This window comes from Hyperoodon ampullatus (assembly GCF_949752795.1).
Source record: "Hyperoodon ampullatus genome assembly, chromosome: 3".
NCBI lineage: Eukaryota > Metazoa > Chordata > Mammalia > Artiodactyla > Ziphiidae > Hyperoodon > Hyperoodon ampullatus.
In genome coordinates this window covers 177,226,810-177,370,988 of record NC_136916.1, presented here as the reverse complement: position 1 = coordinate 177,370,988, position 144,179 = coordinate 177,226,810, and the positions used below count along the sequence as shown (strand labels likewise).

Genomic DNA, 144,179 nt, shown 5'->3' with positions numbered 1-144,179 from the left:
GCCGTGCAGTCGTGCTGTTGAGGTGTCAGGGCCCAGGTGGCCGTGGCTCCAGCTCTAGTGTCCAGCCTCAGGGGCAGGGGTGGGTGCAGCCTGCGGTGTCTGTGGCCAGGAGCCAAGGCAGCGGGGTTCTCGTGGCAGTGCTTCTAGGTTGCAATGTGGGGGGCTGTTCCCAGCGGCGGGGCCTCCGGGCCTGCTTCTCATCCCTCCTCCGAGATTCTGGGGGCTCCCCATCTTCTTTCCGGGGTCCTACATCACTTACTCATCTAGCTGTTCCCTCGGTGTTGTGAGAGGCGGGTTAAAATCTCCAACTGCAGTTGTGGATTTGTGTCCTCCCTCTAGCTGTCAGACTGCGTCATGCGTTTCGGAGCTGTTATTAGGTGCATACCCACTAATAACTTTATGTCTTCCTGATGAACTGACCCTTTTATCCTTATGAATTGTCCCTCTTTGCCTCTAGTAATATGCTTTGCCTTAAAGTCTATTTTGTGTGATATTAATATAATCTCTCCAGCTTTCCTAGGCCGTTTGCAAGGAATACCCACGTAATTGTGCTTTTCAGATATTGGAATTTTTACAAATTGAAGGTTTGTGGCAACCCAGTGTTGTCAGATGATGGTGAGCATTTTTTTGGCAATAAGGCATTTTAAAATTAAGGTTATGTGCATTGTTTTCTAGACAATGCTATTGCACACTTAATAGACTGTAGTATAGTGTGAATATAACTTTTATATGCACTGGAAAGCCAAAAAACTCCTGTGACTTGCTTTATTGCAATATTAGTTTTATTGCAGTTGGTCTGGAACTGAACCTGCAGTATCTCCGAGGTTGGTCTGTATCTCTTTTTCCACACTTTTACTTACAAACTATCTGTGCCTTTGTGTATAAAGTGTGTCTCTTGTAGATGGCGTAGAGTTGGATCTTGCTTTTTCATCTAGTACGATAACATTTACCTTGTAATTGGAGTTTTTATTCCATCTACATAGAATTTCGGTTGCAGTTAGGTTAGATTTAGATCTGCCATTTTGCTATTTGTTTTGCCTTATCTCTTTTGGTTCCTCCTTCCCTGCCTTCTTTTGTGTTAATACAGTATTTCTTAGAATCCCATAATTTTCCCGTTGGATTTCCAGCTATATGTCTTTGCATATATTATTTTTCAGTGGTTGCTCTAGAGATTAAAGTATGCATTTTAACGTATCCCTGTCTACATGGAATTAGTATTGGATTCCTTCAGGTAAAATACAGCCATGTACATCTCCATTCACTCTGCCATCTATATTACATCTTTGTTATAAACACAACAATACAGTGTTAGTACTTTTGCTTTAAATAGTAACGTCTTTTAAAGGAATTAAGAAAGCAGAAGTAATACAGCGTGCGAGTTAGTTTATTGCCTCTCAGCTCCAAATCTACCCTTCTTTGTCCTGCTTTGTGGAACTGGAGCTGGACCATGGAAATATCTTTTGCCTGCTGGACGATGCTCCAGCATCGTCAGTAGAGGGCACTAGAGGGCCACTGCAAGGCCACAGTCAAGCCACAGCTTCTCTTCCTGGTTCCCAGGTGCTTTTCATCCACCTGTGTGGCACAGCAGCCAGCAGCTGGCAGGAGGCCCAGCAGTGCTCACTCTCCAGCGAGTTTCCTGGGTAACCAGTGGGTCACTTCCTATGAACCAGCTTCAGCCAGCACTGTTCAGTCCTGTTTCTTCACCACTGCTAGGCTGCATATTCCATGCGGGGGGGGGGGGGGTGTCTGAATTTCAGCCTTGTTGCGGGAGACATTCCACCTTCTCACTTTATCCCCCTGAGCACTAGACAAAGCAGCTGTTTTCTGCATTTGGTATTCCTGTAATCCTTAAAGTTCTCCTTTACCCACTTTAGTAGTTAACCATCTCTTACCAATTTATAATTGTTAACATTTCCCTGTTCGCATTATGAGTGGTTCCTGTCTTCTGGCTGGACGTTGAGTGGTACATCTAGTCTTTTACCCACATGTTTACCACTTCCACTGCCATCCATTCCTACCCATAGATCAGAGGTGTCATCTGAGTTCATTTCCCTTTACCCTAAACAACTTGCTTCAGCATTTCTTATGGTGGAGATCTGCTTGCGACACATTTTCTCAATTTTTGTTTACAGAAAATGTCCTTATTTTGCCTTCACTTAGAAGATTTTGCTGGATATAGAGTTCTTGTGTGATAATTTTTAACTTTAGCACTTTGAACGACATTCCAAATTTTCTGACTTCTATTGTTTCTGTTGAGAAGTCAGCTGTCAGTCGTAGAATTGTTCCCCGTCCATATAACCTGTTGTTTTTCTCTCACTGCTTTCATGACTTTCTCCTTATCTTCGGCTTTCAGCAGTTGGACTCTAATGTTCTGGGGAGAGGTTTCCATTGTTTTCATCCTGCTTTAGGTTCACCAAGACTCTTGGATTTTTAATTTAATGTTTTCCACAAAATTGGGGGTGGTTTTGGCTTTATTTCTTCAAAACTGTCACCTGTCCCTTTCTCCATTTCCTCTCTTGCTGAGACAATTACATATATATTGACTCCTTTATATTGTCCCCATATCTGAGGCTCTGTTCGTTTTTCTTCAATCTTTTTTCTCTTCATTTTTGGGGTTAATTCCTATTGATCTATCTTGAAGTTCACTAATTCTTCTGCCATCTCTAATCTGCTATTCAAACCATCTAAAAAAACTCCACACATTTTTCATTTTAGTTTTCATACTGTTCAGCTCTAGAAATTCATTTTTAACAGTTCTTAACTTTTGAGTTTCCCTGTCCACTAATTAAGATAATTATACTTTAATTATTGATACATATATATATTTTAAATTTTATTTATTTATTTATTTTTGGCTGTGTTGGGTCTTCCTTGCTGCATGCGGGCTTTCTCCAGTTGCGGTGAGCGGGGGCTACTCTTCATTGTGGTGCGCAGGCTTCTCATTGCAGTGGCTTCTCTTGTTGTGGAGCATGGGCTCTAGGCGCATAGGCTTCAGTAGTTGTGGCTCATGGGCTCTAGAGCACAGGCTCAACAGTTGTGGCACACAGGCTTCATTGTTCCACGGCATGTGGGATCTTCCCGGACCAGGGCTGGAGCCTGTGTCCCTTCCATTGGCAGGCGGATTCTTAACCACTGCACCACCAGGGAAGTCCCTTGATACATATTTATAACAGGTGTTTTGAAGTCTTTGCTAAATTGAACATCTGGATCCATGTGGAGTCAATTTCTATTGACTGTTTTTTCCTTACCATGAATCATATCTTCCCAATTCTTTGCATGTCCTAATTTTTGGTTGAAAATTGGATATTTCAGACAACATATTGTAGTGTCTCTGGATTCTGTTGTGTTCTTACGATGATTGTTTTGTTGTTGTTATTGTTTTAGAGGCAAGTTAACTTGCCTGTATTCAAACTACAAATTCTGTCTCCCACGGCTGGGTGCAGCAGCTGCTATCTCTAGCTTGTAGCCCCAGCTTTTGTCCTCTGTTCCGCTGGGGATACTCCCCTCTTCCTGCATAGTTTGGCAGTCAGTCAAGGATCTCAGTAAACTTTATACTCAGCAGCTCATCCTCTCTGTGGTGTCCTTGTTTCTGAGGATTCCCTCCTAAATTCACAGTTTCTCCACCATCATCAAGTTATATCCTCTGATACCTCAAGCCAGTAAGGCTACAGCTTTCTACCACCCATGCTGTACACAGTTGGGGAATGCACTCAGATAAAAGGCAGTAAACTCACAAATCTCATCTAGTGTAGCTGCCTCTCAAGAGTAGATCCCTGTCTGTTCTTCACTGAGTCTGTAGCACATGCATAGATCTGTGGTCAGGCAGGGATTTGAGCAATTTGACTCAGATTTTGAGTGTCATCTCTTCTGTGGTTCTCTCACTTCCAGAGGTTTGCCCGGGTTTTTTTTTTTTTTTAATTTATTTATTTTTGGCTGCATTGGGTCTTCGGTGCTGCACACGGGCTTTCTCTAGTTGCAGAGAGTGGGGACTACTCTTTGTTGCGGTGTGTGGGCTTCTCATTATGGAGCACGGGCTCTAGGTGCGTGGGCTCTGTAGTTGTGGCTCACAGGCTTAGCTGCTCTGTGGCGTGTGCAATCTTCCCGGACCAGGGATTGAAGCTGTGTCCCCTGCATTGGCAGGCGGATTCTTAACTACTGCGCCACCAGGGAAGTCCCTGCCCGGGTTTTCTTTCAGCTCTGAACTCTGTTCTCTGCTACTTCAAGATGATAGGGATGTGGTGCCCTGCTGCTGTTTTCCTCCACTATGGCAAAGGGCATCATTGGACAGCATCATCGGGGAAAAACACAAACTCACAATTCTTATCCCTTGTAGTTGCAATTTTTCAAGGAGAATACTCTTCTAGTTTCTCTCTGCTTGGAGGTGATTTCCAGTTCTTTTAAATAGTTGGGATGCATCTGTTTCAGTATTTTGCTCAAATTTTATCATTGTTATCTGCCAATGGGGTGGCCTGACCACTTTATTCCACCATCAGTACTGGTAGTGCTCATTTAGTACCTCCAGTGGTAAAATACATATGACATAAAATTTACCATTTTAACCACTTTGAAGTGTACAGTTCAGTGGTATTAAGTATATTCATATTAACCATCACCACCAACCATCTCCAGAACTCTTCATCTTGCAAAACTGAAACATTGTACCCATGAAACAATAACTACCCCTCCCCCAGCCCCTGGCAGCCACCGTTCTACCTTCTGTCTCTGAATTTGCCTACTCGCGACACCTCATATAAGTGGAATCCTACAGTATTTGTCACTTTGTGGCTTATTTCACTAAGCATAGTGTCCTTGCTATAGACTGAATGTTTGTGTCCCTGTAAACCCATATTTTGAAACTTAACTCCCCCAGTGTGATGGTATTTGGAGGTGGGGCCTTTGGGAGGTAATTACATCGTGAGGGTAGAACCCTCATGAATGAGATTAGTGCTCTTATAAAAGACATTTCAGGACTTCCCTGGTGGCGCAGTGGTTAAGAATCTGCCTGCCAATGCAGGGGACACGGGTTTGAGCCGTGGTCCAGGAAGATCCCATATGCCACAGAGCAACTAAGCCCATGAGCCACAACTACTGAGCCTGTGCTCTAGAGCCTGCGAATCACAACTACTGAGCCCACGTGCCACAATTACTGAAGCCCGCGCACCTAGAGCCCATGCTCTGCAACAAGAGAAGCCACCACAGTAAGAAGCCCATGCACCACAAAGAAGAGTAGCCCTCGCTTACCACAACTAGAGAAAGCCTGCACGCAGCAACAAAGACACGATGCATCCAAAAATAAACAAATAAATTTATTTAAAAAAAAAAGACATTTCAGAGAAGTCCCTTGCCCCTTTTGTGAGGACACAGCAAAGACAGCCATCTGGAAACCAGGAAACAGGCCTTCATCAAACACCAAACCTGTTGATGCCTGGATCTTGGACTTCTCGGCTTCCAGAGCCGTGAGAAATAAATTTCTTTTGTTTATAAGCTACCAGTTTATGGTATTTTGCTATAGCAAGCCAAGTGGACTAAGACAGCCCTCAAGATACAACCATGTTGTAGTATACATCAGATTCCCTTTCTTTTGAGACTGAATAATATTCATTATACACATATGCCACATTTTGTTTATCCATTCATCTGTCGGTGGACATTTGGGTTGTTTCCACCTTTTGGCTACTGTGAATAATGTTATTATAAACATGGGTGTACAAATATTTCTTCAAGACCTTGCTTTCAATTCTTTTGATATACACCCAGAAGTAGAATTACTGGGTCATACGATAATTCTATTTTTAACTTTTTGAGGAAACTAATGCCTTTCTAAGAAGTCCCTTCTTTTGCTTAAATTGGCCAGAGTTTGTTTCTGTCACTAGCAAACTGAGTCCTGCAGATGCTCGTCCTCACCCCCAGATTGTGGCATCCTCACCCCCGGATTGCAGCATGCTCACTAGAACGGCAAGTCAGAGGACTGCGGACTGCCAGCCTCCCTGGGAAACAGAGCCAGAGGAAAAAGCTCTTTATCAGCAAGTGCAATGAAAGGAAGAAGGGAGGAATAAAGGAAGCAGCAAGAGCAAATAAAAGAGGGTGCATTACTGAACCAGCTATAGCTTCTGGACAAAACAATTTGTTCAATCTCATGGTAAACCTTCAGGGAGGCTGTATGAAGCTACTACATCTCTGCAGAGTCCAGGGTGTGAGAGAGAAGAATTAATAGGCTGAGTCCCACCTCCTATGGCTGGAGTCCATGGAGGGCATCAACACCTGTTGCAGTGCCATGTGGCACATTTGTGGGTACTGAGAAGATCCTGCTGTGTCTTGTACTTCAGCAGAGGCAGGGAAGTCCCAGGCCTGGAGGCAAGGGGTACAGAGTCTGGGTGTGAGGTGAAGCACTGATGGAGAGTGCCTTGAGCAGCACACCTGGGTCCATGATCTAGGCAACAAACAAGCCAATGCAAGGATGCAAGGACCAGAAAGCAGGGCATGTGGGCAGGTCTAGGGTGACATGTGAAGTGAATGTAGTATGGGGGTGGAGGAAATGGGGAGATGGTGAAAGGGTACAAATATTCAGTTATAAGATTAATAAATTCTGAGGATCTAATGTACAGCATGGTGACTGTAGTATAACAATTCTGTATTGTATACTTGAAATTTGTTGAGAGTAGATCTTAAATGTCCTCACCACACATCTTAACAATATTAAGCCTTCCAATCCACAAACATGGGATATCTTTCCATTTATTTGTCTTCTTTAATTTCTTGCAGCAATGTTCTGTAGTTGCTGGTGTACAAGCCTATTCCTTCTTTGGTTAAGTTTATTTCTAAGTATTTTATTCTTTTTGATGCCAATGTTAATGGAATTGTTTTCTTAATTTCAACTTTTCAGATTGTTCATTGTTAGTATATAAAAATTAAACTGACTTTTGTGTGCTGACTTTGTATCCTGCTACTTTGCTGAACTTACTAGCTTTAAGTTTCTTTGTGGAATCTTTAGGATTTTCTCTATATAAGATCATATCATCCATGAACAGAGATAGATTTACTTCTTCCTTTCCAATCTGGATACCTTTTATTTTTTTCTTGCCTAATTGCTCTGGCTAGGGCGTCCAGTACTACACTGATAGAAGTAGTGAAAGCAGGCATCCTTGCCTTCTTCCTGATCTTAAAGGAAAGGCTTTCATTCTTTCACCATTGAATATGATGTCCACTGTGGGTTTTTCATATATGGTTTTTATTATGTTCATTTAGATTCCTTCTATTCCTAGTTTGTTGAGTGTTTTATCATGAAAGGATGTTGAATTTTGTCAAATGCATCTTCTGCATCAGTGAAGATGATCATGGGTTTTTTTCCTTCATTCTGTTAATGTGATATGTTGATTGATTTTTATATGTTGAACCACCCTTGCATTTCAGGAATTAATTCTCCTTGGTCATGTGTATAATCCTTTTAATATGCTGCTGAATTGTTTGCTAATATTTTGTTGAGGATTTTTGCATTAACACTCATAAAAGATATTGGTCCATAGTTTTCTTTTCTCATAGTCTTTCTCTAGCTTTGGTATCAGGATTACCATGGTCTCATAAAGTGAATCAGGAAGTGTTCCGTCCTCAATTTTTTTGGAAAAGTTTGAGAAATACTGATGTTAACTCCTTAAATGTTTGATAGCATTCACTAGAGAAGCCATCAGGTCCAGGATTTTTCTTTGTTGGAAGATTTTTAAATTACTGATTCAATCTCCTTACTAGTTACAGTTCTATTTAGATTTTCTATTTCTTCATGATTTAGTCTTGGTAGGTTTTGTGGCTGTAGCAATTTGTCCATTTCATCCAAATTGTTGGTGTACAATTATTCATAGTCCTCTCACAATCCTTTTTACTTCTGAAGAGTCAGTAGTAATGACCCTACTTTCATTTCTAACTTTAGCAATTTGTGTCTTCTTTTCCTTAGTTCATCTAACTAAAGGCTCATCAACTCTGTTGATCTTTCTGACAAACCAACTTTTGGGTCATTGATTTTCCATTCTCTATTTCATTTACCTCTGCTCTCATCTTTACTATTTCCTTCTTTCTGCTACCTTTGGGTTTGGTTTGTTCTTCTTCTAGTTCCTTAATTTGTAAAGTTCACTTGTTGATTTGAGATCTTTGTTTCTTAAAGTAAGCATTTATTGCTATAAAATTTCCCCACTGCACTGTTTTTGATGCAATGCCTAATTTTGGTATGTTGTGTTTGTACTTTCATTCACCTCTAAGTATTTTCTAATTTCCTTTGTGATTTCTTCTTTGAGCCATTGGTTAAGAATGTGTTAATTTCCACAAATTTGTGAATTTTCTAGTTTTCCTTGTGTTATTGATTCCCACCTTTATCCTGTTGTGGTTGGAGAAGATACTTTGTATGATAGCTATCTTCTTAAATCTACCAAGACTTAATTTATGGCCTAACATATAGTCTATCCTGGAAAATGCCCCATGTGCACTTGAGAAGAATGTGTATGCTGCTATTGGGTAGAGTGTTCTGAATATGTCTGTTAGACATAGTTTACTGTGTTGTTCAAGTCCTCTGTATTCTTACTTATCTTTTGCATGGTTGATCTATCCATTAAGATTGGGGAATGAAGTATCCAGCTATTATCACAGAACTATCTATTTTTGCTTCATATATATTAATGGTCTGTTGTCAGGTGTATAAATGCTTATAATTGTTTTATCTTCTTGCTGTATTTGAATGTTTTGTTACTGCATGTCCTTTTTTGTCTTTCGTAACCTGTTTTTAATTTAAAGTCTATCTTATCTTAGTATAGCCACCCCTGGTCTCCTTTGACTACTATTTGCATGAAATATGCTTCCATCCTTTCACTTCCAACCTATTTATGTCCTTGGATCTAAAGTGATTCTCCTGTAGACAGCATATAGTTGGACCATTTTTTAAAAAAGAAATTCATCCTGCCATTCTCTGTCTTTTGATTGTAGAGTTTAATCCTTTTACGCTTAAATACTGATAAGGAGGGGCTTATTTCCATCATCTTTCTGTTTTCTGTATTCCTTATTGGTATTTCACCTCTCATTTCCCACATTACTGTCTTCTTTTGTGTTTAGTTGACTTTTCATAGTGAAATGCATCCCCTTCTTGTTTCCTTTAGCGTATATTCTCCCACTGTTTTCTTCATGGTTACCGTGGGGATTACACTTGACATTCTAAAGTTGTAACCCTCTAATGTGAATGTACACCAGCCTGACTTCAATAACATACAAACACTCTGCTCCTTCACAGCTCCAGCTCCATATCTTTTAGCTCTTGATGTCACAAAGTTACAACTTTACATGTGTTGTGTACAGAAGCTTAAACAAACAACAGTTTTTCTTTTAATGCATTAGGCTTTGAAATTATGTAGAAAACAAAATATGCAGTTATAAATCAAGGCCAAAATATTATTATCTTTTAGATTACAATTGACACTTGAACACCAGGTCAAAAATCCGTGTATAACTTTACAGTTGGCCCTCTGTATCCAAGGTTCTGCATCTGTGGATTCAACCAACTGTGGACTGTGTAGTACTGTAGTACGTATTTATGGAACAGAATTTGCGTACCAGTGGACCCACACAGTTCAGAAACCAAGTCGCTGGAGGGTCAACTGTAATTTGCTTTAAATATACTACTCTCAGAAAATAAAAATGGAGTTATAAACCATTGTTACAATAATAGTAGCTTTTACAGTTGCCCCATGTTTACCTTTATTAAGGTCTTTATTTCTCCATACGACTTCAGGTTACTGACTAATGTCCTTCCAAATCACTCTGCAGGACTCTCTTGAGCATTTCTTGCAGAATGGGTCTGGTGGTAACAAACTCCCTCAGCTTTTGTTTATCTTCTCTTAACTTCTCCCTCACTTCTGAAGGGCAGTTTTGCCAGATATGGGATTCCTTTTTTAAAAATTTATTTATTTTATGTATTTATTTTTGGCTGTGCCGGGTCTTCATAGCTGCGCGGTCTTTCTCTAGTTTCAGCGAGCAAGGGCTACTCTTCATTGCACTGTGTGGTCTTTTCATTGCAGTGGCTTCTCTTGTTGCAGGGCATGGGCTCTAGGTGCGCAGGCTTCAGTAGTTGTGGCACATGGGCTCAGTAGTTGTGGCTCACGGGCTCTAGAGCACAGGCTCAGTAGTTGTGGCACACGGGCTTAGTTGCTCCACGGCATGTGGGATCTTCCTGGACCAGGGCACGAACCTGTGTCCCCTGTACTGGCAGGTGGATTCTTAACCACTGCACCACCAGGGAAGCCCCAGATATGGGATTCTTGATAGTGGGGGTTTTTTTAGCTTATCAACCCACTGCCTTCTGGATGCCAATGTTTCTGATGAGAAGTCTGCTCATTATCTTATTGAGGACCCCTTACATATGCTGAGTTGCTTCTCTCTTGCTGCTTTCCAGATTTTCTTAGGCTTTTGATGGTTTCATTATCACGCATGTGGGTCTTTGTGTGGGTCTATGAGTTCATCTTACACGGAGTTCGTTGAGCTTCTTGGATGTTTATGTCTTTCATAAAACTTGGGAAGTTTCTGGTCATTATTTCTTCAAATATTCTCTCTGCCCCTTTCTCTCTTTTTCATCTGGGAGTCTCACAATGTGTACATTGATCTGCTTGATGGTGTCCCACTGGTCCCTTGGGCTCTGTTCACTTTTCATCAATCTCTCTTCTTTCTGTTCCTCAGACTCGATAATTTCAAGTATTCTGCCTTCAAGATCTGAGCATTCTTCTGCCTGCTCAAATCTGCTGTTGAATCTCTTTGGTGAATTATTCATTTCCATCATTATTGTTTTCAACTTTAGAATTTTTTTGAGTTTCCTTTTAGGTTTTCTAGCTCTATACTGCTATTTCCATTTGATTCACATATCGTTTTCTTGACTTTTCCCTCATCTTCCTTTAGTTCTTTGAGCGTCTTTATAACAGCTGTTTTTAAACTTTGTCTAGTAGGTCTGCCATCTGGTCTTTCTCAGGGAAAGTTTCTGTTGGTTTTTTTCCCGTTGAATAGGCCATTTCTTTGTATGCCTTGTGATTTTTGTTGTTGAAACCAACATTTGAGTCTAGTAATGTGGTACTTCTGAAAATCAGATTCTCCCCCTTCCCCAGCGTTTGCTGTTTGATTGTTACAGGCTATCTGTGTGTGAAGGATCAGGTGAGGTGTAAATTTAAGGTTTTCTCACCCATTTTCTGAGTCTGTGCCTTCCCCTGGCTACTTTTCTCTGCAGTTGCTCTTGAATGCCCTTGTCTTCAATGTCTGGCTCCCAAAAGGGGAAAAGGAAAATGATGGGGTGGGGGGGGGGGTGGATCAAAAAAAAATCGTTGGCCCTTTAAATCCCCCAGTGTTGCTTCCGTTGAGGGGAAAGGGCTTGCAACGATGGTGGGGGTGTGTGACCATGACTGCGTGCCTCTGTCTGCACCTCCACGATCAGAAGCAGTACCCAGGGTTCAGAACACAGATCCCAGTATTCAGAAAATAGGATCCTTGTTCCCACAAGCTGTGTGCAAGCTGCTCTAGGAACAGGCACCTGGCCGCCTGCCATAGGACTTGGTAACTGCTATTATGTTATCAGCTGAAATTGATGGAAAGTACAGTTGACCCTTGAACAACATGGATTTCACTGCACGAGTCACTTGTATCCAGCTCTTTTTCAATAGATATATACTACATTACCACACGATCTGCAGTTGGTTGAATCTGCAGACGCAGAACCGTGGGTATGGAGGGCCAACTGTAAAGTTACACGTGAAATTTCCGACTTCACGGGAGGTCGGTGCCCCTAACCCCCGTGTTGTTCAAGGGTCACCTGCAATTACAACTTATTGTCCAAGACCTGCCCTGGAAGTTGCAAGGCTTCAACAGACTCCAGAATGCTGAGGGATGAAGAAGCTCACTTGAGATCACAGTGACTCAGGGACAGAATCCAAACCCCCGATTCCTAGCTAGGCATGATTTGGCTTCACAGAGCTGGGAAATGCTCCAGCCAAACGCAGGCTGGAGCAGGAAGGCAAGGAGAATGTGGGTTGAGGGAATGAGGAAAGGGAAAAGTAGGGAAAGCATTTCAATTCTGAATCCGCCTCATGAAAAAAGCAGTCAGCCAATAGGACCCAGAGTAAACTAGCTTAGAAGGCTGTTTAGAGCAGGTGCCAAGAAAGCCCCAGCAGCAACCCCCCACAAAATGTGCCCAATCCATTCTGTGCTGAAGTCCTGGGGCCTGTCTCAGGGATCTCAGGGGAACAGGCCCAAGGGGCTGCGAGTGCTTCTCTGCAGTGAGTGTCCCACGGGGACCACATACCACCAGCCCCCCTGAGCCAGAAAAGGTAGCCTCCCAGGCAGGCAGGGAGCCTGCAGCTTCCTCCAAGCAGGGACACGCAGCCTTGCCTCTGAGAGCCGTGGACACAAGCAGACCGCAGGCACCAGAGCCCGAGCGCTGCAGCCTGAGCCTTCACGAGCTCCCCTGGTCGCACTCCTCTCCAGGCGTCTGTTATCAGCTCCTGCGTGGAAAATCACTCCACACCTCAGCGCCGGGAACACAGCCATCCTTTTCTTTGCTCACAACCCCGTGAGTCGGCCATGTGGACTGGGTCCATCCGAGTAGTTCTCCTGCTGTCCTCTGGGCAGCCCCACCAGGGGTATATGGCTTCAGGCGCAGGTCTGGTGGTCTGTGCTGGCTGTCACCTGGACCACCCGTCTCCAGAAGCTGGTCCCAAGCTCCTCCATCAGGTGGCAGAGTTCTCAGCAATGAGAGAAAGCCAGCCCAGATGCTCGTGTCACGCTTGCGAAGGGTCCACAGGGCAAAGCAAGCCCACGAGCAAGCCCAGAGTCAGGGCGAGTGACAGCACGTGACAGGCACCCCCGGACGTGTCCCTCACTGGGCCACTCCTGTAACAGCCTTTCCTACCAGAGGTGTCAGAGGGAGGGGGTCAGCAGGGCCACCTCTGTGGTCAGGGCCAGACGGGGGCAGAATTATGTCCTAGCCCTGCTGTGAAGGCACAGCGGCCGGATGGAGGCTCGGGCCTGACGGTGCTGATGGACAGGATCCACTGGGCGCCGCCAAGCACTGGGCTCAGTGTCCCGGGGCAGCAGAGGAGCTGGACATTACCCTCTGGGGAGGAAGGGGCCTGCGGGACTGACGTCAGTGGCTGGGTGGCATTTCAACACAGGCCCGAAAAGGGACATAGTGGGAAAGTTCCAGAGTCCTCTCTGGACAGCTCGGCGCCAGGGGTGGAGAGGTCGGGGACGCGGGGGAGGCATGACCGGGCCTTAGCTGATGACGAGGGCTGATGCCAGGTCGAGCCCGCCCGGGGCACCACCCAGGTTTGCGGGCAGGTGTTCTGCCACCGGCAGGGCAACTGAACCCCATCTGTCGTGATGGGTGCAGTGAGGAAACCGAGGCCTGTACGAGGGCCTGCGTGGGCCCTGGAGACGCGAGTTCCCTTGCAGGAAGAGGGCACGCTCCCAGCCATGCTCGGCGGAGGCTGCAGGCAGGGAAGGACACCCCAGCAGGGGCCCCAGGGCCTGGATCCGAGACGGGGACCTGGGCCGCGCTTGCTGCAGCTGGCGATGGGGAGGCTCGGGAGGGGCCCGGCCGTGGGCCACAGCCAAACCGAAGAGGCTCCACTTCGTCCTCCCCACGGCCGCTCAGCCACTTGACAGCAGCCACGGCAGGAGGCCCGGAGAGGAGCTGTCTCAAGGCCAGCTGACCGGGGCCTCCAGCCCATCCCACCACCCACCAGCTGACTGACCTTCAACAAGTCACTTCGGCGCTCCGGCCTCAGCTGCCTTGGACGAGTGGGGGACCCCCTATTTCACAGAGCAGTATTCCTAAGCCTCAGAGCAGTAACGGCAAGGGGCTGTCAGTGTTAGTTGTCTAGAAGAGTGGGAAGAGGAAGAAAACGGCTTCTTGGATTTTTCTAATTTTGAACATACTAATTACAGGTACTGCCTGCATATGCATTATAAATGACTACACAGACACTGAGGTGCCTGGTCAGTAAATTCCTTCCGGATAGAGTGTGCCGCCAAGACCACTTGAGCATCACTGGTCTGGGGGTGAGACTGGAGGTGGGGATTCTGCAAGAGAAGTGAGGATTCTGCTCGAAGGCCCATGAGCTGTGAACAGCTTGGCTTTTCCCCTGCCCACAGGAGATGCGGTGACACACACTCTGATCTTTGTCGAAGGAAAGGATGAGCCACTTGTCGAGCATCTCTTCTCCGCACAGCACCTGGGCTGGACGGAGGCGTTTCCAGGCACTACCTCCATTCAGCTAAATCGCTACCATCCTTGCTTTACAGATGAGGAAGCAGGCCAAGGGGGACTAAGGGAGCGACCAAGATCCTAGCAGCTTTCATCACCGAGCGAGGCCTGAGTCCGTGTCCCGGAGCCTAAGTGGGGAGCCCGTACAGTGGAGTGGAGCCTCCGGCACATCCAGCCCTGACTCAGGCGCTTTCTCCTTGTCCCACTTGGGCAAGACGTTCTTCTCTTAGTCTTGGTTTCCTCTTCTATTCAAACTGGATGACAGTCCTTACTCGTAAGGCTGCTATGAGCATTACATCAAGTAAGGTAGGTTTGGTCCTTAGGGGCCAGGGCAGTCTTCAACAAATTAAGCAATTAATACTAAAACCCACAAATAATTTGCTATACACAATTATCCGGAGTATAAGACTTAATTGTTGGGCTTCCCTGGTGGCGCAGTGGTTGAGAGTCTGCCTGCCAATGCAGGGGACACGGGCTCAAGCCCTGGCCCGGGAAGATCCCACATGCCGCAGAGCAACTACGCCCGTGGGCCACAACTACTGAGCCTGCGCTCAAGAGCCCGCGAGCCACAGCTACTGAGCCCACGTGCCACAACTACTGAAGCCCGCGCGCCTAGAGCCTGTGCTCTGCAACAAGAGAAGCCACTGCAATGAGAAGCCCGCTCGCCACAACTAGAGAAAGCCTGCACGCAGCAATGACGACCCAACGCAGCCAAAAAAGAAAAAAAGGCTTAACTGTTGCTGAATTTACTTTTCAATCAAGTGCCATGAGCCACCATATGCAAAGTAACTTCGTGACACAGAGTTGCGGAGGACTAGGAGGCCCCGCTAACAAAGCTTTTCCTCAGGCCGAATGCCAGCCAGAGGTTCAGGGACACCAGCGACCGCCCTGACCTGAGGCCGGGGCGTCCTAACATACACCCCAGCTGGAGAGCCACCTGGGAGTGTTCAGCCCGCCTCCTGTCCTTGGACTCCTGCCCAAACCCTCTGTCCTTGACTGCGAACAGGGGCGGCCTAGAGAAGGGAGCCTGTGGAGCAGCCCCTGTCTGCAGTGCCTGCCGGGGAGCTCAGCTTCTCTAAGTTTCTGAGCAGCAGTGAACATTCACCAGGCCTTGGCCATGGGTGGGAAACCAGGTTGATGCAAGGATCACCATGGAACCACATGAAACTCCAACACCTCCGGTGGATGGTGAGGAAAACACAGAGCCTCAACTTGACTGACGGGGGCCTGGCCCGTCCCACGTAAACCACAGGGTCTGCTGCGGTACCTGGACTAGCTGTCGCTTCCTCTTCAACTGTCACCTCCTCGGGGACACCTTCCCCAAGAGCACCCCAGGCAGGATGATCCCTCACCCCAGATCACTCAGAGCTGAGAAGCACTGCCCAGCAAAGGGCGTCTGAGCTGCAAGGTGTCTGTGCAGCGTCTCCAGGCCAGAACCCCGAACGTCTGTCTGTCACACCTCAGTCACCCAGCTCACATGACGGGGCAGGGGCTGGTGAAGAGCGGGTAGAAACGGAGGACCAGAAAACCAGAATCCACAGAGCGCTCTTCAACCTCACTGCAAATGTACAAGCACCACATCTTTAATTTGAATTCATTTTCCCCCCAGTACTTAGGCAGTAAAAAATAGCAAATAGTTCAAGAAATAAGCCAAGAGCCCAGAAAACCCCAAACCTCAGCAGATCCATCTCTGGATGCCCAGGAATTGGCAGCTGCAAATCCCTCCCACACCCCCCTCCCCCAGGCGTCCATCATAAGCCATCACGGGGCCTTTTATCCTCAAGCACGAGGGCCAGCAGGCATTCATTTCTCTTCCTCAATGCACCCGACCTCCCCATTTCTTTATTCAATGTGGCTATTATCGCCCGTCGTGGGGACTGAGATGACTATGACGGTCCTGATCTCGTGAAAAGCTTATAAAACACCTGAGATCAAAATGTTTAGTTATCACAGTACTGCGAAGGGCACAGGGCAACAAGTTGCCTCATTCGTGGCGGATGAAAGGAGGGACTGGTACAACCCCTCTGGAAGTCAGAGGACGGTATGTGTCCAGTGTAAAAGCGAACAGACTTTTGGACCCAAATTCGAATCCTCTGTATCTATTCTACAGCTACACTTGCACGTAGGCAAAACGACACAGTCTGCTCATATTACAAGTGGTCCTTCAGTGACTACCAATCGAGGATGGTTTAAGTAAACTGTATCTGGTCGTAACTAGACACCATGACTAGGACACCACGGAACCAGTGCAAAGGGATGAAGCAGCTTCGCATCCACGTGCTGATGCAGGAAGACTAAGATACTGGCACGTGAAGTAAAACAACGAGGTAAGAACGGTAAGGTAACACATAGCACAGTCAGCCCCCGTGCCTGTAGACTTGGGACGCAAGGATACAGAGGGCCGACTGTTCCATTTCGTAAGTGACTTGAGCATCCTCGGATTCTGGTATCTGCAGGGGTCCTAGAACCAACCCCCCACAGATACCGAGGGACGAGGGGCGGCTGTATGTTATTTGTATGGAAGAATGAGTATCTGCACACGTGCAAGTGAGCGTGCATGCTTGTACATGTACTGACCCTTTCTCGAAGGATGTGCCAGAGCAGCAACGGCCTGTGGAGGGTGCCGGGTGGTGGGAGGACACAGATGGGGAACTTAGGCCTCACTGTTTGCCTTTTATACCAAGTACACCGGGTTACCTATTTAAAAGGATAGAAAACTTAAATCGTTTCTTTCTAGTATAGTATGAAGAGGGGAGTGCATAGAGGTGTAGGTGGCAGAAGCCTGAGACCCATTCCCTCTGCTGTAGGTGGAGGCGCAAGGTCAGGACTTCAGAGAAGCCGCTGTGGCTGAGCCGCAGGGGGCAGGGCCACATGGCAGGGCGAAGGCGTAGTGGCCGAGAAAAGCCCAGAGAATGGCCCTGCAGTAGGAATGTCATATGGCTTAAGACAGAATGAAGGGTTGTGTGTTTTTGCAGAAGGAAAATGGGGCGTTTTAAGCAGGAAAGGGCCCGAATTATGGTGGGGAGGTGAGGAGTGGGTGAGAGAAGGAAAAAGGAATGTCGGGGACAAGATGAATTCGGAGCTCGAGCGTCAGCGCAGGAGACTGGGAGGGGCCTGAGCGGCCACTGGACGTCATAATGGAGGAAGAGGCTCGAGGGGGCTCTCAGAGGCAGGGGACACCCGTGTTTCCAGTTTGATGAGCTAAGGTATAGCTGTGCCACACAGCAGGGAAGAGAACTCCGAAACAGGAGTGGGGGAGGGAACTTGGTCTCAGCCCTGTCATCTTGAGGTACTGACGGACACAGGAGTGAGCTCCGAGGGGCGGGGGGCTCACAGTGTGACAGCTGTCAGGCCACAGGTGGAGCAGAGGCCCCGGTGGGGGGTGAGACGGTCCGGGGAGGGGGAGCTGCAAGGCCAGGGGCTGCTTTCAGGCCTGCAACTGCAGGAAAGCAGACTTGGCAGGCTGCCCTGGGAAACTGGCTCCCTCCAGCCGGGGGCCAAAGAGTAAGTCAGGATCTCCCGTGAGCTTGTCTATAGACTCTAATGGTGCCCCAAGCACGAAGCAGCTGCAAGAGAGGAACAAGCACGGTCTTCAATCTGCCAAGGAGGAAAGGAATCCCATCACCTGGAATGCTTCATGCGTCTCTCACTTCCAAGAGTCAGCACCTAGCATGGCCCTGGGAACACGGAAGCACGGAGAACAGGAAGTGCAGCATTTTCAGCACGTGCGCTCGCCGGGTAGAGGCAGAGGGAGGGGCTAGGGAAGCTCCGGAGTCCCCACCCGGGGCTGCCGCGCCACTCCTGCCGCGTAGGTTGGGACGTGCGCCTGTGCTCAGGGTCGGGATGACGAGAGATGTGGCACAGCAGGCGACCTGGATGCGCCTGTACGTGGGAGTCCTTTCCCTCCTACTCGCCGGAAGGGGGCCTGGACCCCCGCTCCTCGCGCACCCTCGATTCAGGACCCGTGCGTGAGTCGACTCCTGCCCGGCCCTAATCTCCGCTCATACACGCGGGGCGGTCCACGCTGCTCTCTGGGAGCCTCCCCACAGCCCCTCCGTAACCCCTCATTTTACCCTGAGCTCACTGTTCTTCTAAGTCAAGGAAGACCAAGCCCAGACGGCCCCCAACCCCGGGGCCCATCCTAGCGGAAGTCCAGTAGCAGATGGTGGCCACCTCCTGAGCCCCGCCCCTCCTCGAGCCCCGCCCCTCCTCCTCGAGCCCCGCCCCTCCTCCTGAGCCCCTTCGGCTTCCCTTCTTCCTCCATCTCCTGGAGCAAAGCCCAGGGTTCCGGCCTTGGCACTTGCTCCCCCTTGTTCCGTACCAGGAGTCACCTCCACAAGGCACATTCTGAGGTCTCTGAGCCTTTGACCTCTTCTCCCAGGGGCCACCCTCAGGTCCCACCCTCCCTTCCACGCAGACCCTCCGGCAGCACTGGACACACTCTCCTGGGACACCGAGCGCCACGACCAAGTCTGCCAGGCGAGGGACTCCGAGAAGGGCCCTGTAAAGCCCGCCCATGCTACGCGAAGTCACACACACGGAGCGGCCGGATCTGCGTTTTGTAAATATTGCATCGGGCAAGGCTGGACCTGGAAGTCAGGTGTTTTACATGGTAGTGATCTAACCAAATCCTACATTCCAGCTAAAAAAGGCCCCAGGGATGTCCAACGGATGCTGAAGGCGTTCTTCACGTTACTCAGAGACGTGCTGAGATTTGGGCCGTGTCCACTGGGCTGACCAGAGGCAACAAAGGTGGTGGTCTTGCCTCTTCTCTGCCAGTCCTGAGGCCATGCTGAGGCCAGCATCCACGTGCCCAAGGCTGGACGGCCAGAAAAGAGAAAAATCACTAACGGGGAAAAAAATTCCTCTAATCCAACCTATAAATTTAAGCCCTCAACTACCACAAACGTTACAAACTTATGTACCTTGATTTGATCCCAACCATAAGCTTATCATATATTATAAAATAAAAATGTAGTTCAGGTAGAGATAAAGGCTAAAAACAAAAGCACCCCTGATTGTGTGCTCCCACAGGGCACAGCTATGGGGAATTTACACTTTCAGAAATCCCAAGGCCCGGTGCAAAAAGGCAGGGAAAAACCCACTTTGTATCAGGGTGGGGTATTGCTTTGATGGAGGGTGGAGGGTCAGAAAATTCTTTTGTTTCCTATTTTATTACATCAATGGCTTGAAAATTTTTATTTAACTTCAGCAAATATTGGAAATAGAAAAATGAATTCTGCAGACTTTCACAAATAAAAATTTCAGTCTCTACTAACAAATGTTATCATTCGATGCTAAGCAGTTATAATGCTCTGAACATTCACCACAATGAATGTGCTGAAATAGAAAACAGGCAAAAAGAGACATTAAAATATTACTTACAACAGCATTATTACAACATATTTTCTTTAAAATTCCAACATGGATTTTTATCACTTCAAAAGATATACAGCATTTCCATGATATTTGCAAACTTAACCTTATACATCTTTTAAAATCTTGAAAAATTCTTAAGCAGTCTAAAAAGCACTTAGCAAAGTTGGTAAGTCTACGTAATGGAATACTATCCGCTCCAGTATCAACGTGAGCTTAGGGGAGGGCTGTAAACACTCAGTACCACACAGCATGCATAGGCTATACTGACCTTCCTTCTGCTGCACTGCGACGTTACTGCGCTTGTGCTTTACTGTAAGTAGGGAAAGCTGCAGAGATCCGGGGAGTGGCAGAAAGAGTGCTTGTTTCTGAGCATTGCACAAGATCACTAGATTCGAATTAGCTAACCACCTTGAGTCAACTTGAGGCAAAGTTTCACTTGGTATTAAAAGCTTGAATCCTGGGTCACTTGATTTAGATCAGGCTAGACAAGAGAAATGAGGCTCTCGTGTGGGCTGGCTCCATCCGTCCTTTGCTCATATAAGAAGGGATCCAGTTAGTGTAATGCACTATTTGGCTTGTTTTTGGTCTGTAATTATACCAATAGTACATCTGATATTCAGAAAGACAAAAATAGGGCATAGTTGAAATTTAAAGTGACAACGAGCACACTTAGAGTGGTGTGTGATGGTTGAGAGAACTTTATACGCACGGAAAACTACTGCTTAATTAGTCCACCACAGTAAGCTTTTAAAACTCAACTATTTTTTCTTTTTCATTTTTTGATTAGAGGTTTATGACTATCAAAAGCCACCTTGAGGACCTGGTGTCTGGTAGGCACGAATGTACCAAGACGACACGGGGGAAGCGGGGCGCGGAGGGGGTCACACTAACCTCAGGCTCCTGCTGACACCAGCACTGACCTGCACCACTGCTCACCTGATCAGCACAACTGAGGCAGGGTTGCTTCCTGGTTAAAAGACCTATATTACAGAATCCATCACTGCTTATGACCAGTCAACACAATATTCAAGTAACAAGGTGTTTAAATGAATACGTGAAAAAAATTTTTACCTAACACTTTACACATCTACATAAAATTAAATAAAACAAACTTTTAATGCATATGCAATACAATTTATATCTTTTAGGATTTCTAAACTAAAAGTTAAACTATCGTTTGCTTCAATGGTACTATATTTTGCACAATAACTTATACTTAGGAGAAAATTTCCACAAAAATATATATATAATTATGACATTCACATTGATAATTTTTAAGAAGACAAAGCTTAAGTGAACATTGCATCCGAAGCAGTTGTCACTGTGTACCCCTTACACATCCAAACACAGCCTGCTGATGCACCGAAGTCTTGATATGTTAAAAAGGGTCTTCCCATAAAATAAGACCAAATCACTTGGCTTCTAAAGCTAAGTGATTTCTTGCATTTACAACATCATTGCAAAGACAGTGTAATGAAACAGTTTAAAACACAGTGCTATCTTATGCATGAGACTACAATGAAGGCAGTCAGGCAAAGACAACTGTTTTCCTTCTGGCAAATGAAAATGACATGCCCCTCCCCCTCGGAGAGAAAGCCAAAATTCAGCTGCTGTGATAGCAAGTACTCCAGCACGTGACTCTTCAGGACTGGGGACCACTTGGTGCCAGGAACCAGGTAAGGGGATGTCTGAGCACAGACAGAGGCCTGGCACTGCCGAGATGCCTGCCGGGCCACACAGGACCCAGCACCAAACCTTCAAGCACTGCCAAAGGGGATCGATTCTTAAGGAAAATAGCCTGGGGGTGAAGAGAGCAACAGCAGCTCTACTGGCAGGGAAACCACTGCAGCAAATTGCCTACTGCTTCCGTTAAGAGGAAGGAGGTCTCGAGCAGAAGCAAGGAGAAGCGAAATCTTCTTTCAGGCCTAGTGTCCCCTTTAAGCGACGCGCAAAACTTATGCCGCCTCTTAACCCACGTTTTTCCTGCCATTTTCCGATTACGCAGCAGGCTCATGATAAAAACAAAATGAGCCCTACATTGTGACTAGTGTTACTGTGCCGCCCCGTGCAGGTGGGAGCGGCGAGCTGCGATGCCCCCCAGCCCCCCTCATGCTCTTCTTCACCAGCTCCTGATCAACAGACACCTCTCGCAGGGACAAGTGTCGAAAACCGGCAAAGTCCCGTTTCACTCCCCTTTCGAATGACCTTTCTCCAGATTTCAAAAAAAGAAGTACAATTCCAAACAATCTAGGTTTCTTGCTGACCTTCTTCCTAAAGAGAAAACCAGCTGACTTAAAAAAAAAAAAAAAAAAAAAAAAAAAAAAAGCCAAGGTGCTTGGGAGTCAAAACACATCAAATTTTAATTGCATATTTCAAATTCTTAAGAATTCTGTTTATGCCTTAAAGCATCTGCAATTTTTTTTTCTTTTTGGTATTGAAAGCACGAAAAGTATTTAAATGATGCAAAAACCAACAACAAAAAAGCTCCTTCAACATATTTAGTGCAGGCTGAACCGACCGTGGGATGGGGAACGGGTCACATTAGAGCACACCTCGCAGTCTACCCTCAACCCCTCAGCAGCCCACGGTCTGGCAAGAGAATAAAAGTGATTATGGAAGTTTTAAACATTTATTAAACATTTGTAGTTGTTCCCAGTCCAACCAAAGGCATTAAATACCACTTCGCAGACTTTCTTTCCATCTTGGTCTCACTAGAGCCAATAACTGATCACGTCTCTGTCCTGTACTATCGATATAACATTGAGAGAGGATGGTGCTCATGTGGTCACATCAGTACATGACGGACACAGAGGCTACGTGGAGTGACATGTGAAAGGCCAGGCATACCAACAGCACGGGGAACAAACAGCACGTAGCTTTTATAAAACCATCACCAGCTATTCCAATACCCTTTATTATTGCCCTAACCTGACAGTTACAATCTGCATCTGTCAAGAACCTGCAGCAAGTTCTCCCCTGTCTCCGAATCTCAGTGATGTCATCTTTGGCAAGCAATAAACTTTAAAGAAGAAATAAGACACCGAAACAGAAAAAGGGTTGAAAACATGGTTGCCAAAAGGAGAAGGCACCAATTCCAAATGTACAAGCACCAGGTACAGTGGTATAGACCAAATCTCTTGGAGTTGGGTGGTGGTACGGGTGGGGGGTCAGGAACAGACAGGGTGACGCCCATCCTGGGGTGACGATCTGAAAGTTGACGGCACGAAGTGTTGAGTCCACATTCCCTCTGAGCTACGGTGTCCAAGGACAGTTGCTATGAATGAGCTTTCTACCTCGCGGGAAGGGAGAAGGGAGAGACTGAAGCCAACTAAATTCATAAACCATAATTATACCGACATTTAGGGAAATGTGAGTTGTGTCAGGCTGTTTGGCACGATAAAGGTTAAAATGCAGTCTGCCAATATATTGTGATTTCCAAAGAAGCGTGATATCACTTAGGTGGATGCCTCAGAAAAGAACGAAGGAAACTTCCTAGAAGGCCAATGGGTCACAGTTACTCTGAAAATTACATTATGCACAAAGTAGAGCTTGCAGGCCATGCAGGAACAGAGTCACGCCTTCCGAGTCGACTACCTGTTCTGAAGCCGCCGACGGGGAAGAGCTGCCGTTGGTGGGCCGGGGCTCCGACTGAGGCGGTGGTCCCCAGGGTCGCAGGAGGCGGGCAGGCCACAGGACCCCCCTCACTTAGGCAGAGCGAGAGACGCAAAGAGCTCTCCGGGAAGTGGCGCCAACACGGAGGAACGAGCAGAGAATTAAGGCAGATGTAGCACGGGACTGGAAGTGTATGCCTTTTTGGTAATAGCTGCTTGTCCACAGAGATGCGATGCAGATGGCCAGGTGATGTCTTGTGATACCTGAATCCTGGATAGCACAGTCGTCCATACCAAGTGCTCAAAGCCACCAGAGTTTCTCATGAGGCAGATGCGTATCTGACGTCAAGAACAGAAGCAGCCTGAGCAGAGGAGAAAAAGCAGAATCAAAGACAGGTAAACAATATAGGGGGCTTCCCTGCTGGTGCAGTGGATAAGAACCTGCCTGCCAATGCAGGGGACATGGGTTCGATCCCTGGTCTGGGAAGACCCCACAATCCGCGGAGCAACTAAGCCCGCGAGCCACAACTACCAAGCCCGTGTGCGCGCCTAGAGCCCGTTCTCTGCAACAAGAGAAGCCACCGCAATGAGAAGCCTGTGCACCGCAACGAAGAGTAGCCCCCGCTCGCCGCAACTAGAGAAAGCCCGCGCACAGCAACAAAGACCCAACGCAGCCAAAAATAAATGAAAATAAAATAAATTTATTAAAAAAAAAGACAGGTAAACAATATAAACTGCTAAGTCCGGTTTGGTGCAGCCCAGCCCACCCTGCTCCCGCAAACACTTGTCCCTAAGGGCAGGCCCCTGAGGCAATGCCTGTGCTGAGGCCAGGCGGGCGGACGGAGGGCGAGAGTGTGGCCCCTGCGGCCACGTGTCTTGGGTTCAAATCCTGGCTCTGTTCTTTCTAGCTGTGTGTCCTGGGACGAGGTATCATTTCTCTCTGAGCTTCAGTTTCCTCATCAGCAGAATATACATAATAACGATGTCTACTTCACAGGATTAAATAAGAATCCCTGCAAAGGGCATATCAGCACAGTGCCTGGCAAACAGCAACACTCAGGTGTCCTAGGACCAGCCGGAGGGGACACCACGGTGCCCACCCCGTTCAGCAAACAGCCACCAGAACACGCTGGGGTCCAGACGACACCAAAGATCGCAGGATCTTCTTAGAAGCTTCAAAGGCATTTCTTAACTCTCTACTCTCATTTTTTAAGACTGACTTCCAGACCCAAGCCTAAAAGTCACAGAGCTCACTGCTACCCCCGTGGTGTCTTACTTCTAAGGAAACAGCTAAGAGTCCAAAATCTGAAAGCCGCTGTGCCTTCAGGGGAAATCCCAAGTTATGAGAACGGCTGTCAGTCCAATCAGGTTTCTCCGCACTAGTTATACACTCAATCACTTGATAATTTGAAGCAAGAATGTGCATCTCCAATTCGGTCACTTTTAGCATCCCTCTGTGCTTTTCTGACACCTCCAGTACTCTATCCTTGGCCGCCCCAGAGAACTCTGAGTCTCAAAAGCTCAACCCTCTTGGGCTGCTCTCCCTCCTTAGCTCTGAAGGAAAAAAGCCCGCAGCTGATAGAACTTCTCAAATCTGACGGCCTCCTCCCTGCCTGTGCTGCATAAATACACAAAACCCGAGGGCAGGCAGGACACCAGCAGACATCTTTCTCAGCAGCTGGATTCCAAAGGATAAACAAGAATGGGAAATTACAAGGACACTAAGTTCTGAGCACTGATTAGACAGACAATTAACCAGTTCCCTTAGGCCCTGGTGGACACAGAGAAGCAGCTGGTCCTTACAGATTAATTTCCTTCTGCAAACTAACATATGGAGAACAGAAAACCAGGGTGGTGAAGCAAGAGGACTGATACCATAAGAAACATAAAAAGAAAGGGAGGGACTTCCCTGGTGGGGCAGTGGTTGAGAATCCGCCTGCCTGTGCAGGGAACATGGGTTCGATCCCTGGTCCAGGAAGATCTCGCACGCTGCAGAGCAACGAAGCCCGTGCACCACAACTACTGAGTCTGTGCTCTGGAGCCCGCGAGCCACAACTACTGAGCCTGCGAGCCACAACTACTAAAGCCTGTGTGCCTAGAGCCCATGCTCCGCAGCAAGAAAAGCCGCTGCACTGAGAGGCCCACGTACCACAGGAAGAGTGGCCCCCGCTCGCCGCGACTAGAGAAAGCCCGCACACAGCAACGAAGATCCAACGCAGCCAAAAATAAAAATAAAATAAATGTATAAAATAAAAAAATAAATAAAAAGGATAAAGAGAAGGAAATATAGGCATGCACGTGCATGCACGTCTGTGTGTGTGTGTGTGTGTGTGTGTGTGTGTGTGAGAGAGAGAGAGAGAGAGAGAGAGAGAGAGAGAGTTTTAAATGACTAAAGAAGTGAAAAAATTTTAAAGGAGCTATAAAGATTAGATTTTCAGGTTGAGTTAGATAATCCCATTCCTTCTGAAGAGAAGGCTGGGTAAACAGACACAGGGAACATCAACCATCAGAGAGAGAGAAGACGTGCTGCTGGGCGGGGGAGGTCAGCTATGGACGAGCCAGGCAGACAGGCTGAGGGGACTCTTATGTGCCATCAGCACGGCAAGTGGACCATGAAGGCTGGAACTCCTGGACTAACAAGAAACGAGGAAAAGGGAGCTGACTTACCTAAGCTAGTCAGTCAAAGAGCCAGGCCTAAGAAAATCATGACCCTGGGTGCTAAATCTACTATCTCATTTTTTATGCTAACCCTGCTGAAGCTGGCTTTGATTAAATTTGAGAGGCAGGAGATCTGAGTTTCCTATTATTTCTGCTTCCTGGGCTTGGAAGAAAGCTTTCACTCTTGCAAATTCTGACGTTCCTTCCCCAGTAATCCTCATCTTTTCAGCGCTTCCTAAATTGAGTCCAGGATTTCAGGGAAGTTAATTTGTTGCTAAAGGGGAAATTAGCACACAGACAAAAATCACTGCCAACAGAGAAAAACACCTTTGTTGTGCTCATATGCTATTCTGTTCCATGGGCAGGCCATGCCTGGGTGTGACTCAAGGACCCCACTCACATTGTCAGTACTATAGGTTTTGTACACTTAACTACAAAGATTTTCTGGTAGAAGGCTCTAAAGAGTCTAATTCTAACAAAACTAGTGTTTGTCTCCTGACAGCCCTCGCAAAGCCACTCGCTGGGTGTCCTCGTCACAAGGCTCTCCCCCCGGGGGAAAAGGGCAGCAAGGGCAGGACAAAAGAGGTAACTCCAGATCACTCCTGCCTCATTTGGGGAAGACTCTGATGAGAAAGTGATAAGCAAATTAACCCTTAAATTGCCATGTCAGTGAGCAAATGCAAATGTTAGAGGCAGCAGCAATGAACTCTTGGCTCCCAGCCCTGCCTCAGCACCCATGGGCGGGGGGAGCGGGGAGGTAAACGTGCAGAGGTAGGGGCAGCCTCCACAATCTCCCCCGCCCCGACCTCTGCTGCCCGGGCTGATGAAATCCGTGCCACCACCCAGAAGACGACCAGGATGCCAGCCTCCATGCAACCCAGGACCTGCAAGTGTCCCCATCAGTATTCCAGCAGGTCAGCCCCGAAGAGCAGCACGGCAAGCGGATGTGGAAGCAAACAGACCAGGAACCTGCAGACTCCCCGGTACGTTCATAAACCCCACAGGAGATGACAGCACATTTCACACGACTGAGCTTTACTGATACTCAAGGCACTTCTAACTTACTGTTTTAGGGCAAAGCTGTCATTGTATTTAAGGAAATATTGGTAATGTGGAATATTTTGTGGCCGGAGGAAACCAGGATGGAATTAAGAATTTGTCCAGAAATTAAAATGTGAATAATATACGTAGTGACCAAAAAGTGACTGAAGTCAACACATGTATTATGGCATTTACAGGTAAAAGTCAGGTTACTGACATAGCTGAAACCTGAAACCTATTTCTACAGCTGGAAAAGGTCATCAATGAAGAAACTAACTGGAGAACTGAGTATGCATCTGGCAGAGATCAACTGTTTCAGACTTACCTCGTCTTCCTCTTCAGGCATCTTGACAGAATTATCCGGGGACGTTACAGGTTTCTGGTTACTGGGACCATTGGTTTCTTCTTTCCCATGTTCTGCCTCCCATTCTTGTAAAACTTCATCTATGTTGAAGCGGCGTCGATAATTTACAAAAAAGTTTTTCACTTGTACCACTGATTTGTTCCCAATCACATCTGAGATTGCCTGAAAATCTCGGCCATATTTCCTGATGGCTAAGGATGTAAGAAAGCATTTTTTTCAACACAAGAAAAATAATAAAACACACACACACACAATTGAGACTTACTCCTTATCCAGATAAGGAAACATAGAGGCTTTCAACAGGAGGTACTATCTAGCGTACTATACCAATGGAAAAGAGTAGTATAGAGTCCAGTGTGGATGACTGGCAGAGACACTCCGTGTGACCCTGTCACGCAGGGTCTGTACCTCCCTGTCATATATCGCATGGTAACTGAAGTCACCCAGCAATTACCCTATGCCATGGACATCCTACACTGGCTTCTTCAGGGTCCCCAGGACTAGAACACCTCCAACCATACAACCCCAACATGCGAGCTGTACTTCCTGACTACTCAGAGCCCAACGAGGAGCTGCTAAAGTGAAATACACCTTGAAACACGGAGGCTTCCAGATTAATTTTTACATCTTGTGAGACATGGGAAAGGAAAAAAGTAAAGCCCAAAGAGAATGCAGTAACTTAGCTAAAATGATGCCCACTAGAAGGACGTGATCCTCCAAGAATCTGTTTCAACATGAATGATGTGCTGGGAGCAGGATGGGGTATAATTTTTTCCTGAAAGCGACCGCTGTTCCTAAACCTTTATTTTACAAGAACTTCCTCCTACCTTGTACGGCGAGAAGCTGCTCCTCTGTGGTCCAACGTGCGTTACATTTCTGAATGACCTGGGTATCAAAATGAGTCCTATTAGCATACTACCTTTAGAGATGAGTATGTCCTTATGAGGATTAATGAACCTTTTTCTCATATCAGAATTTTAACATCAACTAGGTTTATAAAATTATGTCTACACCTTTCCTTCTAAGAGATGTGTACTGGAGACACAGACAGTAAATTCTTAAACACATAAACTCAGGGGTGACTTCAAAGATGATATGAACATAATCCTACCTCTGGAAGTCGATATGGTTCTATTCCACCATCAAGTTTTTCTTTTAGAGCACTGTTTGTCTGTTTAATATTCTGAATCTAAGGGAAAGAAGATTTTCATTTTAAAAATGAAACACTTTTATAAAGGTATGAAAACAAGAGAGAACTGAGAAAGCTAAAAGAAACAAAAAACCAAGAGGAAAGAAGTTCCTGACCTGTAAGGTAGCCCAAATTTGAGGTCCCTATAGTATCCTTTGAGAGCAGCTAACTAAGTTCTTTAATTGACTTGCTTAGGGCACCGGACAAGAGACAACCAAGACGGAAAGGACGCTGGTAAAAAGGTGCCTGCGCACACAATCCTAATCCACCAGCTCGGAACAGGCGACCTGGGCCGCAGAATGCACAACTGCAGTCTGACACAGAAGACAATGCCTGGGCTCCCACCCCACAGAACTGAGCTGAAGAAAGAGAGCAGGCAGAGTGAAGGCAGGAGAGCCTCACAGCCCCGAGCACCGCACAGACGCTACAAAGGGCAGAAGCCCACCTGCAGACTTCTTTAACGGGGAGGAGAAAAGAAAGCAGTATGTCAGTTTTCCACAAGTCTAATTCTGAGCAACGGTAACTTCATTTTCTCACAAATCATCTTTCCCACATTCTTTTTTTTTTTTTTTTTTTTTTTTTTTGCGGTACGCGGGCCTCTCACTGCTGGGGCCCCTCCCGTTGCGGAGCACAGGCTCCGGACGCGCAGCCTCAGCGGCCATGGCTCACGGGCCCAGCCGCTCCGCGGCATGTGGGATCTTCCCGGACCGGGGCACGAACCTGTGTCCCCTGCATCGGCAGGCGGACTCTCAACCACTGTGCCACCAGAGAAGCCCCTCTTTCCCACATTCTTGCTTTGATCCAGTGGACCTTTCACTGTCCTTTTGCCTAATCAAAAGAAAGACACAAACAATAAATACAAACCACTCAACCACTCCACAGCTGCTCCGTAATTCTGCACGTGCCCCTGAAGGAGCTGGGTCACAGGAGGGGGCCCTTCTCTCTCAACTCCAAGCAGAGGGGCATTCTGTGCCTAGCACTAGGGGAACTCTGGCCCTATCATCTTTCACTCTTGAATAATCACTTGAGCAAATAAGAAAGCAAGCAGAGGGACAGGTTCATTGTCCCAAGTAAAACATCAAAAATATTCAGGAGCAGAAGGTGCCCTTGAAAGCAGAAATCCTATGAAGGCAAAGGAAGAAAAGCAGAAATTTTAGAGATAGGGAAGGGGTGGGAGATGAGTGGAGATGGTGCTTCACTTTTTAGTAAATCTCTCTCCTCTTTAAAAAAAACTTTTTATACTTATACAATTTTTTAAAACCCCACTTTCGACGACTTACATTTCATAGATTTCCAGTTTCACAGATCCTTTCCGCCTTTGTTTTACTTCTTCTAAAAGGTTTAACGGGTCGGGGGGGTGGTACAGGAAAAATTTTCCATGCTATGGGACCAGTGGGCAAGTAAATAAAACCGGCACTTGTAAGGACCAGAAACTGACCCTGTCTGCCCTTACCAAGGGCCTCAAAGTCTGCCAGAAATACAGTCTACTCCAAACCTTTTGTAACGATGCCACATCAGAACATGAAAACAACTGAAAAGAAAAATACTGGAAACATGCACAAAATTCACTCTACAGTAAAACCCCAAAACCAGGACCTTGCTTTACTGAAATTTGTTTTAGTTTATTTTGAAAAGGTACAAATCAGAAGAAAATACTTGAAATTTACTCACAGTAAGTAATTCCAAGCTCTCAGACCAGCATAAGCTGACAGAACTCTCTCTGATAATGAAAATATTCTAAACTTGGGCTGCCTGACATGGCGGCCACCTGCCACACGCTGCTACTAAGCGCCTGAAAAGTGGCTTATCCAACCGAGGAGTCACATTTTTAATTTTTCCAATTTTAATTAATCCAAACTAAAATCTAAAGACCACACGTGGCTACCACACTGAACAGCACAATCTTAGACTCTTCTCAGAGCTCACAGTTACCAACAACCCACAAAATCCCCACAAAATACTGCAAGGCACTCAGATTATGCTCCCTGAATTCCGAAAACTAGGCCTAGAAACTTCTGACAGGGAATGAGCAAATTCTCCAAAGTCGGGGGTCCAGACATAACTGAGCTTCATAATTATTAATCATGGTAAACCTTGTTTCATTTATAGCAGGGGTTGGGAAACTATGACCTACATACCAAATCCAGCCTACTGGCTATTTTTATAAATAAAGTTTTATTAGAACACACACACAAAAAAGTCAGGGGTATAGACTACTTCATGTTCCCCCCACCCCATCCCCTCCCCCCTGGCATTCAAGTTACTCTATTCCTTCTAGCTAGTTGTTTATATATATATATATATATACATATATATATATATGTGTGTGTGTGTGTGTGTATATATATATATATATATATATATATATATATATATATATATATATAACAAAGCTGGGCGTGTGTGTGTGTGTGTGTGTGTATCGCATTGTGACTAAGTAACATGCATTTTCCAAGGAGACCAACCTGTTTAACACATGCATTTTCCCTCTAAAATCAGTGGATGAAGAAGCATTGAGATTAAGTGAGTGGCTACAAGGTAAAACATCCACAAATCCTGAACTAGAAGTCAGCTCTGTATTTTCATTTACCTACGTGTCTGCTCCTAATCATTTTCCACATCAGCAACGTCCAGTGCTCACTAACCAGGATAAGAACAGGGATTAGTCGCCAGCATCAGCCAACCGGAAAGGAAGTCAGAGCGGCAACAAGCTGGATAAGGAACAGGATGCAAAAAGTAACCAGCATTTAAAGAAAAAACAAAAAAAGCAGCTGACTTGGCCTGGTGCCTTACCTAGAGCTCCTGGCTGAACACAACTTTCTTTTTCCTATTTTATTGGGTATTTAGTGATTCTCCTCTAAGGTCAGACCATTTCATTCTCTCCACCTGGAAACGCCTGATGTACCCAGCAGTGTCTGCTGGCTAACCTGACAGCCGTTCCCAGCCCCCTTCTCACTTGTATCTCTGACAGCGGCTGGCGATTCCCTCGGCGCTAGAAGCAGCTGGGCTGCAAAGCCACACAAAGTCCAGGAGGTTCTGCGAAGGCAAAAGCTTTTCCTCCACCCCCTCTTCTTACTGCCCTGAGTGCAGACACGAAGGTGACAAAATGCCTTCTGCAGCTTCCAGTGTAAGGCAACAAGCAAGATGAAAAGCCTAAAAGCTAAGAATGGTGGAGCAGGAGAATCTGGGTCCCGGAGAGCATCACTGAACAGAGGAACTAACGCCAGCAATCACTGATGTTGGAATTTCTTGTCATTTGATAAAAATAAATCCTTCGCTGTCTGAGCTGCTGTTAGTCAGGTTTCCTGTCCTCATCGGATGACTGTCTCCCTGGCATACAACCAGACATGGGGGCATCCAGAATAACATGCCCACTGTGTGACTGACCGCCATGTGCGTCTGAAGTGCAGCTGGCAGAAACCCTAAAGGCTGTGGAAAGTAAACAACTGACCTCACCTCTCAGTAAGTCAGCCTCTGAGCCTTCTCTCCAACAGTGTCAGCTCTGAGCAGCTACCTTCAAATAAAACATTCCTGCTCTTGACCCTGTTGGCTCTGAAAACCAAAGCCTCTTCGTCTGTCATACTACAAAGTCAGCAACACCTCTGTAGAAGAAAGGGTCTCTTTCCTTCTTCGCCATATTGACACCGAACAGCAAGCATCAGGAACTCACTCAGCAGAGGGGACTGAGGCCCCTCGGAGAGGAAGGTGAGACGCCCAGAGGAGCTCCCAGCCCCAGTCACAGAGCTCTCCTGGCACAGATGCAGCTTACTACGACGCCCTCACACATCCTGTAAGACCAGGCAGGCAAGGATTAACCTCCTCATTTGAAAAGAGGCCCAGGAAGATTAAGTGATTCTCCTAAGATTAGAATGCAGCTGTGGCAGCCGCAAGCCCGCAACTCCGAGGGGCGCGCCGGGTCCTGGTCTGTGTGGCCTCCTTCACCAGGGGACAGCCGGGGCCACAGACCCCACCCTTCTCTTCTCAGCCCTGCCAAGGCAGTCATCAAGATTGACAAATCAAAGGCACCATGAACTAAAGGTGAACCACCAGTCCATAATTCACTTTGCATTTGGGGTCGGGGGGAGGTGACTAACGGAAGGGCAGCACTGGGCTGCTCGGCTAACTTTTGGGTTTGACTTTTACACAAAATCAGATGAAAAGACGAGGAGCCATTTCTCAATGAAGCACAAATGATCAGGAAAGGATGCGTTTTAAAAACAATATTCTTGGGGCTTCCCTGGTGGTGCAGTGGTTGAGAGTCCGACTGCCGATGCAGGGGACACGGGTTCTTGCCCCGGTCCGGGAAGATTCCACGTGTCGCGGAGCGGCTGGGCCCGTGAGCCATGGCTGCTGAGCCTGCGCGTCCGGAGCCTGTGCTCCGCAACTGGAGAGACCGCAACAGTGAGAGGCCTGCGTACCACAAAAAAAAAAACAAAAACAAAAAACAAAAAAAAAAACACCCCCAAAAAACCCCCAATATTCTTTACAAGGGCACCAGAAATGTACCAAACATGTAGGAATAACACTAATAAAGGAAATACAAGACTTGTTCATAGAGAATGACAAAACACTGGAAGAAACTAAACAGCTACAGAAGTGCAGGGATACATCATGTTCATGGATCATAAGATGTTAATTCTCTATATTGATCTATACATTCAACACAATCCCAATCAAAATTCTAGCAGAATTACTATTCTGGAAATTGAGAAGGTGATTCTAAACTTTATATGGAAATACAAGGGCCAGGAATAGCCACGACCATCTTGGAGGACTTCTCCTACCACACATATCCATTCATAATCTATGTATTATTAAGACCATATAGTACTGGTGAAGAATGGACAAACAGAACTCCAAACCTGACCGATATACATAATGGACACCGGATTTAAGACAAAGATCCCACAGCCTCACAACAGGCAAAGGGTAGTCTTTTTTAATGAATAGTACTGGGTAAACTAGATATCCATATGAAAAAAAAAAATTGACCCTACATGTAACAACATACAAACGAAAACACTGCCAGGTAGACTGAAGATCAAAATGTAAAAGGCAAAACAACACTTTTAAGATAGTGTGTAAGAGTATCTTCATGACCTCAGGAAAGGTTCTTAACAGAACTCAAAGAGCACTAACCGTAAAAGACAAGAATGAGAAACTGGACTACCTTAAAACTAAGAATTTCTGTTCATTAAAAGATACCACTAAGGGGGCTTCCCTGGTGGCGCAGTGGTTAGGAATCCACCTGCCAATGCAGGAGACGAGGGTTCGAGCCCTGGTCTGGGAAGATCCCACATGCTGCGAAGCAGCTAAGCCCGTGTGCCACAACGACTGAGCCTGCACTCTAGAGCCACAACTACTGAGCCTGCGTGCCTAGAGCCCGTGCTCTGCGACAAAGACAAGCCACCGCAATGAGAAGCCCGCGCACCGCAACAAAGAGCAGCCCCCGCTCGCCGCAACTAGAGAAAGCCTGCGTGCCACAACAAAGACCCAACATAGCCATAAATAAATAAATAAATAATAGATAGATAGATAGATAGATAGATAGATAGATGCCACTAAGGGAGTGAAAAAGCAGCCCTCAGAATGGGAAACAGGAGACCATTCCCCCACCGCCCCCGTAACTCCACGATGAGGTCACAGAGCACAGTGGAGGGGAGGGCGCTACTGGCATCCAGTGGGGCGAGGCCAGAGATGCTGTTAAACATCCTACAAGGGGCAGAACAAGCCCCAGAACAAAGAAATTATCCAGCCCCAAAAGTCAACAGTGCTACAACTAGGAAATCCTGATGTGGTGCAACCAAAACTCACGTAAAGTGACACGACCACTTTGGGACACTGTCTGGTGTTGTTTTCTAATGTCGGACATATGCACACTCGATAACCCAACAACTGCACTCTTAGGTGTTATCTCCAACAAAGGTGCACACACAACACACCAAGAGGCACATAAAACCATGCTCCTATCAGTATCATGTGTAAGAGTCAAAAACGGGAAACAACCCAAATGTCCACTCAAAGTAACACGGATCATTTGTTGGGTATCTAGACAGCAAAGAGAAAGAACAAGGAGTACGGCTCCCTGTTACCTGGATAGATCTCACAGGCTGAGTAAGAGAGAGAGAGAGAGAGAGAGAGAGACAGACACACACACACACACACACACACACACACACACACACACACACACACACACACACACACCCTACTTTATCATTCTGTTTATATAAAATCCAAAAAAAGATAAAAAATAACATATGGTTTTAAGTCAGAGCAGTGGCCACCCACCGGGAGAAGGTGGGTAATGAACAGGGGCATGAGCGAGGCGTCTGAGGCAATGCCGCACTTCTCGAGGGCAGAGAAAGGGGCTGCGGAGGCGGTGCTCCACGTCGTCATCTAGACAGAGGTTACTTGGGTGTGCCCACATTATGAGAAGTCACTGAGATCTGTATCTATATCGAGACCTGTATAAAATTTCAACCTCACGGTTAATTTAAGGGGAAAAAAATCAATGGGCCTAAGATCTTCTGTCCAATTCGTTAGAAACAAAATGCACTTTTGAGATTTGGGGAAAGAGAACATCCAAGTGGGTGAGAAGTAAGAACACGTCTAAAGTGCAGTTAACTCTTCACCCAGGACTGGGCTCACGGGTACCTGTCGTTTGATTGACACCAGCTCCATGTCCAGTTGTCTCAGCACCGTGGTAGCAGCAGTGGCATTGGCAGAAACAGCCTCCACGTCTTCTTGAGAAAGAAACATTCCTTTCGGAGGTTTCCTTTTTGCTCTATTTTTAGCTTGTGTACTATGTTTTTCTTTTTTGATCTGAGGAACTGTCTCAGTAGGGGGCACCTGCATGATACACATATTTGACAAATGAGAAACTAAAAAAACTAAAACGCCAAATGAACAGTAATAAGCATATTTTCTTAACATGGCTCCAAACAATCTAAGACAAATACCACGCCATCTCATAATTACCATCTACAAGTTCTAATACATAGTTAACAGACAAAAACATCGGCTATTGAACTTTGGCTAAATAAACACTTCAAAGTGGACTCCATTTCCTTCCTATACAGATACATCCTTATTCTATAAACCTCTGACAAGAAGGATTCCCAGCTTCCTGCAGGAACACAGGAAGAAAAAATAACCTGTATTCCCTTCTGGTGAGCTTTGTATTTATGAATAAGGAGTTATTTTATCCAAACAGTCCCTAGCAACTGTACATGGACATACGGCCAAAGAAAGAAAAAAGAAAAAAGAAAAAAAAATGATTCAGCCCATGTATAAGGATCCACTTAAATTCTTTAAATCTTTATAGATGGTTATATAAATAAAAACTTCAATATGAAACTTGTTTATACACCTTTTCGGTTTCTTTTTTTGGATGACACAACTTTTAGGGCAACTGTGTAACTTGCTTCAAAAACTATATGCTGTCATTTAAAAATGCGTGGCTGCTGCTTATTTTTTTAAATGCTTTCTCTAAAACCAAAACCTTTGGAAATGAAATGCACTAATACCTTGGCAGGGAAAGGATAACATCCTAGTGGTAACCATTTTAAGAACAAGAAGCTTTGGTTAACTGTTTAGAATTTCATCTTGTCAGTGTATTAATAACATTGGCTGATAAAGCTGAAAATACATTCAGCTTTTTGCTTCATATTTTAAAAGACTGAGATAAAAAGGCAATGCAAACCATGATGGTAGCAATAAGTTCTCGAACAAGTGGTAATAAACAACACATAAAATTATAAGTAGGCAATAAACTATGTTCTGCAATAGCACTATGCTATCCAGTAAAGATCACCTATTGACCATGTGTCTGTTTTAATAACATTTTAGTAGGTAAAGAAACTGAGATTTAACCATTTTTCTTTTTAAATTAGAAACTGCTATATAAATAACAATTACAGAAGTTAATATAAAACCAAGCCTCTTTCATTTAAAATGTTCCGTTGAAGAACCTAATAAATAACAATGCATCAAAACAAAGCTTACTAAAAATTGCAAGTACAATTTGATTTCCCAAGCAATGTAATTTAGCTAATCCTTAAAATGATCTTGTTATTTGGGCACTCATATAAATCACTGGTAAGAGTGCTATCCAGAAAGAATTACCAGTTTCCTATTTGATAATATATACCATACCAAAAGAAGCCTTAAGAATATATCTAGAACACTTTGACTCAATAATTCAACTTCCAGAAATTAATTCTAATGGAAAAAATTAAGTGCACAAATATGTAGTCATGAGATCGGCATTTCAGCATTACTTACAGGGAAAAAGACTGTAAAAACCCATATAAGATTAATTAACTCAATTATAAAAGATCTGTAATGATGGAATAACATACAGCTATGCATACAAATATATCTGACATAAAAATATGTTCAAGGTTCAGTATTGACGTTCCTCAAGAAACTAAAAATAGAGTTGCCATAAGAGCCAGCAATCCCACTCCTGGTCATATATCTGGACAAAACTATAATTCAAAAAGATACAGGCAGCACCCCTAGGTTCACAGCAGCACTATTTACAATAGCCAAGACACGGAAACAATTTGAATGTCCACTGAAAGATGAATGGATAAAGAAGATGTGGTACACAGATAAAATGGAACATTACTCAGCTATAAAAAAGAATGAAATAATGCCATCTGCAGCTACATGGGTGGACCTAGAGATTATCACACTAAGTGAAGTAAAGTAAGTCACAAAGAGAAAGACAAATACCACGTGATACTGCTTACATGTGGAATCTAAAATAGAACACAAATGAACTTATCTACAAAACAGAAACAGACCCAGACACAGAGATCAGACTTGTGGTTGCCGGGGGTGGGGGTGGGGAGGGATGGACTGGGAGTTTGGGATTAGCAGATGCAAACTAGTATATAAAGAATGGACAAACAACAAGGTCCTCCTGTACAGCACAGGGAACTATATTCAATATCCTGCGATAAAGCATAATGGAATAGAATATATACATAAAACTGAATCACTCTGCTGTACACCAGAAACTAACACAGCATTGTAAATCAACTAAACTTCAATTTAAAAAAAATGTTCAAGGCAGAGTAAATTTAAAAGGTTATAAAATTATATATTAAGATCCGATTTTATATTTTTTAAGCATACAGATTTAGAATTATGTATAGGCATATGTATTTTACAGAGGAGGTCGTCTGGAAAGAGTCACCAAAATGTTAATAGTGATATGGGTGATGAAATGATAAATCATTTGCAGTGTTCCCTTTTGTTTAGCTGTATTTCCTACATGTCTATAAAATCATATATTATTGGTGTAATTTTAAAGTTTAGGTATGTCTAGACCCTTTCATTTTTCTCATACTTTAGTACCTTTTGAGATAGAAAACCTTTTCAGATTTTACTGAAACTACAGACTCTGTCTTTAGAAAAACACTTATGTGAACACACCTAATAGTCATGCCCATGCTGGGATTCCATACTCCACCCTGAATGAGGGGCTGATGGGCACCAAAGGGCTGAGGCCCTCTTTCCTCAGCTGTGGTGGTGGCACCCATCAGGGACCTGCTGCAGGCAGCTCTGTACCGTGGGGGTCCCCAGCTAGGCCACAGAACCCTGGTCTCCCCGGAGGGCCCTCGGGGACCCCACATATGCTTTATTCAATTTTTATGAATGGGCAAATAATGCAAGACGCTAACCCCCATTTCAAAAGGCTAAGACCGTCCAGACACCCCACTGTACTCAGTGGACAGTTTACAATAAGTACATGTTACAGATATACCCCCCAAAAGTCATGTATAATTGTAGGGATTCGTGGACCTCTTGGATCCAGAGACTATAAACCTCTGGCGTAACGATTTTTAAAACGTGAGAGATTAAAACTTCACCATGACCCAGAGGGTGCAGGCCCCAGGCAGATACAGAAGGAAGGAGGCCACCAGAGCCGAGAGGAGGGGCCGAGCTCGAGCCTGGTCCTCACAAGGCCCCTGTGTAACCTGCTGAGTGAAGGGCCAGGAGAGAAGGCGGTGAGAACTGTTACCTACATGAAACCTTTCCTCGATGATGCCGTTTTTTTCCTTTAAGGCTTCCTTTCTTGTATTTCTTAGCAAACAAAATTCTAAGTTCTACAAAGCAAAGCTAGTATTGTTTAAAAAGCCATACCATGATGCCTTGTACACAGCACTTAATACATTAAGTAGAATGAGAAAAAGGAATGTTTTACTTATGAAACTAGTAATGAAATTTATTTGTCTTAACAGCACTGGGGGAAAAAATACCTCCTTTTTGCTTTCCTTGTTTTGATCAATCTCAATGTCAATGGTGTTATTTCCATTTGTTTCTTCCAGTTCATCCTCACTGGAAGACAAAAACAAGTTACTGAAAGATTATTTTGTACTAATTCTATTTAATACACAAATATAAGCAATATATTGATTTAATGACAGATGTAATACAAAATTAGTATATGTTTTCAGAATGCTGAGATAAATACATTTTTACAATTCAAATAAAACACCAATTCCATAGTTCTTTTACTCTAAATGATTAAAAAAGCTATTAAAATGGGTTTCTAACTCCCAAACCAGGCCTAGAACATTGTCGCTTTATTATTTGCAAAGTGTTTTCTCTCAACTAAAAATGTCAAATTTAAGACATTTACTTTAATTCTCCCTAAGTATCTAATGGAGGACCAGGACATGATCATTAGATATAACTGAGAAATTATTCAGGAATAAAGCCTATTGTATTGGGAATAAATTCACCAACAAGTAAAAATCCATGTTCAAGTCCCACCTGTCTACTCACAACTACACAAGTCTGAGAATGGGAGCGGCTTTTTCGTGGCTCGAATAACTGGTATTTTAAAAAGAATGCTCGCGTTGATATGGTGCATGCTTTTGTTTATATCCTTCCATGCAGTATTTCTTACTTAAAAAGAAAAAAAAAGCTCTGTGGTAGGCCTTCTGCTTGAAAAAAATGTGAAAGCGAAGGCTCACAGAAGCCAGGCAGCCTGCCCCCGTCTGCCTGCAGCTAAAGCCAGCTGAGCAGCGGTGGCAGCAGAACGCTCAGGGTTTCAAATGTCAACACCCGCTGTGTCTCAGGAACCCACCCCCAAGGCCCACAGAGGTTAAGAAGTTCTGGCTGAGGAAAGCGTGTCTGAGAGGAGCAAGAGCCAGGGGTGGAGGGGACTCTCCCAGGCCCTGCCGCTCCCTTCACAGTCAGGTCCCGTTAGAGAGACGACAATCTCTCAGGTGCCGTGGCCAGGGGGCGTCCCCTCTGTCTGCATCCTGACGGTGTGAAGGTGCACCGGGAAGGGAGCAGCACCCTTGCGCAGGTGCAAAGTGAGAACAGTGCCCTTATCGCTTCGTCCTCAAGGATAACAAATCCCAATCTTCTTTTCTTTAATTTAATTCTGATTTCAGCTGAGTAAACCGCACTTGTTTGTAGTAACAGACTTAGTTTATAAACAGTAAACTAGACCTAACATATAAAGGAAACAAGAAATTTTAATCAAAAACTGCTATAACACTAAAAACAAATTCAGGAGTTTGCTACTTTTCTTTGGTTACAAAGAGTACTGATCCATAGATAGACCCAGTAGTTATGTGTGTTGCAAACTAAAAAATATGCAGCTGTGTCAAGGTCAACAATGTTATAGAATCTTATGGTTGGAAAGAGCTTCGCAGGTGTCTCCAAGGTGATACTTCTCAATCTGTCCCCACAGGTTATTCTCTTTCATTTGAAATCCTAAGATACTCTCCTAAGACAGGGCCACAGAGATCATATAGTTTATACTCCTTCATTTTATTTTGTACTGTTAATTTATAAAAATAATATATTATAGAAAATATAATTTTTAGAAGCCACCTATATTCCCACTACCGTAAAACCCACTATGTTTGTGCCCTGCCTTCTAGACTTGAAGCATCTTCATTTTAGAGCTGAGGAGACAGAGGCCTGGAAAGGAGTGCACTGACCCAACCCGCCTGTGAGACCATCAGCAGACCCTTCAGTTGAGACCAGAACCCATTTCTGCGGGTGAGCAAAGGCCGCCTCCCTGACTCTGCTGTATGTAAGGCTGAGGGCGTGGCGGTTAAGGTGCGTCCTATGCACTAAGCTGTCCTTAAAACTAACCTCCTTATTAAGAAGTCATAAAATGTTCCCCTCTCACTCACATACACAAAACGGATGGTCAAAAAAGGGAAGAAGGAAATCTAAACTGTAGATTTTAACATACCAAACATAAAAACATCAACTGAATCCTGCAGAAGCACACCAAGTAAATTTCAACATAAGAAGTAAGAGATTCCTTTTTACTAAAAGAAGACACCCTTAAGGGGCACAAAGGAATGTGTTGGAAAGTTCACTTTCCAGAGTGGTGAGAAAAGCCACCTTTAGAAGGTCGCACTCATGCATTAACACAGCTCATGAGCGTGGAGCTGAAGGATATCTGTGTACATTCTGGTTCCACCAGGAAGGAACTGGGGGAAATCCGGTCCCTCTACCTTTCCTCTGTGTACCCACCAGCTCTTAGAAATGCCGGTGCAGAGATCTCCGAAGGGGTGAGACGCCGCCCTGCGTGCGTACTGACCTCTCCTCCCGCTCCCGTTTCTGCTTCCGCGCGTGGCGATCCATCACGCTGGTTTTAGTCCTCGTCTTCTTCCAGGAGTAGTAGAACTTCACCAGACTTGCTATAGATTTATCAGGAAGCTAAAGACAAAAGATGAGTTGGTTTAGATTGAAAGCCAATCTTTAAAAATCAAATGTGTGTAGATATATTTCATAAGAATCACTCTCATGTATTCAGAAACGTCCTAAGTCACAGCCATGCTTCTCTGAATTCACAAAAGAACTCTCATCGATACATTTTCAAATGACTGAAGTTTGACTGTAAGTGAAACTCAGCCCATGAAAGACTGCAGTCAGCTTAAGATGAATCAGTTTTCACACGACTACAGCTTCTAACATAACTTCTAGGTTATTTTTTTTTTTAATTCATTTTAGCACTAATGTAACCATCAGTAAGCTTTCACAATAGGAGTCCACCAAATACCTTTCTAGAAGTGACAGGTCAGCAAAACTCCCCAGGGAGACAGGGGCCCCATGATGTTTGGCCTCAGCCACCATCAGAGACCCTTTCTATCAGAACACTCTGGGGGAACTTCCCTGGTGGCACAGTGGTTAAGAATCCACCTGCCAATGCAGCGGACATGGGTTCGATCCCTGGTCCAGGAAGATCCCACATGCCACGGAGCAACTAAGCCCGTGCGCCGCAACTACTGAAGCCCGTGCACCTAGAACCCGTGCTCTACAACAAGAGAAGCCACTGCAAAATGAGAAGCCCGCGCACCGCAACGAAGAGTAGCCCCTGCTCACTGCAGCTAGAGAGAAAGCCCGCGCGCAGCAATGAAGACCCAATGCAGCCAAAAAAAAAAAAAAAAAAAAAAGGACACTCAGGGTCGTCCCAACAAGAGAGCTGGGGTGGGGTGGGGTGGGGTGGGGTGGGGTGGGCTGAGGTACAGCTATCAAGCTGGGAGGTGAGGTACAGCTATCAAGCTGGGAGGTGCTAGGGAATATTTTGCTCTTGTAATGTGAAGCCTCTCACCCACCCAGCAGCTCGCAGTGAGCTGCTTTATTAAAAACGGGAACACTCATGCTCAAGGATGACAGCCCTACCCCTCACGTACATTGCGGGCCGGGGGGTGGGGCACACAGTGAATGGTCTCACCTACTCACCATTTGTTGGATTCTATGAAAAGTTTTCCCGTGAAAACTAAAGGCTTGCTCAAATAAGACTTTATCTTCCACAGTCCACTCATCTGGGAAGGGGGTAAAGTTGGGCAAATCAGCCAATGATTTTTCAATATTATGCTTATGCCAAAAGAGCATCCCAAGGGCCTAGAAAAATAGTATCAGTGACATTTTTAGACCAACAACATGACTGACATGACGGAAACATTAAAGTGGAAATGAGGCTGGCACAGGAAGAGCACGTATTTCTTCATACCCAGACAAATCCACAAATGGCGAACTCACATACACTGCTAAGTGGCAGACGCTGATCCGCGTCCTTTTGTACACTAACTCATTTGTCTCAAGCCCTATGAGATAAGTTCCATTATTCTCAATTCTCAAGCTGGAATATGGAGGCCCTGAGAAATTCAGTAACTTGCCAATGGTCACAGCTAGTCAACCGCAGAAGCAGTGGGACTCTGGGATGTGTGCTCGTACAGGGTCACACTCCAAAGCCACTGGATATGAAGGAGAAAGTAACTCAAAAAGCACACAATTGTTTGTTATTCTTTTGCCAAAAAATTTCAAATCTAAAGAGTTTTTTCCAGCTCAGAAAGGAAAAAAAATACAAATGGGTAAAGGAACAAACTAGAAACAAGAGAATTTAGGAATACTTTCCAAAGAAAACTCCCTGTATGTCAATTTTAAAGTGGAAATGATCATACTTTTGAAGACCAAAATCCTTAAAAATTCATACAAGTGTAATCAGCAATCACCCAATAATAATTACACTTTCTAAATAGAAAAAAAATTGATGATTTTCTGAGCAGCTTTGTGAAGTTCATAAGCAGGGTTTGGAGAAAGAGAAGCATACACTTCTTGCTTTGAAAGATTCTGAAACTACCTTATTGTAATTGGCTTTCCTGACAGTTCTACCAGGGTAGAATAACTAAAAGTAAGGCCAAGGCTAAAAGAAAGGGTCCAAGTCTATATAACCAAAATCAGTGGTATCCTCAGGCATTAGGGTAAATGAAAAATTCTGGTAATTTACAGGCTGTAAAATCTAGATCAGTACAAAGGAAAGCACTAATCCAACTTAATGTGATTACCTAAAAGAATCGTAATTAGAAATAAGGCTGAAATAAGATATCATCACATTTTGGGAGAAAAATTAATCTTGTGGATTTCTCATTAATTGGCTCCAAACAATTTTTTAAAAACCTTAGTCAAATTTTACAACCAGAAAGTGATTCAAAGCAATTAATATTAAAACAGGTTTGAGTAGGTTTGAATGTGATGTGACACCATGAGTCAGGAAAAAAACCATCACACAACCACAAGAATTATAAACAAATCCCATATTCAAATACGAAAGCGTTATGCCCAAGTATCCAGCACCTAAGAGCCACTGCTGCCCTAAACAGTGCAGACTGACAGGAACACACACATGCTTTTCCAATCAAAGGGTCTTCTACCACTCATCTCAAGCAGTAAAAAAGGGGACTAGAGCCTTGGATAATACTGCTAGTAACTACAAAAAAATGGCTAATGAGGAAACAATGCTACCCAACACATAGAACAAAAAAAATTTAACAGGTCAACTATAAACCCCATTTTTCACAACAAAAGAAAACCATGCCATTACCTGTTCCATGTTGTACCCATGCTTCTCTTTGGCAATGGCAATGTATTCATCCACTGAAAAACAAGACAAGAGGCCGGTAAACAAACTGAGGGACAGGGCATAGTCTATGGGCACCAGAATTGATATTGATGTATATATATTTCAGGCCGGCCATGCACAAGAATAAAAATAAAGACTAGACAGGAACAAAATAGAGCTGTATAATATGATCTCATTATGGATCTTACATATATAAATCCCACAGAGAAATGGCTGAAAAAATACTCACAGTACTCATTTCTGGATGGTGAGATTATAATTCTGTTTTTGTTTTTTTTTAAACAAGGTTCTACTTAAATTTTCTATGATAAATATTACTTTGGTACTTTGAAAAATAATTATTTAGAAATAAAAAGAAATATTAAATGGGAGTTTGCTTTTAAGTCTCAGCTGAGGTTGAAGAACAGGCAACCCACTTTTATGTAAAAAAAAATCTAAGAGATAAATTACATGCACCACCGCCTAGTATTTGCTCTCAAACTCCAAAACAAGGCGGCTAATGCCAGCTTTCAAGCACTAAGGAAACACCAAGGAAAACTAACAGAATCAAACTCCAGAAGCTGCCACCCCAGTGACAAACTACTTCCTCTCTACACTTTCTAGTCTTTCTTCCAGAAAATAAGAGACTACTAATCAATAGCACTTCTTTATTCATGTATGACTTTTCTTTATAAACTACAAACATAATACAAGCTTGAAAAGGGGAAATCAAGTAGCACAGAATTGTATGAAACAAACACTAAATCCTACTATGGCCCTTATTGCCCTTCCCTCAAAACACTCTCCAGGTGCAATGACCAGACTTAGAGTTGAGAAAAGAGGCTGAGTGTTACAGCAGACACCTAAGAAAAGTCAGTGCTTCTAAGTTTCAGAATGCTATTCAATTCTATCACAACCATCCTTCCTCATTTTGGTATAACTGACAACTAACTAGGAAAAAGAAATCAATTTTGAAAAAGGATTCAAACTCATTGGTGTATATTCTAATATAAGGGGAAAATTTTTTCCACTGACAAGCGTCAATTTAATTCAAACAGTAACTACATACAGTGAGTGCATTTCAATATTAAGGCACTAATTTTCTATTTTCTTTTTGACATCTAAAATACTCACAAACCGACTGGTTACTCCACTCAGAAGAGAGTAAAATTCCAATTTACCTGAGAGTCAGTGAATGATAAAGGCCCTTGTTTGTCCCAAAAGTTGACACTGGTGATTTTTATTTATTTTTTAAAGATTCATTCATCCATTCCTTCATTCATTTGTTTTGTTGTGCCGGGTCTTAGGCACGTGGGCTCCGTAGTTACATCCAGTGGGCTCCTTAGTTGCTGCCAGTGTGCTCCTTAGTTGTGGCATGCAAAGGCTTAGTTGCAGCATGCATGTGGGATCTAGTTCCCTGACCAGGGATTGAACCTGGACCCCCTGCATGGGGAATGCAGAGTCTTAGCCACTGCGCCACCAGGGAAGTCCCATAACTGGTGATTTTTAAAATGGGGGTGGAAATATTCCGAAGTGTGTCCCTTGCTTTACTTCACAATAGGGTAGATTATGCCAAATAAGAGAAAAATGCTCAAAGGTTCTTACAAAAAAGAAAAAAAGCCAACAAAAAGTAAGGCTGCAGAGTGGGTGGCTGTGCACACTTGGCCGGAGAGAACTCTTCCGAGAAGTGCCTAGATGCTGCCAGCGGCACCTAGAGCCCGAGGCTGGACCGCAGGTCAGAGGACAAAGACCAGGTAATGAGATGTGCTCAAGTCAAGAACACGTGAGAGGAAGAGAGAAAAACAATGTATAGTGAACTGAGGGTCAACCCTGGAGGTCTGCTTTAAGGGTTCCTTCTTTTAATAAATATTTAGTGAACAGACAATAAACGAACCTCAGACTTCTGTTATATAATCTCAACTCTGCGAGCATACAGGTTTCCAGACGCTGTTATTCACCTTAGCTGAGTAAGCAACGTGTGATGTGTGCACACATTCAGTCATGTGATCACCAGTCAGTCAAATGATCTTTAAGCAAATAACGCACGGGCTGGATGCGATGCAGGAGGCCCTCGGGAGCCTGTCGTGCCCACAGCTCGCGCTCTCGGGGCAGAACCAGAATCTGCTACATCAGTAATGGGGTCCATTAAACCTGTTCCCGTTGTCTCTTACCAGATTTACCTTAAAAATTACTAGGGAAACAAAAGCATTCTGTAGATGCTTTTTCTATTTTTATTTGCTCTTTTGTTTTAACACAAAAATTAGCTGGTGGTAGGGCCAGGAAAACAGACTAACACAGTGGATTCCAGCTGCTGCAGCTAAGGGTAAATGTAACATTTGCCGCATTGTAAACCGCAAGGTGCTCTTATACGGTGGCTTTTCAAGTCACACATCTTTTAGGTTTTCTTGGAGACCACCCTGCGGACTCAAATCTAAAGCAAAGGAAGAACGCTGTCATAGCTACTTAAGTAAAGTCACCTGGTATGTCTAACAGGCGCCTTGAAGGTGCGATGAAATAAGTTAATATATGGGGAGCCTCGCAACTTGTAAAAGAATTACCATCTGATACCCACTAGCAAAAATACAATTTTTCATTCCTTTCATTGCTCAATGTCCAATAAAGGTTAGACAAACATTTGCTGAATGAATGCTGGGGGACCTGCGATATGTACAATGTCAACATTTTCGGTTCTTTTTCTAGCAAGTTGAAAGGCAGCACGTATCATTAAAAAGTCTACAGATAACAAATGCTGGAGAGGGTGTGGAGAAAAGGGGACCCTCCTACACTGTTGGTGGGAATGCAAACTGGTGCAGCCACTGTGGAGAACAGTATGGAGGTTCCTTAAAAAACTAAAAATAGAGCTACCATATGATCCAGCAATCCCACTCCTGGGCATATATCTGGAAAAGATATATGCATCCCAATGTTCACAGCAGCACTATTTACAATAACCAAGACATGGGAACAACCCAAGTGTTCATTAACAGATGACTGGCTTAAGAAGATAGGGTGTATTTATACAATGGAGTATTATTCAGCCATAAAAAAAAGAATGAAATATTGCCATTTGCAGCAACATGGATGGACCTAGAGATTATCATGCTAAGTGAAGTAAGTTGGAAAGAGAAAGACCAATATCTGACATCACGCATACATGGAATCTAAAAAATAATACAAATCAATTTATATACAAAACAGAAACAGACTCATACTTATGGTTATTACCAAAGTGGAAAGGGGGAGGGGTAGATAAATTAGGGGTATGGGATTAACAGATCCAAACTACTATACATAAAATAGGCAACAAAGATTTACTGTATAGCACAGGGAACTATAGTCAATATCTTGTAATAACCTTGTAATGGAAAATAATCTAAAGAAATATGTATGTAAAAAACTGAATCACTTTGCTGTTCACCTGAAACTAACACAATATTGTAAATCAACTGTACCTCAATTTAAAAAGAAAGGAAGGGAGAGAGGGAGGGAGAGAGAGAGAGAAAGGAAGGAAGGAAGGAAGGGAGGGAGGGAGGGAGGGAGGGAGAGAAAGGAAGGAAGGCAGGAAGGGAGGGAGGAAAGGAGGGAGGGAGGGAGAGAAAGGAAGGAAGGAAGGAAGGGAGGGAGGAAAGGAGGGAGGGAGGGAGGGAGAGAAAGGAAGGAAGGCAGGAAGGGAGGGAGGAAAGGAGGGAGGGAGGGAGAGAAAGGAAGGAAGGAAGGAAGGGAGGGAGGAAAGGAGGGAGGGAGGGAGGGAGAGAAAGGAAGGAAGGAAGGAAGGAAGGGAGGGAGGAAAGGAGGGAGGGAGGGAGGGAGAGAAAGGAAGGGAGGGAGGGAGGGAGAGAAAGGAAGGAAGGAAGGGAGGGAGGAAAGGAGGGAGGGAGGGAGGGAGGGAGAGAAAGGAAGGAAGGAAGGAAGGGAGGGAGGGAGGAAAGGAGGGAGGGAGGGAGGGAGGAGGAAAGGCAGCGCGGGTTAGGTACAGGGTAAGAAAGACTCAGGTCAAATCTTGGCTCTGTCTCTTGATAAAATGAGTTCACAGCCAGTGGTGCCTGGCGCATAGTAAGCACCATATTGAGACTGTGTTACCCCTGGCAACTTCCTAAACCTTCGTAGGAAGTTGCTCTCACCCGTAAAGCTGGGTTATCACCTGACTGAAAACTACACCACAGCAGGAACCCCTCCTCTCCCCTCCTCCTCACAGAATGTTTCGGACCAGAGTTAATTCAGAATACAGCCATTGGCACAAACAACGCTGCGGACAGGGCTTGTCTCTTACTACCTTCCCACCCTGTACAGTCCCCAGTCCTCGTTCCCTTTCGTCATCAGAGGGCATGGCCACCCACCACAGTTTCTGGACTCCCGATGCCCTCCCCACCACCTGCCCGACGCAGCCTGCCAGGAACTATGGGTAGGTCATGAAGAAAATGGAAAGTGTATATTTTTCAAAACCTCCCGTGTGCTTTCCTTAAGCAAAAATGAGCTTTCAACCTAAGAAAACAAAATCCACTCCCAACTGCCTTGTCTGTGGACAAAAGATGAAACAGGAAGGGAAGCAAGAGAAGTACAAGCTGCCTGAGACAAAGAAAGCCGGGGTCCATGGGATCATTTCCAACACTTTCTTTTATCTGGCAACAATACGCTTGACTTTGCCTCTAGAAGATTGAAGGTTAACCAGAGTGCATCCCAATCTGGGGCGAGGAACCACTGCGGCAGAGTCACAGAACGAGCTGTGATCAGGACACTCCCAGGTCCCTGGCCCAGGCTCCTGCACCACCAGCCTTCCCCAAGGCACATGGACAGCACAGGCCAGAAGCACGTGTTTCTCGTGCAGCTTAGCTAACAGTCTAATCCGTCGTCAGCAGCAGAAGAATCAGACACAGAGTTAAGTGTACTCTGCTTTAAAAACAATTTAAAAAGAAATAATGCAATGTTTTTAAAAACTTGAAAACTCCTATAGGAACAACCAGGGAGAACTGTCTCATCTTAAATTATGATGGATAAAGACACCTGCACCACTCTGATCCTTTAAGAAGTACACAGACTATATAAACCACGGCTTTTTTTTGACAAGACCTTACCATTATGGAAAGCATAGGTGAATGAATTATGTTTTGGGGATAACATAAAGGTAGAAGGTGTGAGGGACTTCCCTGGTTGTGCAGTGGTTAAGAATCCGCCTGCCAATGCAGGGGACACAGGTTCGAGCCCTAGTCTGGGAAGATCCCACATGCCATGGAGCAACTAAGCCTGCGAGCCACAACTACTCAGCCTGCGCTCTAGAGCCCACGAGCCACAACTACTGAGCCCGCGCCACACCACTGAAGCCTGTGTGCCTAGAGCCCGTGCTCCACAACAAGAGAAGCCACTGCACTGAGAAGCCCGCGCACCTCAGTGAAGAGCAGCCCCCACTGTCCACAACTAGAGAAAGCCTGCGCACGGCAATGAAGACCCAATGAGGCCATAAATAAATAAATAAATAAATGTATTTATTTTAAAAAAGGTAGAATGTGTGAGATTCATCAAAAAATGTACAAAATTCGTAAAGCTTAGTCAAACATTTATTGAACTACCCTTACTATGTACTGAACACTGTACTAAATAGGCCAAAATACAAAAGAAAAATGATTTATTGCAGTAGCTTGAAACAACACACAGGTGACAGAGGAGAACATAAATACATAAAATAACAGTGTAGATGTCGGATAATGTGAGAATGCAAAATAATCAGTAAACAGTGATGGTGATGATGATAAATCAAGGAAAGCTTCCTAAAGATTCAACAGCTATACTGACTAATAAGAGTCACTGACATGTGAGAATTGACTATGTTCGGGCCACTGTTCTAAGCTCTTTACCAGGATTATCTTTTCAGTCCTCTCCGATAATTCTATTATCACTCCCATTCACAAACGAAGAAACTGAGGTGCAGAGAAGTTAGACCATTTGGGCAGGGTCACGCAGCTGCTAAGTAGCAGTGCTGGGACTCATGTACACCGAGTGTCTGGCCCCAGGACCCATGGCATTAAACCTCCGTTCACTGTCCCATCTCTTGCGTAAGGGAGACAGTGGGAAGGGCATGTCAGATAAGAACAGCCTCCACGGTAGAAAGAACTGAGCAAGGCACATCAACACGGTCTATTCAGTTCAAATGAAGTTAAGAAAATAGAACTGTGGTTGATGAGGGGACAGAAACTGAGGGTAACAGGCAAATGGCTGCTCCTGCGAGGCTTCATTGGTTTCTGTGTTTTAACCCAATGACCTAAATGCTCCCAGGACCATTAGTGAGAGTCTCAAATTCAATGGCAAAAAGGGGAAGAATGCAGATGAAAACTGCCCCCTTAACCTTAACGCACCCTTCCCTCCCCCAGATACTGCGGCGATTCGGTATACCTTGTGATCTTGCATAGTCTATGCAGAGCAAGAGGCTGACACCATAAGGTGTGCTGAGGACAAAGCTACAGCCTTAATACAGCTTTTTAAAATTTTTACCATCATAACATTTACAGTAGCTTTAGGTGCTGTGAAGGAAATACTGTACCAATTTCTCTCTCGTAACTCAAAATGAGCATGCTAAGTTTTCTTCAAGAATATGATAACAAATATCGTGGCACCTCTTTTTATTATTAAATAAGAAATGAGTGGGGCTTCCCTGGTGGCGCAGTGGTTGAGAGTCCGCCTGCCGATGCAGGGGACACGGGTTCATGCCCCGGTCTGGGAAGATCACACATGCCGCAGAGCGGTTGGGCCCGTGAGCCATGGCCCCTGAGCCTGCGCGTCCGGAGCCTGTGCTCCGCAACGGGAGAGGCCACAACAGTGAGAGGCCCACATACCGCAAAAAAAAAAAGGAATGAGTTATCACTGTAACTCGCTGAGAATCAAAATGAGCTTAAATCGTTTAGGTAGAGCAACTATGCCACCTGGTGGGCACAGACATTACTGCAGCTAATACTTGCAGTGGTCCCTCTGAGTATCTCGAGGTGGGGACAGCGGGCTTAAGAAATAAGCCACGGAGTCTCAGCCAGAGCACAGTGTAATGTAACGAACCAGTCCTTCCTAGTCAGTGATGAAACACATCTTCTTCATGACAATGCTATTGTGTAATGTAGTTTTGTTAAAATCCCACTCTATAGAAAAAGCTCCTCCCACCCTCCGGCACCCCAGTAAATACTACAAAATCCAGCCCGGTCTCATAGACAATCTGATCAAGTGGAAATAAGAAATATGAATACTCTACTAAGCCATACACATTGAAATTCAGCTTCTGGCATCCGTTCCGACCTAATCCACCCAGAATCAACGTACACAACTCTGAACAAGTCCTACCCCTGCCTCTGTGCCACAGTTTCCTCATCACGTAAGAATGGATTGACCCTTATGTCTTCCAGGGCTAACATTTTAAGAGTAATTTTTAAAACATCTAAATGTTAAATTTAAACTTTTTGTGTGTGCTGCATTAAACATTTTTTCCAAGAAAAGGATAAGAGCATCCCTCCCCCTTTACTCTAGTATTCATACATTTGTGTATTCTCCAAAAAGGCATATGCAGAATCTCCCGTATTTTAAAAACTGATCATCACTAGAATGAATGACATTTAGTTGTGACTAATCAAAACAATAACCACCTTTCTCCTTAAAAATGCCCAAAGTCTACGGTCAAGGATAAGATCAACGCAGTGACACACTATCCTCTTGCATCTCTTTCACACCAAGTCAACTTATTCGATGACTGGGTCCCTCGCAGCAGGCAGCTGTGCGCTCAAAATAATCTTGTTTGCTCTCCTGTGCTTTGCTCTGTGCACATGAGCTGAAGGAAGGAGCCATGCTCACAACCAGGTCTGCATCTCCCTCAATTAAGGCAACATTCCCTGACATTAAAAGAGGGGGAAAAAAAGACTAACAGTTGTTTCACTTATAACCTCATAGCGGACTCTAGTGGAAAGAGCCCTGGACCATGAGTCAAAGTCCTTAGTTTCCATCAGGAACTTGCAGGCTAAGCCCATTTCATTACTTGTAAAATAATGAGTATTCTATAAATACTTTGTATAAAAATACACATATATAAATATATATACACATATAAATGCTTTGTATAAAAATAAAAAATAGAAGAGTCGAAATATACCGATGAAAAGTATTAAAATTAATTCCTTCATAAACATTCGTGAGATTCAACCAGAAGGAAGGGATGCAGCAGTTTACAACCACAGAATTAGTTTAGCAAGAGAACCTGCCCAGTCCTTGAACTCCATCCATCAGAGCTGTGCTCCAATTCAACAGTTCCTAATCCTGTCTGCTAAGAATCATCTGACAAACGTCTTTAAAATACTGACTCTTGGGCTCCACCCTGTTTTGTAAATGTATGTGTATATGCGTGTATGTGTGTTCATGTTTATGTCTGTATATATGTGTGTGCATGGATGTGTACGTATACTTTATGCACAGAGTTTTTAGTAAAGTATGATGTGCGTAGAGAGAAGCACTTATATAAGGGTACAGCGAGGTGAATTCTCAGAAAATGAATACACTTAGATCACGGAAAGAATCTAACACACTCTTGATGTTTTTGGTTTGTTTTTACAATGCTCCCAGGTGATTATGATGGGCCAGTTTTGAGAATCAATGAATTAGAGCATAAAGTTAATGTGTAAAGACCATTCCCTATTTTAATGTGATAAAAACCATCTCAATGAACACAAAATTTTGAGGTTTTGGCGTTTAAAAGAATACGACAATATCAGAACCACAGAAATGAGGAGAAATGTTCCTGCTATATAAAATAAGGTTTTTGAATTTGTGAGTTGTGAATTTCAATCATGCCAAAAAAACCCCTCCTGCTTGTGGGGTTCTGAGCAGGGGAGGAAGGAGGTGGTCAGAAGAAGGGTTTAAAAGTCTGTAGATCCTAGTGACTCCTTACAACCTGTATACAAACCTCACTTCATAGGGACACTTGCCCTTTAACCCTGCCTCTTCCAAACTCTATATACAACGCTCCTCCCTCCAGTACAATCCATCTGTACACAAGACACTGGGTCCTAAAAGAGACTCAAGTGGCCAAGGGAAACTCAGAGGGAGCCTAGGTTACAGGAAGGTGACAAAAGGCTCTGCCCATCACAAACTTTAGACAAGTCCCTTCTCTGTGGGCCTGGTTTCTTCAGCTCTAAAAACAAAAGCTAGACTACACAGTGGGATAGTGAGATCATGGGGGGCATGTCTGTTGGGAGGCGGCAGGTATTCCCACTGCCGATGCTTGTATCTTGTCGGGGAGGGGGAGCTTCTTCATCCACTAAAGAAATCTAAGCTTTCAAAGTAGGCTGCAGAAGAGTGATATTTTATAATAAACTAATCTGTTTTACATTTAATTATTCCCCACTGATACAATACATCTTTTAGGCCTACTGTGTGCCTGGTACTGCTTATATATCCATGATTAAAAAGGAGAGTCTCTGCCTTCATAGAACTCACAGTCTGGCCAGAGAGAGAAATAATTACACAAGTCATTAATTCCAATTGTCATAAGTGCCAGAGAAAAAGAACTATGAATGCATTTAACTGGGAAACCTGATCTGCAGAATCCAGGATGGCTTTCTTTTCTGCTGGAAAAGGACATTATAAATTCCTGCTTACTCATATGTTATTTATAGTAGGGAAAAAATTGAAAAAATATACATGTCCAAGAATAGGGACATGGTTAAGTAAATTAAGCTATTTGATGGGATATTTTTCAGGACCAAACCTCAGTGTAACTTTTAATCACAGGAAGACTAAAATTGGAAAACTATTATATTAGTATGATCCATTTGTGCTTAAAATCAGAGTATACACAAGCTCAGAGAAAAGACATGAAAGCAAAATTTTAGAAGTGGTTATAGCCAGTGTGACGAGATGAAGAAATTACAGGCTACTTTTAATAATAAAAACAAGCTTGTACGTATACTCGTAATTACTTTTCTGAACCATTTGAGAGTGTCATACGATATATGCTGAGTGTTACTCTTAAATACTCAGTATATATTTTCTGAGAGTAGTGCTCTTATGTAACGACAGAACAGTAAACTTAACACTGAAACAATACTTTAATCTGTATTCCCATCTGGCCAACCGACCCAAAATGTGCTTTACATTTGCTAAAGAATTTTGAAGTAAATCCCGGTTATTTCATCCCTATATATATGTAGATATCAGTATTTATCTTTTTAAAAATGCGGATATATTTTTTGCAGAACCATAATGTCATTATCACACCTAACAAAAATAGCAAAATTCCCTGGTAGAGAAACAAAGCCATACTCACTGGCTAGTCTAAAAGGTAGAAGTCCAACAATAACAAACATGGGAGAGAACACTGAGCAAATAAGTTGTGTGTTTCATTGGTAGCAGTATAAACCAGCTTGACCACTTTGGAAAATAATTTGGCATTGATCTAAGTATCTATAGATATCCAAATAGATATCAGAAATAAGTCAAAGAATGTTCCCAGTAGTAACAGTTGGCAGTAATAAAAAACTGAGATGTCCACTGTGAACAGAAAAGATAAATAAATGACAACTTAACAAACTGAAACATTTTAAGTTTAAAAGGATGAAGATAAGACACACTGATATGACTGAAGGGTAAAGGAGGGCTAACGGAGGGCTTCCACTACCGTTTACAGATTCAGCTCTTTGTCTCTTCTAATAAGTTTTACACATTTTAGTTAACTCTAGAGCACTTAAAAGAATAAAAATGGTTTTTAAAAAGTAGTTTTCACACCCTGAAGAACATCATTTTCATCACAAACTTCAAGCCCCCTGATAGCCATTTATTTATAAATGGCTGAAAACCAAGGCCAGTATTAGCTTACCTGACCCCTCCCCGCCTCACTCTGGTCCCAGACCTAACAGATGAGAATTCTAAGTACACTCTTCCCTCTTGTCAACGCACTCATACCTTACCAGGGCAGTTTCCCAACAGACTGTAAGCTACACGTGGGCAGACTTGTCAGATCGTTCGTTCTTGTATTCCTCCAGGACCTGACACATAAACAGTCAGTCAAATATTTACTGAGTAAATAAATGGACACCACAAGGTGAGTGGCAAAGAAGAAAATGTTAGAGGGCCCCAAGTGACCCAAGTTACAGAACAAATAGCCAAAAAGCCTATTTTCGCAAATCTCCATACAAAGGAGTGTCCACACCCCATCATTTTCTCATTGGACAAGTATTTATCCACCACATGCCAATAGAGGATTGACAGAGAGCTGAACAAACATACCAAGTTCCTCTGCTCGTTCATTTTAGTCTAGAGGAGGGACATAAAGTAAGTAATACTACGCCAGGTGATGACAAATGGAATGAAGGAAACGAAGGTAAGGCAGTAGTGGTCTCTGTCTCTACTCTGTAGTGTAGTCAAGAAGGGCCCCCTCCTAGTGACCAGGAGACACTGAGGGAGAGAGCGCCATGTGGACATTTGGGAGAAGAGTGATCCAGACAAAGGGACCGGAAAAGGCTCTGGACAGCGTGCTCAGGATGAGTTCCAGAGGGCAGAAGTGGGGTCAGGCTACCAAGAGCCTTGTGGTAACTGTCAGGTCTTTTGACTTCAATCTGCAGTGAGTTAGCAAGTCCTGAATATAGACTCCCAGCATTTACTATATATTTCTATGAAAGTTTAGACATTCACTACATACCTGTGAAGACCTCACTCACCATATAATCTTGAAAATGTGTAGTCAAGTGACTTAATGCAGAAACAACTTTTGCCAATACTGCAGGTCTAAGAAGGGCTCTCATTCCAAGAAAGCTAAAACTTATTTTAAAATCTCTAATTTGACTTGCCTTTTGACACAATTTTAAATTCTATATGTCTATCATGTTATATGTGTTAATTTTTTTTCTTTAAAGTTAATAGTTCGGCCAGCCTAAAAAAAAAAAGCCTTCCAGCTTGGTTGTCTTCGGCATGGCTAATGATTTCCATCTTTGTCTACTTTAACACTGAGACCAGTGCTTCTTACCATTGTACCAGTTTCCCCTCATTTTTATAAAATAAAAACAAAGAACAATCAATCACTTAAATAACTGCAAAAGTAATGATTATATACAACCTATACAATATGTAATGTATAAATGAGCAAAACCATCTGTTTTACTGATTCCCAATAACCAAAAGTGACCTCGCTAACTTCTACGCCCAAGGCAACCGCAGCCGAGGCTAAGGTACCTGCTTCTTCAGGAAACTATCAACAGTGTGCAGGGCTGTGTACTGGCGTCCCCCTTCCAGCTCCAATTCACCTCTCTCAAGCCCTACCTTAAAAAGAATCAAACAATAAAAAAATCATCCTCAGATTACTCCCTTTCTTAACCTGTCCTCTCTTCTGAAACTCCCTTCTAAAAATTCTCCCAGGCCACAGTTTTGTATTACATTTGACCATACATGCTTTCATAAACTTTTTTGATTTCCTAAGAACAGTAAAGTGAAACAGACTGGGAATAAGATCTGGCCTAACTTTCTATATATTTCAAAGAAGACAAGACTACCTTTTGAAATTTCTTGCAACTAACGTGTCCACTTTGTTCTGCTAACCTTCAAGTGCTTCTCTACACAAAGCCTAAACCTTGGGTGGGTGTCCGTATAAGGGTAGGGACCAGAGGGGAACGTGAAGAGCACACTGCACTGCACCCAGGGCGGCAGCATCCCACGAGAGAAGGCTGCCCTAAAGCCATTGGGGCAAGCAAGGTGGACATCCAGGGTGCAGATCAAGTGGGACGAGGAGGGAGGACAGCCTGGAGCAGGGTGGGCAGGGCGTCCACAGGTGAGAGGAGAGGAAGGCATCCGGGTAGGAGGGCAGCAGTACACCTCTCAGCGGGGACGTGGGGAGCAGACCATCCGGGAGATGGTATCCTATCACAGAAGCAGAGTGCCTAGTAGGTATGTCAATGAAAATGTGGGGAATAAACGGTGAAACTATGCGGATGACCTAGATGTACGACGTACCCGCTTTAGAGGCGTGTGAAGGCCGCGTGGACACCCAGCTAACCCCATGCTCCTCTCATCATTTCCTCTGAGCACTCCCAACGCTCCTGTTCTGACTTCCTAAATCTCCATCAAGCCTCCCTTTAACAGCAACGGCCCAGAGAGGCATCAACCTCCCTCCCCTGCATGTGCACCAGCAGGTACCGCCTCCAGCCCCAGCTCTCCTCTACACCACAGGGCCGTCAAGAGCTTTCTAATGAGCACAGTACTGCTTCTAGCTAAACATCCCTCCAAAGTCCTCATCCCTTTAAGAACTGGGGCCGTCTTTCCAGCTTCATCGCTTCTCACTTCCCCAGGGACAACGTGCGTCACAGCCCGCAGGTCTCTAAATGCTATGCAAACGCAAACGCTATCCCCTCTTCTTAGAGCGCGTGTGCCCCTCATCGAGCCAGTGCACTTACTCCTTCCTCAGCATCCTACCCAAATGCCATCTGTTTCCATTGCTTGTTTTCTACCTAGGAAAACAGAGTGCTTTCTGCTGGGTCCCAAGGGGCGCGTCCAAATACTAAGAGTACACAGGAGATGCCTGATGCTAAAACAATGTAAGAATCAGCTGCCCTCTCTTCCAATTAGTGAGCGTTTTTCAGTCTCTCTCACTGTCTGTCCAAACTCCAGATTCCACCACATGATTTAACCTTCATTCTCACCTTTGTCCCCTTAGTATCATGTCATGATTTAATCATGTAATATTCCACAATAATTTTTATAATACTATCTAAATCCTATTGTTCTCATCTGTGCTACTTGGAATTATTTACATTTCCTCTACATGAAATATGTCTCTACAAGGCGCATTTTTTCTAGGCATACTCCAAAGGTCATATCTCTCCTTAAGGAAGTTTTACTTAGACACATCCCAGAACAACTTATGTAGTACCAGTAATGCTTTAAGTATTTTGGTTTATTAAATGAAACAGTACACCAAGGCAGATGTGTGTAATAAAGGCAGTCTGGGGTTTCCCTCGTGGCACAGTGGTTGAGAGTCCGCCTGCTGATGCAGGGGACGCGGGTTCGTGCCCCAGTCCGGGAAGATCCCACATGCCACGGAGCGGCTGGGCCCGTGAGCCATGGCCGCTGAGCCTGCGCGTCCGGAGCCTGTGCTCCGCAACGGGAGAGGCCACAACAGGGAGAGGCCACAACAATGAGAGGCCCGCGTACTGCAAAAAAATAATAAATAAATAAATAATGAATGAATGAATGAATGCAGTCTGGAGACCAGAGATCTAGCCCAAACTTGGCTACTAACTAGGTGAGGGACCTTAAGCATTTGACCTAACTTCTCTAGACCTCAGTTTCTCACAACTAAGAAGAAACAGTTGGACTAAAGGAAATACATATAAATTATCTGTTTACATGTTCATTTTTCCCCTCTTTCTCCATTAGAATATAAACTTCCTGAATCCCTCACTCCTGGTACACTACCAGGCACACAAAACTGCTCAATAAAAATGTGAATGAGGGCTTCCCTGGTGGCACAGTGGTTGAGAGTCCGCCTGCTGATGCAGGGGACCCGGGTTTGTGCCCCTGTCCGGGAGGATCCCACATGCCGCAGAGTGGGTGGGCCCGTGAGCCTGCGCATCTGGAGCCTGTGCTCCGCAACGGGAGAGGCCACAGCAGTGAGAGGCCTGCGTACTGCCAAAAAAAAAAAAAAAAAAAAGTGAATGAAACCAATTCTCACTAAATAAACCCAAATTCAATATAACCCTAATTGAGATACTTTTGGAGGAAAATTTGTTTTAAAATAATTAAATAAATAAAAAGAAAAGACTAAATTATGGTGGATCCATACTTGGTAGTTTAAAACTAGCTAACTGTATTGGGTTAGCCAAAAAGTTCGTTTGGGATTTTCCATAACATGGTACAGAAAAACCCGAATGATCTTTTTGGCCAATCCAAGAAATGTATTCAAACAGAACAAAGTCCCACATATGTTGTTAACAGCAAATTGCTAAACAGCTCATATATGTGATTTAAAAGTCATATACTTATTAAGATATATAAAAATATTAGGAAAAGTATATATATTGTAAATAGTGACTATAAGCGGGCTTTTTTTAAAAGAAGGTTATTTATTTATTCATTCATCATTCAATCACTTATTTATTTATGGCTGCATTGGGTCTTCGTGGCTGCGAGCAGGCTTTCTCTAGTTGTGTCGAGCGGGGGCTACTCTTCGTTGAGTTGCGGAGCACGGGCTCTAGGCACGTGGGCTTCAGTAGTTGTGGCACGCGGGCTCAGTAGTTGTGGCTCACAGGCTTAGTTGCTCCACAGCATGTGGGATCTTCCCGGACCAGGGCTCAAACCCATGTCCCCTGCGTTGGCAGGCGGATTCTTAACCACTGCGCCACCAGGGAAGTCCCAAGAGGGCTTTCTTTAATTGTCTACATTATACATTCTATATTGTTTGAAATTTCTACAACAGTATTTATTTCTATAACCACAAAATAATTTTGTAAACTTGCAGTAACCCTAAGAGGCAGAACTCTAAACATTTACTTGAGAAGAAAGAAACCAACCCAGGAAAAGCCAGGGATCTACAGACATCCTTACACATGGGGACATGTACTAGAAGTCTACAGATGTCCCAAATCTCCTATTTCTACATCAAGTCAGAATCAACTGTTGGACAACCAAGACTTCCACATTCTTTCAAAATAAATTAGAAAGGCAAGTAGAAAATACTTCTTTTTTGTCTATGTACTGGGAGGGAAAGAAGCTGAGGGGGAAATGATAGATGGCAAAGAGAACAAATTATGTATACTTGTCCCCAATGACACTACGGTTACATTTCAAGGCATAACTATGATTAGACTCCTCGTCAAAGAGTATGATTCCCAAAGCTCCACAAATGGAACCTAACTCACATCAGCGACTGTGTTCACATCCTCACACTGGAGCAGTGAAGCAAACTCTCATCGATCCACAATCCCATTCCTAGGGATGTATCTCAAGAAAATACTAAAACCACAACAATAACAACAAAAGAGAACAAAGCTCTGATTCAGTCTTTCACCACAGCCTTCTTTTACAATAGCAACAATTAGAAACAACCTAAATTTTCAATAGAAGAATGCTTAAATACACTGATACCTCCATATGATAAAATATTAAACATTATTTTAAATATTTACAAGAGGTTTAGCAAGGTAACGAATGCTTAGGTCATTGCTCAGGAAGACAATACACACTCACATACATAGAAATACCAACATCTCCCTTATAAAAATATGCACAGAGGAAAAAAAGGGATTGGGAAAACATCCCAAAATGTTTAACAGTTATCTCTTGGTAATGAAATAATGGGTGAACTGTTTCTTCTTTATATTTTTCTGTGCCTTCTGAACTTTCAACAATATATAAATGTTACTTTTAGATTGGTTTAATTTAAGAGTTTAAAGTTTTAATCAATACTGTCAGGACTATGCAAATTTATTTTAGGACTTATATTAAAACTGCAAATTTATTTTAGGCAATACCATTGCTTAAAAATATTAACTTTTCATATTCTGTTCTTTTCTTGCAGGTCTAGGAAAAATAAGATAATATTAAAATTAAATTCTGACTCCCAAGATTCCAAAGGTAACACAATAACAGCAAGAGGTACTAATACAATCTTCACTGTAATAACAGCAGGAAGTGACTGAAATGAAGAGGGGACTGAGACCTGACTAACTCGACCTGAGGGACACGTTCAGAGCATAAGCCAGGGTGAAGAGTCAGCAAACCTGGACACTACTGGCTCCACCACTGACTCTCTGTGTTAGTTTCACAACCTCTTTGAATTGTGGAATGCCACCTGTAAAATGGGGACAAAAACGTCCTCTTGGTTTACAGTAAAGATTGAATGATATAGGAACATGGAAAGCATTGTACTACAGTGCTCAACAAATGCTCACTATTTTTAATATTCAGTTCCAGGCACCATAATTGAAGATGGGCACCATGACCAAACAGAATCTATCCAGGAGTACAACAGAGACGAAAAAGACCCGAAAATCAGACCATCTGAAAACACTTGAGGCAACCAGGCAGGTTTAACTTGAACTGGGACAGCAAAGGTAGGAGAACTGAACATCTAAAAGACTCATCCGGAAGCAGAACAGAGTTCAGGAAAACAAAGCTTTAAAAATTACACAGATGCAGATTTTCAGCTGTTAGAAGGAACAACATGTTCAAAAATGGAATAGATTGCTTTTTTAAGTGCAAATCCTCAAAGGGAAAAAACAAACAGGAAGTACTTAAAAGGTCTTCCCTGGCACAGTAAAGGCACCAGAATTGCCAATACACTTCCTTTTGCTATTCTGTTCTCCATTATAAACTCATCAAGCAGCAGGCTGGTAAAATTAAGATACTATGAAAATCAGATTAGACTGAGATTATTTTATTCTTGCTAAATTAAGCATTACTAAGAGTTGTTGAATTTCCTGTGTTCCATGGAAGGTACTGTATTTTTAAAAAGGGTCCTTCTTGGTCAAAATCAAACGTTTCTTTACCATCCGAGCTCTTTGCACCTTAACGCAAATATGAATGTTAAATATACAAGAGGAGGATATTTAATATGCATCATCTCTAACACTTACTTGACAGTGGAAACCTGTTAACACCTACTTTAATACTGCAAAACACAATCTGGAAAATCCTGATCAAAGCCTGAGAGTTCCAGCCTTTATTCACAACTTATGTTTCCTGGCCATCATTTACCACTGAGGGCTTTCTAAGCCCTACCACGTTTTAGAGCATTGATTCTTATCCTATCTTTGTCAAAGAGCCCTTTAAAAATCCAATTTTCTACGCAATAGGGAAGGGATGTGGGAACAGATGTGTATGTATGACTGATTCACTTTGTTATAAAGCAGAAACTAATAAAAAATAAATAAATAAATAAAAAATAAATAAAAAATCCAATTTTCTGCAGGAAAACGTACATACACCAAAAAAAATTTTGCCTGTGATTTACGAGTTCACAAACCACCCTAAATTCCATCCGTGGACCACCCACCCCCACCACTGAAAAATTCTCAAAAGGGGGAATTTATTTTTTCTTCTCTAAGTTATGAAGAAAACAAAAACTTTGAAAATGGCAAAGACTTACGGCAATATATCAAATATAAAATTATTCTTGCACGGTATCATCTGAGCAGAGGGGACAAAAAACTGAAAAAGCAAACTCTGAAAATACAATTAATCTTTCTAATAGCTCTAGGACCCCTACCCGCCCCCCCCCAAAAAAACCCAAAGTAGCTCAGAATATTCATTCTAACAAAAATGTAAACACAAAACAAAGAGCCAATTCAAAAGTTCTACTTCTAGCTAGGATGAAGTCTTACAGTATAAAACCTGTTTCCAGTAACATACATTTGCCCTTTGTAATCCTTCCAATTAGAAATTTGTTAAACTCTTCATCTTTATATCAATAAATCTATAAATCCCCAGCTGAAGGAGTTACACACTACATTATAATTTTCTTTCCGCTCTGAACCCTTCCTCCTAGTTACTTCAGAATATTAGCTGGTACAGCATTTTGTATAAAAAGTAGATTATGAAACCACAGCTTAAGAATCTTTAAATCACTATGACAGGCCACAATAAAGAACACACTTTCAAATTCTTCAAAATTTTACTTTAAAAATGTAAAATAAATGTAATATATAGGGAGATTTTTACCTACAAAGGTAACTTTAAAAGTTTGCAGTAAATAAGAAAGGTGGAAAATAAAAGTGATCTAAAACTTACATTTTGCTTCTGATAGATTCTGATTAGGTGACCAGACCAGCATGCCAAGATTGTCTCGTTCTTGACTGCGTCTTGCTAGTTTGGCTTTGTAGAAATAAAAAAAGAAAATTCTCATTATAATTTGACAGACATAACAAGCGACAACACCACCACTCTGCAGGGATCGAACCCATGTCCCCTGCATTGGAAGGCAGATGCTTTACCACTGAACCACCAGGGAAGTCCCACAAATTAAGTTTTTCAACACATTAACATGGTATGTCTCTCCATTTATTTAGATTCTCCTTAACTTAGCACCATCAACACAATGTTGAACAGGAGTGGTGAGAGCAGATCCATTCCTGTATTGTTTTGAGTCAAACAAAAGATACTGTATAATTTAATCTGTAACTATGACTGTGTATATGTGTAAAAGAAAAAGGATAAAACCCCACAAACTATTCATAATACATCTAAATTAATGTCTTTAATTATAATAAAATATTCATTCATGTATAGATTTTCAAAAAACCACACCACTCTGGTCTTCTTTAGACCTCGGAAGATGATGATATCACCCCCCCTCGACTGGAGTCGGCCCCAATGGAACCCGCACATTTAACACAGGGTGAGGGTGCGGGTGGGGAGGCTCTGAATTTGCTGAAATAGTTCTACTTTTAAGTCTTTTTCTACCTAACTTTTTACTTATTTCACAAACAGGTCGTATGAGGTAGGTAGGATTACTAGTCTCACTTGTTAGGTGAGGAAACTAAACAGGTCCTTAGCAGCCACTAGGAGGCAGACCTGGGCTGACGTGAGGCAGGGTGGCGACAGGGCCCGAGGGTTTAGGCACCATACACTCTGCCACTCTGCTCCCAGATGGGGTCACACAAAAAGGGAGCTGCATGTGGCAAGCTGCTCAAATATTCTTTTAAACGACGAATTCTTCATGTGTGCTTTGAATAACCTTACCCTTCACTACCATTAGGGACTGGGTATTTTAGTGACTTGACAGCAGGAATCCAAAGATTCTTTTAACAACTTTCATAAAGAGTACCATTAAAAAGATTTAACCTGAAAGGAAACGTCTGAAGTGCATTCAAATTCTTAAAAATCTGTGATACAAAACAGTAGGTCAAAGGTTTACAAGTGCCGGGTGTTGAGTTGACTGTACTACTGGATTAACCACAAACAAGTCACATATTACAACAGAGCCAATTAAAACACTATCTTCCAAAGGTACAACAGACTGAAGAGAGAGGCTCACTAACCAGCCTTTAGACTGCTTAGACCCAAACTCATTCATTCTAAAGGCATTCTCTTTCTTGACTTTTTTTCCTTTAAACAAATTCCTCTGAAACACGATGAAAGTTATGGAATCTACTTCCAGAAAAAAAAAATTCAACTAAACATAAACACACACACACACACACACACACACACACACACACACACCCCAATATAAACATACTTTTATAAAATTCATAAAGCCTGGTTTAAGAATTCCTGCTTTTATGAAATTGCCAGACCTTTTATTTAACCTTATCTTTTATTTAATTTTGTATATCAATGTGTTCTAGATTTTATAAAGAAAGAATTTCTACACTTTTGCTCAAATCTGTGGGGCAGCTACTTTAAAGAAAAATGATGGAATGGCGGGAGGGAAAGACCCAAAGTGTGAACACTATGAATTAGGCAAGACTGAAGGTGGAATTTACATGCTGGGTGGGAACAAGGTGTAATGAACAGGCAGGAGACAGGAATATGATGAAAAGATGGGAGTGACTACCTTTTGATACGGTTCTGACTTCTAGAACAATGTTAACGCCACACATAGTCTACAAGTAAAATAAAGTCAACAAATACGTGTGTGGGGAGGGACCACCCATGGAATACAGGCTTTGCTGTATTTCAAATAAAAATCAAATGTCAAAACAGAAATAAAAGAATCTACATTGGGAAAGTAGAATTAAAACTGTCTTTATTCACAGATGACATGATCATCTCTGTAGAAAATCTACACTACCTACAAAAAGTTGCTAGAATAAATGAATTTCAGCACAGTTGCAGGAAACAAGATCAACAGTAAAAAATCAATTCAATTTCTATATATAAGCAATTAATCAAAACTTAAAATGAAAGAATACCCCTATTTAGGGATAGATGTGATGAGACATATACACTGAAAAACTGTAAAACATTTGAGAGAAACTAAAGGTCTAAGTAAATGAAGAGATATACCATGTATACGGATCAAAAGACTTAAATATTATTAAGACAGCATTCTCTCCCCAAATTGCTCTACAGATTCAACATAATCCCAATCAAAACCCCAGTATACTTTTTTGTAGGAATTGTCAAACATTCTGAAATTCATACAGGAATGCAAAGTACCTAAAATAGCCAAAACAACTTTGAAAAAAAATGTTGGAAAACATATACTGCCTGAATCGAAACTAAGTAATTACAAAGATCCAGTAATCAACACAGTGTGGTACTGGCACACAGAGAAAGAAATGGAATAGAATGGAGTTCTAACAGAACCACACGTATAAGATCAACTGATTTTTCCACAAAAGTGCAAAGGTAAAATTCAGTGGAGATAATCTTTTCAACAAATGATGCCTGAACAAATGGATATTCATATTTTTTTAAAATTAATGGAGATCTATATACCTCATACCACATATAAAAATTTACTCAAGATTAATGACAGGACTAAATATAAAACCCCAAATTATGAAACTTGTAAAAGAAAACATGAGAAAATTCTTTTTAATCTTAGGTTTAGAAAGATCCTATTAGATATAACACCAAAAGCACAATCCATAAAAGAAAAAACTTCATAAATTGGACTTCATCAAAGCTAAAAATTTCTTTTCAAATAACACTACTGAAGAGATGAAAAGCTAAGCCAAAGACAGAGAAAATAACTATAAACCACAGATCTGATAAAGACTTGTATCCAGAATATATAAAGAACTCTCAGAACTCAACAATAAGAAATAACCCATTTGTTAACAAATGGGCAAAAGATTTGAATAAATACCAAAGATGGTATATGGATAGCAAATGAACACATGGAAAGATATTAAAAATCAACAGTCATTAGGGAAAGCCAAATTAAAACCACAAGAGATATCACCACGTACCTATTACAAAGTATAAAGTTAAAAAGACTGACAATACCCACAGTTTGGCGATCATGTGGAGAAACCAGAACTTTCTTAAGCTGCTGGTGGGAATGTAAAATTGTACTATCACTTTGGGGGGAAAGCCTGGCAATTTCCTAAAATTGTGGTATATCCATTTAATGGAATAAAATGCAACAATAAAAAGGAATGAACTATTTAGGCACACAATATGAATGAATTTCAAAATAATTATGCTGAGTGAAAGAGTTACAGATACAGAAGGGGGAGGATAGAAAGAATTCTGAGGTGCTAGACAGAAATAGATGGTTACAGTAAGAGCTCATCATTTTCAGTATAAATAGAAATACAGATGTGTGTATACCTGTATACTTGCATACATAAATACATTTATTTATCCCAGCTTTGACCACTGCAAGGGTCTAGATACAATGACAACCCAGCAAAAAATGAGCATATTTAGCTCCCAGACGTTGGTCTCTGAATGCCGTTCTACAATAAAAGAAACTAGGTCTCCTTGGAAAAATGGTTGATTCCAGGGCTAGGACAGGATAAGTGCAACAGACCCTGGAAAATTTTGTTATGCCAGGAGGTAGGGAAGTGTTCAAAGAACGACGGAATCTACCTCCCACTGGTCAGATCTGGGATAACTTGAGCAACAAAATAAATGACAGTAATAAAATAATAATCCATGAAGCCATGGAGTAATAAAATAATAATCTGTGAGTCCATACTGACATAGACAAAAAGATAATGTAAAAGGGGAAGGCAAATGAGCCCAGAATAGCCAGGTCAGAGCTGGAAACTTACACCACTCTACTTTAAAGACTTACTATAGAAAAGTACAGTATTCAAGACAGTGTGGTACTGGTAAAAGAGCAGACACACAGACCAATGGAACAGATGGCAGTCCAGAAATAAACCCATATAAATATGGTCAACTGATTTGCAACAAAGAGGCAAAAGTAACTCAATGGAGAAAGGATAATCTTCTCAACAAGGCAGTGGTCCCCAACCTTTCCGGCACCAGGGAACGGTTTCCTGGAAGACAATGTTTTCCCCAGACGGGGGCGGGGGACGGTTCAGGCGGTCATGCGCTCACCTCCCGCTGTGCGGCGCTGGGGGGGTGGGGGACTCCTGCAACAAAGGGTATTTTAACAATTGGAGGCACTTCCCTGGCAGTCCAGCGGTTAAGACTCTGCACTTCCACTGCAGGGGGCGCAAGTTCAATCCCTGGTTGGGGAACTAAGATGCTGCATGCCCTGCAGTGCAGCCAAAAAGTAAAACAAACAAACAAAAAAACAAAAAATTGGATCTCCATATGCAAAAGAAGTGAGACTCAACCTATACCTCATACCTTACAAAAATTCAACTCAAAATGGATCTTAAATATAAGTGTAACACCTAAAACGACAAAATCTTTTACGAAAAAAACATGAGAAAATCTTCATGAACTTGGTTGAGGAAAGAGTTCTTAGATACAACACCAAAAGCACAATCCATAAAAGTTAAAAAATGGTAAACTGAGCTTAATAAAAATTTAGACTGTGAGAAAACACCTGCAAATCACTGTATCTGACAAAGGACTTGTATCCAGAATATATAAAAGACGTTTAGGGGCTTCCCTGGTGGCACAGTGGTTGAGAATCTGCCTGCTAATGCAGGGGACACGGGTTCGAGCCCTGGTCTGGGAGGATCCCACATGCTGCGGAGCAACTGGGCCCGTGAGCCACAACTACCGAGCCTGCGCGTCTGGAGCCTGTGCTCCGCAACAAGAGAGGCCGCGACAGTGAGAGGCCCGCGCACCGCGATGAAGAGTGGCCCCCGCTTGCCACAACTAGAGAAAGCCCTCGCACAGAAATGAAGACCCGGCACAGCCAAAAATAAATAAATTAATTAAAAAAAAAAAAAAGATAAAGGGCGGCATAGAGATAAACAGGCAGTGTACATAGAGTGAAATACCAATGTTCAATTCAATAATAAAGAAATAAAAATAATAGCAATAAGATTTAAAAAAAAAAAAAAAAGACGTTTAAAGTACAATAAGAAAATAACTCAATTTTTAGAAAAGTGGGCAAAAGATGTGAATAACTATTTCACCAAAGATGGCATATAACCACATGAGAAGCAACATCATTAGCCATTAGGAAAATGCAAATTAAAGCCACAGTGAGAAACCAATGTATACCTATTAGAACTCCTGAAATAAAAGGAACAGAGAATACCAAGTGCTGACGAGAACAAGGAGCAACTGAAGCTTCCATGCAGTGCTGGGTCAGTGGATACTGATACAGTCACTCGAGGCATTTTGCAGTTTTAATTAAAGATATAATTATATTTAACAAACGACTGAATCGACAATCCCGCTTAGCTATATACCCTATAGAGTAAACCTATGTTCACAATAAAACTTGCACATAATTATATATAGCAGCTTTATTGACAATCGTCAAAACTTTGGGAAAAAAATCCAAATGTCCTTCAAGGTGTAAAAGGTTAAACTGGAAAGATTAATACACTGCAATTCTACCCAGCATTCAAAATAAATGAACAAAATAAATGAACTATTGATATATGCAGCAACATGGCCATATCTCAAAAGAATATACTCAGTGCCAGTCTCAAAAGGTTACATACTGTATGATTCCATTTATATGACATTCTGGAACAGGTGAAACTATAATGGTAGGGAACAGATCAATGGGGTTAGGAGTGGGAGGAAGGCTACGAGTTGTATGAGGCCCTTGTTTGAGGAGATGGAACTGCTCTGTATCCCAGTTGCGCATGGTGGTTATATGAAACTACACATGCCTTAACACTCACAAATACGGACACCAAAAACCAGTCCATTCTGCTGTATGCAAATTGAAGAACACAAATACAATGAAAACAAAGCAATGCCATTCATTTCTGGACAGACACTGGTGTCTGCTGAAGGTGTCAGTAACTCTGCAGCTGCTCTCCTTGTTTAATACAGTTTTTATTGAGTGTCATTGATGTACAATATTATATAAGTTACAGTTGTACAACATAGTGATTCACAACACTCTCCTTGTTTAAAGTTGTTTACCAAGTGTTAAAAACCTTCCCTACCTGGAAGGAAGCAGAAGAATGACAAAGAAACTGAAATTACCAATTGCCATCAAGGGCAAAATGAAAGAGAATTTGCACTACCAGTGGGAATGTACAACTACTTTAGACGACGCTGGCAGTGTATAAGAAAGTTGAAGTACGGATACCCTGCAACCCATTTCTAGATATAATACATGTACCAATAGCAATGTTTTTCAAATTGCAGGTCAGGCCAATTTAAATTAATTTATTGGGTCCTAACCAGCATTAAAAAAAAAAAAAAGAATAAAAATAGAAAACACCAGCATATTGTTTCATTAAGTACGTGTATAATTCACCAGGGGAGACTTTTTTAAAGTTCGTAAGTACCTGCCCTAGAGATTCCTTAAGATAGGTGTCAACTTTGCTAGGTCACAGCACCCAGTCATTTAATCAAACACTAATCTAGGTGTTGCCGTGAAGGTATTTAGTAGTTGTGGTTAACATCTACATCAGCTGACTTTAAGTAAAGAAGATAACCCTCCATCTTGTGGGTGGGTCGCATCCACTCAATTAAAAGGCCTTAAGAGGAAAACTTGAGATTTCCCAGAAGAAACTGTGCCTCAAGACTGAAGCCCCAGCTTCTCCTTGTAGGACCTGACCTACAAATTTCACACTGGCTGGGCACCCAGTCACATAAGCCAACAGCTTAAAATAAATGTCTGCACACATACCCCTACATCCCTGGCTCTGTTTCTCTGGAGAACTCTAAGATGGATGCTCACTACAGCGCTGTTTATGGTACTGTGCTACAGCAAAATCTTCAAAGTCCATCAACAGGAATTAGCTAAATCATAGCATGGATATTCAAAGAAATCAAATACAGAAAATAAAACAGTCTAGGGACTTCCCTGGTGGGCCAGTGGCTAAGACTCTGTGCTCCCAATGCAGGGGGCCTGGGTTCAATCCCTGGTCAGGGGATGCCGCAACTAAGAGTTTGAATGCTGCAACTAAAACACGATCCCGCATGTGGCAATGAAGATTCTGCATTCCACAGCTAAGACCCGGCACAGCCAAATAAATAAATATTTGAAAAAAGAAAAAGAAAGAGAGAAAGAGAGAAAGGAAGAAGGAAGGAAGGAAGGAAAGAAAGAAAGAAAGAAAGAGAAAATACAACAGTCTAGCAGTTCTTCAAAAGGTTAGACACAGTTACCATAACCCAGTAATTCCATTCCTATGTATATAGCCCAGAGAAATGAAAACATATGTCCACATAAAAACTTGTATATAGGGACTTCCTTGGTGGTGCAGTGGTTAAGAATCCGCATGCCAATGCAGGGGACACGGGTTTGAGCCCTGGTCTGGGAAGATCCCACATGCCATGGAGCAACTAAGCCCATGCTCACAACTACTGAGCCCATGTGCCACAACTACTGAAGCCCACGCACCTAGAGCCCATGCTCCACAAGAGAAGCCACCGCAATGAGAAGCCTGCGCACCACAACAAAGAGTAGCCCCCACTCGCTGCAACTAGAGAAAGCCCATGGGCAGCCACGAAGACCCAACACGGCCAATAAAAAAATAAATAAATAAACAGATAAATAAATAAGTGAAACTTGTATACAAATTTCATAGTACTACTCATAAGCACCAGAAGGTGGAAACAATCCAAATGTACATCAACTGAAGAATGAATAAGCAGAATTGAGTATATCCACATAATGAAATATTATATTGCCATAAAAAGGAATGAAGTACTAATCCATGCTCAGTATGGATAAAACCTGAAATCATCATGTTAAGTGAAGCAGCCCTGTCACACACACAAAGACGACATATTATACAATTCCATTTATATGAAATGTCCAGAATAGGCAATTCTATAGACACAGAAAGTAAATTAGTGGTCGCTAGAGGGGGTGGGGTGTTTGGGCGAAATGGAGAGTGACTGTTAATGGGTAGAGAATTTCTTTATGGGATGATAAGAATGGTCTAAAATTGATTGTACTGACAGCTGCACAACTCTGTGAATATACTGAAAACAACTGAGTCGTACATTTTAAACAAGTGAATTGTACATTTTGTGAATTATGTCTCAGTAAAGCCGTTATTAAAAAAGTGAGAACACCTGTTTTGTTTCTAGCATGTGTATTTCTTTATGAGTAAATGAATTAAAAAGCGAAAATATCAAACTGTAGGTAAGAAAAACCACCCAGTAAATTTAAATAGTGGATAAATCCTAGGAAAGAAGTGGGAGCACTGAATTGAGAGGAAAAAATGAAATTTGTGCTTTTTGCTCCACATACTTCCTTATTGTTTGGATTTTCTTCATAAGAATGCATTCAAATACTACTTACACGATTAAATTCTCTTTTAAAGAAAAACAGTAAGGGAATTTATTTAAAACTTGTGAAGAATTATTTCATGATTATAATATCTCTTATGCTCATTTCCTAAAAAAGTGGAAAAGCTGCACAGATTACTTACAAAGAGTAAACTAAATATATCTTCAGAATTAAAGAACTCTGAGCTCTTACAGTGACATCCACTATAATGGAAATAAAGGAAAGCAAAAATCACACTCAGTTTCAGTAAATTTGATCTCACTCTTACAATTTCATAGTATTGGGTTAGACAAAAAGTTCGTTCTGTGTTTTCCGTTAAGATGGCTCTAGTAGCGCTTACTTGTCTTTAACTTCATTCAAAACAATTTTGTTAGACTGTATTGTGGCAGCTATCATATCAGTGTGCATTTAAGAAGAAAAATCAAAATTGGTGAATTTGTGTAGCCATTTTAATATTGAAGATGGAAGAAAAAAAACGTTTTCGGCATATCATGTTTTTTACTATTTCAAGAAAGGTAAAAACACAACTGAAACGCAAAAAAAGATTTGTGCAGTGTATGGAGAAGGTGCTGTGACTGATCCAAAGTGTCAGAAGCGGTGTGCGAAGTTTCGTGCTGGAGATTTCTCGCTAGATGATGCTCCACGGTCGGGTAGACCAGTTGAAGTTGATAGCGATCAAATCAAGACATTAACTGAGAACAATCAACATTATACCATGCGGGAGATAGCCGTCATACTCAAAATATCCAAATCAAGCACTGAAAATCATGTGCACCAACTTGGTTATGTTCATCACTTTGATGTTTGGGTTCCACGTAAGTTAAGCGAAAAAAACCTTCTTGAGCATATTTTCTGCATGCGATTCTCTACTTAAATGTAATGAAAACGTTCCGTTTTTAAAACAAACTGTGACAGGAAATGAAAAGTGGATACTGTACAACAATGTGGAATGGAAGAGATCGTGGGTCAAGCAAAATGAACCACCACCAACCACACCAAAGGCCGGTCTTCACCCAAAGAAGGTGATGTTGTGTACACGGTGGGGTTGGAAGGGAGCCCTCTATTGTGAGCTTCTTCCAGAAAACCAAACGATGAATTCCAACAAGTACTGCTCCCAATTAGACCAACTAAAAGCAGCACTCGACGAAAATCGTCCAGAAATAGTCAACAGAGAACACATAATCTTCCATCAGGATACCGTAAGATTGCATGTTTCTTTGATGACCAGGCAAAAACTGTTACAGCTTGGCTGGGAAGTTCTGATTCATCTGCCGTATTCACCAGACATTGCACCTTTGGATTTCCATTTATTTCGGTCTTTACAAAATTCTCTTAATGGAAAAAATTTTAATTCCCTGGAAGACTGTAAAAGTCACCTGGAACAGTTCTTTGCTCAAACAGATAAAAAGTTTTGGGAAGATGCAACTATGAAGTTGCCTCAAAAACGGCAGAAGGTAGTGGAACAAAACGGTGAATATGCTGTTCAATAAAGTTCTTGGTGAAAATGAAAAATGTGTCTTTTATTTTTACTTAAAAACCAAAGGAATTTTTTGGCTAACCCAATATAATTACAGTGAGGCACATCACCACAGATCTAGTGCCTAAAAACACTTGGGCAACAAACAAGCAACTTAAAAAACCCATAACTGGGACTTTCCTGGTGGTGCAGTGGTTAAGAATCCGCTTGCCAATGCAGGGGACATGGGTTCAAGCCCTGGTCCAGGAAGATCCCACATGCTGTGGAGCAACCAAGCCCATGCAACACAACTACTGAAGCCCACGTGTACCTGGAGCCCGTGCTCCGCAACAAGAGAAGCCACCACAATGTGAAGCCCATGCACCGCAATGAAGACCCAACACAGCCGTAAATAAATAAATTTTAAAAAATAAACAGTGTTGGAAATATTGGACAGCTGTATGCAAAAGGATCAAACTGGACTACTCTCTCAAACCATGCGCAAAAACAAATTCAAAATGGATTAAAGACTTAAATGTAAGACCTGAAACCATAAAAATCCTAGAAGAAAACACAGGCAGTAAGCTCTCTGACATCAATTGACCTTAGTAATTTTTTTGATATGTCTCCTCAGGCAACGGAAACAAAAACAAAAATAAATGGCACTACACTCAACTAAAAAGCTTTTGCACAGCGAAGGAAACTATCAACAATTTTTTTAAAAGGCCACCTGTTGAATGGGAGAATATATTTGCAAATGATCTATCTGATTAGGAATTAATATCCAAAATATACAAAGAACTCATACAACTCAACATCCAAAAAACAGTGGACTTCCCTGGTGGCACAGTGGTTAAGACTCTGCACTCCCAATGCCCGGGGCCCAGGTTCAATCCCTGGTCAGGGAACTAGATCCCACATGCATGCCACAACTAAGAGTTCACATGCCACAACTAAGGAGCCAGTAAGCCACAACTAAGAAGCCCACGTGCTGCAACTAAGATTCAGGGGAACCAAATAAAAATAAATAAATAAAAATAAGGACTTTTTTTTTTTTTTTTTTTTTTTGCGGTACGTGGGCCTCTCACTGTTGTGGCCTCTCCCGTTGCGGAGCACAGGCTCCGGGCGCACAGGCTCAGCAGCCACGGCTCACAGTCCCAGCCGCTCCGTGGCATGTGGGATCTTCCCGGACCAGGGCACGAACCAGCGTCCCCTGCATCGGCAGGCGGACTCTCAACCACTGCGCCACCAGGGAAGCCCCAAAGTAGTCAGTCACGGGTATGAAATGTACAGTGTGGGGAATACAGTCAGTAATTATGTAATATCTTTGTATATGGTGACATACTCTAATTACTAGACTTACTGTGGTGATCATTTTGAAATGTATAGAAATACTGAGTCACTATGCTGTGTAACAGGAACTAATATAGTATTGTAGGTCAATTATTCAAAAACAAACTTATAGAAAAAGAGATCAGATTTGGGGTTATGGGGTTGGGGGGAGGGAGGGACTGGATGCAGGCAGTCAAAAGGTAAAAACTTCCATTTGTAAGACAAATAAGTGCCAGGGAAGTGCTGCACAACATGATCCATACAATGCACGCTGCTGCACCGTGTAAGTGAAAGCTGCTCAGGGAGCAAAGCCTAGTTCTCATCACAAGGAAAAATGTTTTTCTATTTCTTTAATTTTGTATCTATATGAGATAATCGATGTTCACTAAACTTATTGTGTAAGTCAAATCATTATGCAGTACACCTTAAACTTATACTGTTCTGCATGTCAATTATATCTCAATAACACTGGAAGAAACCAAACAAAAAAGCAACCAAAAAACCTCAAGAATAGGACAAGATAAAGTAAAATGACATCACAATTATAATTTTATATGTACCTAAATAAAGAAGTTTCAAAATAAAAATTGATGGAAGAATGGAAATATGACAACTACATCATCATACTGGGAGAGTTAAACATTTCTGTTGACAGTCCAAACAAAAAAGATATATAAGATCTAAAATCAGGGCTTCCCAGGTGGCGCAGTGGTTGAGAGTCCGCCTGGGCTCTCAGGGCACGGGTTCGTGCCCCTGTCCGGGAGGATCCCACATGCTGCGGAGCAGCTGGGCCCGTGAGCCATGGCTGCTGAGCCTGCGCGTCCAGAGCCTGTGCTCCGCAACGGGAGAGGCCACAACAATGAGAGGCCCGCGTACCGCCAAAAAAAAAAAAAAAAAAAAAAAGATCTAAAAACAATGAACAAGTTTTATTTATTGGACATACTTTGAAGGATACATCTAATAATTAGGGTATAAACATTCTTCATAAGCAAATTCACAAAATATTTACAAAAATGACCATGTATGTCCAAGGCTATAAGACAACTCTAAGCACATTTCAAAGAATAGGTAACATACAGATTATACTTTCTAACCACAATGCAATTAAAAGCCAATAATTTAAAAAATAAACCAAAAGTCTTCATACATTCAAAAATGATAAAATACTCTTCAATAACCCTGGCTCAAAGATGAAATCTCGACAAAAAATAAATAAAATTACTTAAAATTCAACAGTAAAAGACTACGAACTTACGCAAAACAATAAAAGAGGTAGCTTACAAAAAAATGTATACCTGTAAATGCATAAAATCAGAGAGGCTAAAAATTAACTTTGCTAAGCATACAACTTAAGAACATGGAAGGAACAACAGAGTAAATCCAAGGAAAGCAGAAGGCAGGCAACGAACAGCAGAAATGAAAGAAACACGAAACAAAGATATAAAAAGGGGATTAGCAAAGCCAAAAAAACCCCTAAGAGACTAATCTCTGCAGAATCTGATACAGAAAAATAAGAGAAGGTATAAATAATTTTCTCGCAAGCCGCATGGCATGGCCAAAAAAAAAAAAAAAAAAAAAGAAAGAAAATGGCAGTAATGTCATAATAAGCTATGAATCAAATGCTACCTTCTTGTTCAAGTTCCTGACAGGAAAACTGTAGTTAAAAAATTATAATCCTGGGACTTCCCTGGCAGTCCAGTGGTTAAGACTCCATGCTTCCAAGGCAAGGGGTGTGGGTTCATCTCCAGTTGGGGAACTAAGATCCTGAATGCCACGTGGTGTGGGGGGAAAAAAAAAGACTCCCCCCCAAAACCATCGGGGAGTTCAGGGTTTAAAAAAAATTATAATCCCGTATAGAGTGCTATAGGGTCATTATATCCACACTAATATCTCCATATTATCAAACCACCTTAATCTCAAATTAGCTCTCATAAATAAGATGGCTGCTTTGTTTGCTTTAAAAGTTAAATTCAGGGGCTCCCCTGGTGGCGCAGTGGTTGAGAGTCTGCCTGCCGATGCAGGGGACACGGGTTCGTGCCCTGGTCCGGGAAGATCCCACATGCCATGGAGCGGCTGGGCCCGTGAGCCATGGCTGCTGAGCCTGCGCGCCCGGAGCCTGTGCTCCGCAACGGGAGAGGCCACAGCAGTGAGAGGCCCAAAAAAGTCACATGGAATCCAAATACACAGTAGGATAGATTACTCATCAGTGGAAGGAAGAAAGAAAGGAATAAAGCTTTAAATATTGGTAGTTCTTATTCCTAAATGTACTGATTTGCCATCCATACTTTCACTATATCCTGAGAAGCTAAGCATCCACAAATTTAACCTTATGTTAAATTTAGGTTAGGGACCAAAAATAATCTTGTGACTCCAAAATTTTTGGCTTCTGATTTGGGGCATTCAGAAAGAAATGTAATCAATATGAAAAGCAACAGTATAATATTATCACTGTTGTTATAACTGATATATATGCTTATTATGTACCAGGCACTGTGCACTTTTACAAGCATTAGCTCGTTTAATCTTCCTAACAACCTTCTGAGGTAGGTACTATCACTATTCCCATGTTACAGATGAGAAAATTAAGGTGGAGAAAGATGAAGTAACTTGCCCAAGATCACACCTGTGACCAGTGGAGCTGAGAGTCAAACCTGAGCAAGAGATTCCAGGGCCATGATGTGAACCCTTATGGACACTGCCCAGATTTTAGAGACACCATAAATTATCAGAAGTATAAAGACAGATCAAAAGCTAGAGTAAAAAGTACATTTTTCCGCGAGTTCCCTGCTGGCCTAGTGGTTAGGATTCTAGGCTTTCATTGCTGTGGCCCGAGTTCAATCCCTGGTTGCAGAACTGAGATACCACGAGCCAAAAAAAAAAAAAAAAAAAAAAGGAACATTTTTCCTCCTCATAATATTCTCCCATTAAGTATTTTAACGCTTAAGTTAAAGGCTTGAGAATTCTCAAATGACAATGGTTTGTCCTATATAAAACAAAGAAGTCAGAAACAATTTTGGTATTTAAATACTTGTTTCTTTCTCCCTCTGAAGTATATACTTCTTTGTCTGGCTCTCTCTCTCCCCTAGGCTCTTCCTTTTTAAATGCTAAAAGTTTAAACTGGAATAAATAAATACATAATTTTCACTCAGCTCTCTGGAATTAAAATCTACAATAAGCATAGGAACATAATAAACCCCTTAAAAACTCAAACTTCGCACAAGTTCTCCTAAATTTGATGAGAGACCTGACAAACCTTCTTCAGCCAGGTGATGAAAGTCAACTTCAACAAGTATAAGTCATGCAGACAGTGTGTGCCCTTGATGAGTCGCCAACCCCCAGCCAGATCCCTGCACACCCACCCCCTCTACCAGTTCCCCACTGAACCTCCTCAACTCTTCTCAAATCAATCACTCCCTCTCCAACCCCACTGCCACTGCCATAAGTTCAGGCCTTCATCCTTTCTCGTCTTGTCTTGTCTTGTCTTAAGGGCTCCAGCTAACCAAGACCCAACAACACACAGACCTATCCTCAAATCCAGTCTCTCCACCCTGGCTATAGACCAATCTTTCTACATCAAATCAGAGCAAATCACTCCAGTGTTTAAAACCCTTCCATAGAGATGGATCACAGCTCTCCAGTCCTTACGTGTGGAGTGCACACAGTGCCTTCCTTCAAAAGAGGACAGTATGGAAGGGGTGGGAGGGTGACGAACTTCACAGTGGAGAACCCTGGCAAGCCCCACCTCAGCCGGGGACAAAGTCAACAGCAACAGCAACTAGGTCGTGTTCACAGTATGTGCCCTATATGATGTGAGGTGATGAGAATGGCCTTTTACCTCTGGGTCTTCCTCCCAAAATCATTAGAAAAACACCAGGCAAATCCCAATTGAGGAACATTTTACCAAAATCCTGACTAGTACTCCTCAAAACTGCCAGTCACCAAAAACAAGAAAGTCTTAAGAAACTGTCACAAATGAACTTATTTACAAAACAGAAACAGACTTAGAGGTGTCAAAAACAAACCTATGATTACCAAAGGGGAAACATGGCGGGGGGTGGGGGGTGTGTGGGAATAAATCAGGAGCTTGGGATTAACATACACACACTAATATATATAAGATAGATAACCACAGGACCTACTGTATAATAGCACAGGGAACTCTACTCAATATTCTGTGATAACCTATATGAGAAAAGAATCTGAAAAAAAATGAGTATCTGTAAATGTATAACAATCACTGTGCTGTACACCTGAAACTAACACAACATTGGAAATCAACTATACTCCAATAAAATTTTAAAAAGAAAAAGAAACCATCACAGCCAAGGGGAGTCTAAGGAGACATGGCAACTAGATGTAATGTGGTATCTTGGATGGGATCTTGGAACAGAAAAAGTAAAATTAAGGAAGTAAAAACAAGGAAATCTGAATAAATGATGGACTTCAGGTAATAATAATGAATCAATATTGGTTCATTAATTGTAACAAATGTACCATACTAATGTAAGACAGTAACAGTGGAAATGGTGCTGGGTATGTGGGAACTCTCTGTACTATCTTTGTAACTTCTGTAAATCTGAAACTATTCTAAAGTAAAAACTTTATTTTGAAAAAAAAAATCCTTCCACAGCTTCCCCATTGTCTTTAGGATAAAACCCATGGCATTCCAAGGCCCTGCACAATCTGGCCAGCCTCTTTCTAATCCCATGTCCCATTCTCATGATTCATCATCGCCCACGTGGTAACGGCATTACTGTGCCTTTCTACTTTCCCACGTCTTTCCTTTTACCACTTCCTTCTCACTGCCATGTCCCTCCCTATCTTTTCCCACCAGCTAACTGCTACTAATCCTGTAAGACAGCCCCGGGGTCACCATCTTTGGAAAGTTTGCTCCAACTCTCCCAGGCCGGTTAGCGGTCCACCCCTCACCACTCCCAGTACCTCTGGAGACAGTCTCTATCACAGCGTAGACTCTTATTAATGGTTTGCATAAAGATGCATGCTGCTGTAGACTTTGTAGGTAAAACTCAATTATTACTGGTAGTAATTATTACTAGTGGTTTTGGGCTCAGTAAGATCTAATTATTACCTGTTACTATGTGCCAGAAACAGGGCTAAAGTACTTTACATGTCTGTGTCATATAATGCACAAAACCACCCTATGAGATAAGAATTGTTTGACCTTATGTTTGAATCTTTTCACACGAGGGCCATTATCTGAGCTCCCATCTGAGACTGAATCCCCACTTAGCCACTGTGCTGCTGGGTGATGATGAACTCAGCTTCACGGAGCCGTGTGGAAAACGGAGAGGATGTGCATACCTAGAGCCTGGGCTTCTCTGAGGATTAGGAAGGGCACGTGTTAAGTACCTGGTACACATTTAATAATAATAAATAATAGCAATTATTCTCTTCGGTCTCCCCTGTTACACTGAGGCCCTTGAGACCTCTGTGTCTTCACTGTCTGGCACATGACTGGTGCTTCATAAAAGCTGAATAAATTAGTATGCATAAAGTAACAAGTTAGGTGGCCAACTAATGGAAAGTTTTAGAAGCGAGTGGTACGTTGACCTCTGGCCTCTAGAGCGCAGGCCTCCCCTCCCTCTCCTGTGCCTCTCTCCTCAGAACAGAGGGGACGAGAATACAGCCCGACAGGAAGGCCATTTCAAAACATACAATGATGTACGGTGTTCCAAGCCGACGACGCTGGGGGAATACTTTCCTCAGAACTGGCTGCATCACTGCCCAGTAACCGGAGTCCAGCCAGTCCTGATCTCTGTCCCTCACCTGATTCCTCAAGGAATTTAGGTTCTTATCAATGCTACTGAAGTAAACTCTACACTAGAAACTCCACTAGTGTACTTGGTTCCTTTCTGATTAAAAACATCATGTTTTCTCTCATTCTCTGTGACCTACATGTGTCTTGAACTCAGAATCAGTCTCTAGAGAAAACAGACTTTCCTTCCATGCTGTCAACCTAACAAACACATTATTTAACACCAATGTCACTATATATAATCCTTAATCTGAAACAGAGAGGGACAAAACACTTCAAACACCAATTAATTTCACAGTGAAAAGTTTTGTGCTCTGGGTCCCCCTGTTTCTCTTAAACTCAATGTCACAAAGGCACACTCATTAGAATGGGCAGGACTACTGATGTTGCACCACTAAGCACTCCAAGAAGGAAAAAAACCCTCTAGCCACAGTCTGACTAATGGTGATACACCACCATCATGAGAAATACACAGGGACGGTTTATCCTACAACACGATGTTCCCAGCATCATCCCCACTTCTCCACGGCTCAGGGAAAACTTCAATCACTGAACCACTAGCTGAGCACATATCTTTAACATTATACCCATGTTCTGTTTTGTTTTTTTTCAATAACATGGATGAATCTATTTATTTATTTATTTATAAATATTTATTTTATTTATTGCCCGCCCACAGCAATAAAGACCCAATGCAGCCAAAAATAAACAAATAAATAACTTTATAAAATAAAAAAAGGAGTTTTTTAAAAAGTACATTTAATGACATGGGGAAACAATACATCAAGTAAAACAGAGCAGACTACAAGAAGCACTGCATGTTACTGAATTATCCAATACAAAACAACGCATGTCCAATTAAAATTATGTTTCCATAAACATTACTACATATATACTAAAACCCTGATACAGCTGATTATCTCCTTCTGCCTTACCTGCCTCTCCTGTGCTTACTTCTAACAAGAGCACCCTCTGTCCTTGGAGGTGCTCTCTCCCCAGTGCTTTTCCCACAGCTTAACACTTAATAAATGATTAAATCGTTGACTACATTTTTCTTAATGAGAAATTATTTCCTTCCATCTGATGTCTTATGAGGTTAGGGGATGCTAAGAGTATAAAACCACTGACGTAGTTTAATGAAAGAAAAAGGAATGAATATCCAGTCTTTTGGTGGAATTGAAAAATAGCACTATGGATCAAATTTTTTAAAACCTTTAAAATTATTACCAACTATTCCATAACTAATCCAGATTTGTGAGGACTTTATTAGATTCCTGCCTCCGCAATCTCTCTTTACAGTGCTTTATCCCTTTGAAAAAAATATGGACATTCCTGGTCCCACAGAGAGTCTAAGAAAAAAGCACTGCTAGAAATGTAACATATGTAAAGTAGACATAATTTCTAGGACTATAATGTCATTAACCTAATTGGACGCAAGAGCAGGGCAAAAGCACTTTGCACCCAAAAGGTTAAATGTCTACACTTAAAACAAGCCAGGTTCCAGAACGCATGAAACCAAGTTAAAAATAAGACTTTTCACTGTGGTTTTATTTTATTTTTTTTTTAATTTATTATTGGGTCTTTGTTGCTGCGCACGAGCTTACTCTAGTTGCAATGAGAGGGGGCTACTCTTCGTTGCAGTGTGCAGGCTTCTCATTGCGGTGGCTTCTCTTGTTGCAGAGCACGGATTCTAGGCAAGTAGGCTTCAGTAGTTGTGGTCCTTGGGCTCAGTAGTTGTGGCTCGCGGGCTTAGTTGCTCCACGGCATGTGGGATCTCCCCGGACCAGGGCTCAAACCCGTGTCTCCTGCATTGGCAGGCGGATTCTTAATCACTACGCCACCAGGGACGTCCTTCACTGTGGTTTTAAATAGAAATTAGGGAGTTCCTCTCTTTTTGATATACAATGATATGCAAACAACTTAATAACAAACTTTTGGGGGGTACCATCTCATTCCTGTAAGCAATAATCTTACATTGGACATATAGTCTGAAGCTACAACTATTACTATTCTAACTCAAATAGTAACATATATATACAAAATAAACTACATCATATCCCAGAAGAGTTCAGCAACACCACAATATACAATTTTACTGGTTGTTTTCTTTTAAAAACAAATCTAAGCCAATATTATACAAGTCACACCATATTAAGGAAACCTCTATCCTTAATATTATAGTTGAAACTGAAAACTATCATACAATCTTCATTAGCATACTAATCTGGTAATATCACACACTTTAACAATGTTGGAAAACCAGATGCCCTCAATTTCTTAACTCCAGTCATAGAAAAGGCGCATCTTAATTTAGAACAGATTGAAAAGTTAATTTTATTATACAAGATATGAAAAGAAACTTATTTTTGCCCAACAAAGTAACCTATGCAAAAGTATCTGTTCAGATTTTCATATTTGTTAGGGAAATCACAAATCACAACAAATATCACTTACACTGTATATCAAATTCACAGAACTATTTTACTAAAAAGCAGCAAAATGTTAACGTTCACCAGAACACATGAACCACACAAACTCTGGTTCACATCCACAGAGAAACCACTAAGATGAACTGGTTAAACAGATGGGCTCAAACCTCAAATTACCATAAGGTTAGAATTCCAGGTCTGCCACCTACAAACTTAAAACACTGGAAAAGTTCCTTAGAAGAAAGCATTTTCTCAACTGAAAAATTGATTATTCTTACTATGAAAGTCAGTGTTTGGAGCAAGACAAGCAAAAAGAACCACCTGGAAATAACTGAACATAACTTCCTCCACGCTTCTCAGCTATGGCTCTCTTCTCCAACATTCCAGACCACTGGTCTAGCCCCTCAGTGGCTTGTTCAGGTCCCAATAACATCCTTACCATACTTTCTGCCTCTTCCCCTTGCCTCCAAATCCAAATCTACTCCATAAACAGCAGCAAGAAATACCTGTCCTGTACGGTCTGTGTAATGCTACTTCACATCACCTTGTGTAAGAATTTCTCCAAAATTCATGCCAGCTCAGAAACTGACTCATAATATTACAGCTACAAAGAGCTTCAGAGTTTGCCTAATTTACAAGTGAGGAAACCATACTCTAGACGTGAAATGTCTTGCCCAAGGTGATACAGTGCCAAGGCTATTAAGTCTTTAATGCAGGCTCCCACCCGTTTCAGCCCACGGCTCTCAACCTAACTTGATCACATCCCGTCCAGACTTTCGTGTTTAAGAAACGAGCGTGGTTCCTTGTGTCCTGGTATTCTGTGGCACTTCACAGGAATTTCTGGTAAAACAAGGTAATTTTTGTTGTTGTTTTTGTTAATATTATGTTCCCTGTCACCAGAATAGCCAAAATAAAAATAGAAGACTTATGGGCTGTGATGATTCTGGTACCTAGCTGCCTGCTTATAAACGCTGATGAGAAGAAGATATATTTGTTTTGATAGTAGAGATCTCATAACTTTCTATCCACAAAACAAACCAACTTGTTTATATGCAAATAGCTAAGTTCAATAATTTATCCAAATATTTATGGAGATCCTATGTAAAGCACTTCTTTTAAAAGTCAAAAAACCCAATAAGCCAACAGAAAAATGGGCAAAGAAGCTATTTCCTAGAAAAAGTGGCTTCCCTGCAGAATTTCAAATAATTTACGTAAATACTCCCTTTCTCCAGGAGGTGGAGCTTGATTCCCCACCACTTGCATGTGGGCTGGACTTAGTAACTTGATTCCAAAGAATAGAGCAGGAAAGAGGGTGGTACCAGTAACTTCACAGGAGAGATACCTGGTTAACAATACCTTGGCCAGGCAATCACGGTTAACTTTGCGTGTTTCATCGCATGATTCTAGCATGTACACCGCCACCCCCCTCTCCAATATGATGAGATGTGAAGGGCACTTTGCCTCTGCAGATCCTTCCCCAAACCCATAACCCCAGCCTAATTGCAGAAAAAGGTCCGGTAAATTCAGGGATATTCCATAAAACTCCTCAAAACTCTCAAGATCATGAATAACAAGGAAAGACTGAGAAACTGTCACAGACCAGAGGAGACTGGGGAGGCAGGACAATTCAATGCAATGTGGAGACCTGGACTAGATGCTGGAACAGAAAAAGCACATTAATGGGAAAACTCGTGAAATCTGAATAAAGGCTACAGCTTAGTTAACAGTAATGTACCAACGCTGGCTTCTTAGTTTTGATACTGTGACATAATGTAATGATAACGTAAGAGCTTAGCATTAAGGAAGACTGGGTGAGGGGCCTGGTAATCTACAGTGCACAGGAAGGGGACAAGGAGTGGGAGCCACTCTGTTTCTGAGAAAGTAACACCCTGAAAACTCCCAGAATTAGTGCAATAAACATAAGAAAACATCAAAACTACAGTTTGCAGGTCATTTTTAAAAAGATCACTCATCAGAAAGAAAAACCTTGCATTTGTTTCAGAGAAGCAATGCAATGGCAAACTGCCTAGTTAAAATTTTATCCTTGGGACTTCCTTGGTGGTCCAGTAAGACTCTGCGCTCCCAATGCAGGGGGCCCAGGTTCGATCCCTGGTCAGGGAACTAGATCCCGTATCCTGCAACTAAAGATCCCGTGTGCCGGGCTTCCCTGGTGGCGCAGTGGTTAAGAATCTGCCTGCCAATGCAGGGGACACGGGTTTAATCCCTGGGCCGGGAAGATCCCACATGCTGAGGAGCAACTAAGCCCATGCGCCACAACTACCGAGCCTGAACTCTAGAGCCCACGAGCCACAACAACTGAGCCCATGTGCCACAACTACTGAAGCCTGCGTGCCTGGAGCCCATGCTCCACAACAAGAGAAGCCACGACAATAAGAAGCCCACGCACTGCAACGAAGACCCAAGGCAGCCAAAAATAAAATAAATAAAATAAAATAAATTTATATTAAAAGAAAAAGATCCTGTGTGCCGCAACAAAGATCCCGCGCAGCCAAATACATACATACATACATACATACGTACATACATACATACATAAATAAATAAATGTTTTTTTAAAAAATTTTATCCTTAATAACAGATCTTATGGGCAAACATGTAATGTTTAAAATCCCACTAGATAAATAAATCAAAATTTCTAATATCAAAAAGGATGGATAAGATTGAAAGTTTTGTTTTATACTCCAGATAGCTTTTCCAGGGTGATGACAGACATTTTAATTATATACCAATTATGAAAATTCTTTTCATCTTCAGAAGCCATTAACTAACTAATCCTCACAACACCTCTGTGTTATACAATCTTATCCTGAAGCAAAGACAACCTCCCTAGAAAGTTTAATATACATTAGCTCCAAGTGGAAGTAAACCAGTCCTAGATTAGGATTAAAATACTTGGGTTTTAACGCACCTAACAAAAAGCCACTATGTCTGTATGCCTTAACCAAGAGGACATGAAGTCACCTAAGAGGACTCGCTGTAAGAACAGCGCAGGTGAGAAATCCGAAGTCCAGACCCAGGGCACACATCAGCATCCACCACGGCGATGGGCAACCTTCTGCAAAGATATGTTCAAAAAGCTTTCCTACAAGTTTCCACCCTGTATGTGTTTGGGTTTACATAGTCAACCTAACAGAACTACATCAGGGAAAAAACCAAGTCTAGACTTGAAGAATTTTTTTTTAATAGCTGAGGCAAAGTGAATTAAAAGAATGAAAATAATTTTCTACTCAAATGAATGGGTTCACCAAGAAATATTACAACTCACACAAGCTTAATCTTAATTTTGGAATCCACTGCATTGTCTGGTTCACAAATTTTTTTTGTCTTATACACACCAAGTGGGAGGGAGAGAAGGGACAAGATAAAAGGAAATATTTATTGACCGACTATTATGTGCCAGACACTTTCACAAACAATAGCTTGTAATCATCTCTAAAACAGATACCAAAGCCAGTTCTTAAAAATTGAAAGACCATAAAAACATAGGAAAATGTCATGATAAAGTAAAAAAAAGCAAATTACGAGACGTGCCATAGGAAAGGTCCTGAGAAGATGGAATGCCAAAGCTTCACGAAAGGAAAAAAGAAACGTCTGAAAGTGAGTCATTCAACTTCCTGCTATTCTAAAGTACGACAGGTCAGATACTCCTTTGGAAGCCAGTGTCAACACACACAGAAGAAACTAGTAAAAATGGTTGTCTCCAGGGAGGGGAAATGGAAGGCTACGAAGGCAGGAGAACTCTCCTTTTTTTTACTACATACCCTTTTGCATCTTTTAATGTTGTACCACATGCCTATATTACCTATCCAAATATTCAGTAAAATTTACTTAAGAAGAAAAAAAGTTAACTACAGGAAAGAGGTGTGGCCATGACCACCAATTCTAAATCACAGAGATTAGCCTCGATCACCTCCCTCTGCCAGGGAATACCGTGGTTCCAACAAACACCCTTCTCTCCAGGCCTTCCACATCACAGAAAGGGGGTATGTTGTCAGAACCCCACAGCCATTGTAAGGCATCACTCAATGACTAAATGACTAGCTCAAATCAGAACTAAATCTTGTCTTTACTTACTCCTCAGCTTTACGCAAGTGCCCAACTCAAAATGGAATCCACATTTTACTTGATGGTTATAAACATGTAACAGGAACCTTTTAAGAATTATTAAGGGGGACTTCCCTGGCGGTCCAGTGGTTAAGACTCCTCACTTCAAATGCAGGGGGCGCGCATTCGATCCCTGGTCAGGGAACTAAGATCCCTGCAAGGGGCAGCCAAAAAAAAAATAAAAAATAAAAAATAAAAAAGAATTATTAAGGAATAACACTATGAATTTCAACAGTTGGTATATTCAAATGGACACACACCCTTCCCATTTTATGTGTATAGTTATACATTCTAATTACATTCATTATTTGTCAATAGTAATATTTTTGTCAACTGGAAGAAAATGTTAAAAGTAGATGGTTGTTATGTTTCTAAGCAAAAAATCTCAGCTGGGAGGCTGGTTCTAGGTTGATAAAAGCAGAATATGCTAGAAAGAAATGCAGTTTGGAGAATTTTCACCCAAATTAGGGTCTCAATGAAAGGACACAAAATACTTAAATACTAATGTGGGTGGATGGTACAATACTTGAAGGGAAATGTTCGGAGGAAGAAGCAGATAGGCAAGCTTACTATGAGGAAGAAACAAATAATATCACATACAACACTTGGTTTGAGGACACAAGAATTAGGCAAAGGTCTGAGAAATCTGATCACTGCCAGAAGACAGAGGAGGTAAGAGGGTGCCCACAGGGCACTTGTCAGCATCCTTCTTCCATCCCTGTCAGTCATTCTCTGGTGCAGCATTTATGTGGTTTAGTGGAACAGTTCTGGAATGGAACCCAACTCTGCCTAGATTGAAGGAGAGTTGCCTGATATCTCTGAGCCTCAGTTTTCTCTTCTGTAAAAATGCAAGAAGCAATTTCTTCCTCAGAGAGATTAAATAAGATAGCATTTTAAAACAAGCAGCAAAGGTTTTAGCACATATGAGGGACTTAAAATAATCGATCCAGGCGTGAGAACTAGATTCAATCATAAAGATGTTTCTAAGAGACTTGGTTACAATGCTCTCACCTAAAGCAGACCTAACAGTTCCTACTTATTCCAGCCAACTCAGCATAAAGATCCTCTAGTATAAATTTCCTTTTATTTAAAAGGCCTACTGATAATTAACTCAGACAACTCTCAGCCACAAGATATCAGAGACATGCAACTATCTAAATAATTAGGGAATCCATGTATTTTGCAAGTACGCTTACTCATATCAGGCATTTCTACTCCAGTCTCTTCAACTATTTTTAATTCTATAACCCTCATAAATGGCAATACTCAAAACTTACTGTCAAATTATTCTACCCAATCACAGTCAACAACGTGCAGTGCAACAATGAGAGTTCTATCAGCTGCTAGTAAATTAGGAGTTAACTTTAAAACTGAGAACATTCTCATTAAGATATGTTGATTCTACTATGAGTCCAAGTCTTGCTGCCTATACAGCAGTTATTAGTGAGAAAACAAACTATTCAGTACCCGGCAAGCCATCCAACATTTAGTAACTAAGATTAAGTACTCTAAAATGAGTCCCATGTTTAAAATATCTCAGGGAAATCAGTTCCAAACTCAGCTGTAAAGAACACCCATAATACCAATAAGAAGAAACAGAGTCCAATAACCCCAGGGTTTATTCCTTCATATACAACAAATGCAAAATGACCAAACTCCTGCAAAAATAGAGAAATTTCAGAAAGTATCTGGGACTGTTTCCCCATCAGTAAAATAAGAGAACTGGACTTGACCTCTAGACTCCACTTAACAGACAAATGAAATGGCAGCATCCTGTCTGCTACACTTTGAAGTCTGACCCCCTCTTCCCATTATCCAAGGAAATCCTGTTTTGTTTTATTTTGGTTTGTTTTACTGATGGGTGTGGTGAGGTTTGTAAAGTTTGTGTGTGTTTTTCACTCACTTCCTCCTGAAATTTTATTAACACACTGACTTCACAATAATCTCAGTCATTACCATTGCTGATCACTACGATTCTTCCAGCTCTCTCCTTGCTTCACTGCCTTCATGTACAGCCAGGCTAGAGAACCAATCCATTTTCTTGTAGATCCTGCTCCGAACGCCAGTTTCTCCATCAGTCAGACTTTTTTTTTTTTTTACTGTAGACAGAACTCACTCTACAGTTCTCATTCTTCTTTTTTCTTTTTAATATTCATTTATTTATTTATTTGGTTGCACCTGGTCTTAGTTGCAGCAGGCGGGCTCCTTAGTTGTGGCATGCGAACTCTTAGTTGTAGCACGTGTGTGGGATCTAGTTCCCAGACTAGGGATCGAACCGGGGCCCCCTGCATTGGGAGCACGGAGTCTTATCCACTGCGCCACCAGGGAAGTCCATACAGTTCTCATTCTAACCCTGACCCCAGACTGGATGGTGGATGTAGACAGAACTCATTCTAAACCAGCAGCTCAGTGGCTCACACAATCTCTAGGAGGGTCAGAAAATCAGCATTAGAGGGCATACAGCCAGTATAACACCAAAATCATCCCACAGAACTGCTTCGGGGAGATCTTGCTACCACAGCTGCTCCACACGACCAGGTCACCGGCAGCGAACACCAGCCCTAGAACCTGCTGCCCAGAGGCTGGTGTCCTTCAGCCCTCCTGGCTCCCTCACATCACCTGCTTCCCAATCTCAGTCTTGCCCTGGTTCATGGAGCAGAAGCCACATGCCTATAGCTAACTACAAGGAACGGTGGGAAAGCATAGTAACAGTTTCTATTTTAGGATGAACAGTGGGAAATTCCCCCCAAAGACAGTGTTCAAAAGGTGCTGGTGGGACGTCCCTGGTGGCGCAGTGGTTAAGCATCCGCCTGCCGATGCAGGGGACACAGGTTGGATCCCTGGTCCGGGAAGATCCGACATGTCGCGGAGCAACAACTACTGAGGAGCCTGAGTCTAGAGCCCGTGCTCCGCAACAAGAGAAGCCACCGCAATGAGAAGCCCGCGCACCGCAACAAAGAGCAGCCCCCGCTCCCCGCAACTAGAGAAAGCCCGCGCACAGCAACGAAGACCCAACACAGCCAAAAAGAAAAAAAAGTGCTGGTGGCCAAAAAGCATAACAAATACCCACAAATGACACCATTCTAGCCGCTTACCTCCCAAGGCCTGGGCCCATTTTTTTCTCAGCTTATTCCCTAAATTGCTCCCTGGAGTTCAGTGTGATGGCTCCTCCCGCCTCGCTCTGTAGAGTGGAATCATTCTCAACTCTATTAGCTGTTTCCAGTATTTCTAAACAATATACTTAAGCTGCTATTGACCCCCCCCACCCCACGTTTCAATAGTGTCTATTCACTACCTTATATAAAAGAAGAGGATTTGGCTTTCTTTCACAACCAACCTCTCCCTTCCTCCAATCATCCTACAATATGCTTAACAGGTGTTGATTAAATCAATATTTTTATTTTTCACAGCTATGTAAGTACTATTCGTAGCTGAATCATTAATAATTGTCTTTTTTTGTTTGCTCAGTTTTCTGTATACTTTTCATGATCCCTCCCACCCCAACTTCCACTAGAAGTACAAATCTCAACACATAGGTAATTATCAGTTGTCTATTTCTTGAAGCCGTTCCTTTGGAGCCCTGTCTGCACTCACCAGTCTGGACTGTTGGGTTGATGCCTCCACAGCTATTACCCCAAAATTTCTCTTTACCATCACTCTAGAAATTCCCTTCAGCTCACCCCCTTGCTGAATTCCCCATTTCCTGGATCCCATGTCTGAGCGAAGCTTTCAGGGAGATTAAGCAAATGGTTAAATACATTGAGAATAATGAGAACCAGGGCTCTCACTGTCCAAGAAGGGAGTTGAGAAAAAGGAAATGAGGATGGCCAGAATGGATCCCCCAGAGCTGGATCCAAAATGGTGGCGCTGGTATGAATTCACAGTTTCTAATACAAATACATGTATAGATATAGAAATAGATACTAGAGGTGTGTAGTAAACACATGGATCTACTTCCTAGCTCTGCCCGCTGAGAGGCCTAGAAGCAATGATGCCCTGGCAGCAATGAGCAGATCTACCACCCAGACCTTGGTTTCTACAATACTATTCTCTCTACTAAAAGAAATCAGTGCTCCTTGAAGAAAGAGTTCACTCCAGCATGACGCAGGGGAAATACAAGATGAACTTGGAATATTTTCATGTATCAGCAAGCAAAGAAGTACTTAAAGAATGATGGAAATTTGTCAAAAGGACACAGAAACTCACCTGAAGGGGCTCTCACTGGCCAAATCTGGAGTAATTTGAGCATCAAATAAATAATGATAGTTATGAATTGTAACTTTGAATAAAATGGAAAACCATGAGTCCACATTGATTGGAAATAAATAAATAAATAAATGGCAGAGAAGTAGAAGCCACAACACTATTTCCTCACAAAATACTTATTACACATTAATAAGTATAAAAATACTTCTTAAATAATTTTACAGTGGAAAATCCTGGCAGACACCAACTTATATCAAGAGATAAAGGACAAGCCTCTATCATGCACTTCCTGCATGATATGTTAAGAAGGGCACAGTACCCTTCTGTGGGATCCCCGCCCAAAACTCAAAACTGGTATCTAATCATGAAAACATCAGACAAACTTGATTCATTGCGTATTCTGTAAAGTAACTAGCTGTACTATCCAAAAATATCAAGGTCATGAGAGACAAGGAAAGACCAAGGAACAAATATGGACAGAAGGAAACTAAAGGGACATGACAACTAAATACAACACATAATCCAGGATTGTATTCCAGACCCTTAAAGAACATTATTGGGACAAATGATGAAATTTAAATGGGTCTGTGGATTAGAGGTATTACAGGATCAATGTTCCAATTTCCTGATTTTGATACGTGGTTATAAAGGATAATGCCTTTATTTATAGGAAATACATAGTGACATATTGAAAAATAATGGAGGACTTCCCTGGTGGCACAGTGGTTAAGAATCCACCTGCCAATGCAGGGGACAGGGGTTCGATCCCCGGTCCGGAAAGATCCCACATGCCGCGGAGCAACTAAGCCTGTGCACCACAACTACTGAGCCTGAGCACCACAACTACTGTGCCCGCACGCTGCAACTACTGAGCCCACTCGCCACAACTACTGAGCCCGCGTGCTGCAACTACTGAAGCCCACACGCCTAAAGCCCGTGCTCCACAACAAGAGAGGCCACCGCAGTGAGGAGCCCGCGCACTGCAACAAAGAGTAGCCTCCACTTGCCACGGCTAGAGAAAGCCCGCGAGCAGCAACAAAGACCCAACGCAGCCAAAAATAATAATAATGATGGAGTCAACAACTTGGTAATAAAAAAGACAAATAACCCAATTAAAATAAAAAGACATTCGTCCACATAAGCACATGAAGAGATACTCAACATCATCAGCTATCAGGGAAATGCAAATCAAAACCACAATGAGGGGAGCTCCCTGGCTGTCCAGTGGTTAGGACTCGATGCTTTCACTGCAGTGGCCCAGGTTCCATCCCTGGTCAGGCAACTAAGACCCTGCAAGCTGTGTGGCATGGCCAAAAAAGAGAAAGAAAAAGAAAAAAAGAAAGAAGAACAAAAAACAACACAGTGAGATACCACCTCACACCACTAGAATGGTTATAATTTAAAAGACAGGCAATAACAAGTATAGACAAAAATGTGGGAAAATTGCAACCCTCATTATACTGCCGGGGGGAACGTGAAATGATGCAGCCACTTTGGAATGGAAAACAGCTTGGTGTAGAATCCTAGATTGGAAGCAATACTCCTAGAATCTGAGGGCACTATTCCACTGCCACTGAGATTCCAGAGTCATGCAGATTCTCAATCCATTCTTGTAACTTGATTTGTTCCCTCTGGAAGGTTTTGTGATCCTTTCTATGCTCAACGTTCTGAAATCTCATTAACTTATTTTTTTTTTTAATTCACTGTGCTGGGCACTTGGTGGATCTGTTCAATCTAGAGATTTATGACCTTCAGTTCTGGAAAAATTTTAAGTGCTAATTTAATCACTGTACCCTTTCAATTTTCTTTTTTCCCCTCTCTCTAGTAATTCAGATGTTGGCTCTCCTGAACTGATCCATTAAGTATGATATACTCCCTTGTTTTGCTTCTGTATTTATCATTAATTATTAACATAATGTCACAACTGTTTTAATTATCTCTTTCTCTTGGTGTGGGCTCTCTCTCCTCTACATACACACACACACACACGCACACACACACACGATAAATGCAGACATCATAACACATCTTTTGGTATGCTTCTCCTAGGAATAAGATGATTTCCTACATTACCTTAGTACCATTATCACACTTAGAGAAAATTAACACTAATTCATTATCACTTAATATACAGTCCATATTAACATTTCCACACTTCTTCCTCTCACCTCAAACAATATTTTTCAATCAATGATCCAATCAAGGCTCAGGCACTGTCCATTCTCTTTTTCATCTGTCTCTGCCTAGTACTTCCTGGAAGATTTTTTCAGTTTCCTATTGAAAATTTTCCAAGAGCTCTTTCTTACTCTCTGAATGGTTCCCTATTTTGTATAATCCCTTTTTTTTTGGGGGGGGGGGTGCTGTGCAGTATGCAGGATCTCAGTTCCCCGACCAGGGATCGAACCCGCATCCCCCGCAGTGGAAGTGTGGAGTCCTAACCATTGGACCGCCAGGGAAGTCCCTGTATAATCCTATTTTTGCATCATGAATTTAACGTTTTCTTTTAGTTCTTTAAGCCTTCTGTTTTTGAAGTTTGAACTTTCCTTCTGCAACTTACATTTTCTTTCTTCATTCAGTTTCTTTTTATCTGTTTGCATGACACTGTTAGAGGCTTTCTTCATGTTTACGATGATCCTTGACTGTTTGGTCATAGGAAGTCCTAACTAAAAAGTAGGTTTTAATTTCATGTGCACAGATGAGGCTTGTTCGTAGCAAGGCTTTTGCCTGCAGGGTGATCAGACAGGGATCTGTTTCACTCAGACCCGTGGTGGACTGTACTTTCTAAAGCCGACCGCATTATCCCCCACCTCGTGTCATCTTCCTACGCTGTGACCAACTGTAACTCTTGCCTTCAAGAGCTGAGGTCTATGCTCCCTCCCCCTTGAACTTGGGCAAGTTTGTAACTACAGCAGAAATGACATGAAATGCCTTCCAAGACTACATCATAGAGACGAAACAGACTCTGTCTGTTTCTTCTGAGACACATACCTTTGGAAAGTATGTGTCTGTGTGAGCAATCTGAGTGCTTGAAGCAGGGGCACAAACTAGTCCACACGCAGAGATCTCGTGGAAAGGCCGTGAGACTACGTAAGAGACAGGCGCCCAGCCGCGGCCCCGCCACACACCCAGACTCGCCTGCCTGTGCCCACGACTCTTCCAGCTCCACCGATTGACTGCAGCCACCGAAATTACCTGAGCCAGAATCAGAATCGGCCAGCAAAGCTCCCCCAAATTCCTGACCCATAAAAACCAGTCAAGTATTCAGTCATTTAATTTGGGGGGGTCATTTTTTAGGCAGGAAAAGTAAGTGAAACAGATTTTGGCACCTGGAAGTGAGATGCCACTGCAACCAAAACCTAGAACGTGTGGTAGTGGCTTTGAGACGGGGTGGCAGGTGGAGGCTGGGAGGCCTTGGGGAGACTGCTACTGAAAGCCTGAAGGGCCTCGACCAGGAGGCTATTGGTAAAGGCTTAGTGGGAAGTAAGAAAAATATTACTCTACACTGGAGAAAAGGGCACCTTTGTTATACGGTGGTGGGAAATGCAGCCGGCCCGTAATCACGTGGAATCTTTTATCTGATCAGCTCAGTGACCTATCAAAGGAGATTCCCAGGCGTAACACGTGAAAGCGCCACCCCACTGCTTCACGGTGCCTGTGATAACATGAGGGGTGGGGATGCTGAGGAAAACCAACTGTTAAAAGTAAGGGGTCAGAACTTGCTGGGTTCAAAAACAAAGCTAATGGGAGTTCCCTGGGGGCCTAATGGTTAGGATCCAGCACTTCAACTGCGGAGGCCGGGGTTCGAGCCCTGGTTGGGGAACCATCCCACACACCGCAGAGTGCAGCCAAAATGCAAAAAAATTAAAAAATAAAGCCACTGCTTATCCCCAGCCTCTCCTGAAAGCAAAATGATTCTCAAAAAATAGGAAATGGCTACAGCAGGGAAGACTGAATCCAGGCTATGGTTGAAAAACTTTTTAAAATACCTCAGAAAGATCCAAGAAGGTTCCAAATTGGCATTTTAAACAGACCAAGGGTCTTCTAAAAATCTTAAGGGCTGCCTCTAAAGAGCCTCTCCATTAAAACAGTGGAGCTCCTCAGACTGCTAGCAGAGGCCGTCCCACAGCAGACTTACAAGGAGTCCGAGGAAGTGAAGGACCTAAGAGTGTGGCTGGGGAGATGGGCTGTGGGAATGGGGAGTTAGTGTCTACCGGTTATGGAGTTTCAGTTTTACTCTATAGATGAAAAGCATTCTGGAGGTGGATTTCTGCTGATGGCTGCACAACATTATGAATGTATTTAATACCACTGAACTGTTCACTTGAAAATGGTTAAAATGGAACAACAAGGTCCTACTGTATAGCACAGGGAACTATATCCAATCTCCTGGGATAAACCATAATGGAAAAGAATATTAGGAGCTTCCGTGGTGGCGCAGTGGTTAAGAATCCGCCTGCAAATGCAGGGGACATGGGTTCAAGCCCTGGTCCGGGAAGATCCCACATGCCACGGAGCAACTAAGCCCGTGCGCCACAGCTACTGAGCCTGTGCTCTAGAGGCCGTGAGCCACAACTATTGAGCCCGTGTGCCACAACTACTGAAGCCCGCGCGCGCCTAGAGCCTGTGCTCCACAACAAGAGAAGCCACCGCAGTGAGAAGCCCGCGCACCGCAACAAGAGTAGCCCCCACTCACCACAACTAGAGAAAGCCCACGCACAGCAACGAAGACCTGACACAGCCAAAAATTTAAAAAATAAAATATTAAAAAAAGAATGTATGTGTATAAAACTGAGTCACTGTGCTGTACAGCAGAGATTGCCACAACACTGTAAATCAACTACACTTCAACTAAAAAAATGGTTAAGATGGTAAATTTTATGTTATGTGCATTTTAACACAGGTTTAAAAAATCAGACATGACTTATGGAAAAGGATAACTCAGAAAGCAAAACAAAACTCTCACTGTAGAGCCAAGAGCCTTAGAGAATCATTCCCAGATAAGAGAAATGAGTCCTAATCAAGGACTGGCAACCTATGCCTGGCTGGATTTCAGAAAAGCTTTGGACCAGTGACTGTTACGCCTGTTTTCTCCTTTTCTGAACAGATGCATCTACAGCAATTATCCTAAGCCTGACCCACCATTTCAAGTTGGAGAGAATGGCAGTTTACTTGTCTCTTAAGTTCACATGTGTCCAGATCTAGAACCATGCCTGAGGAAACTCATCTGGCCACAGCTGGGCCTGATTTAGATGACAAGATCCTGAACTCGGGGCTAATGCCATAACTGGTAGAGACCTGGGGGAGGGCATGAACATAATTTGCATGTAATAGGAACATCTTATAACTAAAGGGTGAACTGTGGTAAATCATATTTTCCAAAGATGGCCACAACATCATCCTACACCTTCTCCTCATAATCAGACTTTGACTCAACTTCTCTCAAGAGATGGAATCTATGCTGCCTCCCTTTGAAGCTGAACAGACATGTGACTATGGCAGAAATGATGCTGAGGCTAGGTCATAAAGGCCGTATGACTTACACTCGGTTCTCCCAGTATGTGCCCATGCTAAGACCACATGAAGAAAGGTGCTTGGCCAGCCCAAGCTGCTTCAGCACCCCTGCAGATCTGTGTGCAGCCACCATGTGACCACAACCTAAAGAGAAATTCAAGCCAAAACTGCCCACCTGAGCCCTTCCTAAATCCTGACCACCAGAAACTGTGAGAGACAATAAAATGACTGCTGTTGTTTTCAGGCAACAGTCATGAAAACAGTAATGCAAACAGTTAACTGGAACACAGACAGTGTGACAACTGTCAGATGCTGCAGACCTTTACATCTGGGCCAGTTTCTCTCCAAGAAGGATCTTCTAGTCTGCTGCAAGAATTCTGGGATGTTCTGAGGTTCTCACCATTCAGTAGGCAAACTTTCATTTAACCTACGCACCTACCACCCGCCCATATCTAGGCATCCATCCTCCGCCCCTCAAATCCAGCGTCCCTTTGGTTCAAACTCTACGAAGAGTAAATCTGTCCTCTGCTGGGATAGAAAAGGGGCAGTTGCTGGGCTGCGGGAGTGAAGCCAGACTCTAGAGGGCTTCCTACAAACGTCTGGTCAGCCCTGCGGTGGAGCCCGGCCCGCACCGCACTTCAGCCTTTGGAGACATCCGGTACTTCCACTCCCCAGGCCTTTCGGAGGTTCTGCAGCAGCAATCCGCTTGCTTCCTCCTGGCGTCACTACCTCTCCCTCTGCTTCAGCTTTCTCAGTTCTGCCAAGGTAATTATTTTACATTAACCTATTTTTCAGTTTCCAAAACATTAGTGATATCTCCATACTGCTCTACTGTTTATAGTATCCCATTACTCAAGGCATCAAAACTCAGTCTTTTTACCTCCCTGCCTTTCTGCCAGCCCTATATGCTTTCTTCACATCCCCTCAAATCTAATCTCTTTTCCATTTCTAATGCTTAGTTCACCTTCACGCTCACTTCACTACCACTGTAAAACCTTTTAAATGGCCATCCTGACTCTCTTCTGCTATACTCCACCCAGTCCTTCCTATAACGTCTCAGAATACTTTTCGGGCTCATATTATGCTAGCACATACAAAGTGTTCAGCAAGTTTAACAATTAGTATTATCATTAAATTATCAATCCAAGACTTTTATAAGGCTTATCTCTTAATCCTCATATCAACCCTATGAGATAAATATCATCCTAACTTAACAAAGAAAGTAATTCAACAATTACCTATGGAATTGAACTGTCCCTCATTTTCCTCTTGCCAAATAATCTCAATAATCTTACCCAAGCTCTAAAATTTTATTCTCTACAATTCAAAAGTAAGAAACTGGAGGCACTACATACAACTTACACTAAACACAGATTTTCAAGATCACAGACACGTGTTAATATTGGCATTTAACAAAGGAGTTTATTCCTTCTAGTTGACTCCTTCTATTCCTACTTATTCCTTCTCTTAGATCATGAAACTAAAAGGACACTGGACCAAGATACAGCTGGGGCAGGAAAGCGGGTAAAAACCAAACACACCCAAAAGGAACGGAGCCACAATTATATTAATCCCTGTGTTAACCACCCTCATCCCCAAACACTGGACCTTATCCAACCACAAGGGAGGTTCTCCCAAACGTTCCCAGCATGAAATCCAGAAATATAAGGTTCCCTTCATAAATATTCAGATGCAATGCTGCTCCAACCTTCAATGTGACTTCTCTGCAAAGAGAAGTCTGAGTCACAGCTACACACATTCAAAGCCAATAAATGAGGATACAACCAACTTTGTAAAACCAGCCTTCATACTACGTTTGACACACTAGCAAATCCCATAGGAACTATATGTGATACAGGAGGATAAAGCAGAAATAAAACATGGCCCCCACTTTCTTGGAGCATATAATCTAGTGGGCAAGAAATATTAAACCTTGTGCAAGTTATTTAACTTCTCTAAGCCTTAGAGAAGGTTTCCGTATCTGTAAAATGGAGTGAATAGTAACTACTTCCTAGGTTATCCTGTAATGCGCTGATCACAGTGGCTGGCACACAAAAGGTATAAATGTTACCTATTATCTATTACTACTGAATAACTACTCAAATAATTCTTTAAACTATAATCAGACAAGGAGCTAGTAAGTATGGTGGCCTCTGGGGAACTGTGTGACTTAAGAGGACAGAGGTAAGAAACCAATTACATTGCGCTCCACACCTTTTTCAAATTTAGTTGTTTTATACCAATGACACATTACCTATTAAAAATTTTAATTAAAAAAAAATGAAAACCTCAGCCAAAATAAGAGACAGGTATCTTAATCTCCACAAGGCCTCCTTCATTAGTCCGCCGAGTCTGAGAGTCAGAAGGACTACCTGAAATACCTGTCGTCATGCTGGGATTTGATATATATTCTAGGGTGGGTCGGGCCGTCCACATCTTGTCCCTACACATCTGAACACCGACCTTTTAAACCTAAAAGGCCAAGCTTATAGCACACAGTTACCTCATCTTATTCTCTTCAATTTCAAACATTCAACTAATTAAAAACATGACCTGTCCTTTCCACTCTAAAAGGTTCTACAATTTCACAGTTTTCATTCCAGACTATTCTGTTTCATTACCCTCCTCCACAGAAGGTAAAACATCCAAACACTTTTTAATGAGGAAATTTTATTACATTTCGAGCTACATCTGCCTAGCAACAAATTATAAACTTATGTCATCCTACTTATGTTCCCATGGATACAGTCATGAACGGTACAGTGGCAGCTCTACAAATCAAGAAAAGAATCCCAAGGGAATCACATTGAAAACTTGGATAGAAAACAATACTATAAAGGTAGGAATAACGCCTAGTCCCTTCCCATCAAAATTCATCTCTCCATTACCTACAAGTCCCAAACAGCCTTCTATTAGAATCTTCCTCCTTAAACCTACCCTCAACCAGTATTTCTAAAAACAACTGTTGGACTTCCCTGGCAGTCCAGTGGTTAAGACTCTGTGCTTCCAATGCAGGGGGTGCAGGTTCAATCCCTGGTTGGGGAACTAAGATCCCACATGCTGCGTGGCACAGCCAAAAAATAAATAAATAAAAATTTTAAAATAAAATAAAAACAACTGTTAATAAGAATTCAGCTTGGACTTTCCTGGTGGCGCAGTGGTTAAGAATCCGCCTGCCAAAGCAGGGTACACGGGTTCGATCCCTGGTCTGGGAAGATCCCAGATGCCGTGGAGCAACTAAGCCCGTGGGCCACTACTGAGCCTGTGCTCCAGAGCCCACGAGCCACAACTACTGAGCCCACGTGCCACAACTACTGGAGCCTGTGCACCTAGAGCCCGTGCTCCGCAACAAGAGAAGCCTCCGCAATGAGAAGCCTGCATACCTCAACGAAGAGTAGCCCCGCTCTCCACAACTAGAGAAAGGCCGCACGCAGCAACGAAGACCCAACACAGCCAAAAATAAATAAGTAAATAAATTAATTAAAAAAAAAAAAAAAGCAATTCCAGGGCTTCCCTGGTGGTTCAGTGTTTGAGAGTCCGCCTGCCGATGCAGGGGACACGGGTTCGTGCCCCAGTCCAGGTAGATCCCGCATGCCACGGAGCGGCTGGGCCCGTGAGCTATGGCCGCTGAGCCTGTGCGTCCGGAGCCTGTGCTCCGCAACGGGAGAGGCCACAACAGTGAGAGGCCCGTGTACCGCAAAAAAAAAAAAAAAAAAGGCAAGTTCCTTTAACATGCAGAGAGTCCTCATAAATCAATAAGAAAGTAAAATGGGAAAAGGTCACAAACAGCACACAGAAAGAAAAAAACAAATGGTCTATAAATATATGAACAGTTAAGGTCACTAGTTAAAAGGATAATTACTCTTAAAATAAGGACACTTTCAAAATCTACAGGGAAAACAGCCTTTGCAGAAGGCAATTTGGAAGTTTAGATCTAAATTTTGATCCAATTGTTCCACTTCTAGGAATTTACTGTACAGAAAAGTTAACCCAAGTGAACAGAGATTATATGTAGCAAGACGATCATGCAGAATTTGTTGTAATAGAGAATATTAGAAACAAGAAAATGTGGTACATATATACAATGGAATATTACTCAGCCATAAAAAGGAATGAAATTGGGTCATTTGTAGTAACGTGGATGAACCTAGAGTCTGTCATAGAGTGAAGTAAGTCAGAAAGAGAAAAACAAATATCGCACATTAATGCATATATATGTAATCTAGAAAAATTATACAAATGAACCTATTTGAAAGGCAGGAAAAGAGACGGAGACATAGAGAATGGACTTGTGGACACAGTGGGGGAAGGGGAGGGTGGGACGAATCAAGAGAGCAGCATAGACATATACACACGACCATGTGTAAAACAGATAGCTAGTGGGAAGCTGCTGCCTAGCACAGGGAGCTCAGCTCGGTGCTCTGTGATGGCCTAGAAGGGTGGGATGGGGGCGGGGGGGGTGAGGGTGGGAGGGAGGCTCAAAAGGGAGGGGATATGAGGATATATGTATATGTATAGCTGATTCACTTTGTTCTGCAGCAGAAACTAACACAACGTTGTAAAGCAATTTTACTCCAATAAAAAAAATAATTTAAAAAAAATTTTTTAAAGAAAATGTCTATCAGTAGGGTCAAATCATGATTAAATCCATACAAACACTCTACACAATCATTATGAAGAAAAATAGCTGCTCATTTTTACATATGAATATATACAGTCTAATAAATATATATTGCTTCAGTATTTCTCCATATAGGAGATTTTAGAAGTTTATATGGGGCTTCCCTGGTGGCGCAGTGGTTGAGAATCTGCCTGCCAATGCAGGGGACATGGGTTCGAGCCCTGGTCAGGGAAGATCCCACATGCCGCGGAGCAACTAGGCCCGTGAGCCACAACTACTGAGCCTGCGCGTCTGGAGCCTGTGCTCCGCAACAAGAGAGGTTGCGATAGTGAGAGGCCCAGGCACCGCGATGAAGAGTGGCCCCCGCTTGCCACAACTAGAGAAAGCCCTTGCACAGAAACGAAGACCCAACATAGCCTAAATAAATAAATAAGACGGCATATTAAAAAATAAATAAATAAACAAAATCTTTTTTTAAAAGTTTATATGGAGGAAAATTTTAAAGTTTGCATGAGAAAAGCCAGGAGAAATGGGAAAGGGAAGGAGGACCTAGAAATTATAAACAATAGAAGCACATGCAAAAAACCCCACAGATTTTACTAAAAAAAAACAAAAAAAAAAAAAGAAAGAAAACTTCTAAATATTTCAAAGGCAAGCAATCTGAGAACACATATTTGCAGCAGGTGACTAAGTGTTAACATCTCAAATTGATAAAAAAACCATAAAAACCCTATTTAATGAGAAAAGGACATAAGGACAATTCATAAAAGAGTACGCAGAAAATGTTCCACCTCTGGAAGCTGGAAAAATTTTTATTAAACAAGGCAATCTTTTGCGTATTAATTAATATGCAATTAATTTCATCTATTTGTCTAGTGCAAACAAGAGTATATATAGCAAAACAGACTGCAATATACTGCTGCTATGCACTAGTATGTGCCTTCTGGAAAGCAATCTGCAATATGTCTAAAGATCTTCAAAATGTTCATACATTTTGACCTAGTAATTTTGCTTTGGGGAATCCACAGAAATAATCCAAAATACAGGGAACCATTTTAAATACACGGAGATTCATCTCAAACTGCCTGTAAGAAAAAAGCAATTGTTTAAGCCCAAATATTGCCAACAATAAGCAGTGGTATTCTACTCCATGGACTGTTATCCAATTATTAAAAGTCTTGAAGGCCATGCACATAAAAACTGTTAACGTCATAACAACACTAATAGTGAACTTACTTCTTGTCAGGCACTGTTCTAAGCACTTTAGGTATATTAATTCATTTAATAATAGTGTTGGGAAAATACTAATGGCATAAAGCCGTGGTTCTTCGGGTTGGTTTTTTTTTTTTTATCTGAGTCAGAAACCACTGAGAATTTCATGAGAGCTATCGATGCTGACATTTTCCGCAAAAAAAGCACAACATTTTGCACACAACTTCAGAGGGTTCCTAGGTCCCAGGTTAAAAACCCTGTATGGTCAGCACGTTTACAACAGTGTAAGAAACAAGCGTATGGAAGATGCGAGGCAATATAGCCAAATGGAACCACTTTTCCTAGGGATGTGGATCTATGAAAGTACTGACAGTGTCTAGCTGGGAAGGATCTTTGTGTAAGTAACCAAAATGGTGTGTCGGGGGGGAGCAGGTAGGTGAGGGGGGAGCCACGAGAATTTTTAAGTCAAACAAACCTGAGCTCAAATCCAAGCTTTGACAATTACTAACTATGGAACACTGGCAGGTCAGTCTTAGTTCCCTCCTGTGTAAAAGGTCAGTGTTCTTCACAAGACTGCTATAAATGTACATATAAAAGGTGTTCTATAAATGATAATCCTCTCCCTACGTGATTACTTAATGATTTGAAAAATTAATGTCACCTACGCCAAAGTCATCTTAAAAGTAAGCAAACTAACATTTTCCCTGAACCTCAATATATATGAGCCTGTCAAACAGACACAAAGTTCATAGTCATCCTAGTTACCAACATACCTTCCTCCCCTTCCTAGAAGGAGACAATAGACAAACAGCAACATATAACGTTAGCCTCTATCCTTACTATAAACAGAACAAGTGTTAGAGCTGCTGCATCATTAAAAATGTAATACGGGGCTTCCCTGGTGGCGCAGTGGTTGAGAGTCCACCTGCCGATGCAGCAGACACGGGTTCGTGCCCCGGTCCGGGAGGATCCCACATGCAGCGGAGTGGCTGGGCCCGTGAGCCATGGCCGCTGAGCCTGCGCATCCGGAGCCTGTGCTCCGCAACGGGAGAGGCCACAACAGTGAGAGGCCCGCGTACCGAAGGAAAAAAAAAATGTAATACGAAACATGCTGTAGAAAAGATGTTATAAATATACAGAATATTTATGTGGTATATACTTCCTGAAACCAATGTTAGTGGGAACTCTCTGCCCCCAGCGGCAGAAAGCATAGTGCTTCACTTGACTACAGTCACATTAGCAACTTCTTTAGCGAAAAAGAGATCTCCCAACTATTCAAACCTGCAGAAACCCAGTTTGGAGAAGTTTGTTTTTTATACAGTAGTCAGGGTTAATAAAGAGGCTATCACACCACATTCAAGCCTAGAATTTTCACTGACCCTACCTCTCACCAGCTGGGGAAAGATACCAAAGGGCCTCAGGCAGTTCCACAGGAACTGCATCCTCTCCCCGCCACTGAGCTGCAGGAAAGACAAAATGGACCCTCATCCCACATTCCTGAAGCACAATTACATGGGGTGCACAAGCACGTAGGTGTGAGACACTCTGGAGGCACTTCACATCAAAATGGGATCTTAATGGTCATGCCTCAGAAGTCTACCTTCTATTATATAGAAAAATAGGATTTTTAATTTTAGAATTTTGTTTTACAGTCAACTTTTCAAGACTTAATATTCAACTGAGAACAAATTCCATTTTGGATTGCAAACTAACATTCCTTCAAAGTATAGAGTAAAAAGGGCTCTACCCCATAAAGATTTCTGGATCCCACCGGCCCCATTTCACATAGGAGCTGTGAAAGCCTGTATTATAGCTTTCCAGTTGTCCTGTGGCCACCTGTAACAACTTTCTACAAGATTAGAGAAAATTTTAGAGCTGGAAGAGACCTTCTGAGATCATCTGATTAACTGCAGAATGGAGCTATATCTTACAAGAGGATTAGGTTACAAGTTATCAGGTAACGTGAAAATGGCACACAGTCAAAATCTTGAAAAATACCTCAGGAAAGCTCCCTGCTGGAGGCCAACAAACAAAATTATTTCAGGAAGCTCAAATCCTCCACTGCCAAAATAAGTAATTCCTGTACTCACTGAGCGCCCAAATAAAGTTGCTGGGCTGTTATTTAAAAGTCATGGGCTTCACTGGTGGCGCAGTGGTTAAGAATCCGCTTGCCAATGCAGGGGACATGGGTTCGAGCCCTGGTCCGGGAAGATTCCACATGCTGCAGAGCAACTAAGCCCGTGCACCACAACTACTGAGCCTGCGCTCTAGAGCCCACGAGCCGCAACTACTGAGCCCGCATGCTGCAACTACTGAAGCCCGCGTGCCTAGAGCCTGTGCTCCGCAACAAGGGAAGCCACTGCAATGAGAAGCCTGCGCACCACAACGAAGAGTGGCCCCTGCTTGCCGCAATTAGAGAAAGCCCGTGCGCTGCAACGAAGACCCAACACAGCCAAAAATAAATTAATTAAATAAATTTATACGAAAAAAAAAGTCACGTTCAATTTAAAACATGAGACCCATACTTAACACGGTCATAGCTTCACAATGAGAGAATCACAAGAAAAGACTGAAGGTGATACCTAGCTCTTGCTTCCTCCAGGGCACAAGTATGACTATGATGACCATTGTCCAAGTGGGTCCTAGACAGTTCCAGTTTATACCCACCAACCCAGCATAATTTTTAAAAGGCTCCTGTTCACTTTCAAAAGTAGTCTGGACTAGTCTACTGCCAATGAACCTGCTCCACGCCTAGTTACCAGCACACCTCACAACACATCTGTGTAGTAAAACTCACAACACATCTGGGCTGGTCCGTGACTCGTGTTAACCAGGGAAATGTGACAGGAGTGATAATATGCCAGTTCTGGGCCTACACTTTAAAAGGACTAGCAATTTCTGGGACTTCTCTGGCGGTCCAGCGGTTAAGACTCCACGCTCCCGATGCATTTTTTTTATAATGTTAAAAAAAAAAAAAGACTAGCAGTTTCCGCTTCCTCCTTCTTGGAATGCTTGCCTAGGGGAGCCCTGAGCCACTACGTAAGACGTCTGACTATCCCAGTGGACACCTTGCCCACTGGAAAAAGGACAGGTCCTGAGACTACACAGAGAAGAAAATAGGTCCAGCTGTCCCAGCATCTCAGTGAGGCCACCAGATGACACCAACCCCCGCTACTCCCAGACAGCCACCACATGAGACACCCCAAGTAAGCCCAGCAGAACAGCTACCCAGCTTAGCAAGAACCATGAAATAGGAGTTGTTATCTAAGGCCATGAAGTTTGAATGGTTTGTTACACTTTCCTTTGAGGGAGAAGGGGACTCCTGTAATTCCTCATGGAACACTCCAGTGGTAGGTAGAGCTGATTTGATAACCTGAGCCAGAAAGGGCCAGCTCGTTCGTGATGGCAGTCACCATTACCCTTCTAATCTCCTGGACAAGGTATGGACCTCAGATCCAGGAACCTAACAGGTAGACTGACCCAAGAAGATCTGGGGAGGCTAAAGCTGAGAAAGGCTTGAGGTTCAGTTATTGCCGCACTGATATTAGAGAGGATTCCTAACTTTGAATGGCTGCTTTGTATTCTAAGCACTTTGAATATTTATCACCATTATGGCTGAAAGGCGACAAACAGCCTGCCCAAGATTTCCAAGCTCCTGCATGCCACAAAACAAGATGACATCTCTATATCTAGAAGGCAGCATATAATGTACTAACAGTCAAGAATATAGGATCTAGATCAAGTTACCTCAAGTTGGGTTCTGCCACTCACCAACTGAGACCTCAGGCAAGTTGCTTAAGCTCTCTAAATCTCAGTTTCATCGTCTGTACAATGGGGGTGATACAACTTGTGCTGCGGGATTGTTTTAAGGATTAAATAAGATCATGTTTGTAAAGGGCTTCAAGAGTGCTGGTTCTTTTTTTCTTTTTGATGTGGGCCATTTTTAAAGTCTTCATTGAACTCGTTACAATATTGCTTCTGCTTTACGTTTTGGTTTTTTGACCCTGAGGCGTGTGGGATCTTAGCTCCTTGACCAGGGATGGAACCCAAACCCCCTGCAATGGAAGGTGAAGTCTTAAGCACTGGACCACCAGGGAAGTCCCGCAGCAGTGCTGGTTCTTACATAAACACACACACACACACACACACACACACACACACACACACGGAGCTAGAAAGAAAGGAGGTGAGAAAGCTGGTAATGTGCCTTCAGAATGATGTCAGCTCATCCACAGTTAGACTATCGAAGACATATCTAAGAAAAGACATATACAAAAGGCATCTATCAGCCAATAAAGATATTCACTGCTGAGAACTCCAGGCTAAAAACCTGTATTTTGTAAACTTCCTGGGAAGAGTTTCTGTCCATGTTTTTAAACAAAAAGAAAGCTGTTACTGAGAGACAAATGTGCACCAGGCACTATCTCAGAAGCTGGGGGTATGAAAGGCAACAAGATTGAAAAGCCCTCACCTCACAAAGCTTACCTTCCAGTTGGAGGAGTCAGACAACAGACAAAATAAATAAGCAAGTAGGTTGGATTGATGAGAGTGAATAAGAAAAAAAATATAAAGCAAGGAGAGGGAACAGGAAGCACCAGGGATGCAGCTGAAATTTTTAGATAGCAGAGACCCTAAGGCGGGAGCACGTCTGACAGTGGTCAAGAAAGAGCAAGGAGGCATCTGTGACCAGAGTGCAGAAAAGTGGGAGCTAAGGTCAGGGGTGACAGGGACCAGATCCTGTACGGACTAAATAGGCATCTTGTTCTAGATGTCACGAGAAGAAAGGGTTTGTGATGGTTAATTTTATGTGTCAACTTGACCAGGCCAGAGGGTGCCCAGATATTGGTCAAACATTATTCTGGGTTTGTCACTGAGGGCGTTTTTGGATGAGATTAACCTTTGAATTGGTAGCCTGAGTAAAGCAGATTGCCCTTCATAAAGTAAGTGGCCCTCATCCAATCAGGTGAAGGCCTGAATTGAACAAAAAGGCTGAGTAGGAGGGAACTTCTCCAACCTGACCACTTGAGCTGGTTCTCAGGCCTGTGAACTCAAACTAGAACTACAATCTCTCCTGGGTCTCCAGGTTGCTGATGGCAGATTTTGGAACTTTTAAGCCTCCAGAGTCTCATGAGCTAATTCCTTATAATAAATCACACAGATATAGATACAGACATAGACAGAGATGTATCTCCTATTGATTCTGTTTCTCTGGAGAACCCTGCCTAATCAGGCTTCAAAGAGGAGTAATCTACAGGGTCTCTTGGGGTAAACAGGTCAAAGAAGGTGAGGACTGCAAAGTGACCACTGCATTTAGCAACACGGAAGTCACTAGTGATGTTATGAGCAATTTTAGAGGCGCGGGGCCTAAATGGATTGTGTTCAAGAAAGAACTAGGGAACAGGAAAGAAGAGAATACAGACACTTAATAATGAGAGGAATTTTCTTAAAAAAACAAGGGAGAAATAACAGCATTTTATATGCTACTGAGAATGATACAACAGAGAAGAAAAATTTGATGATGCAAATAAAGGATGAATGACTGGAGTGATGTCTTTGAGCAGGTAGAAGGTGACGGGGTCGAATGCACGTGAAACGACTGCACGTGAAACGACGGTGGCCTCAGCCAGGAGCATAAACACAGAAGATGAGGCAGCGGGTCAGGCACAGAAGTGGCAAGGTGCCATATGCCAGTGGGAGCCTGTGGAAGTTTTCTTCCAATTGCTTCAGTATTTTTCCCAGTGAAATAAAGGAAGGATGGGAAGGAAGAATGGAAGGTTTAAAGTGAGATATTTAAACACTGTCCGGGAGAGTAACTGGAGTGAGAAAACAGAATATAACCAGTAACAGGCCTGCTTGATTTTGGGGATCATGACTCTAAAGTGAGACTCGTCAGTAGGGTTTCTCCAGCCACATGTCAGCTATACTGACCCCAGCAAAAAACAAGCAAGAGGCTGGATTGAAGAGGCCAGAACAGATGCAGTTCATGCCCCTCCTCCAAACCCACCCAGGCCCGCCTGCTGCTCCACCTCCCAGCCAGAGCTGCCCCACCAGGCCTGGCCAACACGCGCAAGCTTCACGTGATCAGAGCCCCAGCCCCTGACCCGAGTGTCCTTTCCTAACACCGCCAGCTGTCCCTTCCTCCCCCCAGGGGTGAGGGTTGGGCTTTCGTGGGCTTTGTTTTGCCCACTGTGGCAGAAGAAGCCACAGCAGCTCCAATGCCCAAATTCAGCTGCTTCTCCAGCAGGTACCTGGAGAGCCCAAGTAACAAACCCGAAAGCACACAATAGTGAAGACCCTGTGGGGCAACTCTGACCATTAAGAGACAGGAAACGGGAAGGAGCCATCACATTTCTCAGCTGTCGTCCCCACACACCTGCCCCCTGGGAGTGTTCTGAGAGGTGCCATGATTCTCTGGAGGTTTCCAGCATTGCCTAGCAACCAGCTAAGGTTCTTGTGAAACTGTGGCCAGCTTGATAACATACCACTCACTTTGGATATGCTTTCTCTCCTTCTCTGCCTAACTTTCTTCTTTCCCCCCTCACTCTAACTTCACATAAAGTATTAGCATATAAGCTTTGTCTTACGCTCTTTTCTGGAGAAGCCAGGCCAAGACACAGGTGGTGGCTTAGCCAAGACTATAGATGAAACTAGAGGAAAACAAGGTAATAGGAGCAGAGAATGTATTATAACGACTGACTGTGAGAATGCTCAGGGGAATAGGTGGGAGGATCAATGAACTGAAGGTCACGATGGGGCGGGCCGAAGACCAGGAAATGGGAGGGTGGAAGGCGTGAGCTAAGAAGAAGTTCAGGAAGAAGCAGTCAGAGCGCTAAGTTTGAAATTAAGATGACAGGGGTGTTTCAGATAATGGTAATTCAAGGGAATGGGTCTACAAGGTAGGGGAGAGAACAGGATACCTGGGAGAGAGGTCAAGGAACTAAGAAGCCAAGGTATTTAGGGGCCGGGGTCACTGCTGTTTAACTGTTGTCCAGTCATTCACAGTTGCTCTGGGATCAACTATCTTCAGGGATACTGAAATCATAAAAGACTACAGACACTGTACTGTACTAAGTGACAGAAAGGTAGAAGCTACTTCTGTTCTAGTAATAGACTAGTAACTCAGACCCCTCCCTGAGAACCTGAACAAAATATTTAAAACATCTGCTTGAAGGAATCAGACAACTGACAAGATAAGGCCAGAATGCAGGAGAGACTGAAGCTTAGGAAGGGACGTCCAGCTACTGAGGTCACTCTTCCCCTCAAGGATGTTTGCCAATTTCATCGGGGACCATTAAGAGATGGAGTAATGTATCTGACAGGCTTCTGGAGTTAGGGCAAAGACACTGGACTCCACAAGTACTGCCACTGGGGAGAGGAGAAAAGGACAGCAGCTAGTGAATGCCCGTTTCTTGGCTGACACTCCAAAAGGCTATACCCTAGGAGTTAAGGATGAAACTGAAGTAAACAGACCCTCAAAGGGACGGCAGTTCAGCTTTGAATCATTTCAACTGGGTCATCTGAAATTGGATTAAGGTGATTCCAGAGTGCTAGTGTAAATAAATCCTCTCTAGAAGAAGATATTATCCTGGGCCTCAAAAATTTTTTATAACCGATTTTGCAAATTGCAAGTTTGATATAAAACGTGATAAAAAATGACCAGGCATATGAGGAAACAATACAACATGAACAAAAGACAGAAGAAATATAAAATGGAAACAGATCCACAAGCATTCCACATATTAAGAGTTACCAGATTTTAAAATAACTATACTTACAATGTTCTAGGAGATAAAAGACAAGATATACAATTTTAGCAGAGAACTAGGAACTATAAAAAAAGAACCAAATGAAAGCTCTAAAACTAAAAAAAGACTATACAAACTGAAACTAGGAACTCAATGGATGAATTTAAAAGCAGATAGAGAAAGACAACTTAGAATAAAGTAAGTCAAATGAAGCCCAAAGATGTTAAAATTTGAAAAACACAGACTAGAGGCTAAGAGACAGAGATACAGAACATATATGAAATTGAAGTTTCAAAAAAGAATGGAGGGTTTCCCTGGTGGCGCAATGGTTGAGAGTCCGCCTGCCAATGCAGGGGACACGAGTTTGTGCCCCAGTCTGGGAAGATCCCACATGCCGCGGAGCGGCTGGGCCCGTGAGCCATGGCCGCTGAGCCTGCGCGTCCGGAGCCTGTGCTCCACAACGGGAGAGGCCACAACAGTACCACAAAACAGTACCAGCTCACGTACCACAAAAAAAAAAAAAAAAAAAAAAAAAGGAATGGAACAGAAGCAATAACTGAACAATGACTGAGAAGTTCCTAAAATTAATGAAAACTCAGCAAGCCACAGGTTCAAGAAGCCCTAAGAATCCTAAACAAACTTAAAAAAAAAAATTCATACCTAGGGACATCACAATAAAATAGCTGAAACAAAGACAAAGAGAAAAAAATTTTAAATCACCTGAAAAAAAAAAAACAGGCGGGTTAAAATAATACTTTACTAAAAAAGAAAAGAAGACAATATATGTATATGTATAGCTGATTCACGTTGTTATAAAGCAGAAACTAACACACCATTGTAAAGCAATTATACTGCAATAAGGATATTTAAAAAAAAAAAAGAACACAGTGAAATACTTCTGAAGTGCTCAAAGAATATAACTGTGGCCTAGAATTCTATACCCAGTAAAAATAACCTTCAAGAATAAACCTGACATAAAAACATTTTCAGATAGATTTATCAATAGCAGGCCTACCCCAGAAGAAATATCACAGGATATTCTGCAAGCAGAAGAAAAATAAACCCAGATAGAAAATTGTGAGGGGCACAAAGGAACGAAGGGCAACAAAAAGGGTAAAGATGCGAAGGAATCCTAATGAAATAACTGTGTAAGATAATTGTTTCTATAGGAATTAAAACATGTAAGACAAAATATAAAACAACAAGGCACACAGGGAGCACCAGGGGTAACTGAAGGGTTCTATGGTCCTTGCACTGCCCTTTAAGAGGGCAAAAGCACCTAGTTTACATCAGATTGATAAATCAAGGATGTAAATTATAATCTCTAAGGGAGAAGATTCTGGGAAAATGGTGGAATAAGAAACACCCGAAATCTGTCTCCCCACCTAGACAACAACTGCACTGGCAGAATCTGTTGATGTAACTACTGAGTAACTCTGGGGTCTACTGAAGGCTTGCAACTTCCAGAAAAAGGGTAGGAACGTAAATTGCGTTAATTTCAACTTCAGCTTTTATACATGCGCTCCTATGTTCATAGCAGCATATTCATAGTAGCCAAGACATGGAGTCAACCTAAACGTCTATCAACAAATGAATCGATAAAAAAAGATGTAGTATAGGGCTTCCCTGGTGGCGCAGTGGTTGAGAGTCCGCCTGCCGATGCAGGGGACACGAGTTTGTGCCCCGTTTCGGAAGGATTCCACATGCCATGGAGCAGCTGCGCCCGTGAGCCATGGCCGCTGAGCCTGCGCATCCGGAGCCTGTGCTCCGCAACGGGAGAGGCCACAACAGTGAGAGGCCTGCATACCGCCAAAAAAAAAAAAAACGATGTAGTATATGTATAAGTGGAATATTACTCAGCCATAAAAAAGAGTGAAATAATGCCATTTGCAGCAACATAGACAGACCTAGAGATTATCATACAAAGCAAAGTAGTCAGAAGGAGAAAGACAAATACCATATGATATCACTTATATGTGGAATCTAAATTACAACACATATGTAGAACGTATCTACAAACATAAACAGACTCACAGACCTAGAGAACAGACTTGTGGTTGCGGGGCGGGGGGGGGGCGCGTTGGATGGAGTGGGAGGTTGGGATTAGCAGACGCAAACTATTATATACAGAATGGATAAACAACAAGGTCCTACTGTACAGCACAGGGAACTATATTGAATATCCTGTGATAAATCATAATGGAAAACAATATGAAAAAGAATGTATATATATGTATAACTAAATCACTCTGCTGTACAGCAGAAACAATCAAACTTTGTGAAAGTCAAAGACAGACAGAATCTTGAAAGCAAGAGAGAAATGACTCGTCGCATTCTAAGGATCCTCAGTAAGATTATAAGCAGATTTCTCATCAGAAACTTTGGAGGCCAGAAGACAGTGGGTCAATATATTCAAAGTGCTAAAAGGAAAAAACATCAACCAAAAAACCTTGTATCTGGCAAAACTGTTCTTTAAACAGCCTGAAAAAGGAAGGAAATTCTGACATATACTACAACATGGATGAATCTTGAGGACATTATGCCAAAGGAATTTAAAAAGAAAACAAAAACTGTATGATTCCATTTATATGAGGTACTTAGAGCAGTCAAATTCAGAAAGACAGAAAGTAGAAGGGTGGGTGCCAGGGGCTGGGAGAGGAGGGAATGGAGCGTATTTAATGGGTATAGAGTTTCAATTTTACAAGATGAAAAGAGCTCTGGAGATGGAGGGCGGTGATGGTTGCACAACATCATGAATGGATTTAATACCCCAAACTGTGCACTTAAAAATGATTAAAGATGGTAAATTTTCTGTGTATTTTACCACAATAAAAAAAATTTGCAAACCAAAATAAAACCATTAAGAGAACAGTATTTTGAAAAACAGCATATAACTACCAAGCTAAGGAGACAGGGTAGAGTAAGAATAAACACTAAATGCAAAAGAAGATCAAAGGAATAAGAAAGAAACAGAACAGGTGGGTCAAATAAATAGAAAGCTCTCAATCAGTAGATCTAACTACAAATATATGAGCAAATACTTAAAAGAAACTGTAAACGGTTCTAAATGTCCTACATAAAAGCAAAAATTTCCTTTTAAGATTTGGATTAAAATGTGTACAGACATACCTAAAACATAAGAATAAAGAAAGACTGAAAGCACAAAGATGAAAAGTCACTACGCAAACACTAACAAAAAGAAACTGGCGTAACTATATTGATATGAGGTAAGAAGCATTACAAGAGATACAGAGTGACTCCGTAATAAGGGGTTCAATCCTCCACAGCGACCTTTGGAGAAGCTGCAAAAAGCAGTAGTGAGTGGTATAATCTGATGACATCATATTCACTGTGGGTGTTTTTATGGAAGAGAAAAAAACGGTACAGAAGTGGCAATACAGAACAAGGAAGACATCCCACTTCCAGGCACAGTGATATGAGGAATGTAGGGAAAAGGCAAGCACCACGTGAGAGCGCTGCTGGGAAAACAGTGCCGTCAGGAGACAACGAATTTGCTGTAAGAACAAGAATGTGAGGAACATTCACAAAAGAAATTGAGGATTAGGGGGATTCTGCTGATGTACCCTGAGTTTCAGAAGCTTCCATATAAGTGCCAAGAGAAGGTCAGGGGTGCGAGATGCGATCAGAAAAAAAATGTACAGTATCTTAGAGATTAAAGCCTATAGAACAAGGGGATGACCTAGGAATCCTGGCCTTCTTTGTGACCGATAACCAAGAAAAAAGAACATATGGGACTTCCCTGGTGGCCTAGTGGTTAGGATTCCAGGCTTTCACACCTTGGCCCAGGTTCGATCCCTGGTTGGGGAACTGAGATCCCACAAGCCACACCGCACGGCCAAAAAGAAAAAGAAAAAAAAAAAAAAAAGCACATAATGAGATCAATACCAATGGCAGAGAGCGACAGAGAAGCTAGGAGTGCTGAGGGAGGGGAAGGTGGGGTGAGGACCTCTCCAGGAACATCTGAAGTTCTGGGGCTTCCTTTCAACTTCTGTTGAAGCCTCTAGGCTGGCAGAGTAGCAGTCTCACTCTGAGCAGAGGAACACTTTCTTGATCCCCTGAAAAAGGCTGCGCGACTCTGAGCTCGGATTTTAAAGAGCCAATAAATCTCTGGCAGCTACCAAAAGGAGGGTTATTCTCAGAGGAAGAAGTAGAGCTGGTTACACAGCCCTCCTCCAAAGTCCGCCTCTGGAGTTCCTACCTGCCCGAGTTCCAGAAGATTTTACATTGTCTTTAATAGTGTTGTTAAGCACAATTATTCTAGTACGAATGGTAATGAGGGTAATGCGAGTTCACCAGTTCTGTGCCTTTGTATTTCATTCATTTATTTGTTCAAAAGATTTTTACTTTGTGCCAACTATGTGCTGAACAATGTTCTAGACTCTGGGGATACAGCATAAACAAAAACCTGTGCCTTTATGGAGGTTAAGTTTTAGAACAGATACTAAACAAATATGTACTTTTATATTACGTTAGTAGGTGCTATGAAAATAAGAAACAGTGTACCAGGATAAGCGGGACTGGAGTGCAATGGAGGTTTTCATTTAAATAGGATGGTCAAAATATCTCCTCTGAATTATTCTTGCCCCAAATAATTTTAATCAGAAATTGATCAATCCTCTAAATTTAACCACCAGTTTATAGAAAATATAAAGGATAAAGGAACATGTTAAAAACAGTACAGGGGGTGGGTCTCTAAGACCAGAAAATTGAGAGCTTCTTCACGCCCCGGCAGCTGCACCCGGTGGCTTGGCGGCCGTCAGCATGCCACAAAATGAATATATCGAGTTACACCGTAAGCGCTATGGATAGCGTTTGGATTACCATGAGAAAAAGAGAAAGAAGGAAGATCTAGAGGCTCATGAACGTTCAAAGAAGGCAAAAAAAATGATTGGTCTGAAAGCTAAGCTCTACCATAAAGAGCGCCATGCTGAGAAAATACAAACGAAAAAGACTATTAAGATGCATGAAAAAAGAAACAGCAAACAGAAGAACGATGAAAAGACTCCACAAGGAGCAGTACCTGCATATCTACTGGACAGAGAGGGACAGTCTCGAGCTAAAGTACTTTCCAATATGATCAAACAAAAACGAAAAGAGAAAGCGGGAAAATGGGAAGCCCCTCTGCCCAAAGTTCGTGCCCAGGGAGAAACAGAAGTATTAAAAGTTATTCAAACGGGAAAGAGAAAGAAGCAAGCCTGGAAGAGGATGGTTACTGAAGTTTGCTTTGTTGGAGATGGCTTTACTCGAAAACCACCTAAATATGAAAGATCCATTAGGCCAATGGGATTACGTTTTAAGAAGGCCCACGTAACACATCCTGAGCTGAAAGCCACCTTCTGCCTGCCAATACTTGGTATGAAGAAGAATCCCTCATCCCCACTATATACAACTTTGGGTGTTATTACCAAAGGTACTGTCATTGAGGTGAACGTGAGCGAGCTGGGCCTAGTGACACAAGGAGGCAAAGGTCATTTGGGGAAAATATGCCCAGGTTACCAACAATCCTGAAAATGACGGATGCATAAATGCAGTCTTATTGGTTTGACAGCAGATACATACAAATATCTCCTTATAATTATTGAAGACTACACACCAATCAGAAAACCATTACTCTGATATTTCTGAATACTACCAATCAGCCTTACATGTCTGCAGTCATCAAGAAAACTATTCTATTGTTTAAAAAAAAATTTTTAATGGCCTAGTTTAAAAAAAAAAAAAAGAACAGTACAGGGATGCAATCAGAAAATCCAGAATGAGGGAAACTCAACCAGACAACCTAGTGGTTTTCTACAACTAAATTACGAGGGAAATCAAAATTAAAGACGGGAAAATCTATATATTAAGATTTATGTGTGTGCTTTTGGCCAAGATGGTAGCAGAGACCAGATTTACCCTCCTCCCTGAAAAATCCAGACAAACAAACAAAATATAAGAAACAATGGCCTTCCAGACAACGCACATCAGTGATCCTTGAAAGATGGGAAACAAGGGACTTCCCTGGTGGTCCAGTGGTTAAGAATCCACCTTCCAATGCAGGGGACGCAGGTTCGATCCCTGGTGGGAGAATTAAGATCCCACATGCTGCGGGGCAACTAAACCTGTGTACCACAGTGAGAGAGAAGCCGAGAAGCCCACTTGACGTAACTAGAGAGAAGCCTGCAATGAAGAGCCCACACAGCCCAAAAAAAAAAAGAAAAAAGGGAAACAAAGGAGATCAGCCTTACTGCTGTCCCAGCTTCCTGGTTTGAGAGAGCTTCCAGGCCATGGAGCCAGGACAGTGAAGTGAACCTTTATAAGCAGTTATGGGGATGACAAATAAGCATATCTTTTAAGTGTTCAATATCATTTGTCAGTAGGCAAATGTAAGTTAAAACCACAATATGATACCACTACACACATATTAGAATGTCTAAAATTGAAAAGACTGACCATAGCACCTGTTAGTAAGGTTGTGGCACAACTGGAATTCTCATACACGGCTGGTAAGAAGGTAAAATTATAAAACCACTTTGGGAAAGTCTGCAGTTCCTTAAAAAAATTAAGTATACAACTACTATATGATTCCGTTCCTGAGCATTTACCCACAGGAGAAGGAAATATATGTTCACACACAGACTTGTACACAAATATTATTCACAGCAGCTTTATTTGTCATAGCCAAACAATGGAAATAATTCAAATGTCCATCAAGAGGTGACTAAATAAAAAAAATTCTGGTGTATCCATACAAGGTAATACTACTGAGCAATAAAAAAGAATAATCAAATGATACATGCAACAATGTGGATGAGTCTCAAATCAATTATGCTGAAAGAAGCCAGACAAGACAGCACATAATTTAAGATTCCATTTATATAAAACTCTAGAAAATGCAAACTAATCTACAGTGACAGAAAGCAAATCAGTGGTTGCTTGGGGGAGGAGGGGAAGGTAGGAGGAATCACAAAGAGGCATGAGGAAATTTGGGGGTGGGGGGTGATGAATATATTCAGTATCTTGATTGCGGTGATAATTTCACAGGTGTATACATATGTCAAAACTAATCAAACTGGGACTTCCCTGGTGGTGCAGTGGTTAAGAATCCGCCTGCCAATGCAGGGGACACGGGTTCGAGCCCTGGTCCGGGAAGATCCCACATGCTGCGGAGCAACTAAGCCCATGCGCCACAACTATTGAGCCCGCACGCCACAACTACTGAAATCCGTGCGCCTAGAGCCCGTGTGCCGCAACAAGAGAAGCCTTCAATAGTTGTGGCATGTGGGCTTCAGTAGGTGTGGCTCGTGGGCGCATGGGCTTGGTTACTCCGTGGCATGTGGGATCTTCCCAGACCAGGGCTTGAACCCATGTCCCCTGCATTGGCAGGAGGATTCCTAACCACTGCGCCACCAGGGAAGTCCCAATAAACCTATTTTTTTAATGCAACATGTGCATCATGTTTGAATGCTGATCTAAGCAACTATTTAAAAAGAGACGACTGGAGATTTAATTATACTAAGGAACAAATATTAATTTTATTTAATTGTGCTACCTGTGGTTAGATTTTTTGTTGTTATTGTTGTTTTTTATATCTAAAGACTTAATTGTTTTAGAGCAGTTCTAAGTTTATAGCAAAATCAGGAGGAAGATACAGAGATTTCCCATATACTTTCTGCCCCCACACATGAATAGCTTCTCCCACTATCAACATCCCCACCAGAGAGGGACATTTGTTACCACTGACAAACCTATGTTGACACATCATAATCACATAAAGTCCATAGCACACTAGGGTTCACTTTTGGTGGTGTACATTCTGTGAGTTTGGACAAACGTATAATGACGTGTATCCATTACTATGGTATCCTAGAGTATTTTCCCTGTCCTAAAAATCCTCTGTGTTCTGCCTAGTCATTCCTCCTCCTCCTCTAACCTCTGGCAACCACTGATCTTTTTACTGTCTATGTAGTTTTGCTTTTTCCAGAATATCACATAGTTGAAAGAATACAGTATGATGCTAGACTGTCTGTATTTTAGAGATAACATACTTACAGATGGATAGGTAGGTAGGTCAAGACAGGCCTCATTGAGAAGGTAACACTTAAGCAAAGATTTGTAAGAAGCAAAGGAGATAAAAGTCATAAAAGTAATACAAGAACCAGACTAAGTAGGTCTTGTAAGGCCGTTGTGAAGTCTTTCACTTTTACCCTAAGTGAAACACGGGCCACTGTGAGGTTCTGAGCAGTAGAGGAACATACTGACTTACATTTTAACATGTGGAAGCAGAAGACTTACTAGAAGGCAACCTCAGTAATTAAAGTTATAGATAATGATGGCTTATAGGAGGACAGCTGCAGTGGAGGCAAATAAGAAGCAATCATATTCTCCAAGCTAGCAGATATGGTCTGTAGGCAGGGATACGAAAATGATATAGGCAGTTCCCACCCTCAATGGGCAGTGGCAAAGACATAGAAGCTAATACTTACCTAAAGATAGAGAAGTGCTGTGACAGAAGTAAGTAACAAGGTACAACAGGAAGACAGACGAAGTGGACGCAACTTAGAGGAGAGATGGGAGAAGCGTCCATGATAATTCTCCATCAATGTTGCCTGAATTATTATGTGCTGGTATCTCAACCTCAAAGCTGCTACATCCCCTATTCAGCGGATGGCACCACCAATCACCAAGTCACTTAAGCCAGAATCCTAGGAGTTGTTGTCGCCTCCTTGTACCCTACATTAAATCTATCATTACAGTCTGTCTACTGTAACCGCTTAAGAGCTTTCCAACACATCCTCATTTCCCTCCTACGCCCACGGCATCCCCTCACCAGAACTTGACTCCATGAGGGCCGGTATGTCTAGTCTGTTCACAGTGCCTACAATGGTGTCTGGCACATAGTACGTGCTCATTTACAAGTTTCTAAATAAGTAAGTGGTCTTCTCTACCTCTCGTTAATTCAGTCCCACAAGCTCTCCTCATCACAACAACCAATGATCTTTCTGAACTGCAATCACATTCACAGCACTCTGTGCTTAAAACTCTCCAGCCTTGCTCAGTGAAGAGCAATGACTCTCCTAAGTGGGGCAGTGCAGCTTTAAAACACATGGTCAGTATGGCAGGTAGTATTTCACAAAAATATTACACTATTGCTTCCGTAACACAAACATTAATGTGTTATTTTTAAGAGACATAAGTCTTAAACGGTTATTAAAGCTCGTTTAATTTTGCACAGCAATGGGAACCACTGACAAATGGTTATTAAAAATCACTTAATTTTGCAAAGCAAAGGGAACCATTGAAAACATGAAACAAGAACCTACAGAATGGGAGAAAATATCTGCAAGTGATGCGACCAACAAGGGGTTAATATCCAAAATATACAAACATCTCATACAACTCAGTATCAAAAAAAAAAAACCAAACAACCCAATCAAAAAATGGGCAGAAGACCTGAATAGACATTTTTCCAAAGAAGACATACAGATGGCCAACAGGCACAAACAAACAACAAATGTCTACAAACAACAAATGCTGGAGAGGGTGCAGAGAAAAGGGAACCCTGGTGCACTGTTGGTGGGAACGTAAATTGGTGCAGCCACTATGGAAAACAGTATGGAGGGTCCTTAAAAAACTAAAAATAGAACCACCACGTGATTCAGCAATTCCACTCCAGGGTATATCTCCAAAAGCACAGAAAACACTAATTCAAAAAGATACATGAAAAAAATATATATATATATATATGCATCCAGTGTTCCTAGAAGCACTATTTACAATAGTCAAGACTTGGAAGCAACCCAACTGCCCATCAACAGACAATATGATTAAGAAGATGTCAAACTCACACTCACACACACACACACACACACACACACACACACACACACACACAGGAATATTACTCAGCCATAAAGAATGAAATACTGCCATTTGCGGCAACATGATGGACCTAGATAATATTATGCTTAGTGAAATAAATCAGACAGAGAAAGACAAACACTATAATATCACTTACATATAGAATCGAAAAAATAATACAAATGAATGTATATGAGAAACAGACTCACAGATATAGAAAACAAACTCATGGTTACCAAAGGGAAGAGGGAAGGGGGGAGGGAAAAATTAGAGGTATGGAATTAACAGATACAAAATACTATATATAAAATAGATAAGCAACAAGGAGTTACTGTAGAGCACAAAGCATTATACCCATTATCTTGTAACAACTTACAATGTAGTATAATGTGCAAAAATACTGAGTCACTATGCTGTACACCTGAAACTAACACAATATTGTAAATCAACTATACTTTAATTAAAATATAATAGGGGGCTTCCCTGGGGGTGCAGTGGTTAAGAATCCGCTTGCCAATGCATGGGACACGGGTTCGAGCCCTGGTCCGGGAAGATCCCACATGCCACGGAGCAACTAAGCCTGTGCGCCACAACTACTGAGCCCGCGCTCTAGAGCCCACGAGCCACAACTACTGAAGCCCGTGCGCCTATAGCCTGTGCTCCGCAATAAGAGAAGCCACCGCAATGAGAAGCCCGCGCACTGCAACGAAGAATAGCCCCCGCTCGCCACAACTAGAGAAAGCCCGCGTGCAGCAACGAAGACCCAACGCAGCCAAAAAATAAATAAAAATTAAAAAAAAAAAAATAGGGAGTCCCCTGGTGGCCTAGCCGTTAGGACTCCGCACTTTCACTGCTGTGGCCCAGGTTCAATCCCTGGTCAGGGAACTGAGATCCCACAAGCCACACGGCATGCCCAAAAAATAAATAAAAACATTTAAATGACATTTAAAATAAATTCCAAATGGAGGATGACTGCTAGTAAGCAGAGGGTTTCTTTGGGGGTAATGAAAACGAAATTAGACAGTGGTAACGGTTGTACAACTCTGTGAATATACTAAAAACTGCCAAACTGTACACTTAAAAGAGAGTGAATTTTATGGTGTGTGAATTGTATCTTAGTAAAGCTATTATTTAAAAATAAAATAAGCTCCTTAGCTTGGCACACAAGGCCCTTGTGATCTGTCATGTGCCTACCTCTACAGTCTCACCTTCCACCACTTTCCTGATTGCTTCCCCAAGCCTCAATTATATCAAACTTCCTCAAAAACGTCACATCCTCTCTACCCACAGGATCTAAACATATGGATCCCTCAGCCTGGAGAGCTTCCCTTCATATGCCCTTCAAGACCTACCTAAGGGTCACCTCGGGAAAGCCCTCCCTTCCACATCCAATTTCAACCACCTCACCTCATCCCACCATGCCCCCAGGCTGTCAGAGCACAGGCATACTTTATCACACGGCACTCACATACACCAGACATACACCAGACGAGGCATTTTATGACTACTGGATACAGTAAGTATTCAATAAATAAGTCTAATATACAACTTCATTTTCTGTAATGTGGAAAAGCAGATTTACTAAACTTTAGCCAAAAAAGTTTTTTTTTTGCTAAAGCAAAGATGACAAAAATCTTATAATTATAGGGACTTCCCTGGTGGCCCACTGGTTAAGAATCCGCCTGCCAATGCAGGGGACACGGGTTCGAGCCCTGGTCCAGGAAGATCCCACATGCTGCAGAGCAACTAAGCCCATGCGCCACAACTACTGAGCCCATGTGCCACAACTACTGAAGCCTGTGCGCCTAGAGCCCGTGCTCTGCAACAAGAGAAGCCACCGCAATGAAAAGCCCGTGCACCGCAACAAAGAGTAGCCCCCATTCACCGCAGCTAGAGAAAGCCTGCACATGGCAACGAAGACCCAACGCAGCCAGAAATTAAAAAATACAATAAGTAATTTTTAAAAATTCTTACAATTATTAAATCTGGTTGCCAGACATACAGGACTCATTAATATTTCTATTGTGTTCTACATGTTCAAATTCTTCATAAGCAAACTCATTAATCTTTAGGAAAACTATATAAGTGTAAAATCCTGTAACAGAGAGAAAAATTAGTGTTCTTAGACCACCAGAAGTAAAAGGAGTCCATCGTTTTCTCACACGAGTTCCTAAAAGTATGTACAAAAGTGCAATGTGTAAAAAGCAAGACAATAGATGTGTCAGAGGGGAATTACGTTCCTGAAAAGCTAAAACTAAAAAACACCTAATTACATCTCATCTTACTTTTTCCAGAGCATAATTCCAATTTCATACATGTTCTTAAATTGGTTTTTTCCTTCACAATTAAACACAGTCCACCAATGAATGTGTCTAATTGAGGCAAAAGTTGCATGCTTTTAGAATGCCTAATGATTATTAGCTTTGTCTTAACTGCATTAAAGCCTGTAGAACTTAAACGTCAAATCACTGGTATCAACACTTTCACTTTGCTACTACTACTTGTTCTTAATAAGATAGAAAGTGTGGTTTCAAAACTTTTTTACAGCAATACAACTCTTACTTTAAAAATTATCTAGAAACTTAAAATGCAAAACTAAATAAAAGCACAGCTACTCCAGCTTCTACCCTGCTTTAGCAGGGTGAGGCGCCTGCATGCCCACCCCCAACCTCTCTGCTCCACTAACAATACTGTACAAAAATGGCAATACCATGGAAACTGACCCACTGCCAAGCAAGCAGAACACCAGCAAGGACTCAGAATGATAGTTCATCAGTTATATAAAACCCTAATTCAGTTTAGGAGGATCAATATATGGCATATGAAAGCGCCAGATGTTCAAAATCCAAAAGGCATCGAGCTGAAAATGACTAGGAAACAATAAAAATTCTGTAAGAAGTGCTTCAAAAGGAACACACACACACACACAAATACTTATTACATCTCAACAAGATGGAAGTCTAAGACAGTCCAAGAATGAGATATTTCCTAAATTGTACTTTTCAAAGAGAAAAGTATATTTTTCTCTGAAAAAGTATTAGTTCTTATTAGAATGAATAATTTTTAAATAATATATTTTATAAAGAATAGTGAACTCACCAAAAAATCCTGCTTTGGAAAATTCTGGCTAGAATCATCAGATTTCAATGAGTAGGCAGACAAAGCACTCTATCATGAACACTGAAATGAATAGTGGCTATATGAAAACATAAAATTTGATATTCTGGTTTCTAAAAGCATTATTATTATTCTATTTACAGAATGCTTCCATGAACATAAAACCCAAACTTAAAAGTTTAAAAGCCACAACAAGCCAAAGCAATTTGCAGAAGAAACAATAAAGCTGAGGGTTATCATGTTCCCTGATCTCAAACTACATTACAAAGCTACAGTAATCAAAAGAGTATGCCACTGGCCCCAAAACAGGGACATAGATAAATGGAACAGAATAGAGAGCCCAGAAATAAGCCTACATTTATACAATCAATTAATCCACAACAAAGGAGACAAGAATATGCAATAGGGAAAAGACAGCCTCTTCAATAAATGGTGTTGGAAAAATCATACAGCTACATGCAAAAGAATCAAACTGGACCACTTTCTCACACCACATACAAAAATAAACTCGAAAATGGATTAAAGACTTAAATGTAAGACCTGAAACCATACAACTCCTAGAAAAAAACACAGGCAGTACACTCTGGTTGCCAGAAGGGATGGGGGGGGTGTGAAAGAGGTGACAGGGATCAAGAGGTACAAACCTCCAGTCATGGGGATGTAATATACAGCATAAGGAATAGGGTCAGTAATATTGTAATAACTTTGTATGGGGACAGATGGTTACTAGACTTATCCTGGTGATCATTTCATAATGCGTGCAAACATCAAATCATTATGTAGTATACCTGAAACTAACATAACATTGTACATTAACTATATTTCAATTAAAAAAAAAAAAGCCCTAACGGCTTCAAGAAGAAACGAAATAGATTAGGGGTAAAAGACAACATGTAAATGTGTACTAACGTTTTCTTTAAAAAAGGAAATATAACCAATTCCTCTACTTTTCTTTTTTAAAAAATCTAGACTTCTGCTTCCAGCCAAGGTGGGGTGACATGAACCAGATTTACCCTGTCATTATGAACAACTAAAAAAGAACATACAAAGCAACAGTCTTCAAGACATTGGACACCAAGTAACAGAGTACAACGATCCCTGAGAGACAGGAAACGAACAAAGTAAATCCTACAACTGCCCCGGTTTATTGCCTGGAGAGAGTTTCCAACTGGCAGCACAGGGAGAGAGAACCCAGGGAAAGTCAGGCAATCTCCCCAAGTTTAGGAGGCAAGCTTAGGCCAAGGAAGCCAGGGCAGCTAGAGTCTGTAGGGCAGAATACCAGAAAAGAGAGAGCTGCACAGAAAGAGACCTCCAGAGATCTCCTCCTTGTGTATTCAGCATAGTACTGATCAGCACATGCCTGTGAAGAAATACTTGAGGTTTCTGGATAAAGAACTACTCAAAAGAATAAAAAGAATAATCCATGAGGCTCACACAGGGCCAAGAAGAGTGCCTATTCCCAACAGCCAGAGTGGAAAACCTGAGAATTAAAGGACTGTTGGGTAGAATAAGCACTCAGAAGGGTTTCGGCTCAGCAGTGGGAAATGATTAGCCCTCGACTAAATGCTGCTCTGATCCCACCTAACAAAGCTTAAAAGCAAGATCTGAAATGAACAAGCCGTGTCTAAGGAACTTAACCATGTTCCAGAATAAAGTGCAAGAATATTTATAGGAATATAAAGATACCCAGCATCCAAAGTAAAATTCATAATGTCTGGCATCCAAACAAAAATTACCAAAAAAAACAAAAATTACAAAAATTACAAGCAAAGAAACAGGAAAAGACAACCCATAATGAGGGAAAAAATCCAACAGGTGACACCAACTCAGAAATGAGATGGATGGGAGAATTAGTAGACCAGGGCATTAAAACAATTACAACTGTATTGCAAAGTGTTTGAGAAGTTTGAGGCAAGGCTGAGTATGCTCGGGAGACCTAAGATACATTAAAAAAGCCCAAATCACACCTGAAACTATCACAACACTGTTAGTCAACTATACTTCAATAAAAAAATTGAAAAAATTTTTAAAAGACCCAAATCAAACTTCTAGATATGAAACCTGGAAGATGAAAAAAAATACATGTATTAACAGCACATTAGACGCTGCAAAAGAAAAAGACTGGCAAACTTAAAGACATAGCAATAGGAAGCATTCAAAATGAAAGAGAGGGGCTTCCCTGGCAGTGCAGTGGTTAAGAATCTGCCTGCCAATGCGGGCGACACGGGTTCAAGCCCGGGCCCGGGAAGATCCCACATGCTGCAGAGCAACTAAGCCCGTGCGCCACAACTACTGAGCCTGAGCTCTAGAGCCCGTGAGCCACAACTACTGAAGCCCACACACCTAGAGCCTGTGCTCCGCAACAAGAGAAGCCACCACAATGAGAAGCCCACGCACTGCAGCGAAGAGTAGCCCCCACTCGCTGCAACTAGAGAAAGCCCATGTGCAGCAACAAAGACCCAACACAGCCAAAAATAAATAAAATAAATAAATTTATTAATAAAAAAGAAAAAGACTGAACAGAGCATCAGTAAGCAGTGGGACTTCAAACAGCCTAATATATGCACACCTGTGTATGTGTAAATATGTATAGTTTACTTTATGTCAATTAAACCTCAATAAAGCTGTTTTAAAAACCTAACCTTTCCAGGGCTTCCCTGGTGGCAAAGTAGCTAAGAATCCACCTGCCAATGCAGGGGACACAGGTTCGAGCCCTGGTCCGGGAGGATCCCACATGCCGCAGAGCAACTAAGCCCATGCTCCACAACTGCTGAGCCTGCACTACAGAGCCCAAGAGCCACAACTACTGAGCCCACATGCCGCAACTACTGAAGCCTGCGTGCCTAGAGCCTGTGCTCCGCAACAAGCGAAGCCACCGCAATGAGAAGCCCATGCACCACAATGAAGAGTAGCCCCTGCTCACCACGACTAAAGAAAGCCCACACAGCAAGGAAGACCCAACGCAGCCATAAATAAATAAATGAAAATAAAGATCCCTTAAAAAAAAAAGGCTGAGCCTTCATATTGTTGATTTTTTAAGTCCTACATTTATCTTCAATATAGTCATATACCTTCATCATCCTTTTGGTTTAATTAGGTACTAAATAACCACCTCAAAAAACAAACCTCTCTAAGCTTTCAATTTCTACTTGCTTTCTCAAGAAGCCTGTTTTGAATACCTTAATAGCAATATTTTAACAAATACTCCACTAGAGGAATTCAGTACACAGCCATCATAATATTTATCGGCTGTTCCAATATCACATTTCATCATGCACCTTGATTAAAGAGGCAAAACTACTGAACTAATTATAAAAATTAAAAAGAACAAAGCTTTCATCGGAACCTCTAGATCAGTGCTGTCCAACAGCACTTTCTGGGATAACAGAAATGTCCTACTCGGCGCCGTCCAATTCAGCAGCCAATAGCTACATACTTGAAATGCAGTTAGTGTGACAGAAGTGAATTTTTAATTTTATTTGATTTTAATAAATTTAAATTTAAATAATTATAGATCGGGGCTTCCCTGGTGACGCAGTGGTTGAGAGTCCGCCTGCCGATGCAGGGGACACGGGTTCGTGCCCCGGTCTGGGAAGATCCCACATGCCGCGGGGCAGCTGGGCCCATGAGCCATGGCCGCTAAGCCTGCGGGTCTGGAGCCTGTGCTCCGCAACGGGAGAGGCCACAACAGTGACAGGCCTGCGTACCGCAAAAAAAAAAAAAAAAATTATAGATCACTAGTGGCTATATTACTGGACAGCACAGCTCAAGACAATTTAAAAGAAAATCTATATTGAAATTCTTAAGAAAGATTAGCATTTTCAAAATAATTTTTTAACATTTACAGCTTATATATTATTAATTTTTAAATTAATAAACATCATAAAATCCTATGAAAAACTCCTATTTTTAAGGCTTGGCTCAGAGGACCACTTCACCTAAAACTTCTTCCTGGTTTCTTCAATGCCCCTCCTCCACCCCAGGGTCAGGTGACCCCGGACACCATGCCTCACAGCACCTTCTGTGTGCTGTCATCAGTGAAGTGGGGGGGGGAGGGGAAGTAGACGCTTAAGGGAGATGAGGTTTTCTCTTGGGATGATGAAAACACTTTGGAACTAGATGGTGTGGGTGGTGGGTGCACACAATGTAAATGTACTAAATGCCACTGAATTCTTCACTTTAAAATGGTTAATTTTATGTCATATGAAATTCACGTTGATAAAAATAAATTTTTAAGAATGCATCTAAGATGTGTATCTCTAATTCATACAAATTCATTACTAAAAAGGCACAGAAAACAGGGAAAACCAGCTTTTAAATGCAACTTTAAAGCTCATTTTTTCCCCTTGGGTTTCCATTTTTTAACTAAAGTTGGTGCTTAATTATCAACTGTCCATTACAAAATGCCTATTCAAGGTAAGTCAGTCAGTGCACACAAATGTTCTTATTAAATGCAGAACCACATTCAGCTACATCAAGTGAGAAGAGAAACCTTTAGATATTTAAACCGAATTGGTGGCTCAAAAAACTAAGAAAGCAGAAGCACATGACACCACCAAGACTTTATGGAACCGAGTAAGACCAGACTAGCCAAGTACTTACCCTACTCTTCTTACCATCCTGATCGCCCTATATCCACACTAAGTCTGAAAGCAGAACTAGCCCAAGCCCAGAAGCTTCTATGTCAGTAAAGCAGGATCTGCAATCTTCAGTAAGAGTATGTATGTGTGTAAAACAGCACAGTTTAAGTGAATAGAATGTTTAACCAATGCCCAAAATTTTAATTAACCTTTTCAGGCATAAATAGGGCCATCAGGTAGTATTTCTTGGTCACTAGATGAAACTGCTGAAAAGGATAACCATAGCCAAACTTCAGGAGCAGAGACTCACCCAAGTGCCCTCGGTATAAGTACAAGGCAAACCTTGGGGTTCTGGGCAGACAAAAACTAGTCCTTAGTTAACTTACACTATGATCAAATCAAACATGGCAAACTTCACAAACAGAATAAAGCTTACAATTTTCTTTAAGTATACTCTGGTCTTTGAAAAATAGAATACAATTCACTAATAACACCAAGAAATATATACTTTGGGGATTCTGGGGGAGCTGGGGCAGGGTTAGTTTGGTTTTTGTTTTTTGATGGGGGAGGAAGGATGGGAATAATATGCAAGGGAGGAAAATTAGTTGTTGAACAATACTAACCAGATAGCTGTACGGGTGAAACCAAGGGTTTTTTTTTAAATGCTCTCTTAGATATTTTAATTTGTGTATCTTTTCACACTTTATTAAGACCTGGTTCTTAAATTCATTCCACAGCTCAAGTTCAGTGCGAATCTGTAGAAAAACATATGGGGGGGGGGGAGATATTTAAGTTATACTCAACTGTTAAACTAAAGGGTAACCAACATAACAGGGTCCATTGTAACCTTATGTCATCCAATCGCAAGAAATCGCTCCCCTCAAAAAAACAGTTGTATTTTACACTCTGAAAATGACTATTTCGACATACATGGAGTACAGCAACTCATTCCAATTTGCCCCAGTCAACCAAGCCAGATACCTCCCATTTCATTTGTGTTTTCACTGCCAGGAAGAGGAGGAATGTAACTGGACATGAAGCAGGCTCTGGCAACCCTAAACATAAAACTCCCCAATACCTGGAACCACATGGAAACGACTAAGCAATTGATCCAATAAAGTATTGCTCCTAAGTGTTTTTTCTTAAAGAGGATTTCTGGCTGGCTCTCCCTGAAATACACTAGATTGAAATCTGACAGCAACTTACACTTAATGGGATCTTGGTGTTTTTCCTTTCTTAGTGACATATAAAATAACGGTGCTTCGGACAACGGCTGGCATCTTAGAATGGGTTACCTTGGGCAAGTTACTAGGTTGAACCATAACAATAAGCCTCTCCGTGCCTCTGTTTCCTCATATGGAAAATGGTGATAACAACTTTATCTGATATGACTGTTTTGATCGTTGTGTTAAATCATTAATAGGTATAAAGTGTTCAAACCAGTCTGGCACACAGCCAGCACTACACTAACCTGGCACTGACAGATCATTCCTTCAAGGGTCTTCTATTAGCTGCACCTCCCCATCCACACACTCGCCCACTCCCTTATAATCAGTGACAAACCCAAAAGACAGCTGAATTTGGTTTTAGTTCACAGCACGTTAACCTGTTATAGGAAACTAACTGACCATCATGGAAACTAAAGCTGTAACTTTAACCTCTAACTGGTATGCTGTTATAACTAGATGCTGGACAGAAATTAAATCAGAGCTTTTCAAGTCATCTGGTACTGAAATTTAGGTCAATCGGTTAATAATGAGTACACCAAATGAACTGAATAAAGTTGAAACATAACAAAAAAAGATGTGTCAATTCTCAGCGACATTCATCTTAGAAACCAGGAGTCCTAGTGACAATTATTATAGGAGCTATGTACCAAGTCCAGTCTCTGAGCAGAAACATATCCAACCAGGGATACATTTTTATTCCTTCCTGAGAAGAAACTCAATCAACCCCCATACTAGAGAGAAAACAAAAAACTCTACATATGTAACCCTAATAAAGGATCAGTATCCAAATATATAAAGAACTCCCACAAATCAGTAAGAAAAAGAACACCCTACAGAAAAAGAGCAAAAGGTATATTCACAGAAGGAAACCAAGTAGCCAAAAAAACATATAAAAGCACACTTAACCTCACCAGTAATTTAGAAAAATGCCAACATAAACCACAAAAAGACAGTACTGCAAAAAGTTAATAAACCTAACACTTTAGTGAAAATTGGGTGAAGGAAAGGAATTTTCTGTGCCTGTTAGTGGCAATGTACTTGTTTGGAAAACATCAAAGCAAATGAATATGCACAAATAATTCCATTTACAAAAAGACTTTGACAATAATGAAACATATTGTTTTCACACATAAGTACGTACTGAAGTACAAAAACACACATGGGCATTCTGCCGGCCTTGAGTGTGTGCCACTCAGATCTCCCTTCAAGAGAGAAAGAGCTGAGAGGAGTGTAATTAGCTGACAGCCCCAGCTGCCCAGCACCTTTGGGGTCCACTGCAGCATTCATACCAACGCCAGGCCAATGACTGAACACAGCCGGCATTCTAGGGCAGGCCCTTTCCTGCCCAATGCACTCTAACAAACAGTCTGTGCTCTGGCTGCACTGCAATCTTAGGCTCCTGGATCCAATAATCAATCATCCTTCCTCCTGTTTTCCTTCACAGGTGTCACACCTGCACCCATTCTGAAGGCTGTGCCACCTAACCTTCTTCCTCTCCTCCGTCATCACAGGCATTTACCCCTATGACACTCTTGCACGTCTAATTCTATCTTGGCATCTGCTTCATAAAGGATGCAAACTATCACAGGGATAACAAAAATCAACTTCCAATTAGTGAAGGCAGGAGTGGAAGAATTAGCCTCTACCTGTACCTGAAGCAAATATGTCCTAATTTCAACAGTGTTTAATCACAGTGGTGGGCATGTAACTGTAGATATTATTTTCTTTTTTATTTGAATGGGTTTTTAAAATAACTCTATCTTTACAATTCTATCCTACCTTATGATAATTTGCAAAGACATTCCAACATCTAATCACTATTTAATCACTTCAATTTTAGAAATTTAACTCTTACTCCTGGTTCTAAAATCATGCACCCGTTTTACCGTTCCCAATTATTATATGCAGTAACAATGCTCTAAAACATTAAGAGTTTTAAGTTTGGCTTCATTGGCCTCAAGTCTACCTGGAGATACGTTTAATGACCGAAAGACAAATACAAGTCACTTTGTCTCCGCAGGCCTTACTTTCCTCATCTAGAACACAGGAAGGCCGGACTGGGTGGACACTACCATTTTCTCTCTCATTACTCCAAGGAAGGGAAAATCCAGAAATTTCAAAGAATTATGTCTACTGTGCGATTTTTACTAAGATCACCATCTTTAAAGAATTTGACTAATTTGAAAAAAATAGGAGTTTTAGGGTTCACTGTCAACATTTCATTTAAATGACATTTTAATGTTATTTTTAAATGCCTCAAAAATTTTAGCAAAACACCTTTTGTCACCTTAAACCATTCTATTTTTTAAATACTTTTTTTAAAAATCAACAACAGAAAACATAAAGCTCAACCAGAAGACAGATATATGTATTAGAAGAATTTCCATAACACAAAACAGAAGAAATTGTTAAATTACAACTATTACCCCTTATCATTTCTAGGGTCACAAATATTTTCCATAATTGCTATTTAAAGCTGTAGGAATTAACTCACTCCAAATCACTGAATCAGCATTCAATCCCCAATTCCTACCTTATTCAGACTTTTACTGTGTTGCTACAGAGACTCCCTCCACAAAAGGCACTTCCAGTTCTGTTTTAAATATAAAAACCAATACAAGCCTTATTTCTTACTTTTACATTATGCATGGAACCTCTAAAGAAATGCTCAGAAGAAACTGAGGGCTAAATTACAAATTAATTACAACAATCTATATAGCAGAGAGTAAAATATAAAAAGTAAAATAAACTGGGGGAGAATACAGTAACTTGGATAGACTTTAATGTTTCATCTACAAAGACTAAGAAGTTAGTTGCAACTAAATTGCCCCATATAACTTTATGACACCAAGGAAAATAGCTTTTTAAGAGTAAGCCTAAATTTCTTCAGTACCAATGACTTTCAACACTGCTTTTAAAACTCTGCTCTGATCAGCCTCAACCAGCTAACCTTTGAATCACACTCATCACCCACGGAAGGGAACATTGTGGCAGAAGAACCTCACCTCGAAAACACTAACTCTCAAAGACAAGAACTTGAAAGTTTAGAGCAAAAACTCCCTAACTCAGAACACAGTTAATGTGTACTTCACTTTGGCCGAGGGATGGATTCAAGGTTTCTTTTGTACTATCCAGAAACTTGATCTGAACAGGTTTACCTATTCTCTCTGGATCTCAGTGTACTTTTCTGCTATAAATGTAGAAGTGTCTTGGACTAGTTCTCCCTCTTCCAGGAAAGAATATTTACCTAAATTGCAGCAGGTAACTTAAAAGTAATCATCTTCAACTATCTCAGTGCACGCACGATTCCCATTCAAATCTACGGCTTCGTTATAATTCAGTCTTACCTCTGCAGTAAAGCAGGCAATGCGGGGACCACTGCTTGGCAACTGAAGTCCCACAATGATAATTAGAATAAGATAGCAGACAATGTTTACTTAACACTCACTGTGTGCCAAGCACTGCGCTGGACATTTTACATGTATTAGCTCAGTTAATTTCTTCTCTTGAGGAAGAAGTTCCACTACCCCTACTTCACAGATGAAAGCAAAAATAAAGTAACTTGCCGAGGGGCAACACACATTTGTCAAGAGGCACTGCCAAGATCTGAACTTGGGTTTGACGATTCTCATAGCCCAAGCTCTCACAGTCTACTCTGTACTGCTTCTGAAAGAAGCCAGAAATTAAAAAGATGACTGTAACTGACATAATCACAGGCCACAAGTGAGGGAAAGAACCCTGATTCATAATGGAGGAATGAGGCTCCTGAGATACAATGACCAGCTTGACCTTAAACCACCTTCTTAACCACAGAGACGGGGCATTCAACCTCCCGACAACCAGTTAAGTGTCTCCTACTTCACTACATCATGAAGGTGATCGCTCACAGGATTTATCATTACCCTGACCTCTCATTTGGGTAAACACTACCTCAAAGTACGTCTACATCACAAAGCATTCACTGTAACTTATGAATTTTGGGGTATCTTTAAAATTGATTTTTACAGTGAAACTGACGCATAGCCAATGTGTTCAAAGAGGAACACAGAACCACCAGTAAGAAGAAATGAAAAGCAGGTCAAGACACCCTGTTCAGAAAAATTATTCCACATTAAAGCATAACACATTTTATTAATACAAGTCAACTCTGAAGTGACAGTTGAGCCAATGACAACCACAAATTTACTAATCTGATTAAATATACTGGATTCAGTGTTCCAAATACAGGGTGCATGTTTAAAGGGCTATTACCTCAAAAATATTTACCATTAACATTTCCTCTTCTGTAAGAGTCTTAGTTTTACTATTAGTGAACTGTGATACTGAAAACCAGCACAGATAGAAGCTGACAGTAATAACACGTGCTGAGACTCCCCTGGTGACACAGTGGTTAAGAATCCGCCTGCCAATGCAGGGGACACGGGTTCGAGCCCTGGTCCAGGAAGATCTCACACGCCGCGGGGCAACTAAGCCTGTGCGCCACAACTACTGAGCCCACATGCTGCGACTACTGAAGCCCATGCGCTTAGATGTAGCCCGTGCTCTGCAACAAGAGAAGCCACCGCAGTGAGTAGCCCCCACTCACCGCAACTAAAGAAAGCCTGCATGCAGCAACGAAGACCCAACACAGCCAAAAATAAATAAATTTTAAAAAAAAATTAAAAATAAAAATAAATAAAAGAAACCAAAGACAACTCAGCATACACTATGGCACTGAGTATGGAAAGACAGTCTGGACCCCATATGAGAACAAAGACTGAGTTAAAGATACGGAACTGCATTCTGGCCTTGTTTTTAAATCTAACTGATGAAACTTGTTCCATCATTATGAACACAGATGTTATGTTAACTACCAAGTTCTGATCCGGTGATCCAGTTTGGGTCTGAATTAGATAACAAGAACTGAATCAGCACTTTAGGATGGCGGTGCTCTATCCACGTCACTCACTACTTGTGAGGGATGACAGAAATGAATCTTCTTTGGGCCATACAGGGAGTATCAGGTGGATCTAGTTTCAACCATTCGCTTTTAAAGCTCAATAGGGTCAAGTTGGGATACTGTGGGTAAATAAAATCTGACCTTAAAAAAAATTAAAATCAACTTCTTCCACTCATACATCTTTACAGAGATAGTTTTTTTAAAAAGCAGTTTCCTGATGAGTTTCACACTTACCGGTCTGTTCAAATTTGTAAAAATAAACAAACAAACAAACATTCAAAACTCAGGCAGGGGGAAAACAAAAACCAGTAACAATCACAATCTCAATTCCATATTATTCCTAACTTGTACTCATGGAAGGAAACTGTCTTAAGTCTAAAGACTGAAAAAAATTTTTTTTGCCATGAAACAAAATTGGTGTATCATTTCTATTCCAAAATGGAAGTCTCCCTGTCCCTTAGATTTTTTAAAATTAATTAATTAATTAATTATATATTTGGCTGCGTTGGGTTTTTGTTGCAGTACACCAGCTTCTCATTGCAATGGCTTCTCTTGCTGCAGAGCACGGGCTCTAGGCGCGAGGGCTCCAGCAGTTGTGGCTCGCAGGCTCTAGAGCACAGGCTCAGTAGTTGCGGTGCACGGGCTTAGCTGCTCCACAGCATGTGGGATCTTCCCGGACCAGGGCTCAAACCCATGTCCCCTGCATTGGCAGGAGGATTCTTACCCACTGCGCCACCAGGGAAGCCCCGTCCCTTAGGTTTTAAGTTAAATGAGAACACACCTAAAAAAATAAATCAGTAGGAAACAGTAAAGTTCTACAATTTCCAGCCATACCTAGGAATTCGTCCCACTGCTCAGATTGGCAAAACACGGTTTCAAATTATTTCATACCAGTTAGACTCCTTTCCAGATTAAAACAAACACAAAATGGGAAATGTTAATGCCAAGACCCAATCAACTGGCAGTAAGACCATGCAGCAAAACATTTATAGTGTTTTACCTTTTAGAATGGCAGGTCTCTAGCAAATTTATGCTTGCATCTATTCCATCAAAACTGCAAGGACAGCTCAAAATATGATGCTATTACATGTGCTGTTTCAAAGAGAACAACTCCAAAGAAACCAGGCTCATTCCTAACAAAGCTGGGCTGGACGTCAATACTTAGAAGAATGTCAGAGTTCTAATTCCTGCTGTCGCCATCAAATATGCCCTTTTCTTCAGTCGCATCCCACATATTTAAATAAAGCTTTCAAAACGAATATAAACAAAATGTACCAAAAAACTGACCAACTTACTAAAAGATATATACAAGTTTATTTTTTAAAATATGTGGGGGAAACTTGGTGACAAGCTTTGCTTTATGTTCTGTGTATTAAAACAAAGATGGACTTGACCCACAAAATGAAGATAGGGTCAACTGTAACCAAAAAACAGTATGCTTCCCCTGGTGGCCAACCATGGAATGGAGAAGGCATGCACAGAAGAGAAAAAGCCTCGTCTCGGAGTCCCATCCTGTCACTCTTATAAATGAGAAGTGACTACCAAAAAAGGAAGACGCGGGGGAAGGGGAAACTATCAAAAAGACTAACATAAGTTAAAAGGAATACAAACCTGGGCGGTAGACTACTTATACTTTAAGAGATTTAAATCATCAACAGACTAAAATGTAGAAGGCAAATACGGGAAAGGTCATTTATTTCCAGAGTGCCCAAGAGCTCACTCAGGGATCCCTATGTATTTTCACTTCAAACAGCACCCAGAGTTTCATACCTAAATAACAGCTTAAGAGCAATCGCCTTTTTCAAGGGCTAGATCCTTGCAATTTTCTGCAGTCTTGTTTCCAAGGAAAAGCATTTATGCATTTATCTTCTCAAACTCGTGGTATAACCTACATAGAGAACCTTCAGTTCTAAAGCCCTCCAACCAGGAGGACTGTTAACTCCAGTTCCACAAGGTTCTCTTTTGAGTTTTATTTCTGAAAGAAAACCCACGTCCTTTCAAACATTTTCCATGCCAACAATCTTTTAAAGATAATCTTATACGGAGACAGGCTAGAATCTCACTGACGAATTCCTTTGTCTGATTGGATTTTTCTGGTACTTTAAATCTGCTTCCACACAGAAGAGCAGCAAGAGTAGCAAATGTTCCAAGCTAGGGGGTAGGGATTTCTTGGAGGCGGACAGCATTTGTTAGGCTAAAGCTTCTGAAGGTTTAATCTTTCACAACCCGTTCCTTAAAAAAAAAAAGGGGGGGGGGTGGTGGAATACACACACATTTACAAATAGGTCCTAAAATCAAACTGCCACCAGCCAGTCTCTCTTCCCCGGGCAGGCGCCCTCTGGGAAGCACGCTTCTTTTATTAACTGGTTTTGGGAGATCTCAAGACGGGAGGGGAGTCGGGGGCAGGAAGGAGTCCAGGGGCCGGCAGGACGAGGAAAGGGCATGCGGGGCAACCCTCCGCCGGGGAGAAACGGCTCCGAGGACGTCCCAAGCCCGGGCGCTCGCAGGACGCTAACTCTCCGGCGCGGTCGCCCCTGCACGGCCCCGGCGCGGCTCGTGCCGACCCGGGGACGCCGGAGCCCCCGGGCCAGGTGGCCAGGTGTGGCAGCGCGCCGCCGCCTCCAATCCGACCCGCCGCGGCGACCGGGGCCTCCCCGGGGTCAGGCACGGCAGCAGGACACCCTTGCGCGGGTGTCTCCCCGCGGACAGCGGGACCCACACAGGCAAAAAGAAAGTTGTCCGAGGCCGTCCGCCCCCTCGGGTCGCCGGCCGGCCGGGCCGGGGCGCTACTCACCGGGGTCGAAGTCAGGCACCACCGCCTGGTACTGGGGTCCGACCCGCATGCCGCCGCCACCTGCGGGGAAGCAGAGAGGAGGTCAGCGGGCGGGCGGGCGAGCGGGCGAGCGGGCGGGGGCGGCGCGGGCGGCTGCCACTTACCGTGCTCCTCGTCGCTGGACGAGCCCGAGCTGCCTTCCTCCCAGGAGTTGCTGCTGCTGTTGCCATTGGGCGCCGCCGCCGCCAAACTTTTATTCTGCCCATTATTGGGGGCGGCGGCGGCCGAGGCGGAGGCGGCGGTGGCCGAGGAGGCGGCGGCGGCCGAGGAGGCGGCGGCGGCGGCGGAGGCGGCCGAGGCGGCGGCGGAGGCGGCGGCGGCCGAGGCGGCCGCGTTGGCCGCGTTGTTCCTCCCTCTCCGCTTCCCTGAGACCTCGGGGCCCTTCTCCACCATGGCCGGCATCGGCGGGGGCCCGGGCCGGGCGAAAGTGGCGGGGACCCGCGGCTCCGGAGGAGGGGGCGCCGGGCCGGGGGAGGGGGTGAGAGCGGGCGCGGAGGCGGTCGGGCGCGGCCGGAGCTCGCGGGCGCGAGTTGGGGCTGGGGCGGCCCTAGCGGGCGGAGAGCGGAGCCGCTTCAAGCCCCCAGCACCGTGCCGAGCGCAACTTTCGCTCTCATCGCCGCCCGCACTTCACTGGCACTAACTACTCCAGGAGCAGCGAGCGGGAGGGGAGGGGGGCGGGGCCTGGGCGAGCGGGGGAAGCCGCGCGCAGCCCAACCCGGCGCGGGGTGGCTCCGCCCCCGGCGTGCTCCCATTGGCTCTTGTGGGATTTGGACGGCGAGCGGCAGCCAGATTGGCTCCGCGTACCAGTCTGTCCAAGGGGCCGGGGCGGGAGAGCGGGGACGGGGAGGCTCCGGGCTTCCGTTGGTCAGGTTCGGTTGACGCGTATCGCCCGCTGTACGTGGTTTGAGGTTTGCAATCTCTCTACGCCCCATGATCCATCTCTCTAGGCAATAGCGAGGAGTTAGCTGTCCTCCCCGCCCCCTCCTTCTGCCGGCCCCCCTTCACCTGCGCGCACCCCCCGCGGCCTCTGCCCCCACGTTCCCCGAAAGGCTCCACTGAGGATCCCATCGGTTTCAAAAAGTAAAATATACGCGACACGAGAACAGAAATTGAATGCAAGGTTGGGACTACTTTCCCCCTCGCGCGGAGGATTACATCTCACAGTTTGAATGGGTTCTATACAAAGAGGGGAAACTAATTGGAAGAAACTAATTGTGCCCCCACCTTTCCCAAGGGATTTGGGTGTTAGCGCCGGGGGAACCCTGGTGCAGGGGACAGGGTTCCCAGGTGACAGTCACCCTCGGAGTAGAAGAAAGCAGTGTAGGAGCTCAGGGGGTTTAGTAGAGCTTTCTGCTAATTTGGTGGGGAGAGGTTGGAATTCGCCGCGATCGCCCGAGTTTCGGGGCGCGCCGCGCCTGCGAGGCCGGAGGAGAGGGGGCTCTGCCCCTGCCCGGTCGCACAGTCGGGTCGCGGGGTCCCTGCCGTCCCGGATGGCCGTTTGGAGAGCTCTGAAGGAGCCGAATTGCCACAGGGGGAGGGGAGCACTTAAAAATGGGGTGGGGGACTTACAGAAATGGGCTGGGGTCCGGGAAGGGTAAAGAGGAAGAAGCTATTTTCATCCCAAGCCTTTGGTAGAGGAGGAGGGTCAACTTCCTCCGAGGCAAGAGCCACTTTTCCGGATCTGCTGCCTGCCCTGCCTCCCCCACTCCACCCCGGGCACCCAGTGAGGGAGAGCTCGAGCCAGCCCGAAACATCCTTGCCCCGGAGAGTGACCACCAGCCGACACGGGGCTGCTTTTATAGCTGGGGGTGGGGGGAGAGATGGGAGAGTGTGTGACTCCCCTGGAGGTCTGTATCTGCCCCACCCCCACCGATCCCCCCACAAACAACACGCTCTTCGTACATAATCAGGAATAATCAGGAGGCGAGAGAAGGTCTATAAATGAAATATATATATATATATATTTTTTTTTTAAATGCAGCGGATGGCTATTTTTCTTTTAAGTTACTTCAAACCTGAGCTTAATATGGGGACAGTTTACACCAGCTCTGGTTATAAATAGCTACAGGGAGAAATCTGAAGTTTTATGGTTTTAAAGCCTGAATAAATAAACAGGATGTTCTCCACGTTTTTTGCAGCATAAGCCATCATTATTACTTCAGTGAGGTGACCATGTTCAATTCTTCCTGAATGAACTGTAAGAAAAAGCGCTGGGAGCCCTCCCCATGGAGGAGAACTGCCCCCGCCAAGTTCAGGGTCGCAGCTCCTGGATTCCCCTTAAAAGGACGCTCATCTCCTAGGACAGCCCAGGTAGCGCAGGTGTGTGCCCCGGGATACTCCCCAACAGCTGGCCTGGGTAGGATGCAGACAGCAAAGCCAAGGGTTAGGAACCAGAGGTGGCATTCCCTGGGGTGAACCACCTGGCCGAGGGCTGTGACTCATCTAGAGGTGAGCACTGTGCGAGGAATGAGGTTAAAAGCACTCTGCCCTGCTCGCTTAGTGTCTATGAAGTTATACCACAAGACTCTGGATAGATTAGCCTACAAGGGCACAAAGGTGATATTGAGTCATTTTTTAGAGCAGCAGGAATGGCACAGCACATGGGGTCACCAGCACCACCTACCAAACCCCAAGGTTGGAGCTACTTCCTGACTGGGTTACAACAATGGGTGCATCACTGGACCTTCCAGCCATTCACTCTTTTCAACAAATATTAACACCTAACATGTGCCAGGCCCCGTTCTATTTTGACGCCAAAGCCACACATGCCATACTGGCCTTGACCCTCTCAGCTTCCTTGTCTGTAAAACACAGATAATAGTAACTACCTCCTGGCCTGGTGGATTTTTTACAGATTCCATCTCTCCAGCCCCTCTTCTTCCACCATAGGGAACCCCTCAACCTGAAGGAAACCCCCTTTCCTGCCTCTGCCTATTGTTTGGGGTGGGGGAAGGTGGCCCACACACAACCCTTCTGATTGGGAATTTTTGACCTCAGAACTTCAAACTGGCACTCCATCGAGTCAGCAGCCCCACCATGTTTTTCGGTGACACTCTCCCACCCTCTGAGTCTAAGAGTTCACACCTTCTCTCCTCTCCTCACACTCCCCACAGCCCCTTCTGCCCTCACTCCCAGCCAGTGACCTCACCTCATTCTTCAGTGGGAAAAACTGAATCCATCAGATGGGCTCTCATCTTCCAGTCCCCAAACTGACACATCTGCCTGCCTGGCACCCCCCTCCCCCTCAGTCTCTCCCACCCCAATCTTGATCTCAGGCAAACACCTCCAGCTGCCCTCCCCTTGCTGCTCTCCTGTACCATCAGCCTCTCTCTTTCCCCTTGGCTAGCATTTTCCCAAAAAAGGGGGAAAAACTCTCCCTTGCTCCCAAGCCCCTTTCCGCCTCCTCCCCATTTCTCTACTCCCACGACAGAAGACAGAAAACTCCAAAGACGTGTCCATACGTGCCTTCCCCACTCCCTCCCTTCCCAGCCTCTCCTCACCCCACCCCAGCAGGGCTGTGTGCCTACTCCTACCTATTGCTAAGGTCACCCACAAGCTCCCGGCTGCCCGATCCAGCGGTCACTTCCTGGAACACTGCCCTTCTCAGCAGCACCTGAGTCCGCCACTCCTCCCTCTGGAAATTCCCTCTCTTGTCTGGACCATGGTTCCCCTCCTACTTCACAGACCGCTCCCCCTCAGTCAGTCCCCTGTGCAGCTTCCACCCTCTCCTTCCAACCTATAGTTGTTGGGGTTCCTCCTGGGCCCCCTTCTCTGTGCCTGATGCATAGTAGGCACTCATTAACTGCAGAGTGAGAAATAATGAAAGGGAACACAGGCTGCCGTGGGTGCACAGGGCAGGAGCCAGTCGTAGTGGGGGGAAGGTTCCTGGCACAGGTGAGGTCTGACCAAGACAACATGAAATATGCCCTATAAGGGGGACCTTTGGTTTTGTCAGCCCAGCATCTCCCAAGTGTCTACTCATCCGCAACATCCTCCTCCCGGTGGTTAGCTTGGGGCTTCCCCATCTCTAACCGGCACGTGACCCAGGCCTGGCCAATCAGAGCACCCCAGACCTCTGGCTACAGTGATTGGCTCTGCAAGGGCACATGACCTAGCCAGGCCAATCAAGGGTCTTTCTGGAACTTTTTCCTGGAACTCTCAGGAAGGAAGGGACCTCTCTCTCTCTGAAATCAGGACCTAAGGATCTAAAGCCTAGAACCTCCAAAGCAGGGCCGGGGATGGGGCAGGCAGGACAGGCCGCACCGGGGCTGGAAGCTGGAGGAGGCGTTTGTGCCCCAGGGGCTCGCTTGCCCACCCCAGTGCAGGGCCTGTTCCAGGGAGCCCTTCTTACCCCACCAGTCTGTGGAAAAAGGCCGGTTGAGTCCTGATAGGATCTTTTGACCTCTCCCCACTGTCCAAACCGCATAAGCCAGGCCTGAAATCCTGGCTTTTTAAATAGAGCGATTGGACTTTCTGTTACAACTAAAAGAATCCTGGATGTTACGAATAATTAGGCATTAATCCTGTGCAGAACGAGAGAAAGCAGACTGGCAGAGAAATAGCACCTTCCTGTCCCCTGTGAAAGGCTTAAAGATAATAGCTAATATCTTCAGGGTGTAACTGTGCCTGGTTGTGCTCTCTGTGTAGAAATCGTCAGCGCTTTTAATCCACCCAGTACTCCCACTGGGTGTACATGGTTATGACCGGCTCATCCGGGCCTTGTAGGTAGGGTAACTGAGGCACCTCGAGCTGAAGTTTCCGCCTGAAGCGTGTGACCCCACTCACCGGCAGGCCTCAGCCACGTAGCCGTGTGGCCGCGGGCCTCACCAGAGACCTAAGAATGTTGGGAGGACCAGGGATGAGGATGTGGGCAGAATGCCTTGTCTGATTGTACACGTAGTGTTTATAATTCTTATTGCTGCTTTTTTGTTTGTTTTAGTATTATTGTTAGATGGCTTGTTAGAAAATTCTGCCAGGCAAGGAATAGCTTCCCCAAAGCTGGACCAGGCAGAAGGCAGGGCGTGGGCTGGCAGGAAAACAGCCAGAAGCCAGTCCTGGGAGAGTTCATTTCCCCCCCCAAGCCTCTTCAGAAACTGAGACTGGGCAGGAATTTTAGCCATCCTAGGAGTTCTTTTTCTTTTTACTTTTTTTTTTTTTGGCTGCATTGGGTCTTCATTGCGGTGTGCGGGCTTCTCATCACGGTGGCTTCTCTTGTGGTGGAGCTCGGGCTCTAGGTGTGTGGGCTTCAGTAGTTGTGGCTCGCAGACTTAGTTGCTCTGCGGCATGTGGGATCTTCCGGGACCAGGGCTCAAATCCGTGTCCCCTGCACTGGCAAGTGGATACTTCACCACTGCGCCACCAGGGAGGTCCCATCCTAGGAGTTCTTAACCTGCAGTCTGTGGATAGATTTCAGGGGTACCATGAACCTGGGAGGGTAGTTACAGGTTTATTTAAATGAAACTTTAACTGAAATCTAGTATTTTCTTCAATTATGAATGTAGGTGGTATTAGCAATGGCTGGGACTATGGCACCCCTAGAAATCATGATACTGTCTCATCACATTACATGTTGGGAGAGATCTCAGAACAGTGTGTACAGTCGTCTCCAAAATTACAGAAGATATTAGACCTGCTGCCAGATCTTGTTAGTTAATGTGTTAATAACCAAAGAAAAAAACTCAAAATGGATTGTATGCCTAACTGTAAGAGCTAAAACTATAAAACTCTTAGGAGAAAACACAGGAGTAAATCTTCACTTCGCAAGGAGTGACCTCGAGTAGGCAAAGCCTTCTTAAATACAATTTCAAGAGCATAAGGAACAAAAGGAAAAAAGTAGATAAATTGGACTTCATCAAAATTTTAATTTGGTTTTTTTTTTTTTTTTTTTGCAAATGATACCATCAGTAAAGTTAAAAACAGTCCATACAGTGGGAGACAATATTTGCAAAACATGCCTGGTAAAGGACTTTATCTAGAACATGTAAAGAATTCTCACAACTCAATAATAAAAGATGAATAAAATGGGTAAAGTATCTGAATAAACATTTCTCCAAAGAAAGTATACAAATTGCTAATAAGCACATGAAAAGTTGCCCAACATTAGCCACCAGGTAAATGAAAATCAAAACTACAGTGAGATACCACTAGGTATCCTAGCCCACTATGATAACTATAATAAAAAAGAGTGGTAATAACAAGTATTGGGGAGGATGTGGAAACGTTGAAACCTTCATACACTGCTGGTGTGAAATGATGCAGCTGCTTTGAAAAACAGTCTGGCAGTTCCTCAAAAAGTTAAAAATATAGTAACTATATGACCCAGCAATCCAACTTTTAGATATGTAACCAAAAGAATGAAAACATATACCCACACAAAAACTTGTGCACAGGGCTTCCCTGGTGGCGCAGTGGTTGGGGGTCTGCCTGCCAATGGAGGGGACAGGGGTTTGTGCCCCGATCTGGGAAGATCCCACATGCCGCGGAGCGGCTGGGCCCGTGAGCCATGGCCGCTGAGCCTGCGCGTCTGGAGCCTGTGCTCCGCAACGGGAGAGGCCACAACAGTGAGAGGCCCACGTACAGCAAAAAACAAACAAACAAACAAGCAAAAAACAAACAAACAAACAAAAACTTGTGCACAAATGCTCATAGTGGTGTTACTCACAATAGCCAAAAAGTGGAAAAAACTTAATGTCCATCAACTGATGAATGGATAAACAAAATGTGGTCTATCCATAAGATGGAATATTTTTTTAACTTCATTTTTTAATTAATTTATTTTTTTGGCCATGTCGCGGCTTGCAGGATCTTAGTTCCCCAACCAGGGATCAAACCTGTGCCCCCTGTGGTAGAAGCGCAGAGTCCTAACCACTGGACAGCCAGGGAGTTCCCTCATAAGATGGAATATTATTCAACCATAAAAAGGAAAAGAATACTGACATGTGCTACAACATGGATAAGCCTCGAAAACATTACATTAAATGAAAGAAGCCAGTCACAAAAGAGCACATACTATATGATTCCACTGATATAAAATGTCCAGGGCTTCCCTGGTGGCTCAGTGGTTGAGAGTCCGCCTGCCGATGCAGGGGACATGGGTTCGTGCCCCGGTCCAGGAAGATCCCATATGCCGCGGAGCGGCTAGGCCCGTGAGCCATGGCCGCTGAGCCTGCGCTTCCGGAGCCTGTGCTCCACAACTGAAGAGGCCACAACAGTGAGAGGCCTGCGGCCACAACAGTGAGAAGCCCACGTATTGCAAAAAAAAAAATGTCCGGAGTTGGCAAATGAATAGAGACAGAAAGAAAATTTTTGGCAGCCAGGGTCTGGGAGAGGAGGGCACTAGGCAGTGACTGCTGATGGGAATGGGGTTTCTTTTTGATGTGAGGAAATGTTCTAAAATTGATGGTAGTGCTGGTTGTACAACTCTGTGAATATACTAAAAACCATTGAATTACACACTTTAAATGGGTACATTGTATGGTATATGAATTCTGTTTCAATAAAACTGTTTTCAGTAAAGCCTCCCTGCTGGGCCTGGAGATCTCAGGTCCGGCTCTCCACACCGGCCTCCTCGGATGCTGCGGATGAAGTTCTGACTTTGCCCCGATGCCAGGGCCAGCAATGGTGACTACAGGGAGGCCACCTGAGGCTCCTGTCTCACAGGTTCCTGCTTGGTCAGGTCCCCGTTGTGCATTATGGCAGCCCCAAGTCAAGTCTTGCAGCCTCGACCTCCACGTTACAATGAGAGTCAGAGGCCAAGCCACAGCCTGTCTTCAGGGTGGGACTTGGGAGTGGAAGTATCAGGCCCAGGCCCTTCCTGCCCAGTTCCCCACCCCCCCACCGGTCTTTCTTTAAGTACCTTTAGGAACGTTTCACTCTTTATCTAAGAGCCCTCCCCAACAGAATTTGGGAGGTGGCCACAGGCCTGGGATAAGTGTGGGGCCTCCGAGGGTGACCCCCTCAAGGGGCTACAGGCTTGTGAGAGGACCAGCTGAGACAGAGCTTAGCCCCAGGCCTACAGGTGGTTGAGAGAGGTCTCCCCGC

General features: G+C 42.9%; 1 protein-coding gene and 1 pseudogene across 3 annotated transcripts; one reads left to right on the top strand and one right to left on the bottom strand.

The window, feature by feature from the left end:
* Nucleotides 1–23,582: 23,582 nt before the first annotated feature.
* On the bottom strand, nt 23,583–136,541 carry RCOR1 (REST corepressor 1; the record flags this gene model as incomplete). Of its 2 annotated transcripts, none has more annotated exons than XM_079699810.1 (12): nt 23,583–23,624; nt 27,287–27,516; nt 28,153–28,210; nt 28,437–28,514; nt 35,172–35,366; nt 38,789–38,867; nt 41,104–41,222; nt 42,249–42,410; nt 43,891–43,943; nt 62,641–62,724; nt 136,101–136,160; nt 136,244–136,541. In XM_079699810.1, the coding sequence occupies 12 exons, from the start codon at nt 136,539–136,541 to the stop codon at nt 23,583–23,585; spliced, it is 1,458 nt and encodes a 485-aa protein (XP_079555936.1). The 2 variants fall into 2 exon arrangements, with proteins under 2 accessions (XP_079555936.1, XP_079555937.1); XM_079699811.1 differs by having other exon boundaries at nt 23,583–23,621.
* LOC307050506 (ribosome biogenesis protein NSA2 homolog) lies at nt 114,363–115,146 on the top strand (annotated as a pseudogene). The gene has a single exon. The product of its transcript is annotated as a ribosome biogenesis protein NSA2 homolog (transcript).
* Nucleotides 136,542–144,179: the final 7,638 nt, after the last annotated feature.